This window comes from Manis pentadactyla, chromosome 4, assembly GCF_030020395.1.
Source record: "Manis pentadactyla isolate mManPen7 chromosome 4, mManPen7.hap1, whole genome shotgun sequence".
NCBI classification, from domain to species: domain Eukaryota; kingdom Metazoa; phylum Chordata; class Mammalia; order Pholidota; family Manidae; genus Manis; species Manis pentadactyla.
Window position 1 is genome coordinate 100,592,954 of NC_080022.1, and position 144,179 is coordinate 100,737,132.

General features: G+C 41.1%; 2 protein-coding genes across 4 annotated transcripts in view; both read right to left on the reverse strand.

Moving 5' to 3' along the window:
- Positions 1 to 37,079: 37,079 nt before the first annotated feature.
- Positions 37,080 to 102,678, reverse strand: AHCYL1 (adenosylhomocysteinase like 1). The gene is made up of 17 exons (XM_036916709.2): positions 102,273 to 102,678; positions 50,996 to 51,107; positions 48,571 to 48,714; positions 47,466 to 47,566; positions 46,962 to 47,064; positions 45,741 to 45,835; positions 45,054 to 45,160; positions 44,133 to 44,249; positions 43,823 to 43,886; positions 42,951 to 43,039; positions 42,530 to 42,600; positions 42,071 to 42,165; positions 41,885 to 41,983; positions 41,411 to 41,479; positions 40,890 to 40,968; positions 39,645 to 39,765; positions 37,080 to 39,113 (listed from the first exon to the last, which is right to left on the reverse strand). The coding sequence occupies exons 1-17, from the start codon at positions 102,390 to 102,392 to the stop codon at positions 39,107 to 39,109; spliced, it is 1,593 nt and encodes a 530-aa protein (XP_036772604.1). The 5' UTR covers positions 102,393 to 102,678; the 3' UTR covers positions 37,080 to 39,106.
- A 37,859-nt stretch (positions 102,679 to 140,537) lies between these two features.
- The window catches only part of CSF1 (colony stimulating factor 1), a 19,165-nt gene continuing 15,523 nt past the window's right edge, over positions 140,538 to 144,179 (reverse strand). For all 3 annotated transcript variants that reach the window (XM_057500553.1, XM_057500552.1, XM_036916707.2), the window contains one exon: positions 140,538 to 142,685. The gene's annotated coding sequence lies outside the window, so the exon portion shown is untranslated. The remainder of the gene's footprint in view (positions 142,686 to 144,179) is intronic.

Genomic DNA, 144,179 nt, shown 5'->3' on the forward strand with positions numbered 1-144,179 from the left:
CCCTGTCCCGGGCATATTAATTTATAACCTCCTAACCTTCTTACATACAGTGTGGCTTAGTCAAAAGAGGACCCAAACATACGTCCAAGAGCAGATTTTGAGACGGGGAGGCAGCAGGGCATAACTCCTGCCCAGTTAGAGTACAGTGTAGGTCCTGGAAAAGGACAGTCTTACAAAACAGGGTGCTTGAAGTTGAAACAATATAACAATTTATTCCCCATCACGACCCAGTGGTATAGAACAGCTCATTGCTCATAGTCACGTGTAGGCTCATTAGCTTACAACAGAGTATCTGGAAAACCTTCACAGACATAGGTTAAAATATAACTAGCATTCTGGCTGAATCTATAGAAAACTCCTGCTGCAGCAAGCATGAAACCCTAGACACCGAGACCCCACACAGCAGCCTTGCCCCTCCCTGCACCTGCGGGGAGTTCCATTCTTTCTCTTATCCTGAATAAAGCTCTCTCTCTCTCTGTATCTGAGTAAAACCTCTCAGTAAATCTCCTGCCTTGTCTGTTCATGAAGTTCATTCTTTGACTCCACCGACAAGAACCCCGGTATCATCTTTGGGGGCTCGTCCGGGACATCTTTGGAGGTAAGTATCGGCATCCAAGCTTTCCTTTATCTTTCACTCTCCTTATACAAGAATGACGTCTATGGCATGCAACATCGGGAGCTCATCAACCACTTAAGTGCTACTAGCCCGGCTGCCATTCTCAAGGTCAGGCTGCCATTCTCAAAGTCTCGAACGACAGGTTCCCCTGCGTCTCCCTCAGTGGATCCCCCGTCTCCCTTGCGAGCCGGGGCAGTCAACTGAGTGGAGGCCAGGATTCCCCTTCAGAGGCATCTCCTTGGATGCGAGGAACTGAGGAAAGCCATGGGCAACTACAAGAGTCTAGGCTAAGGCTACACTTCAGCGGCTTCTCAAAGGTCTGCGTGTCTGGAATCAGACCCTGACAGCCCAGTTGGGTATTCATGAGGAGTGTCTCTCTCTCTGTCTCCTTCTCTCTTTTCAGCCTGCTTCTTCAGGCCGCCCTGGCCTCTGAATGAGGCAGGGCTGCTCCTTACTTCCTGTCAATTTCATGGAACCCGATGCACAAGGTAGGAGATCTACACTTCGCTCTTATTCCTGACTTAATACTGCACATTTTTTATGTCACAAAATGTGTCTGGGCACTTAAAAGATGATTAGCATCGGCTACCAGTCTTAAGTCTTGGGTGAAAGGTTTCCCTGTGTCTGCCACTCCTTGATACCCCACCTCCGGATGGGAATGTCGAGAAGCGGCTGAGCTGACTTCCTACTTTTCTCTCCTAATCTGTGGACTCCGAGGGCAGACCAGTCTAGTAGACAGTGGTCGTTGGATCTCGGATCTGGCCGATTGAACTGACGCCTATGCAAGAGTCGCAGATAACCCCTGATCTCTTGTCTCATAGATCATATTTCTTACAGTGGGTGACTAGTAAGATAATTCCCAGGCAGTGGCAGAAACTGGTGTTTAAGAGTATAGACATCCCCCTCCATAACTGCCCATGGCAGCCTCTGTCTAAATTCTATCTATGGAGTTGGAAAAAGTTCCCCTGCTCTTCATTCCAGGCAATCCTTTTGGGACTGTGCCACTTTCTCCTGTGTGGTGTGAATGAGGTTTGTGAGGTAGACCCCATATTCAGGCCCTTTATCTGGCTTCAGGACCTTACACAGGCTACACATTTAATCCTCCTAGATAGAACAGGTATAGGACTCAAGACGCCTTGCCCCTTCCACACTCTAGAGGACTTTTCTGGTCTCATTGAGCTGGCCTGTGACCAAGCTGAAGCCTGAACCCAACATGTAAACGGCCCACAGCCTCTAGTTGAAATATATGTGAGGAAAGTTTTTGTGCCCTCTATCAGGGAAATATACCACTGACTCTGCCTCCACATTTTTGGCAGAAGCACGTAGAAAGAGGAGGCAGCCCCTAGTCACAATCCCCAGATTTCGAGGTCCTTCTCCCACAAGCCCCATGTTCCTGCAGGACCTCTCAAGGACAGTACTTCCAGTCTCATGGCAGGAAGCCCTTCTCAGAATTATAGGTCTGGACCCTTATAAGCATTGTCCTTGGAATCCTAATGGCCCGTTTGAACTCTGGCCATGGTTCTATCCTGCTAACCTCTCTTCCTTGGAGGCAATGCTCCTGAGGCTGCTGCATTTCCTTTTCTGTAGCCCCATAGAAGCAGAACAGGCTTGTGACTCTTACCAACCACTCCCATGGCAGCAAGAGGTCACACAGTCCCTGCACTTAATTCTCTTGGATCGGACAGGCAGAGGCCTCCCAAGGGATGATGACCTTACCCTATGGTTGACAGAGTCCTCTGAAATTCAAAGGGAATTAGCCCCAACAAATTTCAGGGTGAGAAAAGACAAATTCCCTTCTTCCCTTGTTGAGTTATGCATGAGGAGGCTATTTGAGTGGTGCACTGAGGAGATCTATCACACACTCCGTGCCTGAGTGTACTATGCTAAGGTCTGTGAAGAAAAAACTAGGGTCTGGATTAGAACTCCTAAAAGGCGTAAAGTAAGAACACACTGGTACGGTCCCGCTAAATTCAGAGCTCTGAAGCAATCCTTGCTTGGTGGGAAGGCAAGAGGTAAATCAAGGTATAGGCCACGCTGGTAAGGAGTGGTTAAATCCAGTAGGCCAGCAGAGGGGGTGATTGACCGCTGTCACCCAGGCTCCAAGTGCAAGGGGAAGCCCTCACAGAGAGAAAGGCTGATCAGGTGTCGGATGCCTGTCTTCCTTTCTCTTCCAGATGGGAGCTTCCTCTTCGAGTTTAAAGCAAGACATGCTTCTGGCATGCATTCTGAAGAACTGGGAGCAATTTAATCCCCATACCCTGCAAAAGAAGCACCTTATCTTCTTCAGCACCCAAGTCTGGCCTTAATACAAACTCTCTGATGGAGAGGCTTGGCCCCCTAAGGGAAGTATACAATGTAATAAGGTCATGCAGCTAGATTTATTTTGCTGCAGGGAAGGGAAATGATCAGAAGTCCCATATGTACAGGCCTCTTTGCCCTTAGGGAAAACAAAAGAATATGCCAAAAGTGTAAATTAATTCCTGACTGTACTCCAAACACTGAACCTTCCTTATTGGCCCTGCCATGTCCACTTTATTCAAATCCAGGTCCACTTGCTGAGAATCCCAAAAGTCAGGCCATAGAAAAACAAACACCCCCGCCAAGCTTCCCAGGGAGGTAAAGAAAAGACAGTTATACCCATCCTTATTGCCCTTACAAGAAGTAGCCAACGGAAAGTGGGGACAGGCTTGGGTCCATGTCCCCTTCTCCTTCCAAGACTTGAGGCAAATTAAACAAGACTTGGGTAGATTTTCAGATGACCCAGACAAGTATATTGAAATCTTCCAAGGACTTACCTTGACATTTAAGCTGGCCTGGAAGGACATCATGCTTACCTTAAGCCAAACCCTTACTAGAGAAAACAAAGAAAAAGTGCAGGTCCAGAAGTCCCATGGACTATTGCAATATGAAACTGGTTTTCTAAATCCTTTTGGTGGAGATCTAGTCTACTTATCAGGCTCATCATTATTCTTATAGTAATATTTGGCCCCTGTTTACTTAACCTAATAACACGATTGTTCTATTGCTCCTAGAAGCCATAAGACAAATGGTGATGGAAATGGAGCACAAAATGGAAATGTCCATTTTCCAAGGCCCCCTAGATCAACCAGCGATGGAGACCTGACTGTACTCCTCACTTCGCCACCTCTCGGCCTGAAGCAGTCAGAATGATCATCGCCCAATGCCCTAACAGCAGTTAGGGTCTCCAGAGGGGGCATTGAGACAGGGAGGCAGCAGGGCATAACTCCTGCCCAGTTAGAGTACAGTGTAGGTCCTCGAAAAGGGCAAAATCTTACAAAACACGGTGCTTGAAATTGAAACAATGTAACAATTTATTCCCCATCAGGACCCAGTGGTATAGAACAGCTCATTGCTTCTAGTCACGTGTAGGCTCATTAGCTTACAATAGAGTATCCGGGAAACCTTCACAGACATAGGTTAAAATATAACTAGCATTCTGGCTGAATCTATAGAAAACTCCTGCTGCAGCAAGCATGAAACCCTGGACACTGAGATCCCAAACAGCAACCTTGCCCCTCCCTGCACCTGCGGGGAGTTCCATTCTTTCTCTTATCCTGAATAAAGCTCTCTCTCTCTGTATCTGAATAAAACCTCTCAGTAAATCTCCTGCCTTGTCTGTTCATGAAATTCATTCTTTGACTCCACGGATAAGAACCCTGGCATCAATTTGACATCTCACTTGGATGGCTGATAAGCATTTCAAACTTAACACGTTACAAACTGAACCCTGGATTCTCCCTCTCTTTCCCCAAAACTGCTCTTTACTTGCTTTTGCTTATCTAATGAATAATTAGTATTACTGACCACCAATTTTCTCAAGCCAAATCCTGGGACACAATTCCTCTTTTCTTCACCCTTTACATCTAGTCCACCAGTGACTCTCCCACCAAAACATATAATAGTGCTCCTTCTTCCTGACCATTACCACTCCAGTCTTCCCCACTTCTCCTCCTGCTGCCCTACAACTGATTCTTCCTGCAGCCAGAATGAGCTTTTAGAACCACATATCAACTCACATCACTCACTTGTTCTCAATCTGCCATGGCTGCCTACCTCATTTAATTTTAAATCCTCTTTACCCTAACATTCAAGGCCCATGTGGGCCCAGGAGGGATTTACCTGATTCTCTGAAGTAGCTAGTTTTATAAGGGGGTTGGGAAAGCTTGGAATATTCTTTTAATACATAGTAATAATAACAGCAAATATTTATATGTGCTTGCTGTGTGGCAGGCATCATGACAAGGACTTAAACTCATTTAATCCTCACAACCCTGTGGGATGGACACAGGTATTTATTCCATTTTGCATATCAAGAAACCAAGATATAGAGAGGTAAAATATTTGCTCAAGGTCACATAGTGTCTTGGGTCTGGTTCCCCAGAAAGCAGGCTCTGAGGTAGAGATTTGCTTTTAGGAGATGTGTTGGGACCTGTCCTTGGTAATGACACTTGTAAGGAGGAGAGAAGCAGGATTGGGTGGAGGGAGAAGTTGAGCTGTTGCAACAGAAGTTGCAATAGAGATCTCAGTGGATCTTCCAGGTCACTCTAGAGCTGAGATGATACTTCAGAGTTGTCCCACTTTGGAGGCCAACAGTCTTTATACGCCTGCATGGACAAATCCTTGGATGGCAGACTGTGCCTGGGGAAGGGACATACACAAAGAGATAATCTTGAAAACAGCAAGAGAGAGACAAATCATCACATACAAGCCATCCTAAAGATTATCAACAGATTTCTCATCAGAAACTTTGGAGGCCAGAAGACAGTTGACTGATATACTCAAAGTGCTAAAAGAAAAAAAAAGTCAATCAAACATCTTATAGCTGACAAACTGTCCTTCAAAAATGAGGGAGAAATTAAGAGATTCCCAGATAAACAAAAATTGAAGAGTTTGTGACCACTAAACTTGCCCTACAAGAAATGTTCAAGGGAGTCCTGAAAGATAAAATGAAAGGACAGTAGACAGTAACTCAAAGTCATATGGAAAAATACAGATCTCAAAAAAATAAATACATGGGCAATTATAAAAGACAGCATTGTTGTAATAATGGCTTGTGACTGTACTTCTGTTTTCTATACAATTTAAGAGTCTAATATATTTAAAGAAAAAAACTATTAGTACAGAAACTTGTATTTCTGTAACTTAGGTTTGTAACACCACATTTTTTTCCACATTATTTAGGAAACTAATGCATTTAAAACAATTGTTGGTTTATGTTTTGGGGAACACATTGTATAAAAATGATATTTTGTGACAACCGAAAGAGGTGATGACAGAGCTGAAAAGGAGCCCAGTTTTTGTATGTTATTGAAGGTATAAATTCAAATTAGAGTGTTATAACTTTAGGATATTAAATGTAGTCCCATGATAACCACAAGGAAAATAGCTATAAAATATACACAAAAGGAAATGAGGAAAGAATTTAAACATTTCACCACAAAAAGTCAACTAAACACAAAAAGAAAACAGTTATGCAGGAAAAGAGACAAAAAAAGCTATAGGGCATATAGAAAACAAAGAGCACAATGACAGAAATATGTCCCTCTTTATAAGTAATTACTTTAAATATAAATGGATTAAACTTCACAATCAAAAGACAGAGATTGGCAGAATGGGTAAAACATATAACCAAACTACATACTGTCTGTGAGACTCACTTGAGATCCAAAGGCACAAACAGGTTGAAAGTGAAGGGAAGGAAAAAGATATTCCATGTAAACAGAAACCAAAAGAGAACAAGGCTGACCTTACTAAAATCAGCCAAAATCCATTTTAAATTAAAAAAGTTAAAAAGAGACAAAAAGGACATTACATACTGATATGATGTTCAATACAGTAAGAAGCTCTAATAATTGTAAACATTTATATACCTAATATGAAGACCACCAAAATATATGAAACAAAAACTGACAAAATTGAAGGGATAAATAGACAGTTCCACAATAATAGTCAGACTTCAATACCCCACTCACAAAAATGGATAGCCAATCAGCCAGAAGTAAAGATAAAGAGGACATAAACAGCACAATAAATCAACTAGATGTAACAGACATACAGAACACTCTATCCAATAATAGCATACATATTCTTCTCAAGTGCATGTGAAACAGTTTTCAGGATAGATAATATGTTAGGCCACAGATTAAGGCCCAATAGATTTTAAAACATAAATATACAAATATATTCCTCATCCACAATGGAATGAAGTTAGAAATCAATAACAAAGTAAAACTGGAAAATTCACAAACTGTAAAAACTAAATAATATACTTTTAAACACCCAATAGATCAAAGATGAAACCACAAGGTTAAATTAAAATATACTGAGAAGAACAAAAAAAAATACTGAAAGATGAATGAAAACAAAAACACAAAATACTAAAATATATATGATTCAGTGAAAGCAATGCTAAGGGGGAAATTTATATTTATAAACACATTAAAAACAAGAAAGATCTCAAATTGACAATCTAATATTTTAACTTGAACTAGAAAAAACAAGAACAAATTAAACACAAAGCTAGCAGAAGGAAATAAATAATTAAGATTAGAGCAGAAATCAATGAAATAAACAGAAAAACAACAGAGAAAAATCAATAAAACTAAATATTGGTTCTTTTAAGAGATCAATAAAATTAACAAAACTTTGGTTACATAGACTAAGAAAAAAGAGAGAAGATTCAAATTACTAACATCAGAAATGAAAGTGGAGACATTACCATAGATTCTACAGAAATAAAAAGGATTATGACAGAGTACTATAAAAATTGTACACCAGAAACTTGAGTAAGCTACATGAAATGGACAGATTCCTAGAAATACAAAATCTACCAAGACTAAATCACAAAGAAATGTAAAATCTGAATAGACTAATATCTAGTAAGGAGATTGAATCAGAAATAAAAAATATTCCAACAACAATAAAAGCCTTGAACTTGATGGCTTCACTGGTGAATTCTGCCAAACATTTAAGGAAAAATACCAATCCTTCTCAAACTTTTCCAAAAAATTAAAGAGGAGGCAACACTTTTTAACTCATTCTATGAAGCCAGCATAACCTTGATATAAAAGCTAGACAAAAGCATAACAAGAATACTAAAGACCAATATCCCTTTTCAAAATCAATGGAAAAACTCTCAAGAAAATACTAGGAAACAAAATCCTGCAGCATATTGAAAGAATTATGCACCATGATCGAGTAGGGTTTATTCCTGAAATGCATAATGGTTCAACACACAAAAATCAATCAATATCATATGCCATATTAACAAAATGAAGGGAAAAGACTGCATGGTCATCTCAATTGTTGCAGAGAAAGTATTTGACAAAATTCACCATCTTTTCATGATAAAAACACCCAATAAAAAAGAAATAGAAACAGAAAGAAATTATCTCCACATAAAAAGCCATATGTGAAAAACTCACAGAAAACATCATATTCAATAGTGAAAGACTGAAAGCTTTTCCTTTAAGGTCAGAAACAAGTGCAATATAATGAGTCATAAGAAATATATATTTGGTCATCTGAGTGATCCCAGTTATATTTGGTCTTCATCTGAAAACTGAAAACACTGCAGTCTTAAAGGTGAAACAGGTGTTGTTTTGTCATGTTAATGAGATACTTTTGGACCCCCACACAAGGGCAGGAATTGGAGGTTGAATCAGCCAATGGCCAATAATTTAGTCAATCATGACTATGCAATGAAGCCCTCACAAAAAACCCTGAGAAGAGCTTATCACTCTCTGCTCTGTTGGATCCTGCTTCTCAGTTAGGGAGATCTTTTATGCTTGTGGAACCAGAACACCTTCAGGTGCCACTGAGCCAAGCCCCAAGCTCTACAAGGATAGAAGCTCCTTTATTTGGGAACTTGACCTATATCTCTCTTCATCTCACTGTTAACTTGTACTCTTTACAGTAGCCTTTATTAAACTGGTGAGTTTAAGTGTTTTCCTGAGTTCTGTGAGCTGCTCAAGCAAATTAACTGAACCCAAAGGGAGGTTGTTGGAACCTACAATCTGTAGCTAGTAGGTCAGAAGTACAAACTGCCTGCGGCTTGCAACTGGCATCTACAGTTGGGGTGGAGGGCAGTCTTATAGGACAGAACCATTAATGTGGGGAATCTGGTGCTGTCTCTGGGCAGATAGCATCAGAATTGAGTTGAGTTCTCCAACACCCAACTGATGTTCAAGATTTGCTTGGTGTTATGTGTGGCAAGATCCCCTCCCACATACTTACACACATTGGAATTTTGTCCAGGAACCTGAATGGAGTTATATTACTATTACTGCTGTCTATAATATTGCTTTATATATATATAGACAGATTACTGCTGTCTATAATATTGTTTTTGTTATATCTATATATAGATAGATAGATATGAAGGAAAAGAATGCAACCTTGCAGCAAGGATGCCAATTTTTACCACTTCTATGTAACATAGTTTACTGGAAGTTGTAGTCAGAGCAATTAGACAAGAAAACGAAATACAAGATGTCCAAATTGGAAAGAAGAAGATTGTCTCTGTTTACAAATGATATTATATGTAGAAAACCCTAAAGATTCCACATAAAAAACTGTTAAAACTAGTAAATGAATTCAGCAAAGTAGGAGGATACTAAGTCAACACAAAAAATCAGTTGCATTTCTATACATGAACAATGAACAATCTGAAAAGGAAATTACAAAAACAGCTCCATTTACAATAGCATCAAACCTAAAACACTTTGGCATTAATTTAACTGGGGAGGTAAAAATACTTGTACAATGAAAATTACAGGACACATCTGAAAGAACTTAAAGAAGACCTAAATAAATGGAAACACACCCCATGTTCATGGAATGGAAGACTTACTATTGCTCAAATGTCAGTACTACCCAGAGCAATCTAAAGGTTCAATGTAACTGGTATAAAAATAATAATATTTTTTTCAAAAATAGAAAAACTAACCCCAAAATTCATATGGAGTCTTAAGGGACCCTGAATAGCCAAACAATTTTGAAAAAGAATAAAACTGAAGGGGTCACATATCAGATTAAAGATGGTGGCATGAGAGCTGAGACAGAGAACTCCTCCCCAACCACATATAATACAAAAATACAGTTAATACAACTAATCCTAAAATAACAACAAGAAAGAAGGCTGAGCCAGAGTGCATATACCTGGAGAAAAGAGCAGACCTCACAAAACAGGGTAACATACCAAAGCCTTGATCTGGTGGGACCCAACCCTTCCCCCACCACAGCTCACTGGCAGGAGGAAAAGAAATGGAGCAGGGAGGGGGTGGAAGCCTAGGACTGCTGAACACCCATCCCTGGAGATCTGCTTTGGGAGCATGAACCTACATTGCATGGTGCTCTGGAGATTAGTGGGGTTAGAAAGCTAAGACAGGAGGAATACCTGGAGAGACTAAAATCCAGCTGCTTGTGGAAAACAGGGATCCACACCTGGCTTCTCAGGGACAAAAGAAAGGTGGGCAGTCTGAGAGACTTCCTAACAGTGAGAGGTCTGCTAAATGGGCAAGGATTGCACAGAGTTTTCTGCTCAGGAGAAAGAATAGGTGGACAAAATTGTCTGGGCACACTCTGCCCAGCAGGTTGGGAACATTCAGGAACTTCAGGCACTCCATCCCCCTGGCTGACACCTCAGCTCTGAGGCCCCCTACCATGATATGAATACTGCTGCACCTTCTTCCTGGCCTGCCAGCAATGGCTCACAAACAGGCAGCTCCTCCCCTCGTGTCAGGTCAGCCAGAGGGAGGCCCCACCTATGGCAGCTACAAATGCAAAGCACAGAGGCTTACACCTGTGTGCTTGGCCCACTGGATCTGACAGTGTACAAAGGCACAACAGCTGGGAAGCAGGAAACAACTCTTTCCTCTCCCCAGGCAAGAGCACCACTCCCCTGCGACCCCCAGCATCAATCCATGGACTGAGCAGCTCCACAGAGAAGAGCTGCTGGGCACTAGAGGGCACCACATACAAATATGAAATGTCAAAGGAACCTGGTTCAAACCCAAATCCCACAAACACCAGAAAAGGGCCAAGTGAAACCGAACTCATCAATCTTCCTGAAAGAGAGTTCAAAATAAAAACCATAAACATACTCATGGAGGTACAGGAAAATATTCAAGGACTCAGGGATGAATTTAGGATGGAGATTCAATCATTAAGAAGTTCCATATCTGAAATGAAACATACAGTGGAGGAATTTAAAAGCAGATGAGATGTAGTAGAAGAGATGGTAAATGGAATAGATATTAGAGAAGAGGAATACAAAGAAGCTGAGGCACATAGAGAAAAAAGGATCTCTAGGAATGAAAGAATATTGAGAGAACTGCGTGACCAATCCAAATAGAACAATATTTGCATTAATAGGGATACCAGAAGAAGAGAGAGAAAAAGGGATCTAGAAAGTGTTTTTGAGGAGGTGATTGCTGAAAACCTCCCCAGTCTGGGAAAGAAGATAGTCTCTCATGCCATGGAGGTACACAGATCTCTCAACACAAGGGACCCAAGGAAGACAACACTAAGACATATAATAATTAAAATGGCAAAGATCAAGGATAAGGACAGACTTTTAAAAGCAGCTAGAAAGAGAAAAAACATCACACACAAAGGAAAACTCATCAGGCTATCATCAGACTTCTCAGGAGAAACATAACAGGCCATAAAGGAGTGGCATGATATATTTAATGCAATGAAACAGAAGGGCCTCAAACCAAGAATACTCTACCCAGCAAGATTATCATTTAAATTTGAAGGAGGGATTAAATAATTTCCAGATGAGCGAAACCTGAGAGAATTTACTTCCCACAAACCACCTCTACAGTGTACTTTGGAGGGACTGCTATAGACGGAAGTTTTCCTAAGGCTAAATAGATGTCACCAAAGTAATAAAACAACAGTAAAGAAAGGAGAACAATTAATTACTGAGTAGATGTGAAATCAAATCAACTACCCCCAAAGTTAGTCAAGGATAGACAAAGAGTACAGAATATGATACCTAATATATAAAATTGGAGGAGGAAGAACGGGAGGAAAATAAAAAAGAACCTTTATATTGTGTTTGTAATAACATATTAGATGAGTTAAATTAGACTGTTAGATAGTAAGGGAATTATCCTTGAACCTTTGGTAGCCACCATCTGAAGCCTGCAATGCCAATAAGTACATACCTATTGATAATCACCCTAAATGTAAATGGTCTGAATGCACCAATCAAAAGACATAGTCACTGAATGGATAAAGAAACAAGATCCATCTATATGCTCCGAGGAGAGACTCACTTCAAACCCAAAGACATATACAGACCAAAAGTAAAGGGATGGAAAAAGATATTTCATGCAACTAATAGGGAGAAAAAAGCAAGAGTTGCATACTTGTATCAGACAAAATAGACTTGAAAAAAAAAGAAACTAATGAGACAAAGAAGGACATTACATAATGATAAAGAGGTCAATCCAACAAGAGGATATAACCATTATAAATATCTATGCATCCAACACAGGAGCAGCTACATATGTGAAACAAATTCTAACAGAATTAAAGGGGGAAATAGAATGCAGTGCATTCATTTGAGGAGACCTCAACACACCGCTCACTCCAAAGGACAGATCAACCAGACAAAAAATAAGTAAGGAGACAGAGGCACTAAACAACACGTTAGAATGGTGAACCTAATGGACATCTGCAGAACACTCCATCCAAAAGCAACAGGATGCATCTTCTTCTCAAGTTCACATGGAACATTTTCAAGAATAGATCATATACTAGGCCACAAAAAGAGCCTCAGTAAAGTAAAAAAGATTGAAATTGTACCAACCAGCTTCTCAGAAAACAAAGGTATGAAATGAAAAATAAATTACACCAAGAAATTGAAAAAGCCCACAAACACATGGAGGCTTAACACATGCTCCTAAATAATCAATGGATCAATGAACAAATAAAAACAGAGATCAAGCAATACATGGAGACAAATGACAATAAATTCAACACCACAAAATCTACGGGACATAGCAAAGACCGTGCTAAGAGGGAAGTATAATGCAATACAGGCCTACCTCAGGAAAGAAGAAAAATCCCACACGAACAGTTTAAACTCACAACTAATGAAACTAGTAAAAGAAGAACAAATGAGACCCAAAGTCAATAGAAGGAGGGATATAACAAAGATTAGAGCAGAAATAAATAAAATCAAAAAGAATAAAACAATAGAAAGAGTCAATGAACGCAGAGGCTGGTTCTTTGAGAAAATATACAAAATAGATAAACCCCTAGCCAGACTTATCAAGAGAAAAAGAGAGTCTACACACATAAACAAAATCAGAAATGAGAAAGGAAATATTGCTACAGACACCACAGAAATACAAAGAATTATTAGGGAATATCATGAAAAATTACATGTTAACAAACTGGATAACCTAGGAGAAATGGACAGCTTTCTAGAAAAATGCAACATTTCAAGTCTGACCCAGGAAGAAGAAGAAAATCTGAATAGACCAATTACCAGCAATGAAACTGAACTGGTAATCAAAAAACTACCTAAGAGGGAGGAGAAGCCAAGATGGTGGAGTGAGTAGGGCAGTGGAAATCTCCTCCCAAAACCATACATATTTTTGAATATACAACAAATACAACTATTCCTAAAAGAGAGACCATAAGATACAGGACAACAGCCAGGCTACATCTACACCTGCGAGAACCCAGTGCCTCACGAAGGGGTTAAGAACAGGGCATGGATTTCTACTCTCACCACTCTTACCATGGCCCTGGAAGATCTAGGCAGCACAGTAAGGCAAGGAGGGGAAATAGAAGGCATACAAATTGGAATGGAAGAAATAAAATTGTTTCTATTTGAAGACTACACAATTGTCTATGTAGAAACTTACAAAGTATCTACTGAAAAAATAATTTGAACTAATAAGTAACTTTGGATCACAGAATATGGATAAATTGCAATACCATTTACAATTGTCCCAAATAAGATGAAATACTTAAGCACAAACATAACAATACATGTAGAGATCTGTATGTTTTAAATTACAAAATACTGATTAAAAAACTCAAAGATGACCTAAAAAACAAAACAAAACAAAAAACTACCTAAGAACAAAATGCCTGGAGCAGATGGTTTCATGGCTGAATTTTATCAAACATTTAGTGAAGACCTAATACCCACCCTCCTTAACGTTTTCCAAAAAGTAGAAGAGAGAATACTCCCAAACTCATTCTATGAGGCCAGCATTACTCTAATACTAAAATCAGGCAAAGACCCCACCAAAAAATAAAATTACAGACCAATATCCCTGATGAACATAGATGCAGAAATACTCTAGAAAATATTAACAAACCGAATTCAAAAATACATCAAAAGGATCATCCATCATGATCAAGTAGGATTTATTCCAGGGATAAAAGGATGGTACAACATTCGAAAATCCATCAACATCATCCACCACATCAAAAAAAAGGACAAAAACCACATGATCATCTCCATAGATGCTGAAGAAGAATTTGACAAAATGCAACATCCATTCATGATAAAAACTCTCAACAAAATGGGTATAGAGGGCAAGTACCTCAACACAATAAAGGCCATATATGACAAACCCACAGCCAACATCATACATAACAGCGAGAAGCCAAAAGCTTTTCCTTTAAGATTTGGAACAAGACAAGGATGCCCACTCTCCCCACTTTTATTCAACATCGTTCTACACGTCCTAGCCATGGCAATCAGACAACACAAAGAAATAAAAGGCATCCAGATTGGCAAGAAAGAACTTAAACTGTTCCTGTTTGCAGACGACATGATATTGTACATAAAAGACTCTAAAGAATCCACTCCAGAACTAATAATATCTGAATTCAGCAAAGTTGCAGGATACAAAATTAATACACAGAAATATGTTGCACTCCTATACACTAATGATGAACTAACAGAAAGACAAATCAGGAAAACAATTTCATTCACAATTGCATCAAAAAGAATAAAATACCTAGGAATAAACCTAACCAAGGAAGTGAAAGACCTATACTCTGAAAACTACAAGACACTCATGACAGAAATTAAAGAAGATACCAATAAATGGAAACACATCCCGTGCTCATGGATAGGAAGAATTAATATTGTCAAAATGGCCATCCTGCCTAAAGCAATCTACAGATTCAATGCAATCCCTATCAAAATACCAACAACATTCTTCAACGAACTAGAGAAAACAGTTCTAAAATTCATATGGAACCACAAAAGACCCCAAATACCCAAAGCAATCCTGAGAAGGAAGAATAAAGCTGGGAGAATTATGCTCCCTGACTTCAAGCTCTATTACAAAGCCATAGTAATTAAGACAATTTGGTACTGGCACAAGAGCAGACCCATAGACCAATGGAACAGACTAAGAGAGCCCAGATACAAACCCAAGCATATATGGTCAAGTAATATACGATAAAGGAGCCATAGACATACAATGGGGAAATGACAGTCTGTTCAACAGCTGTTGTTGGCAAAACTGGACAGCTCCATGCAAGAGAATGAAACTGGATTATTGTTTATCCCTATACACAAAAGTAAACTGAAAATGGATCAAAAACCTGAATGTTAGTCATGAAACCATAAAACTCTTAGAAGAAAACATAGGCAAAAATCTCTTGGATATAAACATGAGTAACTTTTTCCTGAATGAATCTCCTTGGCAAGGGAAACAAAGCAAAAATGAACAAATGGGACTACATCAAACTAAAAAGCTTCTGTATAGCAAAGGACACCATCAACAGAACATAAAGGCTTCCTACAGCAAGGGAGAATATTTTTATAAATGACATATCCGACAAAGGGTTAACATCCAAAATATATAAAGAACTCATATGCCTCAACACCCAAAAAGCAAACAACCCAATTAAAAAATAGATGGAGGATATGAACAGACACTTCAAAGAAGAAATTCAGGTGGTCAACAGGCACATGAAAAGATGCTCCACATCGCTAATTATCAGGGAAATGCACAATGAGATATCATCTCACATGAGTTAAGATGGCCAACATCGAAAAGACTAGGAACAACAAATGCTGGCAAGGATGTGGAGAAAGGGGAACCCTCCTACACTGCTGGTGGGAATGTAAACTAGTTCAACTATTGTGGAAAGCAATATTGTGGTTCCTCAAAAAATGAAAAATAGAAATACCATTTGACCCAGAATTCCACTCCTAAGAATTTACCCAAAGAAAACAAGACCCCAGATTAAAAAAGACATGCACCCCTATGTTTATCACAGCACTATTTACAATAGCCAAGATATGGAAGCAACCTACATGTCCATCAGTAGATGAGAGGTGGTACATATACACAATGGAATACTATTCAGCCATAGGAAAGAAACAAATCCTATCATTTGCAACAACATGGATGGAGCTAGAGGGTATGCTCAGTGAAATAAGTCAGGCAGAAAAAGACAAATACCAAATGATTTCCCTCATTTGTAGACTCTAACAACGAAGCAAAACTGAAGGAACAAAATACCAGCAGACTCACAGACTCCAAGAAGGCACTAGCAGTTACCAAAGGGGAGGGGCGGGGGAGGGCAGGTGGGGAGGGAGAAAGAAGGGGATTGAGGAGCATTATGATTAAGTACACATTGTGCAGGGTCACAGGGAAGACAGTGTAGCACAGAGAAGGCAAGTAGGAACTCTGTGGCATCTCACTACACTGATGGACAGTGACTGCAATGGGGTATGGGGGGGACTCGATAATAAGGGTGAATGTAGTAACCACATTGTTTTTCTTGTGAAACCTTCATAAAATGTATATCAATGATACCTTAATAAAAAATAAAAATAAAAAATAGAAGGGCTTACACTTCCCGATATCAAAACTTACTATAAAATTACAGTAATCAAAACATAAAGGCAGACCTTTAGACCAATAGGATAGAATAGAGAGCCCAGAAATAAACCATCACATATAAATTCAAATGATTTTTGACAAGTGTATCAAGACCATTCAGTGAGGAAAAGACAGTCTTTTCAACAAATGGGACTGGGAAAACTGGATATCGACATGCAAAAGAATGAAATTGGACCCTTACCCTAACACCATATATAAAAATTAACTCAGAATGGATCAAGGAAGTAAATGTAAGACCTAAAACAATAAAATTCTTAGAAAAAAACATAGGACAAAAGCTTCACAACATTAGATTTAGCAATGATTTCTTAGATTGCAAAGACACAGATATTAAGGAAAAAAATTGGACTTCATGAAAAGTAAAAAATTTTGTGCATAAGATCCTATCCACAGAGTTAAAAAGGCAACCCAGAGAATGGGAAAAAATATTTGCAAATTATATATCTGATAAGGGATTAATAGCCAGAACATATAGAGAACCCCTAAAACTCAACAAAAAAATAAACCACTGTATTAAAAAGTGACCGAAGGACTTGAATAGACACTTCTCCAAAGAAGATATATGAATGGCCAGTAAGCATATGAACAGGTGCTCAATATCACTAACCATTAGGGAAATGCAAATCAAAACAACAATGAGATACCACTTCACACCCATTAAGATGGCTACCATTAAAAAAAAAAAACCAGAAAATAGTTAAGTGTTGGTGAGGATGTGGAGAAATTGGAATGTTGGTAGGAATGTAAAATGTACAGCTTCTGTGGAAATGAGTATAGTGGTTCCAAAAAAATGAAATGAAGAATTATCTTTTTTATCCAGCAAATTACACTTCTGGGCATATACTGAAATGAATGGAAAGCAGGGTCTCAAAGAGATATTTGTCCACCCACATTCTTAGCAGCATATTCACAATAGCTAAATTGTGGCAAGCAACCTAAATAGCATACCACTGATGGATGAATGGACAAGCAAAATGTGATATATATCTGCAATAGAATAGTATTTAGGCTTAAAAAGAAAGGAAATTCTGCAATATGCTATAGCATGGACAAACCTTGACATTATGAAAGTGGAATAAACCAGTTCCAAAAAGATGAAAATGTATGATTCCACTTACATGAGGCACTTAGAGCAGTCAAATTCTTAGAAAGTGTTATGGTAATTGCCAGGGATTGGGGGAGAAGGGAGTGGGGAGTTATTTATTGTTTAATAGGCAAAGAATTTCAGTTTTCCAAGATGCAAGAGTTATAGGGATGGATGGTGGTGATGGTTGCACAACAATGTGAATGTACTTAATACCATGGAACTGTATATGTAAAAATGGTTACAAAGGTAAATTTTATGTTATTTGTATTTTTTCACAATAAAAAAGAAGGAAAAAATCAATTACAAAAACAAAAGAACATAATGTTTACTTCTGGAAAAAAATGGTAAGAGTTGTATCTTCATCTTCATATTACTCAGTGATATTTCATGATTCACTTGGTTTTGAGAGGAAAACTAGAAAAGACCCAAGAGCTTGTTTACTAGACATTAGCCAACCCATAGCTCCAATAGGAACAAGCCACAGTGCTGGTTTTCTTTCCATTGTGTGACAGAGAAAGCCATTTTCCTGCTTATCATAATAACCGTTAGACTGGAGATAAAGTTGTTTTTGCTTGAAAAAAAATTGTCACAAATCCATCCCATTTGTTGAGAAATTTGCATGAAAGCCAGCAGTAAGAGCTAGAGCACCTCAGAGAAGACTGCTCAGTTGACCTTCAGTAGGGCAGCATGCTCATATTTATCCAGTTCAAGCTCTTTATTATACTTCCCCTGACTAGAAAACACCTCTAAGGGGCCCTTCAGAAGTAATTTTCCCAGATGGAAATACAAAGGTAAAAGAATCATTGAAGAGAATAGGCCTTGTTTGTTTTTATGCACTGAAATAGTGGAGTCAGTAATGAGTACGTGTGAGAAATTTTGTGATTTAAAAATAACCAAATCCAAAGGGAAAGGGACTGGGGAGGATGGGTGGGTAGGGAGGGATAAGGGGTGGGGAGGAAGAAAGGGGGTATTAAGATCAGCATGCATGGCGGGGGTGGGAGAAAGGGGAGGGCTGTACAACACAGAGAAGACAAGTAATGATTCTACAACATTTAGCTATGCTGATGGACAGTGACTGTAAAGGGGTTTATAGGGGGGACCTGGTATAGGGGAGAGCCTAGTACACATAATATTCTTCATGTAAGTGTAGATTAAAGAAAAAAAAAAAAAAGAAAGAAAAGGGGGATTACTCCATGATAGGATAAAAATAACTATAAATAAATGATTAATGCATGCTCTAAATATCCTATATCCTTAATTTTGATCACTTAAAGGGGGTCAGATGATCGGCCTTGGAGGTACACTTTTCTGATAATATTCCTTTCTCTTAATAAAAAAATAAAAAAAGCAGTTCCTGTGTGGTGACCTCCAATGAGTTCTACACAATGGTATAAAGGGCAGATCAAAGTGTGAGCAAAGGGTATGTTTGTGTTTATACAGAGGATCAAAGCCTAATTGGGCTACCCCGAAAATGAACTAAGATACGATATGAAGAAGAACTTCCAACATCAGCACTCTCTGGAAGACTCATGCCAGAAGATGATCATCAAAAAACCCCAACAAAGATCCACGCACTGCTACAGCTGTAGATGCACTCATCCCACCGGTTCCTGGACTTGCCATGGGAATGAGGAAGGAGATATCTAAGCTGGCCTGTGCATACAGTAAAACAACAAATTTGACTGGATCTACACTGTTGGAACTCAACCAAGAATTAGGAGAAGTGCAAGTTGTAACGCTCCAAAATCTTACAACTACGACTATCTACTGTTAAAAGAACATATGGGATGTGAACAGTTCCCTGGAATGGGCTGTTTTAATTTGTCTGATTTCTCTCAGACTGTTCAAGTACAGTCAGACAATATCCATCATATCATAGACAAATTTTCACAAATGCCTAGGGTGCCTATCTGGTTTTCTTGGCCTCACTGGAGATGGCTGGTAATTATAGATCTGCTTTGGTTATGTAACTGTATTCCTATTATGTTAATGTGTGTGTGCAATTTAATTAGTAGTTTAAAACCTATACATGCTTAAATTACTCTACAAGAAGATATGTCAAAGAAATAATCAATCTTCCCATGTTTTCTTCCGCCTGCTACTTCTATAGCTTTTCTTCTTCCTTCCTAATTACAACCCTTGAATAGAATTTGTGCCTCATATCGAATTTACCGAGTATCATAATTCCTCCAAGTGCTAAAGATACCTCAAGACAAATGCTGGGCATAGAAGCCACAGGGCATAAATCTGCTAACCTTTTCAAACAATATGGCTTCTCTCTCACTTACCAACTTTACATCTCCCTGTAGGGCCCCAGAAGATGACTGGTTAGCCAGAGACAGGTAAGATTCCTCAAGGGAGGAACAACCTAAGACAGGCACAGTCACAGGGGGGCCATCAGGTGAGAAATTGGGGATCAACAGAGGTGAGGCTTAGAACCTCTCCCCCCTGTTTTGAGAGAAATCTTCTGCATCCATGGATGTTTTATTGCCCTTGTTTAGCTTGGATTAACACATAGTCTACAGGCACACACCTGATCATCTACATTTGCTCTCTTACAACACTAAACTAAGTTTTCTACCTTTATCTTGTATCTACCTACCACTTCAGCATTTTATTAAAAATAATAATAATAAAGAGAGAAATGTGGTATCCACATATAAATCAAGTATAAAAACCAAATGAGTATTCATATTTGAACTGACTGTTTAGAGTTCATAATGCATGATCAAAACCGAAAGTTTCTGTGATGACTGGCCTTGCACTGTTCACCATGTAAGAACTTATTCACTATGTAAGAATTTGTTCACCATGTAAGAACTTGTTCATTATACTTCAGAAGATTGGAGACTGTTCAGAATTAGGCTTGGGGTTGATTAATGATTGTGCATTGAGTCCCCTATACAGAATTTTATTGTTGTTAACAACCATTTGACCAATAAATATAAGATATGCCCTCTCAAAAAAAAAATGTGACTATATGGCAAATCAAGTGACACAAAGTAATATGAATGAATCATTAATAAATGTGTTAAAGAAAAAAAAAAAAACCAAATCCAGAGCACAAGGCCCAGCTGCTCATCAGGGACACTTAGGATCCTTGTTTTGCCAACAGGTTTCAGCCTTAGGCAAGTTCGCTATGGATTCAATGTGACCAAAGAAATTGACAGCAAAATGTTCTTTGGGGTGAAAGGATTTATTACCCGGCTTGTTCTCCCTGTGGTAGGTCGAGCAGTAGCGTCTCTGCCTCTGCCCAGAGCACTGGGCCGAGCTCTCTATATAGTGCAATAATAGCTTATTGCCTAAAGGTGTGGAAGCGGCAGCATAGCAACAGGCCAGTTACATCATCAGGAGGTTTAAGTTCAGTGAGGATCCTGGCCATAGGAACCCTAACTTCCCCACACTTCACCCCTTCAGGGTTCTCATGTCACAATCCACATGTTTTCAATCTTCCACAATGGTCCCTGTGTGAAAAAGCTGGAGCACTGTAACCAGATTCCACAACAGCAACAGAGGATAATAATAACTTAAGAGATAATAAATATTAAGAAACAGAAAGATTTTGATACAGGTAACAAAAATTATAATAATCCTCAAGCCAGAGGAAGTTCCCAATCTACAAAGACTTTAGGGGTGATAAGACACATGTTTTAATGACACCAACAAAAGCAAATCTTGTCCAACAGGTAGGATGCATGCAAGAGAGTGGTCCTGTGATAGGACTGTAGCAGGAAGGGGGTCCCTTCCAGGTCTAGTGTACCATACTTTTACTCCTTTCCCCGTGGCGGTTACTGAAGGGTCTATATATAGTGCTACTGGAGGTGCATGCACTGGCCATAATGATAAAACAAAACTCCCTGGTAAGATGCTCCTACCTTCTGGCCATTCAGGATATACTACTGTGAACTTTGGGGGTCACTCTGCTATTATTCCAGGAATACAAAGGAGGCCAGTTTCCAGGCCTTGTCCCCAAGGTGCCAGGAGAGCCAGCCATTGTTGGTCCATGTGTTGAAAGGTCCAAGGCCACTTCCACTCAATGGAGTCTCCGGGGTTCAGGGCAGTTGGTGCTGGCAGCAAGATATTATCCTGGTGGCTGAACCTTGGCTTCAGTGATTCTTCCTTGGTTTCTACTTGCACTGTATAGGGAAGGCAGCCATATGTATTAATATGTCTACGGGACTCAGGGCTCCCTTTCGGGGTCTCTCGTTCAAATGCCGTAGCACAGTCCATAAGTGAACTGACCATCCCCACAGACTGTTGGTATCTGACTTTAGTCTGGATTTTAACAAGCCATTGTGCCTCTCTTTCGTGCCTGCTGCAGTAGGATTGTATGGCACATGAAACTTCCATTTGATTCCCAGCTGTCGCACTCATTCTTGCAGTGTATGTCCAGTAAAATGGGTGCCCTGATCACTCTCAATCACCTGTGGTCGGCCATAGGCAGCAAAGAGATGCTCAAGGCCTCTTTTGGTTGTCTGCTGGTCTGCACAACAGGTAGGAAAAGCAACCAGAAGTCCAGTAGCTGTGTCCACACAAGTCATCACATACCGGTATCCTTCTGACACAGGTAGAGGCCCAATATAGTCTATCTGTCACCTGATGAGGGGTATAGGCCCCTTAGCTATTGTTGCATGTTGCTGTGGAACTTGGTGTGGGCCCCTTTTGGAGCACATAACACACTTCTGCCAGGCTCTACTAACTTCTTCAAAGGTCAAAGGCAAGCCCCACTGACAGGCTAGAGCCCTGTCTTTTAGCCCACATGCAACAAATGCTGATGTAACCATTGGGCTACATCAGAGACAGGCTTTCCTTCTAACCAATGTATCTGGGCCTATTTATCTGCTTCATCATTTCCTGGGGATGCCAGTGGCAAATGACCTGTCACATAGTATACTGTAATTATTTTAGTCTGACCACAGGCCCATAAGTCTTGCCACAGTTCTTGCCCCCAAAGGGGTCAGTGACCAACCAGCCAGTTGGTATGGTACCAGGTTGGTAGCCACAGGGTCAAACCCTGATAGACAGCCCAGCTGTCAGTGCAGACAACTATAGGGGAGGGCTCCTGGCTGATCACAAGCCACATGGCCCACAACTCTGCCCATGGGCTGCTCCTCCCCTCACCATCTTTCATTCATATTATCTCAGTCCTAGGTTGCAAAGCTATGGCCCTCCATTTTGGGGGCTGCCCATGGCTGGAGCCATCTGTGTACCATGCATCTTCGGGTATATGGGCTCTTCCCTCCTGATAGGGACTCTCTGCTACTAATGGTTCAAAAGCAAGTTCTTCCTGCTTTTCACTAGTATATGTCACTGGCCCCAATAAGCGTTGGAGTTCTTCACTCAAGGGGCTACTAGAGAGGGCACTGTGCTGCTGTAGGTAAGCACCCCACTTGGCCAGTGTGGGCATTTGTGCCACACCACTCCTTGGCTTTTTGGTCCAGTCTTGTACCCACCCCAAGATGGAATAGGTGGTTATCACCTTTATCAGGGCCATTCCAGTGATGGGCTCTGTAGCCAGCAAAGTGTGATACACAGCAGCCAGCCGTTTTTCTCTCAAAGTGTATCGTACCTCTGCCCCTTTCCAGAGTTGTATAAGTTAGCGAGTTCATTCAAGCAGCTGCCAGAGGCCCAGCCATAACCGTCTTCAGTCACATGAGCATTCAGCTCACAGGGCCTTGATGGGTCTATCACACTCAAGGCCTGCATGGCCTTGACTGCCTGTTTTCCTGTAGTAAAGGCAGATGCACATGTCTTATCCCAGTCCCACCTGATGCCCTTTCATACCAACAAGTATAAGGGTTACAGAATTTGTGCCAAGTGCAGGATAAACACTCTCCAGTAGCCTAGAAAACCCAGAAATTCCTGTAGCAATGCTATAGTTGAAGGGGTAGGAAAGGCCTGGACTTTGTCTATAACTGCTTCTGGTATAACCTTGGTCTTACCCGAACAGATGATCCCCAAGAATCTGACAGACAAAACAGGTCCCTGAACCTTGGTACTGTTCACAACCCATCCTTTCTCCTGTAAATGTTGCAGCAGTCTAGGTGCTGCACCTTCTAGATCTGAAAGAGAATTGGACATGAGCATGACATCATCAATATAATGGTACAGCTGTACCTTTGGCGGTTCCTCCCATGTAGCCAAATCCTGGGCTATAAGTCCATGACACATGGTGGAGCTGTGGAGGTATCCCTGTGGAAGGACAGTGAAAGTCCATGGCCAGGCAAACTGTTCCTGACTTTCCTGCTCAATGTCAATGGAACAGAAGGCATTAGCAAGATCTACCACATAATGGTATGTTCCTAGTTCATGGCTGAGGGTATCCATCAAGTCTGCAATAGAGGGGACAACAGCATGCATATGGGGTATGACTTTATTCAGTTCTGTGTAATCCACAGTCATATGCCAGGAGCCATCTGGCTTCTTTACAGGCCACACTGGGGAATTGAAAGGACTATGGGTGGGCTTTATAATACCCATCTTTCCAGCTCCTGGAGAGTTTATCCAATCTCTTTATGCCCTCCAGGCAGTTTGTATTGTTTAGTATTAGTCACCCGCAGAGGCACAGGCAAAGCTATGGGTGGGTTCCTAACATGTCCCCTCAGAACTGCCTTCACTACACGTACTCTCAGTCTGAACTCACCTGCAGTGGTCTGCAACCATAGACCCTGCAGGATATCCATCCCCAAAATACACTCAGGGATAGGAGATATATACACAGTATACTCTTTTGGGGGTAGACGCCATGTTCCCAAAGGGATTTGGGCTTGTTTCACTCTGATAGCCTTACTCCCGTACCCATCTATGATAGTGGGGGTCCCAGGTAACCCCTCAGGGTTACCTTGAATCAGTGAACATTCAGCCCCTATGTTCACCAGAGCCAGGACATGTTGTATGTTCACTGGGGACCAAAGGATAGCTATTTCAACATGTGGTCTCTAGTCACCCTGGTCCCTCAGGGCAGATACCTTGACCTTCCCCAGTCAAACAGTGTTCCCCAATCACCTTCCTGTGTGGGCTCAAGTGAGGTTGGCTCGCTCTCCAGCAGGAAGTCTTGCAAACACCCAGGCCAGACTTGTGGCTCTGTCTCTGACCTCTGCCTCTTTGGTCTTAATGGCTGGAACTGCTGCTCTGGTTTCAGCTGTTGCCATAGCTCTAGTAAGATCCTATTTGACTTCCCATCTAATTTTCTTTCATCTGCTCCTGCCCATATTAAATCAACCCACATCTGGGTCCTAGTAACCTTCATGGGGCCCTGTAAATTCTTCCTCTGAGTAGCAGACCTTATTTCTTTGGGGAACTTTCCAGCTCCTGGGGAATTTTCAGCTGCTGGGTCTTTATTTTCTTTACAACCACTGGGCCTGCTTTCAATACATGATGGGTCAGTGCCTCTTGCACCACCCCTTCATCCTTCCCCAGCTCCTCCATTTCCAGGCATGATGGCACCTTTCCTTCCTCTCCCCCAGGTACTTCCTCTGCTACAGCGTTTACCTTTCCTACCGTGCCCCACAGCAATGCCAGCTCAGTCTTCAGCAGCTCTCTTACTTCACCTCAATGCTTCACAGCTGGTGCTCTTGTGCCTCCTCCACCTGTGCTTCCCTCAGGAGTTCATATTTTTCCTTGATGGCCTTTTCTTCCTTCAGAGCACCTGGCAACACTGCTGTCTTGTTCTGTAAGGAGTCTTTCTTTTTTATATATAATTAATTTTTTATGAAGGTATTATTGATATACACTCTTATAAAGGTTTCAAATGAAAAAATGATGTGGTTACTACATTCACCCATTATCATGTCCCTCCCATACCACATTGCAGTCACTGACCCTCAGTGTAGGAAGATGCCACAGTCACTATTTACCTTCTCTGTGCTACACTGTCTTCCCCCTGATCACCCCCAAACCATGTGTGCCAATATAATACCCGTGAATCCTTATCTCCCTCCCTCCCCACCCACCCTCCTCCACCCGTCCCCTTTGGGATTGGGCTAGTCCCTCCTTGGAGTGTGTGAGTCTGTTGCTGTTTTGCTTTGTTGTTATACTCCACAAATGAGGGAAATCATTTGGCACTTGTCTTTCTCTGCCTGGCTTATTTCACTGAGCATAATATCCTCCAGCTCCATCCATGTTGTTGCAAATTGTAGAATTTGTTGCTTTCTTATGGATGAGTAGTACTCCACTGTGTATATGTACATCTTCTTTATCCATTCATCTACTGATGGACACTTAGGTTGCTTCCATATCTTAGCTACTGTAAATACTGCTGTGATAAACATAGGAGTGCATATGTCTTTTTGAAGCTGAGAAATTATATTCTTTGGGTAAATTCCTAGGAGTGAATTCCTGGGTCAAATGGTATTTCTAATTTTAGTTTTTGATGAACCTCCATAGTGCTTTCCAAAATGGTTGAATTAACTTACATTCCCACCAGCAGTGTAGGAGGGTTCCCCTTTCTCCACATCCTCACCAGCATTTGTTGTTCTTAGTCTTTTCAATAATGGCCACCCTAACTGGTGTGAGGTGATAACTCATTGTGGTTTTTATTGGCATTTCCCTGATAATTAGTGATGTGGAGCATCTTTTCACATGCCTGGTGGCCATCTAAATTTCTTCTTTGGAGAATTGTCTGTTCATATCCTTCACCCATTTTTTAATAGGGTTATTTGCTTTTTGGGTGTTGAGGCATGTGAGTTCTTTATATATTTTGGGTGTAAACCCCTTGTTGGATATGTCATTTACAAATATATTCTCCCTTGCTGTAGGATGCCTTTTTGTTCTGTTGATGGTGTCGTGTCCTTTGCTATACAGAAGCTTTTTAGTTTGATGTAGTCCTATGTGCTCATTTTTTGCTTTTGCTTCCCTTGCTCGAGGAGATGCATTCAGAAAAAAGTTGCTCATATTTATACTCAGGAGATTTTTGCCTATGTTATCTTCTAAGAGTTTTATGGTTTCATGACTTACATTCAGGTCTTTGATCCATTTTCAGTTTACTTTTGTATAGGGGGTTAGACAATAATCCAGTTTCATTCTCTTGCATATAGCTGTCCAGTTTTTGCCAACACCAGCTGTTGAAGAGGGTTTCATTTCCCCATTGTATGTCCATGCCACCTTTATTGAATATTAATTGACCATATATACTTGGTTTTATGTCTGGGCTCTCTGGTCTGTTCCACTGGTCTATGGGTCTGCTCTTGTGCCAGTACCAAATTGTCTTGATTACTGTTGCTTTGTAGTACAGATTGAAGTTGGGGAGCATAATTCTCCCAGCTTTATTCTTCCTTCTCAGGATTGCTTTGGCTATTCGGGGTCTTTTGTGGTTCTGTATGAATTTTAGAATTATTTTCTCTAGTTCATTGAAGAATGCTGTTGGTATTTTGATAGGGATTGCATTGAATCTGTAGATTGCTTTAGGCAGGATGGCCATTTTGACAATATTAATTCTTCCTGTCCATGAGCATGGGGTGTGTGTCCATTTATTGGTATCTTCTTTAATTTCTCTCATGAGTGTCTTGTAGTTTTCAGTGTATAGGTCTTTCACTTCCTTGGTTAGGTTTATTCCTAGGTATTTTATTCCTTTTGATGCAATTGTGAATGGAATTGTTTTCCTGATTTCTCTTTCTGTTAAATCATCATTAGTGTATAGGAGTGCAACATATTTCTGTGTATTAATTTTGTATCCTGCAATATTGCTGCATTCAGATATTAGATCTAGCTGTTTTGGAGTGGATTCTTTAGGCTTTTTTATGTACATTAATATGTCATCTGCAGTCACAATTTAACTTCTTCTTTACCAATCTGGATGCCTTTTATTTGATTGTTGTCTGATTGCCATAGTGAGGACCTCCAGAACTATGTTGAATAAAAATGGAGAGAGTGGGCATCCTTGTCTTGTTCCCAATCTTAAAGGAAAGGCTTTCAGCTTCTCACTGTTAAGTATGATGTTGGCTGTGGGTTTGTTATATGTGGCCTTTATTATGTTGAGGTACTTGCCCTCTATACCCATTATGTTGAGAGTTTTTATCATGAATGGATGTTCTATTTTGTTGACTGCTTTTTTGGCATCTATGGAGATGATCATGTAGTTTTTTTCCTTTTTGTTGATGTGGATGATGTGGATGATGTTGATGGATTTTCTAATATTGTATCATCCTTGAATCTCTGGAATAAATCCTACCTGATCATGATGGATGATCTTTTTGATGTATTTTTGAATTCAGTTTGCTAATGTTTTGTTGAGTATTTTTGCATCTATGTTCATCAGGGATATTGGTCTGTAATATTCTTTTCTTGTGGTGTCTTTGCCTGGTTTTAGTATTAGAGTAATGCTGGCCTCATAGAATGAGTTTGGGAGTATTCCCTCTTCTACTTTTTGGAAAATTTTAAGGAGGATGGGTATTAGGTCTTCACTAAATGTTTGATAAAATTCAGCAGTGAAACCATCTGGTCCAGGAGTTTTTTCTTAGGTAGTTTTTTTACTACCAGCTCAATTTCGTTGCTGGTAATTGGTCTGTTCAGATTTTCTGTTTCTTCCTTGGTCAGTCTTGGAAGGTTGTATTTTTCTAGAAAGTTGTCCATTTCTTCTAGGTTATCCACTTTGTTAGAATGTAATTTTTCATATTATTCTTTAATAATTCTTTGTGTTTCTGTGGTGTCTGTAGTGATTTTTTTTTCCTTTGTCATTTCTGATTCTGTTTATGTGTGCAGGCTCTCTTTTTTTCTGGATTGGTCTGGCTAGGGGTTTATCTATTTCATTTATTTCCTCAAAGAACAAGCTCTTGCTTTCATTGATTCTTTCTATTGTTTTATTCTTCTCCATTTCATTTATTTCTGCTCTAATCTTTATTATTGTCCCTCCTTCTACTGACTTTGGGACTCATTTGTTCTTCTTTTTCTAGTTTCATTAATTGTGAGTTTAGTCTGTTCTTATGGGATTGTTCTTCTTTCCTGAGGTAGGCCTGTATTGCAATATACTTCCCTCTTAGCACTACCTTTGCTGCATTCCACAGTTTTTGCATTGTTGAATTATTGTTGTCATTTGTCTGCATATATTGCTTGATCTCTGTTTTCATTTGATCATTGATCCATTGGTTATTTAGGAGCACGTTGTTAAGCCTCCATGTGTTTGTAGGAATTTGTCAATTCTTCTGCATAATTTATTTCTAGTTTCATATCCTTGTGTTCTGAGAAGCTGGTTGGTACAATTTCAATCTTTTAAAATTTACTGAGGCTTTTTTTGTGGCCTAGTATATGATTTATTTTTGAAAGTGTTCCATGTGTACTTGAGAAGAATGTGTATCCTGCTGATTTTGCGTAGAGAGTTCTGTAGATGTCTGTTAGGTCAATCTGTTCTAATGTGTTGTTCAATGCCTCTGTCTCCTTACTTATTTTCTGTCTGGTTGATCTGTCCTTTGGAGTGAGTGGAGTGTTGAAGTCTCCTAGAATGAATGCATTGCATTCTATTTCTCCTTTTAATTCTGTTACTATTTGTTTCACATATGTACGTACTCCTGTGTTGGGTGCATATATATTTATAGGTTATATCCTCTTGTTGGATTGACCCCTTTAACATTATGTAACGTCTGTCTTTGTCTCTTGTGACTTTCTTTGTTTTAAAATCTATTTTGTCTGATACAAGTACTGCAATTCCTGCTTTTTTCTCCCTATTATTTACATGAAATATCTTTTTCCAACCCTTCACTTTCAGTCTGTATATGTCTTTGGGTTTGGAGTGAATCTCTTGTAGGCAGCATATAGTTGGGTTTTGTTTTTTATCCATTCAGTGACTCTATGTATTTTGATGGGTGCATTCAGACCATTTACATTTAGGGTGATTATCAATAGGTATGTACTTATTGCCATTGCAGGCTTTAGATTCTTGGTTACCAAAGGTTCAAGGGTAACTTCTTTACTGCCTAAGACACTTAGCATGCTATTAGAAACACAATCTAAAGGTGCTTTTTTTCCCCCTCCATTTTTTCCTCCTATGTTCTTTATATATTAAGTATCATATTCTGTACTCCTTGTCTATCCCTTTTTATTACCTCTGGTGACAGCTATTAAACCTTAGGAACACTTCCATCTATAGCAGTCCCTCCAAAATAAACTGTAGAGATGCTTTGTGGGAGGTAAATTCTCTCAGCTTTTGCTTATCTGGAAATTGTTTAATCCCTACTTCAAATTTAAATGATAATTCTACTGGATAAAGTATTTTTGGTTTGATGCCCTTCTGCTTCATTGCATTAAATATATCATGCTACTCCCTTCTGGCCTGTAAGGTTTCTGCTGAGAAGTCTGATGATAGCCTGATGGTTTTCCTTTGTATGTGATCTTATTTGTCTCTCTGGCTGCTTTTAATAGCCTGTCCTTATCCTTGATCTTTGCCATTTTAATTATTATATGTCTCAGTGTTGTCCTCCTTGAGTCCCTTGTGTTGGGAGATCTGTGCACCTACATGGCCTGTGAGACTATCTCCTTCCTCAGACTGGGGAAGTTTTCAGCAATTACTTCCTCAAAGATACTTTCTATACCTTTTTCTCTCTCTTCTTTTTCTGGTACCCCTGTAATATGACTATTGTTTCATTTGGATTGGTCACACATTTCTCTTAGTATTCTTTCATTCCTAGAGATCCTTTTTTCTCTCTGTGCCTCAGCTTCTTTGTATTCCTCTTCTCTGGTTTCTATTTCATTTATCATCTCCTCCAACATATCTAATCTGCTTTTAATACCCTCCATTGTGCTCTTCAATGATTGGATCTCCACTCTGAATTCATTCCTGAGTTCTTGAGTATTTTTCTGTACCTCCATGAACATATTTATTATTTTTATTTTGAAATCTCTTTCAGGAAGATTTATTAATTCAGTCTCCCTTGGCCCTTTCTCTGGTGTTGAGATTTTGCTTCAAACTAGGTTCCTTTGATGTTTCATATTTGTATGTGGTGCCCTCTAATGCCCAGAAGCTCTACTCTCTGGAGCTGCTCAGACCCTGGAGCGATGATGGGGGTCGCAGGGCAGTGGTGCTCATGCCTGGGGGGAGGGAAGAGCTGTTTCCTGTTTCCCAGCTATTATTCCTGTCTCCACTGCCAGAACCAGTGGGCCAAACACACAGGTGTAAGCCTCTATGTTTTGTGTTTGTAGCTGCCATAGATGGGGCTTCCCTCTGGCTGACATGATGCCAGGGCAGGGGCTGCCAGTTTGTCAGCTATGTGCAGGCTACCTGGGAAGTAGACACAGCAGGCTGTGTATCACGGTGGGGGCCCTTGGAACTCTTTAACCAGCCAGGGGTATGGCAAGCCTGAAGATTGTTTAAGTTCCCAACCTGTTGGGCAGCATGTATCCGGACAATTTTGTCTACCTGTCCTTTCTCCTGAGCAGTAAGCTCTGTGCAATCCTTGCCCCTTTAGCAGCCCTCTTGCTGTTGGGAAGTCACTCAGACCGCCTGCCCAGCTTAGCCAGATATGAATTCCTGTTTTCCACAAGCAGCTGGAATCCCCACCTTTCCAGGTATTCTGCCTCTTAGCTTTCACCAGTGATTAGCTTTCACTAATCGCCAGAGCACCATGCAATGTAGGTTCGTGCTCCCAGAGCAGATCTCCAGGGCTAGGTGTTTAGCAGTCCCGGGCCTCCACTCCCTCCCCGCTCTGTTTCTCTTCCTACCACTGGTGAGCTGCAGTGGGGGAAGGGCTTGGGTCCTGCTGGGTCACAGCTTTGGTACATTACCCTGTTCCATGAGGTCTGCTCTGTTCTCCAGATGTATGCAGTCTGGTACAGCCTTCTTTCCTGTTTCTCTTTCAGGGTTAGTTGTATTAATTATATTTTCACATTATATGTGGTTTTAGGAGGAGGTCTATGTCTCACCTTTCATGCCGCCATCTTTAATCTTGTAAGAAATCTTTTACCTCTTCAAATGGCACCTTGCTACTGGCATTTTTGTGCTGCCTCCTGTAGCATCAATGTCATTTCCCACAGGGAATCCACAGAAGTTTGCAGCTCGCATTCTCGTGCTGCCATTTTTTGGGTCTTTTTCAGGAGCATGTCCTTCTCTTCTGTAGACTTTTTTAATACTGTGAGAAGCAGCCAACCCACTATCCCTGCTGCCTCATGGGCACTCTGTCTCTCAAAAGACCTACTTCCTATACCAAGGGCTATCCATAGTGCCTCAGGTATCACCTTCACTTGCCTCCAGTCCTGGGGTGGGGCCCAGTCCTCTAGGGAGCAAGCCACCTCAGACCACATACCCACTGGGGGCAATCCACTGTCTCCCCATTCACAGGGGCAGCCTGCCGAAGCACCCCTTCCATAAGGGCAGCCTTTTTCCTTGGTCAACAATGAATCCTGCCAACTATGCCAATTGTCTTGCCAACGGGTTTCGGCCCTGGGCAAGTTTGCTATGGATTCAATGTGACCAAAGAAATTGACAGCAAAATGTTCTTTGGGGTTAAAGGGTTATTACCCAGCTTGTTCTCCTGGAGGTAGGTTGAGCACTAGTGTCTATGCCTCTGCCCAGAGCACTGAGCTGAGCTCTCTGTATAGTGCAATAATAGCTTATTGCCTAAAGGTGTGGAAGCGGCAGCATAACAACAGGACAGTTACATCATCAGGAGGTTTAACTTCAGTGAGGATCCTGGCCATAAAAACCCCAACCTCCCCACAGTCTCCAAGAATGGTAACTCAGATCCAATTGGCTCTGGCTTTGAGAAGCAGAGCTCTGTGCACTAGGAAGTAGTAGGTTCCCTAGTTGTTGGGGCCTACAGAAACATAAAAAGTCATGGCATTTGCAGTTTGGGTCTTCACGTCCCTGCCAAATTTCTTCTGCTGAAGAATCTTTACCAAGAAATTAGCACCACAGGGAAACTCCCTGCAAGTACCCTTAGGGAGGCTTGAGGTGACTCAGGAGAAAGGCCACAGGGAGTCAGAAAGACTGAGGCTCAAATCCAGCTCTATCTGTCAACTTCATTGTGACTCTGGGAAGATATTTGACTCCTCATAGCCCTGAGAATTTGTTTCAGTAGATTTGGGACAGGATCCAGGAATCTGTATTTTTAGCCAGCCCAATGTGTGACTCTGATACTAGAACCCTAGTTTGGGGCTGTTTCCTAGAAGCAATATTGCCTAAGGCTAAGCTTAGACCCTGGAGCCAGACTGGGTTAATTTCAGCTTCACCAGTTTAGGAGCTGTGTGTCCTACGGTAAGCTACTTCACCTCAGTGTCTCAATATCCCCATCTATAAAATGGGGATAATACCTTTCTCATGGGATTATTGTGAAGATGAAAGATGCTAATTGTATAAAGCATTCATAAAGGAGCCAGTTACACAGGAAACACTGTATGAGTGTTATTCCAGAGCTACAAACCTTCATCTACAAACTCCAAAATTTTAAAAATTCTAAAAACAAAATTTTTTTAAAAATTTGGCACAAGTTAATTTGGCAGCAAAACCTGATCTGAACTGATGAGAGGCTATTTAAAGTCCTTATTTATCCCTTATTCTGTGAACATTAATACATTTAATTGAAGAAATATTAACACATTTTATTATGATACTGTCCCACACTCCACAGGTATAATAAATATTAATATGATATAAATATATTATGTAAATGTGATAATATGCTGTATATTTATTTCCTAAAAACCTGAAATATTCTCAACAACATTCTTCAAAACACAGGAGTTCCAGAAAAGGGACTGTCGACCTCTATTGTCCTTTGTTGGCCAGAGACAATGTATGACAACCAATGTGAGAGAACTCGCCATCTAGTGGTTGGAGTGGAGAACCATGGTACAGAACTGCGTGATGAGAGGGAGGAAAGCTCCCAGGATCAGAGACAAGTACCTTCTGGCCTGTAAACCAGAACAATTCTTTTTAAAGGGCATTTTTAAATGTCTTCAGGGTTTGCTGTGTGGGTAGGGAAGCCATCACTTCAATTAAAAAAATTAATATTCAATTTATTAAAGTAACATTAAAAACATTACTTACGCCTTTTTTAAAAGTCCAGCTTGTAGTTCTCATTGTATAAATCTAGCAAATGTTAATCATTTTTAAGGGAATTTTGTCCAATTTATAAACTTAAACGTTTTTAAATATTCCCAATTGCATTTATGCATTTAATATATTTGGTTTCCTTCTTGAAGTACTTCAATTGTCTGGCAAGCCAAATGCAAACAAAATACTATTATTGAAAATTTCCTGTAGTGTATAGCTTCCAATACTATATATATATATAATTAATTACAATCGAAATCATGAAGTCTAAACTTATTACCCAATTACACATTCCAAATTGGAATAAAAAAAATACCCCAAGTAATTTTTAAATTGCTTATCAGTTTGCTGAGATTTCCCAATCCCAGAATGAATCCTGGCCAGGGTACAGGTGGATTTAACATTTGCTGTCTCAACTACTTTGTTGAATATCCTTTACTTTCTAATGCTTTCATTCTCTCAATTTCTGCTCTCACATGGAGACTCCCTCTTCTAAACCAATAGATTGCAAATAAAATGACTTCCAACACAACCTTTATGCCTGGGGTCAGCAAACTTTTTCTGTAAAGGAAGGGCCAGATAGTATTTTGGATTTTGTGGACCATGTGGTTGCAATTACTCAGCTCTGCCATTGTGGTGTGAAAATAGCCATAGACTTCACATAAATGACTGTGGCTGTGTGTGAAACTTCATTTATGGACATTGAAATTTGAATTTCATGTAATTTTCATGTGTCACAAAATAAGCCATTTCTTTAAAAATATTTAAACATAAAAACCATTCTTTAGCTTGTGAGCTGTACAAACACACTGGGCCAGATGTGACTCACAGGAGGGCTACAGTTGTGCAAACCTAGTCTAACCCTGAGTTTCATAATCAGTTAGCAGGTAAGTACTGATGTCAATTCTTGTTTTACATTCTTTCAAAACTCACAAATTTCTCTGGAATTTACCATATTGAGAAGTTATTTGGCAGGTAAGACTTTGTTCATAGAGCACTCTGAAGCAGTTCCACCATGCTGCACCCCTATTTCCAACCTTCCTGTTGAATCATCTGGTCTATGTATTACTTTCATTGGGATTTGTCAGTGAAATACTCTGATTTGTGTAGCCATGTAAAAGATCGTCTTTCTGTTGATTTCTTTTCCTTTGCTAACCCAGAAGTCTTTGCCTTTATTGTAATTATCTGCTCTAGGATGTTCCTAAATAGAGCAAATAGATTTAAAATATTTTCTCAATCGAAAAAGCCAAAATTGGATTTTTTGGGGGTCCTGTACTTATTTTTAAAAAATTTAACTTTGCAATAATCAAACCTACAAAAATAATACAAACCTAGCAAGTACATTACAAAAAATCTTTTCTTGGCCATTTGAGAAGTCATTGACCTGATGCCCATCACTTCCTAATACTTCAGTTTTTATTTCCTACAAACAAGGACATTCTATTTGCCACAGTTCAGCCACTAAAATCAGGGAATTGACACTGATGTTACCACCACCTACTCCTCAGACTCCTTTCAAGTTTCACTGTCTTAGTAATGTTCTTTTAGTGAAATGTGCCAGTTCAGTTCATTTAGTTGTTGTATTAATCTCTCCATTTCTGTGGTCATTCTTTGTGGTAACCTTGGCACGTGTGAAGACTGTTGGTTATTTTGTAAAACATCCTTCGATTTGGATTTGGGTGGTATTTGCTCATGATCACATTTGGATTTGCATCTTTGGCAGAAATATCAGAGAAGAAATGCTGTGTTCTTCTCAATGAATCCTAGAGGTGGATGTAGATTTCTCCCACTATTGTTCATTTTATTCACTTGACTAAGGTAGTCTGTCAAGGCTTCTCCACTTTAAAACTACTCTTTCCTTTTTAGAGTTAAGAAATATTTTATGGAGAGAGGTACATTTGAGACTATGTACATATCCTAACCCTCATTAAACTATTCATTTTCTGTCAATACAGACTCACAGTTTCCTATTTTATTCAATGGTTTATAAGCTATCATTCTGATGCTTATATTGTCTCAAATATACCCAGGGTAAATCCCTTAAAGCTGCCTCTGTCATTCTGACATATCCCCATTATATTTTGAGTACTCACTTGCTTTCTGGACTATCTTGTACTTTTTCTGCCCAACTATGGAATCAGCCATTTCTCCAAAGTCCTGGCTTCTTTATATGGAGAATATAGAGCCTGAATCTGGATGCTAAGGTGTTTGCACTGCATTGGGGGAAGAGGGAGTCAGCTTTTCCAAGGATCGCTTAGTAGACAGAGCTAGGGAATGTTTGTTTGTACACACATATGCACACAAAATCTGTATTTCTAACCTAACACCAGATTCTAGTCTTTTCCCTGATTCATAACACCTTCTCCAGAAATGAGAGTTCCATTATCCTTAGTATTTTTGCCTATTTGTATCAAATCCCATTCCTACCCAATCTGCCACTGCCTTCCCTCCCCTGTGAGAATGCATTCCCCATCCCATTTAGGATGACTTCTTGCACTGGATTACAGCCCCAGCTCCTACCTACAGACAGCAGGCTGTAAGTCCATGTGGATGCCGAGCTTTCTCTGCCCCACCTAATGGCAGAATTGCAGGTAAAGGAAAAAGTGGAAGGTAAAATCTGAATCTTGTTGGAATTGTATGTGAACTCCACAAGGGAAGAGATCTTCTGATTTTCCCTAATGTATCTATCCCAAGTATCTAAAACAAACTTGGGCACATGGCAGACAATAAAAAAAACTTTAAACAATCAATTTTACATAAAGTCAAGTTATTTAAATTCTTTATATTCAAATATTTAACTTCAAGATATTTTCCCACCATAATAGGCAACTTTTATAATTCTCTATTATCTGGATATATAAATTGACTTATCTGGATATATAAAATGTAAATTGTTTTATAATCTGGAAGTTATCCAAAAGATTCACAAGACAGTTACAAAAAGTTATCTAATTAGGCAATATGTTTATCTTGTATTTGGATTTATGTGATGGACAAAGCCTCACAGAATTAAAAACACTCATTTTACTAGTCTGCATAAAATCATCAGCATTGTTTGGGATCAATTTAACTAAATAGAAAAGGTATTACTTTCGAACAATATTAATAGATACATTGTTATGTCAGAAGATATGGAGACTTCAGAAAGGGATACTGGTGTGTAGGGCAGCTGAAGCTTACATAACTTTGGAGGCATTCTTTAAGGAAAAGAATTAGGTATAGGGCCTTTGCAAGTGAGGAGACCTGAAGCTTAAGCAGAAAGTATTCTTAAAGGAGGTTAAGAGTGAAAGTGCCTCAGCACAAAGCAGGCTTACAAAACTTAAGATACTACTGGAACTCTGCATCCAGCCTGTTCTCTGCTTATTAGGTCTTCAACAAATCTCTATTAGACACTGCTGACTGACCTGTGATGTGTCCCACCCTAGAAAGTTCTAACAAAGTTTTTGGTGTTCAACCAAGAATGACACAGACTTCCAATAAGGTCTTATCATTTTAATTGAATTTAATGATTATTGCTCATCTGCAAGGATTAATATTGCATTCATTAAAAATCATTCAATACAAAATAAACTTGTTCCTCCCAAGTTGCTTTCCACATGCTCCCTCTGATGCCAGACATTTTTCCACAGCATCCTTTGTTACATGGCTTGACAGAGATGGAGCCCTTACCTATTCCTATGGACACAGTAATAGATATGGGGGCAGAGGGCATGCCAGAGGGCGGCAGGATGGGGCCCCTCCCCTCCAGCAGAGCTGATGGGATGGATACCACTGTTGGTCAGGTTACTTCCCCTAAAGGATGTGGTATTCTGATTGGCTGGTTAAATGCCTTAGGAAAAAGGGCTTCAACCATTGGCGTCTACATGGAAGTAAGCATGGTCACACTAGCAAGGAGTGGGAACGGGCTGGTGGGGAGAAACAGGAGAGGAAAAGGAAAAATATTTTGGCAAGACCACAGTCCTCTGCTTGGAAGTTGCAGGGTGAAAGCTTTCTTTTCTTATATTCCTGTTTTTAATGTCTGTCTCTCTGAGGATTGCAATAGAGAAATGAAAATTTCTAGTAACTAGTACTAATGCCTGACCCAACTTTGAAGGATCCCAAACTGGAACAAGTTGAGGATTTAGAATCCTGCATAGTTAAATACTTAAAGCTCATGAACATAAAGCTCATCTGACCATGCAGGAATGCTGGTAAGCAGGGTGCATGGCATGGGAATACATTCTGATCTTTGACAGAGCTTCTCTGGGGATTCTTTCAGAGAGTGAGCCAGGATGTACTGATTACTTTCTCTATGTAAAACTGCCCTTTAAGATCTTTAACTTTTTGTGACATATGTCAGTCAAAAGCAGTACTATTTCTATAAAACTGTTACACTGGGTCTGAAGTCCCAGAAGTTACATGCGGCTAGATTTCCCTCACCCTGGCCCAATTTATCCTTCCTCCTCCCATCCACACCTACCTCTCTTTAAATATTTTAGATTGCAGAAGCACAGCTGACCAGAAATTTGTTCTTAAAGGATAAATCCTAAAGATGGGGCTCAGTGCTTTATACTGAGTAATGGCTTAAGGAATTTGCCTTCAGCACAAGCTGTATGGGGCAGAGCTGATAGAATTAGCTGTTATGGCCTCAATTCATTGATGCTATAAACTATGGGCTTGAAACAGGGATTAATCAGTTTGAGGGCAGCATTTCTTTAGATCCAACTGCACCATTAGCTCCAAAGGTTCAAAAGAGAAACTGGTAACAACTAACCACCCAAGCAGCATCTCAGTATTAACACTAAACATTTTTCTTTTCTTTTTTCTTAGAACAGAAATGTTAGGGGTCAAAATCAAACCTAACAAAGTACAATCTGGTTAAAAACCTGAAAAATGAGAAGGTCTGGTAGGAGTGGAAGAAGGGTAGTACTAAATCCATATGAGTCTACTGGATCTCAACAAGCAATACTCACTAGCACATCTCTCTGAACCACACATACCAGGACATTCCTTTACACAGGAACGGGCTTGGAACACCTAGGCGAAACTGACATGCACCATCTACATCTAACCTACCTGGCTGGTAGGTAACATCCCTGCTCCTCTGAAGAGGTGAAAGAGCACTGATTTCAGCAGCTAAGAAATGGGCTCCTTTAAGGCAATTTAGACATTGCAGATTGTTCCACATAGAAGGTACCTTAGCCTTTCCTGTTAATAAGGTACACCAGTAAGACTAAAATCCCCAGAAATGGTGAAGAATCACCATTCTGGGCTGGGAGAGTAAAATCATTGTTTAGTGACTAGGGTAAGGAACCTTGAATCTCAGTTTCATCTAAAGAGCCATGAAGCAAGTTCCTGTGTGGTCTGCAAAACTTGGATAATGAGATGAAAAAACAAGAATGAACTTACAGAAAAAAAAAAAAAATCAAGAAGACAGGAATAAGAAGAAAATAAAAATCATCTTAAAAAATATTTCTTTTAGAGTTGTGTGGTTCATGTGGACTGGTCCTTGGTAATCTGGTCCATTAGTATCTATAAAGAAACAGATTGATTGGTTAGCACTGTGTCTTCCACTTGAAAGTTTCAGAAGAATCAGAAACAACACACACTCGCCAAGGTACCTCCCCAGCCCAGGCTGGGGATTCCAGGGGTCACTCTTCCCTGTGTTTCCATGGGGTTCTGACAGTATCACCTCTGGTTTCATCTTTTTTTTCCTCCCAGCTCTGACTTTATATAGAATTATCTGGGGGAGCTTTTACATAAGCCTGGGTCCTGTCCCAGAGCAACTGTATTAGAATCTCTGAAGGTTAAGGCCCAGGCTCCAAACCCAGAGCAACTGTATTAGAATCTCTGAGGGTTAAGGCCCAGGCTCCAAAATTGTAGAAAACTCCTAATTTTTTACCTCTACTACTAGATATACAATTTCTCTGCCTACCTGGTTAGTTTGGAGCACACTTCTCATACTCTTCAAAATCAGGCATAACACTTTATTTAAGAAAGCTGGCTAGCCTGCTTGGTTTAATATTGGGGAAAAGAGATTTTCACTTGCTTTCCCCAACTTACCTGTAATAATTGGGTTTGAATGGCCCGTTTTTGTTGAGTCCCAGATATTTTGCTTGGTCATCTGTCAGCTCTGTTAGGTGGGCATCAAATGATGGCAGGTGCAAGCTGGCAACATACTCATCTAGGAAGAACAAAGTGGTAGGGGAGAAGACTCCATTTTCAATATGCCTCTCAGGGCATAACCTCCCCTTTTTTAATGTGAAGCTTTTTGAGAAAGAAGACAATGAATAGAGGAATTTTGAAAGAATCTACAGTTCAAAATATTTGCTTAAAGAACCTTCAAAGTTGCCTTCTGACAGGGTACATTACGTATATCCAGAGTGCATTTAGAAGGCCATTTACCAGGGTGACAAAATGGGGTGGACCTGTACCTCCCTACCTTCATGGGCAAAGCCTCTGGCTTCACCTCAGCAGCCAACATGCCATGTACTACACTCACCTTCCTGAAGCAACTTCCTTAATTGGATTATAGTCAAATTATGAATCAAAGTGTCTTGGGTTATTAAGCTCAAAAGAGTCTTGATTCATTAACATTATTTAAGATAAGAGCCATAAAGGCCTTAAATCTTTGCATCACAGATTTCTAAGGCAGGCAGCACAAATTTATTACTCTTCCATAGATAAGCTTCCTGGGCTTTTCCTTTATGAATATGAATATAAAAAACCCACAATCTGAGGTAAGCTGTTAGAGGGGATAAGAGCAACTAGTTTTTTAGCTTTAAGAGGACAGGGGTTTGGACTGACCAATTATAGATGGGAGAGGGGGTACCACTATTCAGAAAGGTAAAGAACTAGAGATGACATATTATGTCACATGAACATAGCACAGTTGTCCCCTGGAATGACAGGAAGTTGTCTGTATATCTACAAAGAGGATGACCAATAAAACCTGTGTTTGTTTCTGTTTGTTACAGTTTGGTCCCAGCCTGTACTCAGGTGTGGTGGGAAGTTTACTGAACTTCATAAAGCTACTTAGAATAAGAGCATCAACCCTCAACCATTATGTTAAACACTAACCCATTAGCTGTTATTCTTACAATCCTGCAATGTATATTAATATTATTCTCAGTTTACTGATAAAGAAACTCTGGCTCATGGAGATTAGAACTTGTCCTGAACTCCAAAAACCACTCAGTGCAAAAGCAGGGATTAAAACCGACTCTAAATCCAGGGCTTTTCATGGTATTAGTCTTACCAAACCATGCAACAGCTTGGGGATTAATACAGATTTCCACTGTTTCTTACCCATTTTCTTAGGAAGTAAGTATACATCTTGCTTGTATCGTCCCTCAGGTGCATTATACAGTTCTATCAGTGCCAGAGCCTAAGTTGGAAAAAAAGAGCCAGAAAACACAGAAACACTTCTTAGATAGGGACATAAAAATAAAACGAGATACAGCAGGGTCTTGGGGTTAAGTACTATAGTGATATGTCACAATGACAGTACCCAGGACTTGGCTTTAATAAACGCCAACACACATCATGAAGGATTTGTTGGTGTTTTTCTTTAGTTTCTGATAAAATAACAGACTAAATACAACTAAGCTAGAACACTATATTCTCAACTAAACCCACTCAAAGGGACATAAACACTGACTGCCTGACTAATGATTCTTTTCTATACTTGAGAAAGCCTGCCTTGACAACCTGACCTGAAGTAAGATCAGGTTGATAAGAACATAGCCAGGTACACTCTCATTGGAATTGTGACCTAGGCCCAGTTCCACTAATCTCAGTGCAGGATAAACAGGCATTTTGTTACATACCTGTGTTGTAGCTGTGATAGACAGAACAAAGGTGGGAACTGTGGAGCAGCTCAGATTGAGCAGACGACCCTGAAAATGTAAAAGAGAGCCCTGGAATGAGTTTTGTTATTCCTCTCTCTTGATTCCAATGTTATCCAAGACAAGCAAAAGCAGCTAAGGACTTTAGATCCCTCTAGACTTGGTAGGGAAAGAATTAAGTCCTGAGTAGAAGTCTAGGTTTTATTTCATTTTCTGCAAATCCATCTGAGTCTGATAAGCTGAAGAATCGGTTGTGGTCAGAAAATAGTATGTTACTTAGTAAAAAGTAGTTATTTTTTGAGTGATTCTACGTGTGGAACAATTTGAGAAATCTCTCTCTATCCAGACAGAGTTCAGAGAAACAGGCCCAGTAGTTTTTCCCTGCCTCCTTTCTCTCCCATGGATCTAACTACATGGCTTGTACTGTATTGCTGAAGCCTTTGTGTGTGTGTGTACCTCTGCCAGGAGGACAACACGTTTGCCATCTGGCCAGATGACATGGTCCACCTGGGAACGTACTCGCTCCCATGTCAGCTCTGGAGTGCGGAGGCTGGTCTGAAAGGAAGAGAGCACAGTTGACTGTGGCTATAATGGAAGGAAGGGGAAAAAGGCCCTGAGAAAGATTAATTATAGATGCCTTACAACATCAATTTCCGTGTTGGAGTGGCCCATATTGCACACGATACAGCTGTTTTTCATGCGGTCCAAATGCTCCCGAGTCACCACATTCTTATTTCCTAAAGGTAAAGGAGAGTGGCTACAGAAAGAGATGCCAGGGAACAAAGGTACGGACTGGCTTTCAAGTTCAATCATGGGAGGGAGGTTTGCTGGCATTAAAGAGGATTTACAAATTGGGAGGAAAGAATTGCATAACAAATTTTTAGGTTCAGTTATTCGGTTTTAAGATTGTGTTGTATGTAAAGCCATCTGGGAAAAAGGCTCTTTGTTCTGGAAGACATGTTAAGGTACTGATCGCTTACTCCAGTTCTGAGACTTTACCCTGAACACAGGTCTCAGCTACTTTATATGAAAGTCAGACCACTTTCAAGATTTAACCTCAGAATAACACTAATCCGTGTACAACAAAGCTTTTATACTTACCCGTGCAAGTTATTACAACATCAACTTGCCGGATGACTTCATTTAGCTTTACCACCCTGAACCCATCCATGCTGGAAGAAAAGGAAGAAATACTATGAGCAAAGGAAGGAGGCAGTGAGACAGAAGCTGGTCAAAAATTGAGGCAACTGAATTCCCTTCTAAAGTCAGATTCAGTGCTAAAGTCACAGGGATAAGTAACAGGTTGTGCTGAACTATCCTCTTCAGACTCCCAAGATTCCATCCAGGAAGGGAAAATGCCAAGGAACTTTAGGAGTGCCCTGGGATTACAATGGAGAGAACAAAGCAATCCTAGCCTTCTCCTTTGAGAGATTTATGCAAGGAATGGTTAATACAATCAATCATGAAATCTCAGAAACACAGAGTAGGAGGGAATCTAACAGTATTACCACTCTGTTCTTACCAGGCCTGCAGAGCACAGATGGGGTCAATTTCTGTGATGTAGACAATTGCTCCCAGGGCCTTGAGAGCAGCACAACAGCCCTTTCCCACCTGCAGAGCAAAAGAAAGAAGTCAGGTGTCAGTCCGTAAAGGCTCAGTACTGGGGCAGGTAGGCTCTGTGGGAGATGGGGATGCACCTCCCTGAAACCTCCAATCATCTAAGTGGGCCCTGCAGGATGCTCCAACCTAACCAGAGCAGACACAGATCCACCCCAAGAGAGGTGACTTAGCAGATGTTTTATATATCAGAGCAAGGGCTGGGGCCTGGGATAGGAAAGGAGATCAAGGAAATAAAAGTGTTACCATTACAGGACCACAGAAAAGCAACTGTAACTTCTAGTTTCTTACTCCAGAAAAACCTGATAACTTTCATTTGAGATGCATCTAACTTAAGGACAGCTCAGAAGCTCAGGAACTTCTGTGGGTCATTGTTGATGACAAAAAAAATCTCCTTCACCTATTCTAGTGTTTAGAGATAGTCAACTGTATGCCACTTTGGATTTTACCCTTCAATCCATTCCAAGTCACTTGTGGGGCTAAAATGCTATATATTTCACTTGAATCAAGTCTCATAAAAGGTAACTGTTACAACTGGGGGGAATGATGCCAACATTCCATACCACAAAACAGTGGTGAAAACTGAACACAATTCATTCTGTATATCTCTATTCATAAATCTGAATAAAGGACTTTCACTATTATCTTAAGATATACCATCTAAGCGTATATTTTAAACCCGGCATCAGTGACTCTACACAGACAACATAAGTCTCCTTCAGCCAACGTTTCTACTGAATTCTATGGAAAGACAGACACTGAGGCCCAGCTATTTACCTCACCATAGCCACACACCACCACTTGTTTCCCACCAAACATCACATCTGTGGTCCTCTTCAAGCTGTGGAAACAGACAAGGGCTCAACTCAAACATTATTAGCTCAAACACAGTCCCTGTGCACAAAATTAAGCACGAGGCAATGTCCTAAAAGGACTTGGCTGAGCTCAGTATGAAATGGACCCCTCTAATAAACTTCAAAAGCCAAAGGAAGACCAAGGGTCAAGACTGGAGTGACAATCAAACTACACTACAACCCAACCCAAATCTACCCCCTGTAAGTTTGAATATCTATACACTTCAACTTACCCATCCAAAATGGATTCTCGGCAGCAGTACAAGTTATCAAACTTCTGTTTGGTAACAGAATCATTGACGTTCATGGCTGGAACACAGAGCTTCCCAGCTTTGGAGAGCTGATACAGCCTAAAGGGAGAAGAAGCCACAAAAACAAACAAAAACAAAGTTAGCTAGTAAAACATAGTAAGTGACAAAATCTGCTAATTCTCTTCAAGCTCCATGCTGCCCTCCCAAGGATATTAGTAAACAAGACTATTTTTTCCTTGTCATTCCTCCTCCCTTTTCATTTATTCCCTCCCACCCCCTTTTATTTTGGAAGGAAAAAAAAAAACCCTTTCAGGTGAAGACATTTACTTCTCTTCCATAAAAGGGGATGTATTTCCTTGGACCAGCATCTTTTCAATCTTTAAAAAACCCATGAGTACTTCTGATAAACAAAGATTATCAATGATTCAGATACGGTTCCTACGTATGTGTGTGTGTGAGCATGTGCAATGTGCCCCCAACAGAGAAACACTCTTTCAGGTATCTTTTAGGTATTCCGACAAGCCAAGAATATTTTGCCCAGTTTTATTTTCTGTAGTGTGTATAAGCATATAGTTTTACAAGAGGATTTTTTTTTCATATTTCAAATATAAAATTATAATACAATATTGAATACAGTTTTTCAAGATAAACTCATTCCCTACCTCCCAATACTGGTTAAGAATCACAGTGGAAAAGTGGGAGAGAAAAATGTGTGAACTAGAACCTGAAATTACTTCCTTTTAGGGTCTTCTTGATTCTTTAAAAGTAAAAACTCGGAAGTTTTATCTAATGAAGATACTCCCATTTAGTCACTACTAGCCTGGCACACAGCCCTACAGCCTAAAGACCAGAAGAATTTGCTGAGGCAGGGACACAAGGGGCAGCTACTCCAGAATCTGTTACCTGTGAACACCAGTCACGCTCTCTTCCACAATGCCTCGGATCTTCTTAAACACGTTTGGATACTTCTTATAAACCCAGTGGGTTAAGTCTCCCCCATCATCCAGGATCTACAGAACAGCCAGAAGACTTCTATGGGCATTCAGGCTGCTAGAGCTGGGGGGAACTTTGAACCCACTTTCTGTCCTAGCAAGAGAGCCCTGTATGTTTTGGAAGAGCATTCCTCAGAGCTCCTTGGAGCAGGTTTAGACAGTGGAAACACAGTTATGGTTGTTGGTGTAAAATGGTTAAAAGGATTCCTAAGTTTGTTCTCGGCTATAGTGAAGAGCATTAGACTATCACAGATTCATTTTTGTCTAGTCTTGAAATATATAGCCCGTTTGAATGCAAAAGCAGAGCTGGGACAGGAAGGAAAGAAATAAGAATCCTATTCCAAAGAAGTACCACATCATTTCCTTCTATTTCATTTTGCTGTATTTGAGCCACATGTGTTTTACTTAGTCTTATCCTTCCCCCACCTTTCCATTCAGTACTCAGATCCACTCTGAATAGGTACCAAGCTAAACACTTTGGCAACAAAGTTAAGTGAGTGAGACCAAACATCCAAAACATATTTAGGGAACCATGCTTTGAGGGGAAAAAAAGGAAACAAATCTATTGTCAAAAGTGTCTATTAATATGTGTTATTACCATGTTGGCTTGCCATCCATCCATGTTCACACAGCGGTCAATACACCACCAGAAGTCATCTTCCGACTCGCCCTTCCAAGCAAACACTGCAACTCCTGTAGAGAAGGAAGCAAATCAGCTGATTCCTCCTCTGAAGAGTGTCCTATAACCAGTATCATTTCTGAGATTCATGGGAGGAGAAAAAGGGTCAGAACTATGCTGAAATGAAACAAGCTAGGAAGAGCAAAGAGTGAAAAAAGCACCTTTAGTTCGAAATTGGTTAAGAATTTAAGGGGTTTTTGTTTTCAAAAGTATTTTGGAACCTTAAAATGTTATTCTCTTTGGCCAGTTTTATACTTGGAACTCTATCTTAAGAGGATAAAATGAAGGAGGGATCAAAACAAAACTGTTCACTGGAACATTGTATTAGCAACTATCTTGAAACAACCTAAAAGTTCAACATCAGGAAAACAGTGAAGTAAAATCACATGGCCTTATGACTATTACAAATGATGCTGTCAATTTTCAGTAACATGGAAAATTTCTGAAAATGTTATACTTAGATTATAAAATTGTAAACATACTGAGATTTACTTTATCACCATAAAAAATGAATAGAAAAAAGGAAAAATATGTCAAATATTATCTTTGTGTAGGAAGATTCTTTTTTTTTAAACTCCTAAATTTTCTGCAATAAACACCAGTAAATAAGAAAAATGCAAACAGTAAAAAGTTGCTTTCTGAGGATCCTAGGAAGATGGAATAGCCTTAAAACTTCATGGTGATTTTCTTCTGAACATTTTAACAATAAAAATTGTTCTATGTTTATTGAACTCCCAAGTAGTGTATATATTTTCAGTGCAATACGGCATTCCAAATTAATCAATATAGAAGGTACTTTTTGTCAAAAATAAAGAGAGTTTTGGTGAAAAGAGACCAGATGAGCTCACGCTTACATAGCTTATGTAGTTTAACATTCTTTCTTGTTTCCTTAACTTTGGAATTGGGCATTTCCCCATGTAATTAGATTCTTTGCAAAGATGGTATTTAATGATTGTATTAAGATTCCAGCATGGAAATGGACCTTCATTTTATCATCTATTTTTTTCCTGTTGATATTTTTATTATCCTCCAAATTTTGTAGCCCCTAGACTATAACATGACACTGTAAAGACAATTCTGATACATAAAAATTATGTTCAATTATTTTGAGACAAAGTTAGTGAAGAAAGCTGAACTTACCAGCCTCTGCCAGTGCTGCAGCCACTTCATTCTGAGTGGAGTAGATGTTGCAAGCAGACCAGCGGCACTGAGCCCCCAGGGCACAGAGTGTCTCGATCAACACCTATGTCATTGCATAGGAAGACAGGGTGAGGTGGGCCAGACAGGAGTGGCATCAAGAGAATAATACCAGCAATTCTGAAGCAAGGGTGCTACACTAGGAAGTTACAAAAGGGTGTAATCCAGCTAAGTAATAAGTAGCACACTGGTATGTAATTTTACACAAAAGATTATGTTCCTGAAAGTCTTAACATTTTTATAATGATCATGTTTTTGCAAATCTAGATGTCCATTAAGTCAGATTTGTTAAACATTGCTTATACCTATACAAACAAAGTAGAAGATACTATTATTGTGTTAACAGAGAGGTCCCACTTGGAGTATGGATAGATAGGGAAGGCAAAATAAAAAAAGTTTCTTTTCTCCCCCATCAGAAGTTCCTCTCTTTTCTCCCAAAAAACTCACCGCTGTCTGGGCTGTGATGTGTGTACAGCCCACTATTTTAGCACCAGCCAAGGGCTTCTCCCCCTGAGCACGTTTCCTGAGTGAAATCAGAGCAGACATGTCTGTGAAAGAACAGAGGTTTTGAGCTAGGTCTGCACTAACAACACCATTAGTTCCTGCCCCAGCAACATCTAGGGCTGGAATGGATCTGTTGCCAGATGGTGAGAAAAGAGAATAACTCTAAGCATATTTCCCTGATGATTGGGAACTTCAACAGCAAAACAACAGCGGCAAGTTGTCATCTAATCACTTAGAACTCCTTTTTCTAGTAGTTTCAGCCTTATATGAGGAGGACTGAACTGAGAATTAAGTAAATTCTCAAAACTGATCAAAGTTGAGGGTGGGTCTCATCATTCAAGAGAAGGAAGTGGTTATGCATTGGCTAATGGACTCTTATGTGTAATCACCAGACCAGGAAGAAAGACTTTACCCTCAGTAGAAGAACCACTTGCTTCTGTTTTTCTACGCTGTCTAAGCCTATTCTGCCAGTCTCTGGTTTCTACACTCCCTCCCAGTATAGACATGTCTCCACAGTGAAATCAGCAACAGAGTAGGGAGACCTTACAGTGAGCTGAAGAAACCAAGATTTAACTGATTGCTAGTCACTTCTACCCTTGTTCCAGCAGAGGGTGCTCAGGACCAAAGACCAGAGGAGATCCTAAATCACCACAATCTTAGTTGAAAACCCTCCCACTTTTGCTGCTTCTGGGAAATCTGGGTCTCTGAGATTGGCAGATATGGTAGGCTCCCACAGAACTAACCATCATGTGGTGATCCTGGACTTGCTGACTCGGCAAGATCTTGGAATATGGTGTCTTGGGAGAGGAAAATAGAAACTACTCTGTGCAATTACCACATGCTGAGAACAGGAAGCAAGGAGAACAAGAAAGAGAACAAGGACAGTGAAGTTCAAGCTCCACACAGAGAAATCTGTTTACACAGAAGTACAGAAGACTGGATTTTCTCAGGGCATTTTCTGGTTAGCTTTCAAGCCTTAAGTTGTCTGTGGATCCTGATGACTAGCAAGTGGGTTGCTTCTGTCCCCCACCCACTCCCTTTCCCTCACCTTGCTCTGCAATCTCAATCTCCCGGCGTCCAAATTCTGCCTGCTTGATGTTCTTCACACAGAAATTGCTGCTGCCCTTGGAGTTGGTTTGCTGCTTCTCTCGGGGGGAAACCTCATCATCAGAGCTATCTGTGTAGGATGCAGCTAGAGCCAGGGAAGAGAAATGAGAACAGAAAAACCTCAATGGCCCCAGCAACACAGAGTGCAGTCCCCAAGGGACTCCCGTTTAAGTTAAGGGAACACTCCTAATTGGGGCCACCTTTTACATCACTCTCAGTTCTACTTCTCCAGGGGCCTAATAGATGGTATGAACAAAACTGTTAATGGATCTTCCAGTGTTGTTGGTCCGTTTACCCACCCTGATGTTACTTGGCCATTAGTGCTCATGATAAGGAGCTACTGATCCTACCTAATCCTGTACCAGCTCTAGGGAACCCCAGATACTAGTGGTACTTGGTTTCCAACCTGGATTGGAATCAGACATGGCAACAATTGAGTAATTCAGGGCATCTAAGGAATGCTATTCCCATAGATTACTGTTTCTCAAATTTAAACTTCTAAATCATCTTTTGGAATCATGTGGAAGGTTTGTTAAAACACAGATGGTTAGGCACCAGAAATCGCCAGAAATTCCCATTCAGTAGGTCTCAGGTAGAACCCAAGACTTAGCAGTTCTAGCAAGTTTGCAGGTGCTGTTTACCCTGATGTTCAGAGGCCCACACTTGGAGAACCACAAATATGGACAAAAATGTAAGATAATCTTCCAAGGGATTTTACATTCAATTGTGCTCAAGGAATATAAGGATGGAAAGAAATGACTCAAAAGGTGAGCAGCTCTGTTTCTATTGCCAGCCGAGACTACTCAAGATGTTCAACTTTAAAATGCAACTTCACATAAAAGCTGAAAATGTCCTTTTTGCTAGATATGCAAGGAGGATATATAACAATCATTCATTGTCTCTCAGAAGACCTCTTTTTCTCTCTGAATAGAGTATTTCCCCAATAACTGTCTCTGCCAGCACATCCAGTCTTTCTCACTGACTTCCATATACAGCTAGCTAACACAAATACTACTAGAGGTATCTACCCCACTAGCACAATTAAACTCTATCACAAAGCTTTTAAAAATGCTCTAATAGGTACCTGTAATACACGGCCATCAAGATGTTCGAAGACTTTTTAAAGCTTTTTTCACTCATTCCGCCTTCCTTCCTATTATAACTCAAATCCTTCATAATTCCTTCCTAGCTATTATTAGTCTGTTTGTCATTCATTACCTTTTGTATCTGTCCTTTCAAGACACCTTTTTATTTATGATAGCCATTACACACGGAACTGCTGTTTACACACATGTCCACAGTGAATTTGTATATTCATTCATTTCAGTACTTAACCCTGTATACCACCATTTGCTCTTAACTGCCTATGTCTATATTGGGTTATCAGTGGCACAGGGCAAAGAATAAGTTTTAAAACATTTGTTTGCTTATTTCTTTACATTCCTTGTACCACAAGCCCAGTCTTTAATGTTAATACAATGCAAACAATATTCTGGCAAAGGATAATAAATGGCATTTAATACAATCTCTTTGCTGACACTAACACCAATCTATGACCTTGGACAAACCTCTTAATCTTTTAACAATGTTTCCTAAATTGAACAATGAGGCTGGGTTGGATTAGATGGCCCTGTGGATCTTTCAGTGTTGTTCCTCCAGTACTCACATCATAAAATTCTTTGTTCTTTTCATGCTAATTTTCTAACATCCACTCTAAAGCTGAGAGGAGTTCAATTCAACCCAGAGAAAAGACAACTCATCTGGGGTTAAGACAGGAGAGAAGAACTAAAAAGAAATGAGTTGGAGCCACATGATAGTAGTTTGAATATTTCCTATTCCAGAGAAACAGGTGGATACTTCAACATAAAGGGTAACCTAGTAAATGAAAGAAGCCAAATCAATAGTTTGTACTGTTACAATTCAAGCAGTCTTGGAGCTGATAAAGAAATAGATAGGTGGCAGGGCTTATCTTACATGAAGAAATCAGAAATTATGCTTCCAAAGTACACACACCTCTTTTCCAAGGCCAGCTCTGTCAGCCAAAATACCATTGATTTTCTCCCTTTGTAATGTGGGTGGACGAACGTGGGAATGGGAACCAGCCCAGTACTACCTGCCAGACACTGGCCACAGACCACATATACAGTCAGGGATACAAAGTCTCCAAATGAGGAAAAGCTTCCCCAGCTACAAGCCTGGTGGGAAACATTCCCACTGCCCAACCACTCATTATCAGCTTTCAGCACAAAGACGGGCCGTCCTGACATGAGGTATTTCCAGCTTCTAGATAAGTGAAGAGCACTGGGAGAGAAATAGCTTAAGGCTCTGAAACAGAAGATCAGAGAGGACACAAAGTCCACACCTACCAGAACTGTAGCTGTCTGTGGAGGACTGAGAGATGGAACGAGACAAAGACCGCCGACCAGTCTTGGTGGGGAATTTGGTGAACTCCTGCATGTCATCAGCAAACTGGATTTGCTATATTGGAGGAAGAGGAAGACAAAAAGCTGAAAATTTACAATATGAATTCTATGAAATGTTCCATTTTTAAAGGCCATACAATATCTTCCTTAAAAGTTAAGTTACGTGTCTCCTGTTAAGCCTGCAACTCTCCCACAAGAAACAAGTGTGGGCAGAGGCTACTACTTTCTGATTACTCCCAAAATGCCAATTACTGCCTCTTCCCAATTGTTTCAGCAGAACTGTTTTTTTTTGGTGGGGGGGCCAGCAGGGTAAAGACCCAACTTCTTTTAACATTTATCAAATTTCACAAACCTTCCTTCCCACATTCCATAGTTTTCTTTCTTTTCCCTTAAAACCTTAACACATTAAACTCTTTACCCTTCCTCCCAACCTTATCAAAAACAGGCATAATCTCATAGTGCTTGTTTTTCTTTTTTCAGAATATTCTCTAGTAGCACATTCTTGTCCTTAAGTTAGCAATGACCTTGTTTTAAAAGAAAATTATGAAGAGATGCCTTGAAATGGTGATGGGCAGCCTAGGCACAGCAGCTAATAGGTACAAATCAATTACTGAATTAATAGGACTCCACAGGGAATGAAGCAGTAACCAAAGGAACACAGAGTTCAATCATATATATGTACTTCATAAAACCAATGTAGTATTTCCAGAACCTTCTATATCCAGTAAAATACCAGAATATATTAATCAAAAAGAAATTGCAAACCACACATGCACCATAGTAAATTCCAACTAATTAGGACTAATTTGAGGGGAGGAGAAAATAATTACTTGGTAAGCTTTACTAAAAACTTCTTTAAGTAAACCAGAACTAGGTAATTATTTGAAGGATATTTGGAAAACTGGCTTTAGTAAATAGCAAATAGCTAACAATTTTTATTATTCATGGACAAATTAATGAGTATTTTTGAAGTGTCTAAAACATTTATTTCAATTAATGGTTTAAAAACCTTCCTCCTGAATTCTTCAACTCTGAAAAACCCATTCTTTAAAATATAAACCTCAGCCTCCTGCAAACAAAATGGTTTCAGAATCTGAATTGAGATTCTCCTCACAACCTGACTAAATCTGAAAAGAAAAGGCTCCCATGGAGAATCCATTAAGCTAACACTTCAGGAAATATCTCTGGAAATGTAATCTATTACAGATTAAAATCTCCTCTCCATAATGCTAGCAACATGGTTATAGCCACTTGGCCAGGAACAATAAAAAGCCCACTAGTTAGAGCAGCAAATGATCCCCTCTTCTGTCACATGTACCCTAAAGCTAGGGTAGCATCAGCTGGCAGTGTAAGTATCAGGCTTAAATGTACAGCCTAGGCACAACAGCTAACATGAACAAATCAATTACTGAATTAGTAGAACTCCACAGGTAATGAACAATAAGCAAGGGAACAGATTTGTATTTTCACACCAAGAATGAAAGCAGAGAAAACCATATAGTAAGAGCCACAGATACTACTATTGGACAGCAGGCCTCTGAGAAAAACCTGAATGTATTTCCAGTTTAAACCTACCTTGGCTCAGCCTCCAACTGGGCAAATTTCTTCCTTTAGGCTACTCAGTGAAATAAGGAGGCAGCAAGGTCCAGACTCTGTTTTATTAAGTCAATGGACAGATCCTAAAGGCTTACAAAATTTTAATTTTAATACAATCTCTTTGCTGACATGAACACTGATCTATGAACTTGGACAAACCTCTTAATCTTTTAACAATCATAAAAGGGGAAGAACCTACATTATCTGACATCCAGCCTAGGGCCTTACACACAGAAAATATTCAATAATCATACAGTGAGTGAAACTTTCAAAGTACTTTCTTCCATAAGATCAATTAATCAAATTTCAAAAACACATAAGTAAAGACTCAAGCTAAACAATATATATTGTACCAGAACTTGATTAACAAGTATCTTTGTATATCCCAAGCAGCTCTTTTAGTTCAGGTGCTAAAACCTTAACTTTAAATAGCTTAAATATCAAAAGTACAACTGCCTTTCAAAAAACAAAACAAAAAAAACCTCATTGAAGTGGCCACAGGTCAGCATCTGCCCTTCTAGATAGGATTTCCCACTGCATGTTCACATGACTTCTGCAGTCAGCAAAGCTAGTTTTACTGAAGAGATTCATCCTGGACCAAGGTAATGACTTCCAACCCAATGCAGTTGTTTTGGTGGCAGAAACAAATACACAGTCAAGAGACCATCAACGCCTTTTAACACTCTGCAGAGGCAGCCTTTCCTCCATCAGCCTCCTTACTTCTGATGTGGGCAGCCTATTCAGAAGCTGCTCTCTTCATGGCTGTTATGATGTGCTCCCCTGTTCATCCTTTTTCCAAAGGTTCTGGGTATATTCCCAGATGCCACCCAGCTGGGGGTTGGGGGGGAACTGCAATAACATGTGCGGGTTTTCAAATAAATAGGCAGCTGTGGCAATACAGAAATGTGTTTCTTCAGCAATCTAAGAATTGAATTAATAGTCATAATCCCACCTTGTATTAATACAGCTCATCAGTAGCCTAAGGCTTAGCAAAATCTTTCTCATCTAAAAATATTAGGCTATGTTGCAAGCAGCTTACTAACCAGTGTAGTGCCCCATCTCTCAAATATAATGAATATGGTCCATATTTGAAGGGGCAGAATGTTAACTCAAACCGTATCATGGATGGGTGGCTGTCTATTCTCAAAGCTCTTTGGTATTTACTTGTAAATACGATGGTCCAGCTACACAAAGATGCGTGATAACCTTGTGTTCTCTCCCACTCCTAACCACATGCTGAAGAGAACCTATACTACAACTGCTGCTGTGTAATGCTTTGGTTTCACCAGGCCTGCTAGCTCCACCGGCTGTCTTCACAGCTAGTAGCTTTGTCTTCCCTTGGTTAAGTACCTCCTGGAGTGTTGTTCACCTTCACATTATAAACATACTGTTGCCAAAAGCAATTTTTGGATATCACAAGTTTTCTTTCTAGTGAAACCATATCTCGGTAATAGCCTTCTTCTAATTGAGTTGGACTCACTGCATTTAGGCCAAATATGAACTTTTAGGTAAAAAGAGAATCCAAAGATGACTGTGAAGTTGTTCTGTTCACATTTCTTCCCATTATGATTTCTTACAATCATTATGTCTTGAGTGGTGTACTTTGGTTTTCCTCATACCTAGATTTTTAAGGAATGCTAGGTCTAAATATAATGTACAACAGGGAAGGGGGGAGGGACAAGGAGATAAGGTAGTTGAAGTCCAAAAAGCATCTGAAAATTAAAAAGCCCTATGTTCAAGAACTGTTTTGTGTTTGAATATTCATCACTCCATAAAACAGCCTTACCATCAACAAGCACATCAGTGTTCCATGCCTGAACCTAATATCACATATGAGAAAGGCTAGAAGGTCAGACTGACCCATTCTCCAAACAGCACATCCAAATACAGAAGTCTACTTGCTGTGTCTTAAAAACTCAATTGAATAGCAGGCCAATTTAACACGCTATTTTAGAGCACTTTCTCAAATAGTTTAGTGAGTATAATGCTTGACTCTCTTCCTTGTGATACTAAGAATGATAAGGAAAAGCTCTATAGAAGAAACAATTTCAGGCACAGTACATCCACTACCATACTTTAGGTCTGGTGACAGAGCAAGCTGATGTTGTACTGCACATACCAAGAAAAAAGGGTCATAGACAATCCAAAATAGTAATAAGCTTCCAGATAAGAAAAATCATTGTATACTACTCCTTTAGTTGATCCTAAGTGATATTCTTTATACCCTTAGAAGCTAGGAAGTTTATTTGCACAAACACATAGTCTATCTACTCTGAACATAAACAGCTTAGCTACACTTTTGTCCCAGGTCCCATTCAATTTTCCCTTGTAGCTCCGGCATCAGAGTGAATTAAAAGCTACCAAATTCCACTATGACACCATGGTCAAGGGATGGTAACCAGGATATTTATGAAGTATTATATTCTTTTAGTCAACATATTTGGTAGGCACCAATCCAGTACCCAGTGCTGTTCTAGGAAAAATCTATGAAAGGAAATATGGTCCCTTCAATCTGTGTATGTGTTCTGATCCACAATGTAATGATAACACAAATGGCTTTGTAATAGAATTTTACTGTCTTTTTAGGAATATGCCAGCTCCTGCAGCCTTTTCTGGATACTGTTTAACTTAGAACTCCAAAAATCAGAGGTTAAGTTCAACATCTTTATTACAGGTTAAGTTTGAGATCGTTATTTCACATATCTAACAAACAGCTTTTACTTTCCCCAGAAAGGTTCCTTCCTAAGGGTGAAGACCTGAATTCAAAGGTAAACAGCAATTATTAGAATAATAAATCATGAAAAAGCATAGCTTAGAAGTGAGTAGAGGGATTGGTCTTTCTTGCTACTGAGGATTAGTTGAAGGGTCCTCTTGGGGTGTACTACTGTTTTTCTGAGACATCCCCAAATTATATAATCTGTCCCTCTGTCTCCTCTAGTATATTCTGCATATAAATTTTTCTGTTTAGAAATTATGGTCAGCATATTTCTTAGCTAACACTTAGCAACTGAGTAAAAAAGTGACTATCAGAAAGCTAAAAATTTTAACAGGCAATTAGTAAGAAGTGTGCTGTAATACCTTCCAGGATTCCCACATTTTTTTCTAATCCCTCTTTCACACATCTTCTGGCCAATTTTTTTTCTTCTACAGATTCTATTCTCATCTGCTCTTTTTTCAGAGAAAAGGAAGAGGGTATGGCTATAAACCTATATAGGTGCAAGACCTTTTCTTGATACTTACCACTGACTAGTTTGATTCCCATTGAAGATGAATTCAAAGAATTAGTTATCAATAAACATCAACTTCTTGGTACAAGAACTATATAAGTCTGAGAGATATTCAGACTTTCAATTAGGTAACATCTTTCAGACTTTCAATTAGGTAAAAGAAATTTCCCAAAGAAGGGCATCCTCTTCCCAACCGGTGCCCTCACATATACCACCAGGAAACAATTTATCTCAAGGGAACCAATCTCAGGCCACAGAGTTGAATACACAGACACCTTCAGTCACTTCTTCCATTCCCTAGTACAGAAACAAGTCTTCTGAGACTCAGCAGGTTTTGGCTGCTCCCTGTCCTGCTTCCCTGTCTCAAATTTCTTAAGTTCTCAGTTTCCCCAGATTGGACACGAGTTTCTTGGCGGGGAAGGGATGAGCAAGCTAGCTGACTAATCACAGCACACATCTCCCTCCCCCACTCCACCCGCTCCTGTTTCTCAACAGTAACAGGATATAACACACACACACACACACGTTGCTAGAATCCAATTCCACAGTCAGAAGAAACACTCCTTGCAAAACTGGGATTCAACTTTATCTTTTATCCATGCTGGTTGGAAGAAGGGATGAGGCAACACCAGGGCTCACACTGCTGAGTCACTTAAATGTGAGGAAGGAACATAAAGCTTGAAAAACTCTGCCAAAGAGGGGTTGTACCTTACCAGCTATGCCCCCTCTCTTCATATGAGACAACAAACTTCACTGGCTTTCTACTATCTCCTAAGGTGCTCTAGTGAAAATGACCAATCTGGGCCTTCAACTCCAACTGGAAGTAAAATTAGAGGTTAGAAAATGGCAAGTAGTACAGGGAAGGGCTTCCTAACCCTTTGAAAACAACAGTTAACAACAGAATGTAACACACATCAGGACTACATTCCAATGTCTATTTAGCTTCCTACTTGTCCAACTGACCAGCCTATCCATACTTTCCTCATTCTCAATCTGCTATCAGTATTATATGAAAACATGCCAGTCATTCTTACTCTTCTGACATTCAATTTTCATCAACTCTGGGTTAAAAGTTTTTGTACAGGTGAAGAAATGTAGGTTCCTGAACACACCAAATTTTAGTGATACACCAAATTCCTTCACCTCATCCCCTACCACCACTGTTGTACCTTCTTTTTTCCCCACTTTTCAATATATAAAAGATTTAAAAGAGCAGTATAATGACAACCTGTATACCCTCTATGTAGATTGAATCTTTCCACTTTCCGTATTAGGTTGCTTTCTCTGTATTTACACATGCACTCATATATACTTTCAAATGGTCCTGAGAAAAAAAAGTTGCAAAGATGAAAATTCACCAATAAATTATTCAGAATGCATCTTCTAAGAACAAGTACATTTTTCTACAAAATGACAGTAACATTCTACTTAAGCATATTAACAATAATTCTATACAGTCAAATATCCAGTTTGTATTCAAAGTTCTCCAATTATCTCAAGAATGTCTTTCATGTTGTAGACTCAACAGTCTATGCAAATCTTCCAAACCAGGATGGAATCAAGGGTCACTAAATGCATTGGGTTGTTAGGTTCCTTTAGTCTCTGCTAGTCTAGGACACTCCTCCCTGCTTTGTTTTCCTCCCTTGTGGTATTGATTTTTCCTGGAAGAGTCCAAGACAATTGCCTTACTGAATCTTCCATCTTCTGAATTTTTCAGATAATTTCTTTCCTGTAAATTGGATGTTCAGTTCTGAGATTTGATTAGAAAGAAATTAAAATTTTGGCAAGAGTATTTCTCAGATGTTATATACTTCACTTCGCATCATATCAGGTGGTACGTAACATCAGGTTGTTCCACTAGTGACACTAAACTGAACTCTTGGTTAAAGTGAGACCATCAGTCTTTCAAAGGTATATTTTCTTCTTGCAAGTAAAGGTTAATTTGTGGGGTTATCCTTGTCACCCTGTGAATATCCTGTTCCCTAGTGACTTTTCCATCTATTCATTATCTTTAACTGACCTAACTATATTGGGGAGGGTGGGGGTTTATAGACTCATGATTTTTTCCCCTACGATTCCTTCCACATATATTATTAGATGGTATTCTTTTGAAAGAAAAGCTTTTCTTTTCCCTCTCTTTTATCATTCATATTTTTATTCAGTTACATCCAATTATACAATGAATGCACTGAATGCTCCAAATGTCCCAAATTGGGTCAATGGGAGCCTCCTTCAAACTGACTCTTCTGTCATTTTAACATCACATGACATTAAGCAATTCCTTCCTTTCTGACATTAAGAAGACATATAAGGCTCACCTTGTTCTTTCTCTGCCTTAGACCTGCAATCAACCATTTCTCCAAGGGGCCTGATTTCATTTAGTGGGGAATGGTATTTAGAAACTAATATCTGGGTATAAGAGGTGCTAACTGCCTTGAGAGGTGTCAGTACTTCTAGGCTCTTTCATTGGAGAGATAAGTAAATCTGTTTTATTCGTGAGTTCATACTGATAATTCCATTTCAAATTTAACCTTACTTTTTTTTAACTTTTAATTTTCCTATTTGTATCTCTTATGCTGACAATCTTGGTCTCTAATAGTTATATTTACTTATTTGCTTTATTCTATACTACACATAATTTCAAAATTACAAGACTAATGTTATTACCAACAACGATCTGCACAATGAAATGTCAGTACTTCACTGAAGTTCTTTTTGTCCTTAGAATATATTTCACAAAGGATATATAGTTAAAAGTACTGTTTTCTGGGTAATTGATTGTATAAATGCTAGGTGCATTTATTCCTGTTTATATGCAACTTTAAGGTTCCCTTTTTGTCTTTATGTTTTGACATATAAAACATGCCTCAAAGGTTTGTGTATTCACAGAAGTCTCACTTCCATTCCTATCTCCCCAACTCTGCTCCCCCTCCCTCTTTTCATTTATTTCTGGTTTATATTCATTTTCGTAGATAGAAAAAAGCAAATATGTTCTTATAGTCCCTCTCTTACTCAAAAGATAACATGTTAAAAATATTCTACATTTTGTTTTTTTCATGTGGAAATCACTTTGCACTCGTTCACCGAGTGTAAGAATCAATAATTCTTGAATGCTGGGAAAAACCAAGCCAGGTTATTACCATTCAGCTTGTATGTTTGTAATAAAAAGTCATTAGACCGAATTCCCAGTCTTCTCTAGAGCAAGCTGACTTTAAACGAAGCTCAAAAGGAGTTAAACTGGCAAACCTTACTGCAAGGTATGCTGGGATATCTTTTAAGCTGAAAACCTGTCACATGTTTACAAATAGGTGAATCTGTATTTTTCTTTTTTTTGTGTGTGAAGGCATCTCTCATATTTATTGATCAAATGGTTGTTAACAACAATAAAATTCTGTAGAGGGGAGTCAATGCTCAATGCACAATCATTAATCCACCCCAAGCCTAATTTTCGTCAGTCTCCAATCTTCTGAGGCATAACAAACAAGTTCTTACATGGGGAACAAATTCTTACATAATGAATAAGTTACACAGTGAACAGTACAAGGGCAGTCATCACAGAAACTTTCGGTTTTGCTCATGCATTATGAACTATAAACAGTCAGTTCAAATATGAATACTCATTTGGTTTTTATACTTGATTTATATGTGGCTACCACATTTCTCTCTTTATTATTATTATTTTTAATAAAATGCTGAAATGGTAGATAGATACAAGATAAAGGTAGAAAACATAGTTTAGTGTTGTAAGGGAGCAAATGTGTTAATCCAAGCTAGACAAGGGCAATAAAACATCCACGTATGCAGAAGATTTCTCTGAGAACAGGGGGGGTGAGGTTCTAAGCCTCACCTCTGTTGATCCCCAATTTCTCACCTGATGACCCCCCTGCGACTGTGCCTGTCTTAGGTTGTTCCTCCCTTGAGGAATCTTACCCGTCTCTGGCTAACCAGTCATCTTCCGGGGCCATACAGGGAAATGTAAAGTTGGTAAGTGAGAGAGAAGCCTTATTGCTTGAAATGGTTAGCTTTTTATTTCTTTGCATATTTATGCCCTGTAGCTTCTATGCCCAGCATTTGTCTTGAGGTATCTTTACCACTTGGAAGAATTATGATACTCGGTAAATTTGATATGAGGCACGAATTCTATTTAAGGGTTGTAATTAGGAAGGAAGAAGAAAAGCTATAGAAGTAGCAGGCGGAAGAAAACATGGGAAGATTGATTATTTCTTTGACATATCTTCTTGTAGAGTAACTTCAGCATGTATAGGTTTTAAGCTACTACTTAAATTGCGCGCACACATTAACATAATAGGAGTATAGTTACATAACCAAAGCATATCTGTAATTACCAGCCATCTCCAGTGAAACCAAGAAAACCAGTTAGGCACCTTAGGCATTTGTGAAAACTTATCTATGATATGGTGGATATTGTCCAACTGAACGTGAAAAGTCTGAGAGAAATCAGACAAATTAAAACAACCCATTCCTGGGGAATGTTCACATCCCTTATGTTCTTTTAACAGTAAATAGTCTGTAGTTGTAAGATTTTGGAGTGCTACAATTTGCACTTCTCCTAATTCTTGGTTGAGTTCCAACAGTATAGGTCCAGTCCAATTTGTTGTTTTACTGTATGCACAGGCCAGCTTAGATATCTCCTTCAATCCCATGGCAAGTCCAGGAGCTGGTGGGATGAGTGCATCTACAGCTGTAGCAGTGCGTGGATCTTTGTTGGGGTTTTTTGATGAGCATCTTCTGGCATGAGTCTTCCAGAGAGTGCTGATGTTGGAAGTTCTTTTTCATATCATATCTTAGTTCATTTTTGGGGTAGCCCAATTAGGCTTTGATCCTCTGTATAAACACAAACAGACCCTTTGCCTACACTTTTATATGCCCTTTATACCCTTGGGTAGAACTCATTGGAGGTAACCACACAGGAACTGAGCTTTTTTTTGTTTGTTTGTTTTCTTTTGTTTGTTTTTGGTATCACTAATCTACACTTACATGACGAATATTATGTTTACTAGGCTCTCCCCTATTCCAGGTCTCCCCTATAAACCCCTTTACAGTCACTGTCCATCAGCATAGCAAAATGTTGTAGAATCACTACTTGCCTTCTCTGTGTTGTACAGCCCTCCCTTTTCTCCTACCCCCCGATGCATGCTAATCTTAATACCCCCCTACTTCTCCCCCCCTTATCCCTCCCTACCCACCCATCCTCCCCAGTCCCTTTCCCTTTGGTACCTGTTAGTCCATTCTTGAGTTCTGTGATTCTGCTGCTGTTTTGTTCCTTCTGTTTTTCCTTTGTTCTTATATTCCACAGATAAGTGAAATCATTTGGTATTTCTCTTTCTCCGCTTGGCTTGTTTCACTGAGCATAATACCCTCCAGCTCCATCCATGTTGCTGCAAATGATTGGATTTGCCCTTTTCTTATGGCTGAGTAGTATTCCATTGTGTATATGTACCACATCTTCTTTATCCATTCATCTATCGATGGACATTTAGGTTGCTTCCAATTCTTGGCTATTGTAAATAGTGCTGCGATAAACATAGGGGTGCACTGATCTTTCTCATACTTGATTGCTGCATTCTTAGGGTAAATTCCTAGGAGTGCAATTCCTGGGTCAAATGGTAAGTCTGTTTTGAGCATTTTGATGTACCTCCATACTGCTTTCCACAATGGTTGAACTAACTTACATTCCCACCAGCAGTGTAGGAGGGTTCCCCTTTCTCCACAGCCTCGCCAACATTTGTTGTTGTTTCTCTTTTGGATGGCAGCCATCCTTACTGGTGTGAGGTGATACCTCATTGTGGTTTTAATTTGCATTTCTCTGATAATTAGCGATGTGGAGCACCTTTTCATGTGTCTGTTGGCCATCTGTATTTCTTTTTTGGAGAACTGTCTGTTCAGTTCCTCTGCCCATTTTTTAATTGGGTTATTTGTTTTTTGTTTGTTGAGGCGTGTGAGCTCTTTATATATTCTGGACGTCAAGCCTTTATCGGATGTGTCATTTTCAAATATATTCTCCCATACTGTAGGGATCCTTTTTGTTCTATTGATGGTGTCTTTTGCTGTACAGAAGCTTTTCAGCTTAATATAGTCCCACTTACTCATTTTTGCTGTTCTTTTCCTTGCCCGGGGAGATATGTTCAAGAAGAGGTCACTCATGTTTATGTCTAAGAGGTTTTTGCCTATGTTTTCTTCCAAGAGTTTAATGGTTTCATGACTTACATTCAGGTCTTTGATCCATTTTGAGTTTACTTTTGTATATGGGGTTAGACAATGGTCCAGTTTCATTCTCCTACATGTAGCTGTCCAGACCTGTTGAAGAGACTGTCATTTCGCCATTGTATGTCCATGGCTCCTTCATCAAATATTAATTGACCATATATGTCTGGGTTAATGTCTGGATTCTCTAGTCTGTTCCATTGGTCTGTGGCTCTGCTCTTGTGCCAGTACCAAATTGTCTTGATTACTATGGCTTTATAGTAGAGCTTGAAGTTGGGGAGTGAGATCCCCCCTAATTTATTCTTCTTTCTCAGGATTGTTTTGGCTATTTGGGGTCTTTGGTGTTTCCATATGAATTTTTGAATTATTTGTTCCAGTTCATTGAAGAATGTTACTGGTAGTTTCATAGGGATTGCATCAAATCTGTATATTGCTTTGGGCAGGATGGCCATTTTGATGATATTAATTCTTCCTAGCCACGAGCATGGGATGAGTTTCCGTCTGTTAGTGTCCCCTTTAATTTCTCTTAAGAGTGACTTGTAGTTTTCAGAGTATAAGTCTTTCACTTCTTTGGTTAGGTTTATTCCTAGGTATTTTATTTTTTTTGATGCAATTGTGAATGGAGTTGTTTTCCTGATTTCTCTTTCTGTTGGTTCATTGTTAGTATATAGGAAAGCCACAGATTTCTGTGTGTTGATTTTGTATCCTGCAACTTTGCTGTATTCCGATATCAGTTCTAGTAGTTTTGGGGTGGAGTCTTTAGGGTTTTTTATGTACAGTATCATGTCATCTGCAAATAGTGACAGTTTGACTTCTTCTTTACCAATCTGGATTCCTTGTATTTCTTTGTTTTGTCTGATTGCCGTGGCTAGGACCTCCAGTACTATGTTAAATAACAGTGGAGAGAGTGGGCATCCCTGTCTAGTTCCCGATCTCAGAGGAAATGCTTTCAGCTTCTCGCTGTTCAATATAATGTTGGCTGTGGGTTTATCATAGATGGCCTTTATTATGTTGAGGTACTTGCCCTTTATTCCCATTTTGCTGAGAGTTTTTATCATGAATGGATGTTGAACTTTGTCAAATGCTTTTTCAGCATCTATGGAGATGATCATGTGGTTTTTGTCTTTCTTTTTGTTGATGTGGTGGATGATGTTGATGGACTTTCGAATGTTGTACCATCCTTGCATTCCTGGGATGAATCCCACTTGGTCATGGTGTATGATCCTTTTGATGTATTTTTGAATTCGGTTTGCTAATATTTTGTTGAGTATTTTTGCATCTACGTTCATCAGGGATATTGGTCTGTAGTTTTCTTTTTTGGTGGTGTCTTTGCCTGGTTTTGGTATTAGGGTGATGTTAGCTTCATAGAATGAGTTTGGGAGTATCCCCTCCTCCTCTATTTTTTGGAAAACTCTAAGGAGAATGGGTATTATGTCTTCCCTGTATGTCTGATAAAATTCCGAGGTAAATCCATCTGGCCTGGGGGTTTTGTTCTTTGGTAGTTTTTTGATTACCGCTTCAATTTCGTTGCTGGTAATTGGTCTGTTTAGATTTTCTGTTTCTTTCTGGGTCAATCTTCGAAGGTTGTATTTTTCTAGGAAGTTGTCCATTTCTCCTAGGTTTCCCAGCTTGTTAGCATATAGGTTTTCATAGTACTCTCTAATAATTCTTTGTATTTCTGTGGGGTCCATCGTGATATTTCCTTTCTCGTTTCTGATACTGTTGATTTGTGTTGACTCTCTTTTCTTCTTAATAAGTCTGGCTAGAGGCTTATCTATTTTGTTTATTTTCTCAAAGAACCAGCTCTTGGTTTCATTGATTTTTGCTATTGTTTTATTCTTCTCAATTTTATTTATTTCTTCTCTGATCTTTATTATGTCCCTCCTTCTGCTGACCTTAGGCCTCATCTGTTCTTCTTTTTCCAATTTCGATAATTGTGACATTAGACCATTCATTTGGGATTGCTCTTCCTTTTTTAAATATGCTTGGATTGCTATATACTTTCCTCTTAAGACTGCTTTTGCTGTGTCCCACAGAAGTTGGGGCTTAGTGTTGTTGTTGTCATTTGTTTCCATATATTGCTGGATCTCCATTTTGATTTGGTCATTGATCCATTGATTATTTAGGAGCGTGTTGTTAAGCCTCCATGTGTTTGTGAGCCTCTTTGCTTTCTTTGTACAGTTTATTTCTAGTTTTATGCCTTTGTGGTCTGAAAAGTTGGTTGGTAGGATTTCAATCTTTTGGAATTTTCTGAGGCTCTTTTTGTGGCCTAGTATGTGGTCTATTCTGGAGAATGTTCCATGTGCACTTGAGAAGAATGTATATCCTGTTGCTTTTGGATGTAGAGTTCTACAGATGTCTATTAGGTCCCTCTGCTCTACTGTGTTGTTCAGTGCTTCCGTGTCCTTACTTATTTTGTGCCCGGTGGATCTATCCTTTGGGGTGAGTGGTGTGTTGAAGTCTCCTAGAATGAATGCATTGCAGTCTATTTCCCCCTTTAGTTCTGTTAGTATTTGTTTCACATATGCTGGTGCTCCTGTGTTGGGTGCATATATATTTAGAATGGTTATATCCTCTTGTTTGACTGAGCCCTTTATCATTATGTGGTGTCCTTCTTTATCTCTTGTTACTTTCTTTGTTTTGAAGTCTATTTTGTCTGATATTAGTACTGCAACCCCTGCTTTCTTCTCACTGTTGTTTGCTTGAAATATGTTTTTCTATCCCTTGACTTTTAGTCTGTACATGTCTTTGGTTTTGAGGTGAGTTTCTTGTAAGCAGCATATAGATGGGTCTTGCTTTTTTATCCATTCTATTACTCTGTGTCTTTTGATTGGTGCATTCAGCCCATTAACATTTAGGGTGACTATTGAAAGATATGTACTTATTGCCATTGCAGGCTTTAAATTCGTGGTTACCAAAGGTTCAAGGTTAGCCTCTTTAGTATCTTACTGCCTAACTTAGCTTGCTTATTGAGCTGTTATATACACTGTCTGGAGATTCTTTTCTTCTCTCCCTTCTTGTTCCTCCTCCTCGATTCTTCATATGTTGGGTGTTTTGTGCTGTGCTCTTTCTAGGAGTGCTCCCATCTAGAGCAGTCCCTGTAAGATGTTCTGTAGAGGTGGTTTGTGGAAAGCAAATTCCCTCAGCTTTTGTTTGTCTGGGAATTGTTTGATCCCACCGTCATATTTGAATGATAGTCGTGCTGGATACAGTATCCTTGGTTCAAGGCCCTTCTGTTTCATTGTATTAAATATATCATGCCATTCTCTTCTGGCCTGTAGGGTTTCTGTTGAGAAATCTGATGTTAGCCTGATGGGTTTTCTTTTATAGGTGACCTTTTTCTCTCTAGCTGCCTTTAAAACTCTTTCCTTGTCCTTGATCTTTGCCATTTTAATTATTATGTGTCTTGGTGTTGTCCTCCTTGGATCCTTTCTGTTGGGGGTTCTGTGTATTTCCGTGGTCTGTTCGATTATTTCCTCCCCCAGTTTGGGGAAGTTTTCAGCAATTATTTCTTCTAAGATACTTTCCATCTCTTTTCCTCTCTCTTCTTCTTCTGGGACCCCAATAATACGGATATTGTTCCTTTTGGATTGGTCACACAGTTCTCTTAATATTATTTCATTCCTGGAGATCCTTTTGTCTCTCTCTATGTCAGCTTCTATGCGTTCCTGTTCTCTGATTTCAATTCCATCAATGGCCTCTTGCATCCTATCCATTCTGCTTATAAACCCTTCCAGAGTTTGTTTCATTTCTGTGATCTCCTTTCTGGCATCTGTGATCTCCCTCCGGACTTCATCCCATTTCTCTTGCGTATTTCTCTGCATCTCTGTCAGCATGTTTATGATTCTTATTTTGAATTCTTTTTCAGGGAGACTGGTTAGGTCTGTCTCCTTCTCTGGTGTTGTCTCTGTGATCTTTGTCTGCCTGCAGCTTTGCCTTTTCATGGTGATAGGAATAGTTTGCAGAGTTGGGATGAGTGACGGCTGGAAGAACTTCCTTTCTTGTTGGTTTGTGGCCCTCCTCTCCTGGGAGAACAGCGACCTCTAGTGGTTTGTGCTGCGCAGCTGTGCGCAGACAGGGTTTCTGCTTCCTGCCCGGCTGCTATGGAGTTTATCTCCGCTGTTGCTGTGGGCGTGGCCTGGCTCGGGCAGCTGCTCCAAAGTGGTGGAGTCGCATTGGAGCAGTAGCGGCTGAGAGGCTAATTATCTCTGTAAGGGGCCTCCCTGCTCCCTGCAGCCCAGGGGTTAGGGTGCCCAGAGATCCCCGGATTCCCTACCTCTGGATTAAGTGTCCCGCCCTGCCCCTTTAAGACTTCCAAAAAGCACCCACCAAAACAAAACAACGACCACCAAAAAAAAAAAAATTTTTAATTAAAAAAAAAAAAAAAAGGTGGCCGCTCGTTTTTCTTTATTCTCCGGCGCCAGCCTCAGGCATCTGTTCACTGGTCTTGCTGCCCTGTTTCCCTAGTATTGGGGTCCCTATCCCTTTAAGACTTCCAAAAAGTGCTCGCCAAAACAAAGCAGAAAAAAAGAAAAAATTGGTCGCGCGCTTTTCTTATGTCCTCCGGCGCCCGGCCTCTGGTGCCCGCTCACTGTTCTTGCTGCCCTGTTTTCCTAGTATCCAGGGCCCCCTGGGCACATACTGTGTCTGGGCCCGGATGGCTGGGGCTGGGTGTTCGGCAGTCCTGGGCTCCGTCTCCCTCCCGCTCTGCCTATTCTTCTCCCGCTGGGAGTTGGGGGGATGGGCGCTCGGCTCCCGCAGGGCCGGGGCCTGTATCTTACCTCCGTCGCAAGGCGCTGGGTTCTCTCAGGTGTGGATGTGGTCTGGATTTTGTCCTGTGTCCTCTGGTCTTTATTCTAGGAAGGGTTGTCTTTGTTATATTTTCATAGATATATGTGGTTTGGGGAGGAGATTTCCACTGCTCTACTCACGCCGCCATCTTCCGCCCCTCAATCTGTATTTTTCAAATGAATTTTTATCAGAAGTTAACACTGAAAGCAATCAATCAGTGGACAGCGCTAGAAGGAAGACGGAGTCTCTGGCACTTTGGAAGGTGGACACAGAAACTGAGTAAATACCACATGTATAATTTCTTATCCTAACAAGAAACAGCAAGACTGAAGATGTATAAGAACAGTTCTTCCTTTCCCTTGATCTCGAAGTTTACTTTAAATGAAGTTTAAGCCAATTGCATCTTACAAAGTCAAACCCTCTTCATATATTTGCTTGAATGAATGAATCCCACCTATGAGTTACTTCATCTTTGAGAAGGCTATATCTGATGAGAGGTGAAGATATGAATGTCCTTCCCAAATAGTGTATGACAGAACTACCAGCTGCTCCCAGTAAGTACCAGCCAAATCTCTGTGGGTCAGCTTTCTAAACGCTAGACTAACCCAAAAAGGTTACTGAGACAGAAACTGTGTCAGTGTTTTAGTCCTTATCCACTGTTTCCCATGAAGTACAGACTCAAGGGAGGAAAAAGGTATAAAAATTAGTATTAGATAAAACAATGGACTTTAAAGACTTAATGTTAAATATTAACTGCTCCCAGTAAGTACCAGCCAAATCTTGTTTTAACTGTGCTTCACAAATACTGTGTTTTATAAATTGAAGGTTTGTGGCAACCCTGCACTGAGCAAGTTGACTGGTGCCATTTTTCCAACAGCATTTGCTCACTTTGTGTCTCTGCCACATTTTTGTAAATCTCACAATATTTCAAACTTTTTATTATTATTGTATTTGCTATGGTGATCTGTGTGATCAGTGATCTAGATGTTACTATTATAATTGTTTTGGGGTGCCATGAACTGTATTCATGGCAGATGGCACACTTAATAAATGTTGTATGTGTCCCAGCTGTTTCACCAACTGGCCATTCCCGTCTCTCTATCCTCAGGCCTCCCTATTCCCCAAGACACAACAGTATAGAAATTAGGCCAATTAATAACACTATAATGGCCTCTGAGTGTTTAAGTGAATGGGAGAGTCCCATGTCTCTCCCTTTAAATCAAAAGCTAGAAATGATTAAGCTTAGTGAAAAAGGCATGTCAAAAACCAAGACAGGCCAAAAGCTAAGCCTCTTGTATCAAAGAGTAGCCAAGCTGTGAACACAAAGGAAAAGTTCTTGAAGGAAATAACAAGGGCTACTTTAAGTGAACACACGAATGATAAGAAAAGGAAAAGAGCCTTATTGGAATAGGGAGAAAGTTTTCATAGTTTAGATAGAAGATCAAACCAGATACAACACTCCCTTAAGCCAAAGCCTAATCCAGAGCAAGGCCCTAACTCTCTTCAATTCTATGAAGGCTGAGAGGTGGGGAAGTTGCTGCAAAAAACTAGCAGAGGTTGGTTCATGAGGTTTAAGGAAAGAAGTCACCTCCATAACATAAAAGTGCAAGGTGAAGTAGCAAGTGCTAATATAGAAGCTATAGCAAATTATACAGAAGACCTAGCTAAGAAAATTAATGAAGGTAGCTACACTAAAGAACAGATTTTCAATGCAGATGAAACAGCCTTATACTGGAAGATGCCAACCATTTAGGACTTTCATAGCTAGGGAGAAGTTAATGCCTGACTTCAAAGCTTCAAAGGACAGGCTGACTTTCTGGTTAGGGACTAATGCAGCTACTGACTTTAAGTTGAAGCCAGTGCTCATTCACCATTCCAAAATTCCTAGGGACCTTAAGAATCAGGCTACATCTATTCTGCCTGTGTTCTATAAATGGAACTACAAAGCCTGGATGGCAGCGTATCTGTTTACAACATAGTTTACTAAGTATTTTAAGCCCACTGTTGAGAAGACCTGCTCAGAAAAAAAAAAATTCCTTTCAAAATATTACTGCTCACTGACAATGCAGTTGGTCACCCAAGAGCTCTGATGGACATGTTCAATGATTTTAATGTTGTTTTCATGCCTCTAATACAACATCCATTCTGTACCCCATGGGGGAGGGAGGAATTTCTACTTTCAAGTCTTATTACTAAAGAAATAAATTTTGCAAGGCTGTAAGTGCCACAGATGGTGATTCCTCCATTGGATCTGGGCAAAGGCAACTGAAAACCTTCTAGAAAGGATTCACCATTCTAGATGCAATTAAGAACATTTGTGATTAATGGTAACAGATTCAAAATATTAGTATTGACAGGAGTTCAGAAGTTGATTTCAACACTCAAGGATGACTTTGAGGGGTTCTAGATTTCAATGGCAGAATTAACCGTAGATGTGGAAGAAATAGCAAGAGAATTAGCAGTGGCACCTGAAGATGTGGACAGAAGTGTTGTGATCTCGCAATAAAACTACCAGACAATGAGTTGCTTCTTATGGACGAGCAAAGAAACTGGCTTCTTGAGACAGAATTTCCTCCTGGTGAAGATGCTATGAAGATTGACATGACAACAAAGGAATTAGAATATTACCTGAACTTAATTGATAAAGCAGCAGCAGAGTCGGAGAGGATCAACTCCAATTTTCAAAGTTCTACTGTGGGTAAAATGCTATTGAAACAGCATCACATACTACAGAGAAATCATTTGTGAAAAGAAGAGTCAACTGATGCAGCAAACTTCATAGTTGTCTTAAGAAATTGCCACAGCCACCGCAACCTTCAGCAACTACCACCCTGATCAGTTAGCAGCCATCAACATCAAGGCAAGACTCTCCACCAGCAAGATTATGACCATCTGAAAGCTCAGATGATGGTTAGCAATTTTTAGCAATAAAGTGTTTTAAAATTAAAGTATGGACATTTTTTTCAGACATACGGCCATTGCACACTTAACAGATCACAGCATAGTGCAAAATATATATGCCTTGGAAAACCAAAAACTCATTTGACTCACTTTGTGATATTTACTTTTCTGCAGTGGTCTGGAACTGAATCTACAACATCTCTGAGGTATGCCTGTATGTATTAACAGGTTGTTTCCAAGAGTGAATGGGTCAATGGCAACTTTCAGAATTTGTTCTGTAGATTGGATATTTTTAAGTTCAAAGGATAAAATGAAATTACTTACAGATCAGCTGGGTTAAGTTTCCACAGCTCAAAATATTAAGCCTCTAGGAGAGATTTGAGACACAATACATGTACAAGAATCTATCAAAGATAATCAGTCGCATCAAAAACATAATTATATTTTTCATTCTAGAGAAGTAATATTTGCCATCTTTCTTGACTTTCTAACTTGAAATGTATACATTCAATTTTACATATCTTGACATAATGGAGGCTGTATAAAATAAACCCACCACTAATATCATACTCAGTGGTGAGAAGCTGAAAGCATTTCCTCTAAGATCAGGAACAAGACAAGGATGGCCACTCTTACCCCTTTTATTCAACATAGTGCTGGAAGTCCTAGCCACAGCAATCAGACAAGAAAAAGAAATAAAAGGCATCCAAATTGGTAAGGAAGAAATAAAATTGTCCCTATTTGCAGATAACATGGTACGATATACAGAAAACCCTAAAGACTCCACCAAAAAACTATTCAAATAAATGAACTCAATGAAGTTTCAGGATACAAAATCAATATACAGAAATCTGTTGCATTTCTATATACAAATAATGAACTAACAGAAATAAAAATTAAGAACACAATTTCATTTAGAATTGCACAAGAATAAGTCTAACCAAGGAAACAAAAGACCTGTACTCTGAAAAAACTGTAAGACACCAATGAAAAAACTGAAGATGACACAAATAAGTGGAAAGATATTCCATGCTCATGAAGAGGAAGAATTAATATTATTAAAATGGACAAACTGATGAAAGATGGCGCTGTGAGAGGAGAGACAGAGGCTTCTTCCTAAAACCGCATACAATTAAAAAATATAGTTGGTGCAACTAATCCTGAGAGAGCAACAGGAAAGAGGACTGTGCCAGACTGCATAAACCTGGAGAAAAGAGCAGACCTCATGGAACAGGGTAACATACCAAAGCTGTGGCCTGGTGGGACCGAAGCCCTTCCCCCACCCCAGCTCACCAGCGGGAGGAAGAGAAACAGAGCAGGGAGGGAGTGGAGGCCTGGGACTGCTGAATACCTAGCTCTGGAGATTTGCTCTGGGAGTACAAACCTACATTTCATGGTGCTTTCATGATACTTGTGTGATTACGGGGTTGGAAAGCAAATACAGGTAGAATTTCTGGAGAGACTGAGATTCCAGCTACTCGTGGAAAGCAGGGATCCATATCTGGCTGCTCTGGGACAAAAGCTTATACCTGTGTGCTCGGCCCACTGGTTCAGGCAGTGGAGACAGGCATAGCAGCCGGGAAGCAGGAAACACCTCTTTCCTCCCCCCAGGCACCAATACCGCTCCCCTGCGAACCTGACATTGCTTCAGGGGCTGAGCAGCTCCAGAGCAGAGCTTCTGGACTCTAGAGGGCGCCATATACAAATATGAAATGCCAAAGGAACCTGGTCCAGAGTAAAATTACTATAACTCCAGAGAAAGATTTAAATGACATGGACCTTATAACTCTTCCTGAAAGGGAGTTCAAAATAAAAATCATCAACATGCTAATGGAGGTACAGAAAGATATCCAAGAACTCAGGAATGAATTCCGGTCAGAGATCCAATCATTGAAGAGCACAATGGAGGGTATTAAAAGCAGGTTGGATATGGTGGAAGAGACAATAAATGAAACAGAAACTAGAGAAGAGGAATACAAAGAAGCTGAGGCACAAGGAGAAAAATGGATCTCTAAGAATGAAAGAATATTGAGAGAACTGTATGATCAATCCAAACGGAACAATATTCACATTATTGGGATACCAGAAGAAGAAGAGAGAGATAAAGGGATAGAAAGTGTCTTTGAGGAGGTAGTTGCTGAAAACTTCCCCAAGTTGGGGAAGAAGATAGTCTCTCAGGTCATGGAGATCCACAGATCTCCCAACACAAGGGACCCAAGGAGGACAACACCAAGACATATAATAATTAAAATGGCAAAGATAAAGAATAAGGACAGACTATTAAAAGCAGCCAGAGAGAGAAATAAGATCACATACAAAGGAAAGTCCATCAGGCTAACATCAGACTTCTCAGCAGAAACCTTACAGGCCAGAAGGGAGTGGCATGATGTATTTAATGCAATGAAGCAGAAGGGCCTCAAACCAAGATTACTTTATCCAGCAAGATTATCATTTAAATTTGAAGGGGGGATTAAACAATTTCCAGATAAGCAAAAGTGAGAGAATTTAACTCCCACAAACCATCTCTACAGTCTATTTTGGAGGGACTGCTATAGATGGAAGTGTTCCTAAGGTTTAATAGCTGTCACCAGAGGTAATAAAACCACAGTAAAGAAAGTAGAACAGCTAATTACTAAGCAAATGCAAAATTAAATTAACTATCCCCAAAGTCAATCAAGGGATAGACAAAGAATACAGAATATGATACCTAATATATAAAGAACGGAGGAGGAAGAAAAAGGAGGAGAAAAGAAAAGAATCTTTAGATTGTGTTTGTAACAGCATATTAAGTGAGTTAAGTTAGACTCTTAGATAGTAAGGAAATTAACCTTGAACCTTTGGTAACCACAAATCTAAAGCCTGCAATGGCAATAAGTACATACCTATTGATAATCACCCTAAATGTAAATGGACTGAATGCACCAATCAAAAGACGTAGAGTTACTGAATGGATAAAAAAACAAGACCCATCTATATGCTGCCTACAAGAGACTCACTTTAAACCCAAAGACATACACAGACTAAAAGTGGAGGGATGGAATAAGATATTTCATGCAACTAACACAGAGAAAAAAGCAGGAGTTGCAGTATTTGTATCAGACAAAATAGACTTCAAAACACAGAAAGTAACGAGAGACAAAGAAGGACATTACATAATGATTAAGGGGTCAATCCAACAAGAAGATATAACCATTATAAATATCTATGCTCCCAACACAGGAGCACCCACATATGGGAAACAAATACTAACAGAATTAAAAGGGGAAATAGAATGCAATGCATTCATTCTAGGAGACTTCAACACTCCACTCACTCTGAAGGACAGATAAACCAGACAGAAGATAAGTAAGGAGACAGAGGCACTGAACAACACAATAGAAGAGATGGACCTAACAGAAATCTACAGAACTCTACACCCAAAAGCAACAGAATACACATTCTTCTCAAGTGCACATGGAACATTTTCAAGAATAGATCATATACTAGGCCACAAAAAGAGTCTCAGTAAATTCAAAAAGACTGAAATTGTACCAACCAGTTTCTAAGATCACAAAGGTATGAAGCTAGAAATAAATTATGCAAAGAAAATGAAAAATCCCACAGACACATGGAGGCTTCACAACATGCTACTAAATAACCAATGGATCAATGACCAAATAAAAACAGAGATCAAGCAATATATGGTGACAAATTACAACAATAATTCAACACCACAAAATCTGTGGGACGCAGCCAAGGCTGTGCTAAGAGGAAAGTATATTGCAATACAGGCCTACCTCAAGAAAGAAGAACAATCCCATATAAGCAGTCTAAATTCACAATTAATGAAACTAGGAAAAGAATAACAAATGAGGCCCAAAGTCAGTAGAAGGAGGGACATAATAAAGATTAGAGCAGAAATAAATAAAATCGAGAAGAATAAAACAATAGAAAGAATCAATGAAAGCAAGAGCTGGTTCCTCGAGAAAATAAACAAAATAGATAAACTCCTAGCCAGACTTATCAAGAAAAAAAGAGAGTCTACACACATAAACAGAATCAGAAATGAGAAAGGAAAAATCACTACAGACACCACAGAAATACAAATAATTGTTAGAGAATACTATGAAAAATTATATGCTAACAAACTGGATAACCTCGAAGAAATTCTACAACTTTCTAGAAAAATACAACATTCCAAGGCTGACCAAGGAAAAAACAGAAAATCTGAACAGACCAATTACCAGGAACAAAATTGAACTGGTAATCAAAAACCTACCTAAGAACAAAAGCCCTGGACCAGATGGCTTCACTGCTGAATTTTATCAAACATTTAATGAAGACCCAATACCCATTCTCCTTAAAGTTTTCCAAAAAATAGAAGAGGAGGGAATACTTCCAAACTCATTCTATGAGGCTAGCATCACTCTAATACCAAAACTAAACATAGACACCACAAAAAAAGAAAATTACAGACCAATATCCCTGATGAACATAGATGCAAAAATACTCAACAAAATATTAGCAATCAAATTCAAAAATACATCAAAAAGATCATCCATCATGATCAAGTAGGATTTATGCCAGAGATTCAAGGATGATACAGTATTAGAAAATCCATCAACATCATCTACTACATCAACAAAAAGGACAAAAACCATGGTCATCTCCATAGATGCTGAAAAAGCATTTGACAAAATTCAACATCCATTCATGATAAAAACTCTCAACAAAATGGGTATAAAGGGCAAGTACCTCAACATAATAAAGGCCATATATGACAAACCCTCAGCCAACATTATACTTAACAGTGAGAGGCTAAAAGCTTTTCCTTTAAGATCGGAACAAGACAAGGATGCCCACTCTCCCCACTTCTATTCAACATAGTACTGGAGGTCCTGGCCATGGCAATCAGACAATGCATAGAAATAAAAGGCATCCAGATTAGCAAGGAAGAAGTTAAACTGTCCATGTTTGCAGATGACATGATATTGTACATAACCCTAAAGAATTCACTCCAAAACTACTAGATCTAATATCTGAATTCAGCAAAGTTGCTGGATACAAAATTAATACACAGAAATCCGTGGCATTCCTATACACTAACAATGAATTAGCAGAGAGAGAAATCAGGAAAACAATTCCATTCACAATTGCATCAAAAAGAATAAAATACTTAGGAATAAACCTAACCAAGGAAGTGAAAGACCTATACTCTGAAATCTACAAGACACTCATGAGAGAAATTAAAGAAGATACCAATAAATGGAAACACATCCCGTGCTCATGGATAGGAAGAAGTAATATTGTCAAAATGGCCATCCTGCCTAAAGCAATCTATAGATTCAATGCAATTCCTATCAAAATACCAACAGCATTCTTCAACGAACTAGAGAAAATCATCCTAAAATTCACACGGAACCACAAAAGACCTTGAATAGCCAAAGCAATCCTGAGAAGGAAGAATAAAGCAGGGGGAATTACGCTCTCCAACTTCGACCTCTACTACAAAGCCACAGTAATCGAGACAATTTGGTACTGGCACAAGAACAGACCCATGGACCAATGGAACAGACTAGAGAGCCCTGATATAAACCCAATCATATATGGTCAATTAATATATGATAAGGAGCCATGGACATACAATGGGGAAATGACAGCCTGTTCAACAGCTGGTGTTGGCAAAACTGGACAGCTACATGCAAGACAATGAAACTGGATTATTGTTTAACCCCATACACAAAAGTAAACTTGAAATGGATTAATGACTTGAATGTAAGTCATGAAACCATAAAACTCCTAGAAGACAACATAGGCAAACATCTCCTGAATATAAGCATGAGCAACTTCTTCCTGAACGCATCTCCTCAAGAAAGGGAAACAAAAGCAAAAATGAACTCATGGGATTACATCAAACTAAAGTTTTTGTACAGCGAAGGACACCATCAACAAAACAAAAAGACATCCTACAGTATGGGAGAATATATTTGTAAATGACATATCTGACAAGGGGTTAACATCCAAAATATATAAAGAACTTATACACCTCAGCACCCAAAAAGCAAATAACCCAATTAAAAAATGGGCAGAGGATATGAAGAGACAGTTCTCCAAAGAAGAAATTCAGCTGGCCAACAGACATATGAAAAGATGCTCCACATCACTAATCATCAGGGAAATGCAAATTAAAACCACAAAGAGATATCACCTCACACCAGTAAGGATGGCCAGCACTGAAAAGACTAAGAACAACAAATGCTGGTGAGGATGCAGAGAAAGGGGAACCCTCCTACACTGCTGGTGGGAATGTAAGCTAGTTCAACCATCGTGGAAAGTAATATGGAGGTTCCTCAAAAAACTAAAAATAGAAATACCATTTGACCCTGGAATCCCACTCCTTGGAATATACCCAAAGAATACAACTTTTCAGATTCAAAAAGACATATGCACCCCTATGCTTTCCCTATGTTTATTGCAGCACTTTTTACAATAGCCAAGATATGGAAGCAACCTAAGTGTCCATCAGTAGATGAATGGATAAAGAAGATGTGGTACATAGATACAATGGAATACAATTCAGCCATAAGAAAGAAGCAAATCCTACCATTTGCAACAACATGGATGGAGCTGGAGGACATTATGCTCAGTGAAATAAGCCAGACAGAGAAGGACAAATGCCAAATGATTTCCTTCATTTGTGGAGTATAACAATGAAGCAAAACTGAAGGAACAAAATGGCAGCAGACTCAGAGACTCCAAGAACGAACTAGTGGTTACCAAAGGGGAGGGGTGTGGGAGGGCAGGTGGGGAGGGAGGGAGAAGGGGACTGAGGGGTATTATGTTTACAACACAAGGTGTGGGGGATCACGGGCAGAACAGTGTATCACAGAGAAGGGACATTAGTGGATCTCTGGCAACTTGCTGCACTGATGGACAGTGACTGCATTGGGGTATGGGTGGGGACTTGATAATATGGGTGAATGTAGTAACCACATTGTTTTTTCATGTGAAACCTTCATAAGAGTGTATATCAATCATACCTTAATAAAACATTTTAAAAAATAATAAAATAAAATAAAATGGACATACTATCCAAAGCAATGTACAGATCCAATGTAATCCCTACCAAAATACCAATGGCAATTTTCATAGAACTAAAGCAAATAAACTTAAAATTTGTATAAACCACAAAAATCCTAAACAGCCAAAGCAATCCTGAGAAAGAACAAAGCTACAGGTATCACGCATCTTGATTTCAAACTAGTACAAAGCCACAGTAATCAAAACCATATGGTACTGGCACAAAAACAGACACATAACTAAAAACAATTAGGAAGCAAGGAAAAAAAAAGACAGACACATAGATTGATGAACAGAATAGAGAGCCCAGAAATAAACAAATACTTATATGATCAATTAATATATGATAAAGGAGCCAAGACTATACAATGGGAGAAAAGACAACATCTTCAGTAAATGGTGTTAGGACAACTGGACAGCAACAGGTAAAAGACTGCAACTGGACCACTATTTTACACCATACACAAAAATAAACTAAAAATGGATAAACGACCTACATATAAGACATGACACCACAAAAATCCTAGAAGAAAACATAGTCAGTAAACTGTTGAACACTGACATCAGTGGTTTTTTTCTGGATGTCTCCCCAGGCAAGGAAAACAAAAGCAAAAATAAGCAAGTGGAATACATCAAACTAAAAAGCTTTTGCACAGCAAAGGAAACCATCAACAAAGTGAAAAGGCAACCTACTATATGGGAGAAGATATTTGCAAATGATATATTGGGTAGTGAGGGACTAACATCCAAATTACATAGAATTCATAGAACTCAACACCAAAAATATAAAATGCTTAAAAAATGGGCAGAGGACCTGACATTTTCCAAAGAAGACATATGGAATGCTAACAGACTCAAGAAATATGCAGAATATCATTAATCATTAGAAAATGCAAATCAAAACCACAATGAGATATTACCTCACACCAGTCAGAATGGTGGTGTCAACCAACCAACCAAACAAACAAACAACAAATACCAAGTGTTGGCAAGGATGTAGAGAAAAGGGAATGTTTGTATGCTGTTGTTGGGAATGTAAACTGGTGTGGCCATTATGGAAAGCAGTATGAAGGTTTCTCAAAATACTAAAAATAGAAATACCATACAACCCAGTAATTCCATTTCTGGGAATTTACCTGAAGAAAACAAAATCACTGATTTCAAAGACATATGCACTCCTTTGTTTACTGCAGCATTATATACTATAGCCAAGATACAGAAGCATCCAAACTATTCCTCTATAGATGAATGGATAAAGATGTAGTACACTTATACAATGGACTACTACTCAGCCATAAAAAGGAATGAAATCTTGTCATTTGTGACAACACGGATGGACCTCGAGGGCATTATGCTAAGCAAGACAGAGAAAGTACCGTAAGATTTCATTTACATACAGAAGCTAAAAACAAGAGAGAAATAGACTCATATAAACAATGAGAACAGAGTGGTGGTTGCCACGAGGAAGTGGGATGGGGATATAGCTGAAATAGGTGAAGGGGATTGTCTTGCCAATGGGTTTCAGCCACAGGCAAGTTGGCTATGGATTCAATGTGACCAAAGAAAATTGACAGCAGAACGCTCTTAGGGGTGAAAGGGTTATACCCAACTTTATTTCCAGGTGGCAGGTCACTCATAGAATCCCATTCACTCAGAGCGAGTCTGTATGCAGCAAGCCAGTCTCTGCCTCTGGGCCCCTCTGTCCATACAGCTGTCCCACACAGCTGTCCTCTGGGCCTTGGTCCTTGGCACTGCCACCACTCCAGCCTCTGCTCCGCTCTCCTGAAGCCCTGCCACCGTGTCATGCCCAGAGCACTGGGCAGAGCTCTTTTTATAGAGTCAACAGCCATGCAGTGCCCACAGGTGTGCAGTGAGCTAGTCAACCAGGGCCAAGTGAAAATCCTGGCCACAGGAACTCTCATTTTATCCACACTCCACCCCTCCAGGATTCTCTCCTCTCAATCTATGTGCCCTTAGTCCTCTGCAATGGTCCCTGTGCAAGGAAGCCCAAACACTGTTCTCCAGCTTCCCCAGCAAAAAGTCTTGCAGACACACAGGTCAGACTCGTGGCTCTGTCTCTGATCTCTGCTTCTTTGGTCTTAACAGCTGGAACTGCTGCTCTGGTTTCAGCTGTTGCCATAGCTCCAGTAAGATGCTATTTGGCTTCCCATCTAATTTCCTTCCAACTACTCCTGCCAGTATCAAATCAACCCACATCTGGGTCCTCGTAACCCTCATGGTGCCCCTCAAATTCCCCATGAGTAACAGGTCTTATTTCTTTCCGGGTTCTCGTTGCTTCAGCTACTGTACGTGTCACCTCGCATTTTGTAATCGCTGCCTCAAGGCAGGCTGCACTGTCAAGGAAGACAGCCTGCACTGTCAAGGAAGACAGCTTTCCCATCTCTGATCCCGACAGAACAATTCCATCCATCCCTAAGTCCCACAGCCACCGGCTCAGCCTGAGTTATAGGGGTGGACCATAGAGTGCTCCCCGACCTGGGGAGGGGGCTGCTCCTCTCCTTGGGGAACTTTCAGCTGCTGGGTCTTTATTTTCTTTACAACCACTGGGCGTGCTTTCAATACAGGAAGGGCCAGTGCCTCCTGCACCACCCCTTCATCCTTCCCCAGCTCCTCCATTTCTGGGACTGATGGCACCTTTCTCTCCACTCCCCCAAGAGCCTCCTCTGCTACAGTGCCTCGCAGCAATGCCAGCTCAGTCTTCAGAAGGTCTCTTACCTTCAGCCCAATGCTTTGCAGCTGACGTTCTCGTGCCACCTCTATCTGTGCTTCCCTCAGGAGTTCTTTTTTCTTGATGGCCTCTTCCTCCTTCAGAACACCTGGCAACACTGCCATCTCGTCTCCAATGGCACCTCGCTGCTGGCACTCTCGTGCTGCTTCCTCCCGCATCAATGCCATCTCCTTCCTCAGGGAATCCACAGAAGTTTGCAGCTCGTGTTCTCATGCTGCCATTCCTTGGGTCTCCTCTGTAGACTTTTTTAATACTGTGAGATGCAGCCAACCCACAGTCCCTGCTGCCTCCCAAGCACTCTGCTTCTCAAAGGATCTGCTTACTATACCAAGGGCCACCCCTACAGCCTCAGGTGTCACCTCCACTTGCCTCCAGTCCTGGGGTGGGGCCCAGTTCTCTAGGAGGCAAGCCACCTCAGACCATATACCCATTGGGGTACAATCCACTGTTTCCCTATTCACAGGGGTAGCCCACTGAAGCACTCCTCCCATAAGGGCAGCTTGTCTTTTTCCTTGGCAATGAACCCTACCAACTTTCGCCAATTGTCTTGCCAATGGATTTCAGCCACAGGCAAGTTTGCTATGGATTCAATGTGACCAAAGAAAATTGACAGCAGAACGCTCTTAGGGGTGAAAGGGTTATACCCAACTTTATTTCCAGGTGGCAGGTCACTCATAGAATCCCATTCGCTCAGAGCGAGTCTGTATGCAGCAAGCCAGTCTCTGCCTCTGGGCCCCTCTGTCTGCACAGCTGTGCTCTGGGCTTCTCTGCAGTCGTCCCGCACAACCATCCTCTGGGCCTCTCTGCACAGTCATTCCACACAGCCGTCCTCTGGGCCTCGGTCCTCAGTGCTGCCACCACTCCAGCCTCTGCTCTGCTCTCCTGCAGCGTTGCAGCCCTGCCACCATGTTGTGCCCAGAGCACTGGGTGGAGCTCCTTTTATAGAGTCAACAGTCATGTAGTGCCCACAGGTGTGCAGTGAGCTGGTCAACCACAGCCAGGTGAGAATCCTGACCACAGGAACTCTCATTTCATCCACAGGGATAAAGAGTTAAAAACTTCAAAAATGATTTTTTTTTTCTAAGATAAAAGTCTCAGTATAAAATCATCACCTTAAGAGGGGCGGAAGATGGCGGCGTGAGTAGAGCAGCGGAAATCTCCTCCCAAAACAACATATATCTATGAAAATATAACAAAGACAACCCTTCCTAGAATAAAGACCAGAGGACACAGGACAATATCCAGACCACATCCGCACCTGAGAGAACCCAGCAACTCGCGAAGGGGGTAAGATAAAAGCCCCGGCCCGCCCGGCGGGAGCCGAGCACCCCTCTCCCCAGTTCTGGCGGGAGAAGAATAGGCAGAGCGGGAGGGAGACGGAGCGCAGGGCTGCCGAACACCCGGCCCCCGCCATCCGGGCCAGAGTGCAGGGCCCTTGATACTAGGAAAACAGGGCAGCAAGAACAGTGAGCGGGCACTGGAGGCCGGGTGTCGGAGGACATAAGAAAAGCGCGCGACCATTTTTTTTGTTGTTGTTTTTTTGCTGTTTTGTTTTGGCGAGCGCTTTTTGGAAGTCTTAAAGGGATAGGGACCCCAATACTAGGGAAACAGGGCAGCAAGACTGGTGAGCAGAGGCTTCAGGCTGGTACCGGAGAATAAAGAAAAACGAGCGACCACCTTTTTTTTTTTTAATTAAAAAATTTTTTCTTTTTTTTTTTTTGGTGGTCGTTGTTTTGTTTTGGTGGGTGCTTTTTGGAAGTCTTAAAGGGGCAGGGCGGGACACTTAATCCAGAGGTAGGGAATCCGGGGATCTCTGGACACCCTAACCCCTGGGCTGTAGGGAGCAGGGAGGCCCCTTACGGAGATAAATAGCCTCCCAGCCGCTCCTGCTCCAACGCGACTCCACCACTTTGGAGTAGCTGCCGAGCCAGGCCACGCCCACAGCAACAGCGGAGATTAACCCCATAGCAGCCGGGCAGGAAGCAGAAACCCTGTCTGCGCACAGCTGCGCAGCACAAGCCACTAGAGGCCGCTGTTCTCCCAGGAGAGGAGGGCCACAAACCAACAAGAAAGGAAGTCCTTCCAGCCGTCACTCGTCCCAGTTCTGCAGACTATTCCTATCACCATGAAAAGCCAAAGCTACAGGCAGACAAAGATCACAGAGACAACACCAGAGAAGGAGACAGACCTAACCAGTCTTCCTGAAAAAGAATTCAAAATAAGAATCATAAACATGCTGACAGAGATGCAGAGAAATACGCAAGAAAAATGGGATGAAGTCCGGAAAGAGATCACAGATGCCAGAAAGGAGATCGCAGAAATGAAACAAACTCTGGAAGGGTTTATAAGCAGAATGGATAGCATGCAAGAGGCCATTGATGGAATTGAAATCAGAGAACAGGAACGCATAGAAGCTGACATAGAGAGAGACAAAAGGATCTCCAGGAATGAAACAATATTAAGAGAACTGTGTGACCAATCCAAAAGGAAAAATATCCGTATTATAGGGGTCCCAGAAGAAGAAGAGAGAGGAAAAGAGATGGAAAGTATCTTAGAAGAAATAATTGCTGAAAACTTCCCCACACTGGGGGAGGAAGTAATCGAACAGACCACGGAAATACACAGAACCCCCAACAGAAAGGATCCAAGGAGGACAACACCAAGACACATAATAATTAAAATGGCAAAGATCAAGGACAAGGAAAGAGTTTTAAAGGCAGCTAGAGAGAAAAAGGTCACCTATAAAGGAAAACCCATCAGGCTAACATCAGATTTCTCAACAGAAACCCTACAGGCCAGAAGAGAATGGCATGATATATTTAATACAATGAAACAGAAGGGCCTTGAACCAAGGATACTGTATCCAGCACGACTATCATTCAAATATGACGGTGGGATCAAACAATTCCCAGACAAACAAAAGCTGAGGGAATTTGCTTTCCACAAACCACCTCTACAGAACATCTTACAGGGACTGCTCTAGATGGGAGCACTCCTAGAAAGAGCAAAGCACAAAACACCCAACATATGAAGAATCGAGAGGGAGAAAAAAGAAGGGAGAGAAGAAAAGAATCTCCAGACAGTGTATATAACAGCTCAATAAGCGAGCTAAGTTAGGCAGTAAGATACTAAAGAGGCTAACCTTGAACCTTTGGTAACCACAAATTTAAAGCCTGCAATGGCAATAAGTACATATCTTTCAATAGTCACCCTAAATGTTAATGGGTTGAATGCAGCAATCAAAAGACACAGAGTAACAGAATGGATAAAAAAGCAAGACCCATCTATATGCTGCTTACAAGAAACTCACCTCAAACCCAAAGACATGTACAGACTAAAAGTCAAGGGATGGAAAAACATATTTCAAGCAAACAACAGTGAGAAGAAAGCAGGGGTTGCAGTACTAATATCAGACAAAATAGACTTCAAAACAAAGAAAGTAACAAGAGATAAAGAAGGACACCACATAATGATAAAGGGCTCAGTCAAACAAGAGGATATAACCATTCTAAATATATATGCACCCAACACAGGAGCACCAGCATATGTGAAACAAATACTAACAGAACTAAAGGGGGAAATAGACTGCAATGCATTCATTCTAGGAGACTTCAACACACCACTCACCCCAAAGGATAGATCCACTGGGCACAAAATAAGTAAGGACACGGAAGCACTGAACAACACAGTAGAGCAGATGGACCTAATAGACATCTATAGAACTCTACATCCAAAAGCAACAGGATATACATTCTTCTCAAGTGCACATGGAACATTCTCCAGAATAGACCACATACTAGGCCACAAAAAGAGCTTCAGAAAATTCCAAAAGATTGAAATCCTACCAACCAACTTTTCAGACCACAAAGGCATAAAACTAGAAATAAACTGTACAAAGAAAGCAAAGAGGCTCACAAACACATGGAGGCTTAACAACACGCTCCTAAATAATCAATGGATCAATGACCAAATCAAAATGGAGATCCAGCAATATATGGAAACAAATGACAACAACAACACTAAGCCCCAACTTCTGTGGGACACAGCAAAAGCAGTCTTAAGAGGAAAGTATATAGCAATCCAAGCATATTTAAAAAAGGAAGAGCAATCCCAAATGAATGGTCTAATGTCACAATTATCGAAATTGGAAAAAGAAGAACAGATGAGGCCTAAGGTCAGCAGAAGGAGGGACATAATAAAGATCAGAGAAGAAATAAATAAAATTGAAAAGAATAAAACAATAGCAAAAATCAATGAATCCAAGAGCTGGTTCTTCGAGAAAATAAACAAAATAGATAAGCCTCTAGCCAGACTTATTAAGAAGAAAAGAGAGTCAACACAAATCAACAGTATCAGAAACGAGAAAGGAAAAATCACAACAGACCCCACAGAAATACAAAGAATTATTAGAGAATATTATGAAAACCTATATGCTAACAAGCTGGGAAACCTAGGAGAAATGGAAAACTTCCTAGAAAAATACAACCTTCCAAGACTGACCCAGGAAGAAACAGAAAATCTAAACAGACCAATTACCAGCAACGAAATTGAAGCGGTAATCAAAAAACTACCAAAGAACAAAACCCCCAGGCCAGATGGATTTACCTCGGAATTTTATCAGACATACAGGGAAGACATAATACCCATTCTCCTTAGAGTTTTCCAAAAAATAGAGGAGGAGGGGATACTCCCAAACTCATTCTATGAAGCTAACATCACCCTAATACCAAAACCAGGCAAAGACACCACCAAAAAAGAAAACTATAGACCAATATCCCTGATGAACGTAGATGCAAAAATACTCAACAAAATATTAGCAAACCGAATTCAAAAATACATCAAAAGGATCATACACCATGACCAAGTGGGATTCATCCCAGGGATGCAAGGATGGTACAACATTCGAAAGTCCATCAACATCATCCACCACATCAACAAAAAGAAAGACAAAAACCACATGATCATCTCCATAGATGCTGAAAAAGCATTTGACAAAGTTCAACATCCATTCATGATAAAAACTCTCAGCAAAATGGGAATAAAGGGCAAGTACCTCAACATAATAAAGGCCATCTATGATAAACCCACAGCCAACATTATATTGAACAGCGAGAAGCTGAAAGCATTTCCTCTGAGATTGGGAACTAGACAGGGATGCCCACTCTCTCCACTGTTATTTAACATAGTACTGGAGGTCCTAGCCACGGCAATCAGACAAAACAAAGAAATACAAGGAATCCAGATTGGTAAAGAAGAAGTCAAACTGTCACTATTTGCAGATGACATGATACTGTACATAAAAAACCCTAAAGACTCCACCCCAAAACTACTAGAACTGATATCGGAATACAGCAAAGTTGCAGGATACAAAATCAACACACAGAAATCTGTGGCTTTCCTATATACTAACAATGAACCAATAGAAAGAGAAATCAGGAAAACAACTCCATTCACAATTGCATCAAAAAAAAATAAAATACCTAGGAATAAACCTAACCAAAGAAGTGAAAGACTTATACTCTGAAAACTACAAGTCACTCTTAAGAGAAATTAAAGGGGACACTAACAGACGGAAACTCATCCCATGCTCGTGGCTAGGAAGAATTAATATCATCAAAATGACCATCCTGCCCAAAGCAATATACAGATTTGATGCAATCCCTATGAAACTACCAGTAACATTCTTCAATGAACTGGAACAAATAATTCAAAAATTCATATGGAAACACCAAAGACCCCAAATAGCCAAAACAATCCTGAGAAAGAAGAATAAATTAGGGGGGATCTCACTCCCCAACTTCAAGCTCTACTATAAAGCCATAGTAATCAAGACAATTTGGTACTGGCACAAGAGCAGAGCCACAGACCAATGGAACAGACTAGAGAATCCAGACATTAACCCAGACATATATGGTCAATTAATATTTGATAAAGGAGCCATGGACATACAATGGCGAAATGACAGTCTCTGCAACAGGTGGTGCTGGCAAAACTGGACAGCTACATGTAGGAGAATGAAACTGGACCATTGTCTAACCCCATATACAAAAGTAAACTCAAAATGGATCAAAGACCTGAATGTAAGTCATGAAACCATTAAACTCTTGGAAGAAAACATAGGCAAAAACCTCTTAGACATAAACATGAGTGACCTCTTCTTGAACATATCTCCCCGGGCAAGGAAAAGAACAGCAAAAATGAGTAAGTGGGACTATATTAAGCTGAAAAGCTTCTGTACAGCAAAAGACACCATCAATAGAACAAAAAGGATCCCTACAGTATGGGAGAATATATTTGAAAATGACACATCCGATAAAGGCTTGACGTCCAGAATATATAAAGAGCTCACACGCCTCAACAAACAAAAAACAAATAACCCAATTAAAAAATGGGCAGAGGAACTGAACAGACAGTTCTCCAAAAAAGAAATACAGATGGCCAACAGACACATGAAAAGATGCTCCACATCGCTAATTATCAGAGAAATGCAAATTAAAACTACAATGAGGTATCACCTCACACCAGTAAGGATGGCTGCCATCCAAAAGACAAACAACAACAAATGTTGGCGAGGCTGTGGAGAAAGGGGAACCCTCCTACACTGCTGGTGGGAATGTAAGTTAGTTCAACCATTGTGGAAAGCAGCATGGAGGTACATCAAAATGCTCAAAACAGACTTACCATTTGACCCAGGAATTGCACTCCTAGGAATTTACCCTAAGAATGCAGCAATCAAGTATGAGGAAGATCAGTGCACCCCTATGTTTATCGCAGCACTATTTACAATAGCCAAGAATTGGAAGCAACCTAAATGTCCATCGATAGATGAATGGATAAAGAAGATGTGGTACATATACACAGTGGAATACTACTCAGCCATAAGAAAAGGGCAAATCCAATCATTTGCAGCAACATGGATGGAGCTGGAGGGTATTATGCTCAGTGAAACAAGCCAAGCGGAGAAAGAGAAATACCAAATGATTTCACTTATCTGTGGAATATAAGAACAAAGGAAAAACAGAAGGAACAAAACAGCACCAGAATCACAGAACTCAAGAATGGACTAACAGGTACCAAAGGGAAAGGGACTGGGGAGGATGGGTGGGTAGGGAGGGATAAGGGGGTAGAAGTAAGGGGGTATTAAGTTTAGCATGCATGGGGGGTAGGAGAAAAGGGAGGGCTGTACAACACAGAGAAGGCAAGTAGTGATTCTACAACATTTTGCTATACTGATGGACAGTGACTGTAAAGGGGTTTATAGGGGAGACCTGGTATAGGGGAGAGCCTAGTAAACATAATATTCGTCATGTAAGTGTAGATTAGTGATACCAAAAACAAAAAACAAAAAACAAAACAAAAAAAAAGGGCAGTTCCTGTGTGGTTACCTCCAATGAGTTCTACACAAGGGTATAAAGGGCATATAAAAGTGTAGGCAAAGGGTCTGTTTGCGTTTATACAGAGGATCAAAGCCTAATTGGGCTACCCCGAAAATGAACTAAGATACGATATGAAAGAGAACTTCCAACATCAGCACTCTCTGGAAGACTCATGCCAGAAGATGCTCATCAAAAAACCCCAACAAAGATCCACGCACTGCTACAGCTGTAGATGCACTCATCCCACCAGCTCCTGGACTTGCCATGGGATTGAAGGAGATATCTAAGCTGGCCTGTGCATACAGTAAAACAACAAATTTGACTGGATCTATACTGTTGGAACTCAACCAAGAATTAGGAGAAGTGCAAATTGTAGCGCTCCAAAATCTTACAACTACAGACTATTTACTGTTAAAAGAACATAAGGGATGTGAACATTCCCCAGGAATGGGTTGTTTTAATTTGTCTGATTTCTCTCAGACAGTTCAAGTTCAGTTGGACAATATCCACCATATCATAGATAAGTTTTCACAAATGCCTAAGGTGCCTAACTGGTTTTCTTTGTTTCACTGGAGATGGCTGGTAATTACAGATATGTTTTGGTTATGTAACTATACTCCTATTATGTTAATGTGTGTGCGCAATTTAAGTAGTAGCTTAAAACCTATACATGCTGAAGTTACTCTACAAGAAGATATGTCAAAGAAATAATCAATCTTTCCATGTTTTCTTCCGCCTGCTACTTCTATAGCTTTTCTTCTTCCTTCCTAATTACAACCCTTAAATAGAATTCGTGCCTCATATCAAATTTACCGAGTATCATAATTCTTCCAAGTGGTAAAGATACCTCAAGACAAATGCTGGGCATAGTAGTTACAGGGCATAAATATGCAAAGAAATAAAAAGCTAACCATTTCAAACAATAAGGCCTCTCTCTCACTTACCAACTTTACATTTCCTGTATGGCCCCGGAAGATGACTGGTTAGCCAGAGACGGTAAGATTCCTCAAGGGAGGAACAACCTAAGACAGGCACAGTCGCAGGGGGGTCATCAGGTGAGAAATTGGGGATCAACAGAGGTGAGGCTTAGAACCTCACCCCCCTGTTCTGAGAGAAATCTTCTGCATACGTGGATGTTTTATTGCCCTTGTCTAGCTTGGATTAACACATAGTCTACAGGCACACACCTGATCATCTACATTTGCTCTCTTACAACACTAAACTATGTTTTCTACCTTTATCTTGTATCTACCTACCACTTCAGCATTTTATTAAAAATAATAATAATAGAGAAATATGGTATCCACATATAAATCAAGTATAAAAATCAAATGAGTATTCATATTTAAACTGACTGTTTATAGTTCATAATGCATGAGCAAAACTGAAAGTTTCTGTGATGACTTCCCTTGTACTGTTCACTATGTAACTTATTCATTATGTAAGAATTTGTTCTCCATGTAAGAACTTGTTTGTTATGCCTCAGAAGATTGGAGACTGACGAAAATTAGGCTTGGGGTGGATTAATGATTGTGCATTGAGCACTGACTCCCCTATACAGAATTTTATTGTCGTTAACAACCATTTGATCAATAAATATGAGAGATGCCCTCACAAAAAAAAAAAAAAAGGACAGACTTCCAATGGTAAAATAAATAAGTAACCGGGATGTAATGTATAGCATAAGGAATATAGTCAAGATATTGTAACAGCTTGGTAGGGTGATAGCTGGAACCTAGAATTATGTATATAAATGTTTTATCACTGTGTTGTACACTTGAAACTAATGTAATGTAATACTGTGCGTCAACTACCCTTCAATAAAAAATAATTATCTTAAAAAAAAAAAAATCATCACCTTAGATAGCCTGTAAGAAACAAGCTGGATGAAAGGAATTCTCGGTTGCAACTTCTCTGGGGTTATTTAAAAATAAGGGTCACTTACTTCTCCAGAATGAATACAGTACAATCCCCCTATTCTATCTCCCTGACCAGAATACAAGTTTGGGTTTTCCTGACCTATGACTTTCTGAACAGACATTTTCTAATGAGTGGACAGACAATAAAGTGGACAGATGCACAAGGATAAAGATCTCTTGCTTTAGGCTGTATAGCAAACCAAAAGTGAAAACCGAATTTTATATTTTGTTATTTGGCAAACTTTATCAATAAATTAACAGTGCTAGAGGACATCAGTGATCTAGCACCACTGATTTTTCAGACCATTTTGTTTAAATCTTGGCACATAAAGAAGACCTTGAGAGCATTAAATCAGGACTTTTACTTAAAGCTGATTAGTTTGAAATCCATACTTCTAACATTGTGAAAACCAAGGTCCTGAATGCCTAGATTCCTATGACTCTCTAGTTTAAGTACTCTGCCTCAACATTAGTCACCTGTGGCTATGATTTCCTTATAGAGGATTTGTATTTTCAAAACCTTTTGGAATCCTTTAAGTGCTGATTGACCCTTCAAAGATGAAAAAGATAAACAGGGCTGGGGACTAAGGGCCTTGCTCAACGCAATTTGCTACTAACGCTGACAAAATAATAATAATAATAATAATAATAATAATAATAATAATAATAATAATAATAATAATAATAATCCCTACAAACCCAGTACTATTTTCCTCCTTTGGAACAGGCTGAGGGTGATAGCAGCTTTTGCCTTTATTTTCAAAGGGTCAGTTTACAGAACAGTCTATTGCACTGAAGCTTTCTGAGCTTACATTACCAGATGGACATTTGTGAGCTTTAAGGAATTAAAAGAATTCTTCTAGGTCCAAAATCTAGATTGATATGGGAGTCATCAAATGATGCAAAGAAATGTACTATTTTAAAGTTGCCAATGAGTTGCCATTGAGAGGTACTGCTCCTTAGACTTGGAAAGGGTGAGGGGAGAACAGCAGAGCCCAAATACTGGGGAAGCAAAAGCTCCCTTCTGGCATATACTCTATTGTCTTTTGGGCATGGAATGGGGAGCAAGAGAATGTCTGGGCAATCTCATCCTTGCCACTTAACTAGGATGAAAGATATGACCCCAAAATTTCCTATTGGCATCAAAAGCAATTTAGAAATTCCACCTATATTTATTTACACAAGAAAGTTATCAATTTGATTTCTTTAAAACTGACTGATTTTTTTTTTTTTGGTCATCTGGGAAACATACTGGCTGTTTTCGTAAGAAATGAACAAACCTTAAAAAGTGCAATACAGAATATATTTTAAATGTCCTTTTTAAAAGGGAGTTTATTTATCCTGTGCAGAATGGTGATGAGGGAATTTTTCTTTCAAACACTAGAAGTACAATGACAGAACATGTCCTTAATTGAGAACATTCCACTAGGTTCCTTTTTCATTTGGGTGATGTCACTCTAACAGTGCCCACCCCAAGTCACCTTGCATTGTATAATGTCTGAAAGATCTAACAAAGTTAGATTTTCCCAATACAAAACAAGGTATATTAAACTTGGGGCCCTAAATAACATTTTCTCAGAAAGATACATTTTGTCATTAATGCTTTCCCACTTTCTAGTATCACTTCTCTAACTACTATACCTAAAAAAAGTTCTTAGAAGTTTATCAATTTTATCTCAAGTATTCAAGGATTTAAGTAACATGACATGTGATTACTGAATCTTGGTTTCATATCCATGGTAGACATTTATTCAAGTACTCATTTAACAAATGAAAAAATTCTGGTTGTATCGTTTTTAAGAAAAGCAGACTTTTTCTTTTTAAGGTTTTAACTATGTAACTTCACAAGCTAAATAGAACCTCAAGACAGATCTAAACAGTCTCAGGAAGTGATGTCTGAAATTCCTTTGATCATTTTAAAGGATTCTTTAAAAACAGAAAATAAAGACAATTGGTGGTGTGGATTATATTCTAAATTAGGCCACCTTGGCTTTACTGTATCATTGAGCAAACAATGAGACATCCTCACATTAACAGCAGGTTGGGAGGTTTCATAGCAGAACAGTTTTCCCACATGCTGGAGAGCAGTTACAACTGGATCCAAATAGTGCCTCCTGGCTGTCTGGGGAGGACAGTGGGCTCTGTTCTCTAATGGGCTTTCAGTTTATGCAAGTTTGGCCTGAAAGGCCTTGAATATAGCACTTACTCAGCACTGTGGGTTTGGAAAGCTCCCTTTAGACCTCAGGCAGACAAACAAGAATAACCCTATAAAGATCACCCAAAAGAGGTCTTGACCTGTGGTTAATACTACCAATCAAATTTCAGGGAGGTAAAGGTAGAATTGGCACAGGACTCTGAGTGGTCATTGTGCACCAACCTTTGTCTGGTCATGTCCTTTCTACATAATTCTTTCTCCCAGTGCCCCAAAAGAAATTGCACTCATGTTTCTGCAGTACATGTTACAAGTTGTACTAACCCTGAGGTAGGGTTTGTCTACTCATTCAAGTCAATGACCAACTTTTGCAGGGCCAGGGACATATTAATATTGGTATAAATAAAGCAAAGCCTTATCTGCCTTCCCCTTTTTATCCTGAGTTCTGTTTGATAATAAAGCAATAGTGACAGATCCCTTTTGTCTAAAAACACTAAAAAGGAATCTTTTTTTTTTTGGTTGGGGTCTCAAATCCACTCTTTCACTTAAGGGGGAAGCTACTATCTTGGCTATCTGGCTTGCCACTTAGTCAACTGTCTTTCTGAGATCTGCCCTCCTTTTTTTCCCTGTCATCTTTTCCCAGTTTTTGGCTATTTCCTCGGCCCCTCAATCAACTCCTTCTGCGATTTTCCATGTTTTGAAGCCATAATCTCACTAAAATACCCTCTCACGATCTTTAAAATTGTACTATTACTCTTAGTCAAAGAATTCACAATATAAATGCTCATTTTAAGGAACTCCTCATATTCTGACCCAATTTTTAATCCACTGAGTCCAAGAAGCTCAGCCAACTAGACTAGAGGTAGGAATGAGGACAGAGAATCAAAATTATTCTTAGCATATCAAAGAGAACACAGGCTCAAGAAATGCCATTGGCTTAGTGGAGGTCTAGCCATTCCTTACACTTACTTTTGCTCGACACCCTCAAGTTCTCTGCAAACTGCCTTGGCAATACCGATGAAGAAAATACAACCCAGTCTGGCTAGGAGATAATAGCTCCAAACACCCAACTCATGACCTGGCTTTATCCCAATCAATAAATACACTCTCAATTCTAGGCAAGAATTCTACGTTTTTAGCCTGGGGTCCATGGATCGGCTTCAAGCTGCCAAATCCCCTTTACGTGCAATGTTACACATACATACATTTCTCTGGAAGATGGAACACAGCTCCAATAGGGTTCCAAACCCCAAAAGTTTAAGAACTATACTAGACTTACATGACCTAAATAATAACCTCCCAAGAATGCAGGCTCTATAGGATACTGATCTTTGTCTTGTTCAGTGATGTATCCAAGACCCAGCACAGGTTTTGGGACACAGTAGGTGCTCAATCCTGAGCTGCTATGGCTGCATGATTTCTGGTCATAGCTTACTCTGAATACTTTGAAGAGTAAGTCCAGGCTATTTTCAGGACCTGTCACATGGAGCATAAGATTTTTCCTCATGGCCAAAGTCATCCAAGATAGATGATAGCTACAGTACCATCCAATTAACAGATTTTATAATAATTTTTGGCCGGACTTGCTAGCTAACCTAAAAGAGTAGTTCTAAATCTGGGACCTTTCAAGTTAAATGTTTCAAAATGCACATACCAACCCATTCACTGCTTGCCCCTTCACTTCACTCCGCCCCCGCGCCCCCATGCTGATTAGGTAGGTCTAGGTTAGGACTCTGGCAACAAATGTTTTGAAAAAGCTCCCTAGGTGACTGATACCTTTCATTCCTTCCCACTCCATGAGAAATACTGATCTGAGATAATCTAAACAGGCTCTGACAAGGCAAACACAAGCACACTGAGTTTACCAGGCTCTTGATCAAGCGATTCAAGCAACACAGGGAACAAATAGGTTGAATATATCTTGTTCAAAGATAAAACAAGGCAAAGAAAATAGAAAATATGCCTTTAATACCAATTCCCATCTGTCAGGTACAGACAGTCAGTACATCATATGGATCCACAAGGGTTTAGGAGAACATGACAAAGAGCTTGTCTGAGGAAGAGAGAAAATATTTTTACAATGGCTTGGCCCAAATTTAGTAAAAATTGGCAAGGTGCTCTCATTCCAAACATGCCCAGTGTTCGGCTAATCCTCTCTCTGTGGAGTCAGAAAAGAATGCGCAGAATTCTGAACCTTCTATTCCCCAAATAGGAGGGATTTCTTCTCCTGAAAGCAAGGGTCAAAATACCTAATTACAAACTAGGTAGTGAAATGAGATACCTTCCAACATGAGTGCTTTCCTTCTAATGTTATGATTTGTAAACATCCTTTACCCCACCTCACTAAAAGCCAAGCATTTGCCAACCTCAATTCATTTCAATTGGCAAGTAAGAACAGAAACTACCCCCAGGGTAGTTTCCCTCTGGGAAATCCTGGGGAAGGGGTGCAACAGGGTCACAGCTTCCCGCATGTGTTTTCCTTAGATTTACAATACAGTTTGTTACACTTAGAACACCATGTTCTCAACCAGCTTGGTCTCTTCTGCTACAAACCTGAAGTAAACAGATTCTACAGCAGCTCCAAGTCAGTTACCAGGGACACTGCAATGATCAGTTTAATTAACATTCACAATTCATCTAGTCCAGCATTACAAGCCAATTGGGCTACTCTCCATGAGAAATGAACTTGGGAATCCCCAAGTCTCCATGTCTTGCTTGCTAAGAAGTCTGGTATTTTGAAGCTGGACATGAAAAACTCAAGTACTGAATGAGAAGCTCGATACCACCTGGCCACCCCCAGGAAACTGAGTTAGTTAACAGAACTGAATACATCTGCCATCTGCCATGAAGTACTTATTTTTACAAAGCTGCAAAATTCTGAAGGTCTCCTTTCCCCTGAATCCTGTCTAGGTCACATACTTTAGGGAAACAACACACACAAAATCCTCAGTGCCAACTAGAGCCTGAGCTCCTGGGTAGGACAAGCATTGGCCCAGTTTCCCAGAAGACGTAGCTCTACAGAAGGTGTATTTCAAAGACAAGAGCATATATAGCTTGAACACTGAGCCTGGTCTTTGGTTCAGATGAGGCAGTCAAGGTTGCAAAATGAGAAGAATCAGAAGTTTGCCTAGCACTGCTAGGCAGATCTGTCATTACTTTCAGGACTCCAACACACATTCCAAAATGAAAGTGTTCAACTCACTAATGGCCCCCAAATCTCAAACGCTCTGAGAGTAAGCGTCTCATCCTTAAATCAAGAGCACATGTAAACCAGAACACCAGTTTCAACTTTGGGCAATGTCCTTAATGCTAATTTTTTAAATATGGTGGGAAACTCAAATTACCGTTCCCATTATGACTGATATCCTAAACTTCAAGCCTACCACCTGTGCTTCTCATGCTACTAGGTGAAAATGCTGGAGGCTATATATTCTCAACAGTCCCCTCCCTTACTTCCTACTTCTGGCATTGTAAACTAATCTACTAAGATGCTGGAAATTCTCATCAATTTCTCACCTGCAGTTCTTGGTACTCCATTATCACCCATTTGGGAGGGGTCTAAGTTAGAAAAACAACTCCGGCCAACTGAAAGGGAAAGTGAGCCAAAGCCACCAAATGAGTCCAACTCACTTTCTCCTAAGGATAATCATCTCACAACATTTTACACAATAAACAATTATTGACAGTATTTATTTGTCAGGCACTCCACTGTACATATATATGAGACACGGTCCTTGCCCTCAATGTTTGCTCTAGAGAAATCAAATGACGAGTAAGATTCAGATTTCAAGTCAGTCCTGAAAATAGTTTGAGAAGTACTACACTGAAATCAAATGTGTTTTAAGAGACACATGAGAGCAAAATTATTTTGTTTAGTTTTGATAGTGTAGTATGTGAACTCCTTAAACACTTCTATGTAATCAACTCTGGAGCTTTAGGGGAGTAGGTATGAGACAGTTCAAAAAACTCCAGAAGCTGCTGAAAATGCTGGTCTCGGTGTGCCTAAGTTCCTGAGTTGAATCCTCAAGGTACTGGTAATGAGTCTCTTGGGAAGTTGAGGAGCATCCAAAGAACACCAACAACCTCAGCTTTGTTCCAAAGACAAACTATGTGCCAGAAACTTAATCTTAGCAGGTTTCTAGATCAGTAAAGGAAGAGACACTATGGCTCAGAGGCCTGATCTTCTAAATCGGAGTTTCTAATCCAGGATCCATGGATGAGTTTCAGGAAGTACCATAAATCCTCTGAAAGTGTATGCAAATTTTTGTGCTCCTGAGTTTTCCTAAGGAAAGGGCTTTGATTTTTTTTTTTAAGATTCTTAAAGGGATCTGTTCTAGAGTCTCTAATCCAGCAAATAATCTGAGAAGCATTCCCTCAAACTGGCAGAAGAGAAACCTATTTACCTTCTCTACCCTCCATACAGATTTGTCTTACTGACCTCTCTTTCGAAATTAGAGACAGGGGTGTACACTGAAAATTCAAGGTGAAGAGCTCTTTTCTGCATCTCCAAAATAAAGTTAACCATCGTAAGAGCCCAAACAGATTTTTCTTAAAGCCTTTGAAGAAAGAGAGAGGGTGGGGATGGTCAATGAGAGCAGAGCAGAATCTTCTGATAGGTCTTTTTTTGATTTTAGGATCCTAATCATCAGGGGAACAGGTCACAGCCCAAAACTTTGAACTGAGGTCAAGCCAAGTCTTGGGGGAAAGGGATGAAGTAATTCCCATTATGCCCATAGAAGCCTGTGCCCCCAAAGGTTTGCCTTAATACAGTTAATAAGCAGTAAAAGAGTTGGAGTCATTTATTAAAAACAGAACTTCCAAAATCCTGACATTACTCAAAACACAGTGATATGAACAGTTTAATTCAGGAGGCTGAAATGAATGAAACATGGTTACATTCACCTCTTTCAGACCTTCGACCCATTCATTCTGCCACTCACCAATTCACCATCTAGCTCACAGAGCTTCACATCACTGCAGATCAGCACATGAATATTTTCCTTGGCATCTTGAATATATAGTATGCTCAGTAGGATTCCACTGATTCCATTGTATACACACAGGTTCAGGAGAGAAGAGAAAAATATATAAACAACAGGGCTTGCACTAGCTGCACAATTCTCCAGATTGTAAGGAAGGAACTAAACCTGAGGCAGATCCAAAATGAACAGCATGGAAGAGTGAGCAGTCCCAAACCCCTCCTGTTTAAGCCTCATTCCAGCACACAACTGTGTACAGGGTGTCCATTCTAAAAGGAGTGAACTAGTTTGGGCTGGTAAATGAGAACATTTTAAACCCATTAAGCCCTACAGATTAAATTCAGAAGCACATTAGCTGGCATTGGGGCTTTCATAGCAAGAAAACAGAAGCATGCTTTGACAGTCCTACCTACATTTGTGGTTCTGTCAGTCCTTTCCCAATTCCCCCCCCCAACATTCCAAATACAACCTTTTACCAGTAGTTCATTAAATTTTTTTTTTACTTTGTGTTCTGTTTGGGTAGTAAATGATTAAGCCCCAATGTATACTGTTAAGCAGTACCAATCCTTATAGTCATTTTTGAGATTAAGGCACTAAACTGAATCCTTAAGAAAAAATTGAACAAAGAAAAAAATGAAACCAGCCTGAGTGTCAACAAAAGTATGGGTGTTCCACCCTAGTTCTGTAATTGCTGTGAAGCAAAAACCACACATTTCTGTAGGAGAAAATCAATTATATGTAATTAGGAGCAGGCTGTTTAAAGCAGACAGAAATAGCACCTGGGGGAGAGAGTTGGAATACATAGGGATGGGATCTGAAGGTGACCATATAAAAAGGTAAAGTTGCAGTTCAGAAGTTTTTGGAATTGTTTCACGTAATTCAAGGATTCTAGTTTGGGAAGATTGCCAAACAACTGCAGTTTGAGGAAATAAACTTCTGGACTCAGGTAGCCCAGTTTCTGACAAATGCCCACATTCTATGGTTGCACTGCCTGGCTATGGGGATGGGGTTGGGGAGTGACCATGAACAGTGTATCTCATTCCCATCCCAGGCTCTGAGCTCTCCCAGTGTCTCTGTGTTTCTGTATATCCTGGAAATTAACAAATGTTTTAGTGTTCACGTGGTATAAGCTCTACATAAATAACATTTTTTTCAGGGAAACGTTTTTTCCTGTTGAAAAGATATTCCAATAGAAACACTTCGTTTGGCTCTTTAAGAATATTTCAAAATTCCAACATAAACCAGGGTACTTTTCAGGGTGTTATAAGGCACTCCAATGAATAGCATGCTGGGATAATAGGCATAAACTAGAACTTTTACCAGGTAAACCAGGATATTTGGTCACTCCAGTTACAAAGGAGTAAATACACTAGTTTACTAAATGTTAAGTCCTTCAACAATCTTGCAGTATCACAATTCCTCATTTTACAGATAAGAAAATGGAACCTCAAACAGGTTAAGTCACTTGTCCAAAGCCACATGGCTGTTATGATGGTAGAGACTAAAAGAAAACCAGTAAACCTAACTCCAAAACCCAATTGCTTTAATTTACACTGTACTACCACTCACAGTTTAAGGAACAAAAAGGGGAAGTTAAAGGAGCCTTATGTAATAGCCAAGCAACAGTGGGACAGCAAGAGAACTACCTCAATGAGTTCAAGGAAAATTGGAATTAGAAGAGAAAAGGTGACCATAACCCTAGGAATTTTTAATTGCTTACCATATACAAGGGACTGATAATGTTGACAGAAGTTAGAAGGAAAATTTGTTGTAAGTCTATCTTTAACTTTAGATTCCTGGATTTCAGGTTGGAAAAAACTCTCATCTATGTTGTTCTTCATATGCAATGGGGATGCTTCTGCACCACTCAACACTGATATGTTCTGAATTATTATACCCAGTATAGGAGTGGTCCTTCTTCTGTAAAATTTTAATATTCAAGTTCCCAAACCTGAGCAACAGGTAGAAAGATTCTCCTATACTGGCCAGTTTATTTAAATAATAGTCCCAAGAGGGCATTAAAGAGTTGTTTACAGATTTTAATCACCAGAGCTGGCAGAGTAAACTTACCAAGAGTTACAGGCAACTAAAGATCTACATGATTCTATGTATCAAAATATTCTTTATAAACAACTTTTCAAGAATATTATATTGGGTAACACATACTGGGATCTAACGATACCCTCCTGATAAAACAAAAGGTACACATTTGTAATCTTGCCAGCAAGAGACCTAGACAATGAACAAATTTCTCTCTGTTATAAGCTCAGTCTAAAGGAACTTAGAACAAAGTAATACGGAAACTAGCATCTAACTCACTAAAGAGAATCAAATAAGAAAAAGAAAGTTCATCAGTGTCTGTAGAAAAATCTAAACAAGATAGGATCTTCTTATACCTCTGACTCCTATTCAAAGACTGCCCCTGAAACAGTAGCTGCTCTAAAAAGAATCAAGAGATACTAATGATGTAGAGGAGACAGGAAATGTTAACCCATCAAATTTCTTCTCAATGATCTAAGAAATACTGGTGTAAATTATATAAAACTACAAGAACTAGCCATAACCTAACCCCAATGAGAAGAGGAGCAGTCTGGACTCTACTCAATAGGTTAACAGCTAAGCAGTACTCACTGGGACTCTACTTGGTATGCTTCCTAAGTCTCAGCTGATCCTTTTGATGAATTAGGGCTACATATGCTTTATCCAAATACAGAATGTCCTACAAGCAAAAGTAGTTTCCTTTGTGTTTTCTCCTTTCCCCTATTGAGCTGGTGCTAAGGGTCTGACTGCATAGATCCTAGGTCAAGTGCCTAATATATCACGCCGGAGAGCCCCCACAAAATGTTCAGAAGAGCAGAGAATAGTAAATGTTCTGATGGGCCTTCAGAGAAACATGTTTACCTTGGGGATGAGGGGGAAAAAAATAATCAACTTTGACACAATGTCATTTCCAAAGGCCTACGGACAGCTATCATCCCTACAACACAAAGTAGCAGAAAAAGAGGAATACATACATAAATAGTGATTTATAGGAACTAGCTGACTTATTTGGGTCAACTGGTAACCCCCAACATTAAACAAGGATCTTTAGTTGGTGTATAATGTAGACTCCCCTTACACCTCAAGGACCCTTTTTCTGACCCAAATTTTCCTAGCAATACCACCTGAAATCACCTGTGACAGTTGTGAACAAGCCTTACCACATGAATCATACTGTTCCATGAAATTTTCCTGTAGAATTTAGGGTTAGCAAAAGTTGTCTTCCTGAGGAATTGGTATGTATTATTTCCCTTGTCTACTAATGAGACTATAACTCTGATTCCCTTCATCCTCCGGCTCCTAGGAAGTTTAGTCATTTGTGATGATCAGCCTCATCAACTGCTGCAGCCCTCAGGGCTAATAAAAACTTCCCCTTCTTCCTATAGTTTTGAATTGCTATCTAAATTGTATGTCTCCTGTGCCATGTAAGTCATCTCAAATGCCTATTAAAAAGAGGGAGTGTAAGTATACTAATAGATTTCTTTTTAAAAAGCCACTTTTGCTATCTTAGCTCCCAACAAGTGCCTGTCTCCACCTATTGCAAACAAAAAGCACTTATTTGGCAGATGCAGAAACTGAGGCACAGAAGTTTATATGCTTAATGTGGCACACATTTCATTCATTTCTTGACACCCAGATCAAGCCTGGAATCAAAGCAACAAGTCCTATTATCTACCCAGTGCTGCTGCAGTCCCTGGGGCATACAAAGCTAATACATTATGATTACAGATGAAGAATTTCAATATCTAGGCTTTTAATTGATGGAAATCCACTCTTCCCCTCAAAAGAGTGAATAAAATTTCACCAGTTACACTGGAATCTAATCTGAAGACCATCAAGGTCACCCTGAAGTAACCTATAGCCTCTGACTGGCATTAGAAACCTCCTCATTTCCTGAGGGGGCCTCAAGGCTTAGAATGATCATTACTTGGTCTAGAGCCATATTGGAATCCTCACAGATGAAGGACAGTGCCATTTGAAGAGGCCTTTTTCTCACCATTCAGTATATGCCATGCTATACTTTTTTTCTTACTTTTCTCATGCCTTCTCACATTATCAACACATGGCAGAGGTACAAAAGTGACTTAAGTCATAATGTCCAATTCAGCTTTTGTTCTGAGAAAAAGGACTACCTAGGACTTGCTTGCTATGTGACCTTGAATAGTCCTCACCCAACTCATTAACTAAATAAATGCCTTTTATCATCACTAGGGGAGGGGTAATTAGTCATCGGTAAGCACTTTAATACAAAGGGCTGTATAAACGCTAAACAAAAAAGCTCAGAAAGAGCAAGATTAATAAGAAACATGGGGGTACATTTACCAGCAAATGGAAACTTACAATAGGGTCTTCCTACATTCCTGGCAGAGACTGCTTCTTTTAATTAATGGAATAGGAGTCTCTAAAATCATTAGCACTTTGCCTGACAGTAATACACATAAACAACATTCCTCCTGGGAAGAAAAGAGGAAAAGGGGCATTTATTTTTGACAGGCAGCCATACAGACATCTTAACTACTAGCTACCCAGGTGGGCAATTAATAATCGAGTACCTATTCTGTGCTCTGTACAGAGCTTGGCACAATGGATCCAGTGGTGAACAAGAGTCCTTGCATTTATAGTTTCCAATCTACAACACACATTTTGTCTTATTAATAGTGGCAGAATAAAGTGCAAGAATAAAGGCTTACTGAAATTAAGACAACTAAGAATACAGACACCTAAGCCCTGAAGCACCTAGACAAAAGATACGTCAGTGGGGAGAGGAACAGTTCAGGTAACTAGGGTACCGGGGCTTTCTTCTAACTCATCATAGGTACTACCCTTAAGCATTCTGTTTATAAAGGCTGTGACTGTGCTCCAAATCGTGCAAATTACAAAGAGTTACCAGTCCAACAAAGAACTCAGATGAACAGAGAGCACTAAGAATAAGGTTAATCAGACTCTGCATCAAGGGGGTCTTCCACAACCTTTTTTAAGGCATTCTGTTGGTAAGGTCTTCCATTTCATTTCTGGAGGAGTTAATTTCTTCTTTTTAAAAAATGTCATCTTTCTCACTTATGCCAACTTAACTAGTACTCTATTCCTGCAAACCTTGCTTTCTTCAGCTTATACAAGCACTGCATTCCATCAAACACTGCAAACGGGACATCCTTAGACACTCTATTAGAAGGGAAGTATTTATCCAGGTTCTCACTGGTTTCAGAAAGGTCACCTCTCTGCAAAGGTTTTCTGGTCTACTGTTAAGTGAGTGCCAGGTATGTGAAGACGTCAAAATGTGGTTGGCAGCATATTCTCAGAAGGTACTGAGGACCCAATTTCACTATTCAGAGCGCTTGTTAGACTAAAACCTCCAAAGGCTGACATTTAGTTCTCCATGAGAGAATAAGCAGGGTGTCCTTTGAGTTCAACCCACGGCACAGTAAACTTGTTCTGCCTCAGTAAATGCGGTAAAGGATGAGCAATCGTTCCTTACCACCCACCCCTCCAACCCACCCAAGCTCCTTTCTCAAGGGATGCATAACTGATCTATTCACATGACTACAACCAACCTGTATCCATGACAGTGTCTGCTGTCACCGACCTCCAAATGTTAATTTCTTACATACGCTGAAGCAACTGGACGACCGTAAAGGGTGAAAAATCAGTTTTCTTTTCCAATCGCATGCTGTTCTCATTGCTTTCACCTTCATAAAAGAGCTAGCTCCAAGCATTTTTTTTTTCTCTTGCCTCCAAGATAGCACGCAGTTGTTGGATAAACCGGACACTGCTCCCAAAGATTTGCCCGAGGCAGCTCTGCGTGATTTATCCACTCATACGTAGGGAGATTGTCTGTACACCTTCCAGCCTCTGAGGCTGGTCACAGGGGTCAACCAAATTGCTTGACCCTATCCCACTCCTGCCTTCGAGGCCCTTCATCCGGGAAAAGTAAGCCGCAAATTAAGGCCCGGCCCTTTCGGGTTTCAAAAAGATCCCGGAGGAGTTGCGCCAAGGGACAAAGGAAAGTGAGGTCAGGGGAGGCCTTTCCAAGTCGGGATAGGCCTGGGGCCTCTACCCGCCACCCCTCACATCACCTCAGTCGTCCCGAATCATCTCAAACCTCGCCCGTTTAAGTCCCGAACTAGCTGGAGCCCGGGCCCGGGGCTCGCTCGCGCCCCTTCTGCGAGGCCCGGCCTAGGCTCCCGCCGCCACCCAGAGCCCCCGCACCTTCTTGGGCGCCTTGGTGACGGTGGCCATGAAGGAGTACTTCTCGGCGTCCTCAATCTCCTTGGCCTGCTTCAGCTCCTCACCGACCCCGGGCAGCGGCATCGCGTCAGGTATCGACATCCCCCGGCCGGCCAGGCCCGCGACTGACCCGCCGCCCCCGCCTCTTTCCCTCACCGGCGCCCGCCCGCCCGAACGCGCGGCGCCCTCCAACACACGCTCGCCCACTCTCCCGTCGCGCCCGGCGCCGAACTGCGTCCGGTACTGAGGAGCTGTGGCTGGCGCCTCGTCCGCTCGGCCGTCCAACCCAGCCGGACAGCGACGGCTGAGACAGGAGCACCAGAAGGAAGAACCCGGAGCTCCGACCGGCCCGCGCCGCCACCTCCGCCGCACGCAAACACGCACGCAAAGTAAGGGTAGAGGGCGGTGACGCCACGTCAAGTACTGGCAGCTCAGGGAAAGGGGAAGAGGCGGAAAGAAACGTCACTCTGGCGTGACGTCACTACGTTGTACTGAGCCGCAGAAGCCACCCTTTCTTCCCCGCTCGTTGGTGACGAAGTTCCCAGGATGAGCTGGACCCTTTGGTCCGCCAGGTGGCGCCATCAGCCCTGCGAGCGGCGCGTGGTTTCTGCAAAGATGCCTGCTAAACTGCAAACGGGCGGGGCCGGGCGGTAGGTACAAGGTGAGGGGGGTGGGGAGGTGGCGGGGTGGGGGGGAGTGGTGGGGAGGGGGAGGGGGCTGGGGTGGGTGAAGGGGGAGGTTAAGGGAGTGGGGGTGGGGCAGAGTGGGGAGTGATGGGGGTGGGGTGTGTGTGTGTGTGTGTGTGTGTGTGTGTGTTCTAAGGCTCCCAAAAAGGCCTTAGGAAGGTGTAAGGGAGATTATTGGGAGCAAAGAACAGAGCCCCATAGGACACAACCTTCAGCCAGTCCTAGGAAATATCAGGTCCTGAGACAGCCCACTTACTCACTGCTCCTGCCCCAGGTCCTTTGGACCAGAAGCCCCTTCCCAAGGGTCAATGTTTGCCTCGTTGACTCTATAAGGGTGGGCAGAACAGACTCAGAGCAGTGTGGTTTCTGCACAACCCCTTGTGACTTCCTCTGCCATCATCTCTGCTGGGCCCTGCCTGTTTACAAGACCTTTAGGCAGAAGAGCTGATGTTATCTGGCCATTGGGATAGGGCTAGTGGGTCAGGGAATGGAAAGCAGGAGGTGGGTGGGGGAGTGGAGGAGAGAAGTCTCTGGTCTGAATGACTTTTCTGCTTCATGTCCCCCTACCGCAAGCATTAGACTGCTAGCTCCCAATGGCACCCAGCGCATTCATGGATTCACATGCTTTTACTGGGCCTTACTATGTGCTGTCCCTGTGTTAAGGCTCTGGATAGTAAAGATGTGTATAATACATTTTATGTTTTTAAAACTTAGTCCAGCTAGAAATACAAAATCTCTTTGTAACCTAATGTCAGCTGAGGTAGCTTGTCCTTGCAAGTGACATTGGTTCCAACTCCCATGTCCTGTGGAAAGTCCAGTGCCCTCCCCAGAATTTCTGTGAATTACTGGGTGGGTGTTGGGGGGAGGCAGGCTTAGATTTTCATGGTTACCCTCTGGCTCTAATTTTCTGCCTCATCTGAAGTTTTATTCAGTCCTCTCGTCTTGTGACTGTTATTTTAGTTCCTGCTGTCAGTCCAAATATGGACCATTCCTTCAACTCCCACCCTTATTCCAAAACAACCATGAAAATAATGCTGTAACATGTAGCAGAACTTTCATTGAAGGTTTGTGGGCCACATGGGAGAGATTACATCACACAGCAAACAATTTGAAATCACATTTCTGAAATGTTCTGAAAAGTTATTTTGGCTAACTTGTCACCTGGGATTTTTCACTGACCACACCACCCTACAAAACTCCCTAGCCCATTGCTGTCTTATCTTCCTCCTGTTACTGCCTTTTTTTCCCCTCCACCTCACCCTCCCCTCCTTGACTGATCTGGGAAGCCAGATTCCTCTCTATGGTGCTGAGTAATTCAGGTCTTCCCAGTGCCCTTTCCTTTAATCTCTCCTGCCCCCACCAAGCCCACCTTTTTATATTCAGAAACCACAGAAACCTACCAGGTCTTTGACAGGGTGAATTCTTTCAAGAAAGAAATTGTGGTTTGAAATGACATTTTCCGCCACTGGTTTGTGTTCAAGATTGGGAAAAGTGTGAAATGCTTGCTTCTGGGGTCCCAGAAGCCTATGTTCCAGCCACTCAGTCCCATAAGGCCATCTGTTTGAAGCTGTCTGCAAATGTGTAGAAAGATACACACTTCTATAGATCCTGGTCTTTATTAAGATTCTCTCATTTGCCCACTCTTTCAAGTCCCCTGTTCCTGACTTCCCAAGCAGGAGTGTTCTGCATCAGAAGGGGCAGCAAGGGAGGACCAGAATACCAGCTCAATCCCTAACAGTGTCAAACTGGCACTTTTCTCCTTATCTCTGAGCGGGGACCAGGATCCACGCCTGCCTACCCAGGACTCTTTGGACATACAGCCTGGAGTAGTTTTCATCCTGTAGGTTTACCTAAACTGTTGTCAACATCCAGGGTCAAGGTGCCTGCTCAGACAACAAAGGCAGAGCCATTTGAAGCAGAGGTGAAAACTCCGTATTCCTTAAATAGGAAAATATGTGCTTAAGATAACTTTTCTTTTTTTTAAAGCAGAGGTGTGTCTGTCTTTTGGATTTGATTTTTAAGATTCCCATTGTCTGAGAGCTTTGTCTCTCAGATCCCCAGTTCTGCCAAACTTGTTAGCATTCAGACTGAGATTTCTGCAGATGGAAGTTCAGTCTGTCTTTTACTCCTGAGCCAAAGTAACAGGTTTTTCCCCTAACACCAGGCTCACAGAACTGGCTGTTGCTGCTGCTGAGGATGGTAAAGCCAGGGCTGGGCCTAGAGGAAGCAGTACCTTCACAGTTGGAGCCAAGAAGGAGAGCAGCAGCCTGAGTGCCTGACCCAAGGGGTACTTGGGGAGGCTGACCTAGGGCAATTGGGGGCTCAGACTGGAAGGTGGGAGATGCAGCATTCCCTGCTCTGGTGGAAAGGCAGCAGGCCTATGTGGTTCATGTCAGGCCACAGCCAAGGGCATTCCTGAAAGTGGGCCCACTGCAGAGGACACGGGTGGCTGCCACTGCCCCCACCATGTGTGGGCTGAAGATCAAAGAGCTCAACCAGCCAGGGGGTGGTGACAACCCTGGTGAGAGCCAGTTGCATTCTGCCCTTATCATTCCTAGACGACCCTACTTGGCTCAGCTAAGGGGGTTGCCTCCCATGGATGCCAAGAAATGACCTGCCTCTGAGCTAAGTCAGGTGGGTGACTCAGGGCTCATTCCCATGAACAATACAACCCGCACAGATGAGAGAAGGGGCCGGGGACCAGTGTTTGAGAAGAACAGGGACTCAAGGACAGGTGTACCTGTTTGGGTGGAGGGGGAGCCTCCAAAGGGCCTGGACACCAGAGGGAACCCTGCTTTATAAAGGAGTAGCCTGGAGGTAGAGAAGAATTGGGAGATGCTGTCTCCAGAAATGTGATGACACTGGGGTACCACACATGGACTTGGTCTTATTAATCAAATTCTCTTCTGTCTACCCAAAAATTTACCCTCCACATTCATCTTTTTCTTACTAATAAAATACACATTGAATGCTGAAGATATGCCAGAAGCAGCACTACATGTTGGGACTAGAGAGAGAAATGAAGTACTGATCTCTACCTGGGGACAGATGGTAGGGGGTAGGGTGGGGTCAGCGAGAGGAGGATGAGCAGGAAAAGCTTCTACGAGGGAGATGCTGCTTGAGCTGACTCTTGACAGATAAGCAGCTGGCCAAGATAGGGAAGGGATTCCAAGCTGAAGGAATAGCATGAGAAAAAGCAAGGCAATGAATGAAGTTGGCATATTATGGGAACTGTAAATATTTCAGTGCAAGTGGGCATAGGGTGCAAAGTAGAGCAGAGTGAGAGCTGAAGCTAGGCCCAGATCCTGCAGAGCCTGGTAAACCGTGGGTGGATGGATGGTGGTGAAATCCACCACAAAAGGGAACGGGAGGAGAAGCAGGGCTGGGGGTGGGGAGAGAGCTGCTGAACTGAGGAGTCAGCTTAAGACACGTTGGGTTTGGTATGTCTGTGGAGTGCACTGTCCCCAAGTCCCAAGGGAGCCTAGAGTCGTGCCTTTCACACCCATCTGTTCCTTGCCAGTCTGGTACCCCTCCAGAGCAAGGCTGTGCTCTCCCTGTAAGCCTCCCACCTCCCATAGGCTGGGTACCGCCTTAGCCCTCCAAAATGAACGGTGCAGAAAGATTGTAGGAGATTTTGGGTGACAAAAGAAGTATGGAAGCAGGTGAATGGCACAGTGGCTCTATCTCCAGCAGACCTCCGCCCATTTTCTTTCTGTTCCAGAACTGCCATGTTACACAACTCTGGAAGGCACTGTTGATATTGTAATTGATGTGAAGTGTGCCCCTGGAGCATGACTCCAGGCTGCTAATCTGCCCAGCTGACCCTAGAGGGACTCTTGGGGGCAAAGGTCCCAGCTGCACCCTGAGGCTCTGGGTGCTGGCCCCCCAGGCATGCCTGGCCCTACCTCCCACAGAGCTCCTTCACCCACCACTTCCAACCTCCTTTCCTCCCCTTTCTGAAATTCCAGTCTTTTCGAGAAGATGGGCAGTTCCCAGGGGCCAAGAAAGGCTCTCCTTCTCTGTCTCATCCTCTGCTTATTATGGCCATATTTATTATTGTTTTGAACATAATCTTTATAGGAAAGAAAATCCTGTGAGGATAAAAATCTCTTTATCTTTAAGTCTACTGCTGGTTCTTACCAATTTGCAGAAGCTTACTTTTACATACCTGTGATCGGTAGGTGCATGTCATCTTGTGTCCTGCTGTGATCAAATTACAATACTTTGAAACCACAATACCACATACAGAGATTATTTACATTCTTGTCACTGTCAGTGTTTTCCAAGTGTTCTATCATATTGCCCTTAATCACTTTCCTGTTGTTGGGCATTTGAGTTGTTTGCAACCTAGTGTAATACAGAATATGTGTAGGGTTAGGAGTCAGAATGGGAAAGGATCTCAAGCAAAAGACAAGGTTGGGTTACAGCACCAGGTCCTTCCAGAGAGAAGAAGAAAAATATAAGCCCTGGGGCAGTTCCCATGGCTGTAAATAGGGCCTGGAGGAAGGCACCTTTTGACCATAAGGGCTTGTGATGTCCAGTCCCTGAAACTCGTGATGGCTGACTCATGGGTAGGTTGCATGGTATGGAGGCAAGATGGGCATCTGGACAGACGGAGTTGTGGCCTGAAGTCTTGACTCTGCTACCAACTTGGCTGTTGGAATCCTGGGCCTTTCTGGGGCTCTCCTTCCTTATGCAAAACAGGGTGAAAGCTCTCTATCTGGGGCTTGTGATGATCCAACCCAACAAAATAATAAATACAAAAGAGCTTTGACCAAGTTACAAGGATTGTGCAAATGTAATTTACTGAGATGTGGCTCCAAGCTAAAAATCTGGAGGGGAAAGGAGTTAATTGTCAAGAACCTGGAATTCTCTCTGTGCTCTGCTTCCCAGAATGACAAGAATAAGCAGAAACCTGCTTGCTGCAGGAAAGGACTCTCACTGGTATTGAGTACTTGTTTACACTGAGATTGTACTTCCTTGAAAAGGACGGCTGGAACTACCCCAACCAGGAGCAACTGCCACGTCCCTGGCCCAGCCTGGCCCTGGGGGCTGGCATCTCTATGTCCAGCAGCCCCTTGAAACTTCCTCAAATGCTTTCCTGGGTTGGACCAGAGATCCTGATGTATATCTTTCTTCAGTTTACATAGCTGCGGCCCATAAAAGTTCAGGCTAAGAAGGCATCCAGTCATTGTAAACAACATTCAGGAGCTCTGTTCTGATGATTCTTTGTGCTACTTTGTGTACTTTTCTGTGCCTCTGTGTGTGTGTGTGTGTGTGTGTGTGTGTGTGTGTGTGTGTGTGTGTGTGTGTGTGTGTGTGTGTGTGGTGAGGAGCTTACTAAAAAAGCAGACTCCAGAAATTGTGAAACTGGCCTTGGACTTCAGCCTCTACTCAGGCCTCTGCTGGTCAGTTATTTATCAAATATAGACTGTCAGGAGCTGTGGGAGACTCCCGGGAACCCACAACAAGGCAAACCCAGTTCCTGTCCTCATGGGGCTTAGAGTCAATTCCTAGGACTTTATCCCAAAATCTGGGCTCCCTGAAACCTTCCCAGAGAGGGGCGCTCCTTCTCACTCTCTCCATGTGCCCCACCCTGCAAAGTCCTTCTTAGAAGTAAAGGGCATACTCTACTCTCCCTGCTCCAGAGACTGTACCAGCCCCCAGTGTGGGGAGGAGAGCAGTCCATTTCCAGAGTTCAGATTGGCTTAACCATACTTGGAGTTGCCCTGAGTCTCTTAGAAGTTTCTGGAATACTATCTCCTTGGCAGATATCCTGTGCCAAAACAATGGAGAGTGGGCTGGTGAGGTGGTGGCACCAGTTTGCCAGGATCAGGCACTGCGTTGCCTGCCTGTGCCTCCCACAGCCTCAGCCTCCCCACCCCCTGCCTGCCACCTGCCCCCAACAGTGGGAATAGGAAGAGATGAGAGGTTGGCCAGGCTAACTAGATGCCCTGCTGGAGGTGAGCAGAGGGGTTTGCCTTGATGGAGAGGCACTGGGGCTATATGGAGTGGGACAGGCAGAAGCTGCAAACTTCCCAAATCTCAGGGTCTTGCCCCTTTGGCTCCAAAGTCCTGCCCTGTGGCTGGTTTACTGGAGCTGGAAGAGAGAGAGTGATCAGCTGTGGGCCGTGTGGAGGCTGCTGCTGGGTGGGAGCCTGTCTTGCTCACCCTCTCTGGTGTGCAGGGCGGGCCCATTGCATCACCCTTAGAGCCTCTGTTCCTGGCTTTGCAGCCAGCTGGGCCCCTGGAGGAGGGACTCTCCCTGTTTTTCAACAAACTATTAACCATTTCAGCCTCCTAGTCCTTCCTGTAGCCAAGCTGGGTTCCTGAGGCTGCTCCTCATGCCTGTCTGTCCTGGCCTTGAAAACTTCCCTTTCTGCTCCATGATGCACAGAGGTTCTGCCTGGGCAGCCTTGTGAGAGTTGAAGTCTCCACCTTACCCAATGTAAGCCTGGTCTCTTCCCTAGGAAAAGAGTTAAACTCCCTCACCCCCACCCTCAGCATTTGTCCCATTTTGCAGCAATGAGGAAAGACTCCTTAGCCTCAGCATGAGCTCATGCCACTTCCACACTCCAAACAGGGCTGGACAAAGGGTCAACATAACATTTTAGACCAAGAGCAAGACTGTGGTCCAAACCAGAGACCAGGAGCTTGGATGTTGGCCTCTTCCCACAGCCCCTCCAACCATTTCCTGCAGACCTGCTCAGTCCTTTGCCTTCTTTAGAGGGACCCAGGGGAGGAGAGGGTGGGGTGAGTTTCCTCAGGGGCCCATGTGTCTGATGGAAGAGCATCCTTAGTACACAGTGTTTCCTGCTCCTGTTGGGGCTGGTCAAGGAGGCATGGGGGAGAGGAGGGGAAGAGAGGCCCTTCCAGGCAGTGAATCCCAGCCCAAGTTCCTGCTCACGCCTTTGATCTCCCAGCCCCTGCATTCTCATCACCCCATACATTCCAGGGCCTGAAATAGCGTAAAACTACATCCAAGCCGAGGTCTTGGTCCCAGTTTTAGTTCCACAAACATTTGGCTGCCCCATAATTTTTAGACTCCCAAGCTGGGCCCTGCAGGGGATGCAAAGATAAATGAGGCCCAGCATCTGCCCTTAGGTAGCTTGTCAAATATAGCCTGATGACTATAGTCAAAGACACCAGATGCTTGTGGTGGAAGAAAGAAAGATGGCTTCCTACAGGGGTGGCCTTGTGGAACAGAGTCATTTCCGTTGAATCTTACAGGACGAGTAGAATTTCAACAGGCAGAAATGAAGGGTGCTTATTCTAGGGGAACTAGAGCAAAACTATGGAGGTGTGAATTTAGAGTATGTTCTGGAATGTGGCCCACAAACCATTCTGACTGGGGCATATTGAGCTGCTTATGGTTTCCATGGACATGTCATTCAACTTACCCATGAGCTCATCTAGATTTTCTATAGGCCAAGGGCTCCCAAGGGACAAAGGCCTATTGGTTCACAGAACTTTGCAGAACAGAATGTAGATGCACAGAGAAGTAAAGAAACTTGCTTGGAGCTGTAAAGCACATTAGTGACAGAGCAAGGACTAGGATCCACCCCCACCCTTGTCTGCCTTAGCCCAGTTCAGGTTCCTTAATCCAAGGAGCTTAATCCATGAAGTTGACTGACCCAGCAGAGCTTGCCACTGCCTGGGGGGCCAAGAAGGCTTTGGAGACGAACAGCCAGTGACCAAAGACGAACACAAAGATTTACCCACATGAATGTTCCTCATGTTGTTGCATATAATAAGGAATAAATAGTTCCATGACACTTGATGGGAAAAAAATGCCAATATACTTAATTTTTTCAAGTTTATTTAAATCTGGCCCCAAGCTCAATTTGCAGTCGATGGGAAAAGTTCAATATCATTATTAGGGCATCATCCCTTGGCTCATTGGATTTTACAAAAAAGCAAAACAAAATCCCCCAAACAAGCAAGCAAAGGGCTTGATCTTGTAGAACCAGGGCAGCTGGTTCTTATTCAGTGGGGATGACCAGTTACGGCTGCGCCTGGTGCTGTGTGTCAAATGATTACTGTTCCTGTCTGGGTATGGCTTCTCCAGGCAGGCTGGTGAGCTGCCCACTCCCAGTGGCGTCTCCCGCCAGCTGGCCACGTAGAGGTCTTTCTTCCGGCCTTCTCCTCATAGCCACTTCTGTCCCGGGTTTTGCCACCAGGGAGTTGGGGGTGGAGTGGGGTTGTGTATGCTCCAGTTGGACCTCAATGTCTGCCACCTGTGGACACTCACAATCTCCCACCCTCTTCTCAGGTACTGGAATTCACTGCCCCACAGGTAAGGCTCACACTCCCCAGGCAGAAAACCAGATCCGATCCCCTTTGACTTCCAGGACTGGCAGCTCTAGCATTCCTTCTGGGAGGATGTGGAGAAAATACTTCACATTCTTTCCTGAAGAATCCACAGCCAAGAAAACCATATATGGCTGATTTCTCAATCAGGTTATTTTGCCCCATTAAATGTTCAATTATTCACCCTCTTCCACTCCAGTAGCAAAAGAAAAGCTCGACAATAGGTGACAAAGGTAAGATGAAAGCAATACTGTGCAACCAGGGCAAAGAACAATGACAGGGAAAGTTGTTCATGATGAAATGGCTAGCTGAAAAAAATGTTTAAAACAACATCACAGTGTTGTACAGGGGAAAACCCAGTTTTATACACCTGTGTGTAGGGAAAACCCCAGTTCTTTCCTACCAGTTTATTTCCTGTGTGTCTACTTTTACATTGAACACTTTGCTTCTGGTCTCCAAAAGTGTGGAAGTTTTTCCCCACACCAAGCAATTCCCTGCAAAATCGTCTGGGCGTCCCACAATTCACCCCAATTCTGGCACTATCTGCCTGGAGATAGTGTCAGATCTCACAAGTTAGGGGCTCGGTCCCACAAGACTGCCCCCATCCTCACTTCAGATGCCAGTCACAAACCCAGGCTGTTACCTGTGCTTCTGACTGACTGGCTGCAGATGGGAAAGTTCAGGGATCCCTGCCTTGGGTTTGATTAATTTGCTAGAACAGCTCTCAGTATTTGGGGCAACACTTACTTACATTAACCCACTTATTTTAAAAGGCTATGATAAGGCATATAGATGAACAGCCAGAAATAAGTAAGAGGTGCATAGGGTAAGTTATGTGGGCAGGGCTGCGAAGCTTCAGACCTTCTCTGAGCAGCTATTCTCCTGGTATGTTCATGTGTCCACCAACCCAAAACTCTTCAGGCACCATACTTTTGTGATTTTATGGAAGTTTCAGAACATAGGCATGATCAATCACTAACTCCATTTTCAGCTCTTCTCCTTTCTCAAGGCAATGGGAGGTGGGGCTGAAAAATCTGAGCTTTTCAGAATTTCAGATTCATGATTAGAATCATGGCTTGGTCTTTCCTGTGCCCAGCCCTCATCCAGGAGGCCACCCAGAGTCACCTCATTAGAACAAAAGACATGCCTATCACCCAGGAAATGACAAGGGTCTCAGGAGCCCTGTGTCAGGAGAGGTTGAGAACCAATATGAGAACAAGAAATGCTCCTAGTGATTTTAATCACTTAGGAAATTACAAGGGTTTTAAGAGCTCTGTGCTAGGAACTGGGAGCAGAGACCAATATATATTTTCTATTATCTCACAAATGTGAACCAATTTTTTGATAAATATAAAATTACACATTTATACAAAGAAAAAAGAACTGAAAAGGTAGACACCAAAATGCTTATTTCCTCTCTGGTGAAATCACAGGTCTTTATTTTCACACTTGTGCTTGTTTTCATTTTCTAAAAATTCTACAATGAGCCCATGTTACCTTTTCTGGTGAGTAATTTGAAGAAAAATGTAAATTTAAATGATAAAAGTAATTCATACTCATAAAAAATATAAGCAAAGAATTGTATGTGCAACAAAAGTGAAATCCTTTTTCCATATGGACTCCTGCACTCCAGGTGTAGAGTGGGGATCCTTACCTCCATGTAATATTTTTTATATTTTCATGTGTAAATTTTTTTATTGTACAAATCAGATTACCCATATTATTCTGCAACCCTCTTGTGACAGTTACCCATAAAATCAAGATAATGATGATACCTACTTTATTGGTTTCATCACAATCAAATGAGCTAATATATTTAAGAGGCTTAGCACAGTGCCTGGCACATATGAAATACCACATAAATTTCAACTATTTTAATGTGTTTATTATTTAATTTCCCATTGTATTTCATAGACATCCCTCCACATTAGGACTGTATCAACATAATGTTTAAGAAAAAATTAAAAATATTTTTTTGAAAGTTAAACAAAACAAATGGATAGCTGGCTTCTCATCGATTCCTCCCATCACTCAGAGAGGGGCTGCCTGGTGGAAAGTTCTCCCTTTGTCTACTTTCACACTGATGACCCAGTCTGGCCTTTACCTGAGTGATCATGGGCCTCAGGTAGGTAATCTACTCAGCCAAATGCCATGCTTATCTAAACACCTGGGGTTATCTGAACTATTGCAACTTTCTGGAGGAGGAAAAGAAAGTAGTAATGCCCTAAGCCCCTTGGAAATCTGCATACAGATCTTCCTTAGTTTATGATGGGGTTACATTCTGATAAACCCAATGTAAGTTGAAAATGCGTTTAATACACCTAACCTACCACACATCATGGCTTAGCCTAGCCTACCTTACATGTGTTCAGAACAGTTATATTAGCCTACAGTTAGGCAAAATCATCCCACACAAAGCCTATTTGATACAAAGGGTTGAATATCTCATGTATTTGATTGAACACTGTACTGAAAGTGAGAGACAGAGTGGTTGTATGGGTACAGATGGTTGTAGTATCGGTTGTTCACCCTCGTGATCATCCCTGGAGAGGATTATACAGCATATTGCTAGCCTGGGAAAATATCACAATTCAAAATCTGAAGTGTGGTTTCTATTGCATGCATGTTGCTTTTGCACCACTGTGAAGTCACACCGTTGTAAGCCAGGGGTTGTGAACTTGCACAGGGGCTTTGGCTCCCCTGCTGGGTAGATTCTGTCACATTCTAGGTGTGGCCACAAAGCAGCAGAAGAAATCACGTTGACGGTGCAAGCTGTAGGAAAATGTAAACATTTGTTGCATCTATCACGGAAAATGGGTCAGCAGGGAAGACAAGTTTTGTTTTCATAATTGGCAATAAGATAGTCATATTACAAAAGTCGGTTATCACTGTGGCCAACATGGCTACCATCTGTATTTTGGATTCAGGAGCAGAACATAAAAGAAATTATGCCCCAAAAGAATGAAATCTTGACATTTGTGACCTAGAGGGCATAATGCTAAGTGAAATAAGTCAGACAGAGAAAGATAAAATACCATATGATTTCATTTATACATGAAATCTAAAAATTAAGACAAATGAACCAACCAACAAACAAAACATAAATAGGCTTGTAAACACAGAGAACAGACTGGTGGTTGCCATAGGGAAGGGGGTCAAGGGAGGGCAAAGTAGGTGAAGGGGATAAAGAGGTAAAAACTTCCAATTATGAAATAAATAATTACAGCATAGGAAGTACAGTCAGTAACATTGTGATAACTGTTATCCAATGATAACATTATATGGTGACAGATTGTAACTACACTTACTGAGTTAAGCATTTTGTAATGTATGTAATTGTCAAATCATTGTATTGTACACCTGAAACCACTATGATATTGTACGTCAACTATTTTTTTAAAAAATTATACCCAATTCACAGCCCAGCAAATGCCATTTGGCTCAGGATCTAGGAAGTGTCTTCTATTGGATGTTTGAAGAATCATTGTCATTTGTTAGGTTCTATCCTTTTTAAAATAAAGAATTGGTCCATTAAGAGGATATCATTATACACAAACCAGAAAAAGACATCATGAGAAAAAAAATTAAAAATAAATCTCTCTTATGAACATAGGAACAAAAATCCTCATCAGAATATTACAAAATCAAATCCATCAATATAATAGTAATAATAAAAAACACCCTGCATAAGTGAGGCTTGTCTAGGGAATGCAGGGCTTGTTTATTATTTGAAAATCAATTGATGTAATTCCCACATTAACCATGGGAAAAAATAACATAATTATAGCAACTAATGCATAAAAAGCATTGATAAAATTCAACATCTGTTTATGGTTTAAAAAAAGGAAAGAAAGGGGATATGAATTGTAAAGGAAGTATTAAATCTGTCCCTATTCACAGAGAACCTCAAAGATTCATCTTGTTCTTTTTTTCTTCTGTGACAGGCTGTTAATTGGCATACTAGGTCATTGGCATTTAATGTGATCAATATAGTTGGATTAAATCTACTATATTTGGTACTCTTTTCTATTCTTTATTCCTGTTTTTGTCTTACACTTTTCCTGCTTTTGTAGTTTTAATTATTTTATGTTTCCATTTTTCTCTCCTTTCTTAGCATATCAATTATACTTAAGTTTTTATTTTTTTTAGTGGTTGCACTAGCATTTATACGTTTATATATTGCACTAGCAATATACATTTACAACTAATCCAAGTCCACTTTCAGGTAACATTATACCACTTCAGGAAGAGTGCAAGTGTCTTATAATAAAATACTCTTAATTCTTCCCTCTGAATAAGCTGTCATCTGTTAGATCATTTTAGAATAAGAAAAATAAAAGGTTTTACTTTACTTTCACCTATTGCCTTTCTGATACCATTCCTTTCTTTAAGCAGATTTGAGTTTCTGACCTTCTCTCTTCCTTCTCTCTGAAGAATTTCTTTACATTTTATAAGTCAGATCTACTGGCAACAAAATTCCCTCAATTTTTGTTTGTCTGAGATAATATTTCTCCTTCACTTTTGAAGGATAGTCTCACAGGATACAACATTCTAAGTTGGTGGGTTTTTCTCTCTCAACACTCTAGATATTTCACTCTACTCTCTTCTTCCTTGCATGGTTTCTGAGAAACCAAATTAATTCTTATTTTTTTCCTGTATAGGTAGGGTATTTTTCTTCTCTGTCTTCTTTCAAGATTTTTTCTTTATCTTTATTTTATGTAGTTTGAACATGACACGCTTAGGTGTAGGGGTTCTTTCCATTTTTGCATTTATCTTGCTTGGTGTACTCTGAGCTTTCTGGATCTGTGTTTTTGTGTCTGACAATTTGGGGGAAGTTCTCAGTCCATTGTTTGAAAACATCTCATGATTGCTTGAAATGTTTCTTCTGTTCGTTTCTCTTTTTCTCCTTCTGGTTTTCATTCCTATTATATGAATGTTACCTATTTTGTAGTTGTCCCCCTAGAGTTTTAGATACTCTGTTTCATATTTTCAGTCTTTTTTCTCTTTGATTTTCAGTTTCAGAAGTTTCTACTGACATACCTCAAGCTCAGGGATTCTTTCTTCAGGATATCCAGTGTACGAATGAGCCCATCAAAGGCATTCTTTATTTCTGTTACTGTGTTTTTAATCTCTAGCATTTCCTTTTGATTCTTTCTTAGACTTTCCATCTCTCTGCTGACATTACCCATCTGTTCTTGCATGTTGCCTACCTTTTCCATTAGAGTTCTTAGCATATTAATCATAGTTGTTTTGAATGCCAGGTCTGATACTTTCAACATCCCTGCCATATCTGAGTATGGTGCTGATGCTTGCTCTGTCTCTTTAAACTTATTTATTTACTTTTACCATTTCATATGCCTGCATTCTTTTTTGTTGTTGAAAGACAGACATGATGTACTGGATGAAAGGAACTCTGGTAAATAGTCCTTTAGTGGTGTGATGATGAAGTGTGGGGGGAGGGTAAACATTCCATCGTCCTGTGATTAGGTCTGTCTTTTAGTGAGCCCGTGTCCCTTAGCTGTGCCCTTCACACTTGCCTCTCAACTCCCGTTAGGTGGAATAGGATGGTTATAGGGGCCTGGAGTTGGGTATTTTCCTTCACCAAGTTGATTAAGCTCTGCTAAAACCCCAGTGGGGTAGGCTCTGTAAAAGAGTTTCTCTTGAGAGCAGACCTTATTAAGAAGAACAGAACAGGCATGTGTATTTCAAAGTGATCACTTTTCCCCTTGCCCTGCCAGGAGCATGAGGAGATTTTTCACTGATAATTCTCTGTGAGAACCTCTAGAGCTCTGAGAGCCAAAACTCACAAAAGCTCGGAATCCCATATGACTGGTCCCCTTGGAGTTTTTAACTCTCAGACTTGTCCACACTGAGCTTCCAATGATTCATTAGTTGCAGTTTAGGTTTTCCTGCCCCAATGCTGGTTCCATAGAGGTTTCTACTCAGGAGTTTCTGCTCTGCTAAGTTGAGATTCTCTGAATCTGTCTATCTGTCTCTCTAATTGGGGGTAACAGCAGTTTGCCCTATGACGTTACTTCTCTGATGGATCTAAGACTTGTTGATTTTTCAGTTTGTTCAGCTTTTTATCTGTTGTTAGGCTGGAGAGATGACTTCCAAGCTCCTTACATGCCACATGGGAAACCAGAAGTCAACTTTATGTTAATTTCAAAAATAAAAGACTCTTAAAATGGTTAAGAGGTAAACTTTATGTTATGTATATTTTACCATAATAAAAAAGTTTTAATAAATTTTTTTAAAAGAATGACACATTATACATAAGGGTGTAAGGAATAAGGTGATTTTTCAAAATGCTTGCAAGATATTTCCACTTGATAATGCATCAACACGTCAAATTTAATGTATTCTGAATCCCTTTAACTTACTTGATCTCCTTTGTTCTTGATTTTCCTTATAGTGCCACATTTCTGTTGGCCACCCATGCTCCAAACTTTGGGCCATCTTTGACCACTCTCTCTCCAATAGTCTGTCAGTTGCCATGTCGTGTGTATTATGTATCTCTAATTCAGTTCTCACAGCCATTTTCTCTTTTGCTTCCCTCCTGCACCTCCTCCAGTTCATCATCACTTGTCAGCAATTCCTTCCTAACATCTCCCTCCCTTAAGAGTTAGCTTTGGAGTCAGTCCAACTGTAGTGTAAACCGTGGCTCTGCCACTTACCGCTGTTTGACCTTGGATATAATATACTTAACCTCTGAACCTCAGGCATCATCTATAAAGTTGAGGTAATAGCTCAAATTGAGGTAATCCTCCAGGGTAATTGTAAGGATTAGAAAGCACCATGTGCCAGACACTGAGTCTTAAACACATTATCTATTACTTTTATTGAGTGAGGCAATGTATACAAAGGGCTTGGCCTGTTGCTGGGTCCATACTAAGTACTCAATCACTACTGGCTGCTTTATATGATTATCCATCTCATTTCACTTCACACATTACTGTCAAATTAATCTTCCTAATGAGCTGTTTTGATTATGTTCACCTCTTGCTCAAAGTCGTTCTTTGACTCCCTCTTGCCTATTGAAATAAGCCCAAACTCCTTTGCCAAGCACTCAAAGCTTTTCTTGATTGGTTCCCTCCTACCTTTCAGATTTTACCTCCTGAATCTTCTACTCACTGGACCCCCATGCATACACTTGGTTTTCCCTCCTCTTTAACTTTGTTCAGACTGTTCTCTCTCCTTGGAATGCCCTTCCTCCTCCCACTTTGTTCAGTAAATATTTGCTGAATAAACAGATGGTGTCTTTGGGAAAGCTCCCCCAGAGAAGCCAGTTCTTATCCATGCCGTGTGCCCCTCCTGTGGTGGAGACACACAGGGCAGGTTATGTTTATTTTTAGCAGGACTCTCTGTGGGGGATACATACATACAAATGGAGAGGTTTTAAAGAAATAGATCCTGCTCCACAACCCCTAATCCCTCTTGAATACTGATGCCACATAATACCGATGCCAAGAGGTAATGTTGCTCAGCTCCTCTTGTTCAGTTAACCTCTCAGTTCAGGGCATATTTATTGAGTACCTACAAAGTGATCTGCAACTTGTTGGGGATTGTGGGGGTCAGAGCACATTTAAGACCATCTGGTTGGTGGAGAGAAGGCTTGTGCAACAATGACAAACAGTGCATGGGAATTTAGAATCAGGTTCTAAATTCTGTGATGATGAAGAGAAGCCTTTAATCAAGAAGAGCCTGCGCCCTAGGGAAGGGGTCAAAGAGGCTGTAGCCCGTGAAGCTTTGTGAAAGCCGTGCCTGGGGTGAGTCTTCATGTCCTGCATGCTTTGAGAATGTATGGTATGCTAAAACAAACATCTGATGTGTGCTGGGAAAATGCAAACCAGTGAAATTCTTGATTCACATGATAAGCTGGGTTCAGGCAGTCTGATAAAAGGCAGCTTCCCTAAAACCGCTGGGAGCTTGCTGCTGCTGAGGAAATGGGTGCTGGTGGAGGTTTTTTCCCAAGGGCTAATTTAATTTCCCATGCACATCACAGCCCACGTGGGCCAGCGCAAGCTCAGTTGTTTGAAATGCTAAGACATTTTTAATGGCTGTAGGAAAGATAAGCACAGGTTGGTGAAAAAAATGTATCCTTGCATCCTTATTCAAGACCTTAGCCCAGCTCAACTCAATATTTGGTTCTTGGCAGGTCTCTAATCTAGGTTTTATTCCCCGAATATTCTCAGTTCCTGGGTTATTCAGAATAGGGTAAGAGTGAAGCATGGAGCACAAGCTTTGAAATCAGATAGATTTGGGTTGAACCTAGCTCAACCACTTACCTTGAGCTCTCTGACCTTGAATCCTAGAAAAGTGCTCTGAGTTTCAGTTCCTTCGTTTGGACAATTGGGATGAAACCACCGATGTTAAGGTTTGTTGTTAGGATTTAATGAAATAATGTGTGAGGGGTGCCTGGCAGAGTCAGTGTTCCAATATCTGATGGTTATTATCACCATAGTAATTATTGGAGGTCCTTCTACACTCCATTCCATGAACAAACTATCTCTTCCTAAGGTATCTAATCTCTAAACTTAACAGCTTCCTTTGTGTTTCTCCTACACCTCTTAAGAACAATAATAGTAAATAATAATAATAATAATGGTAATAATTATAGCAAAAGAACAGCTTTTATAGAGGGCCTTACTACATGCCATGCCATGCCCTGTGGGGGGACTTTCCAAACTTTATCTCCAATCCTAGTTTTTCTAGTTTACAGCATAGGAAACTGAAGCTCACAGAACAGAAGTGACTTGTCCAAAATAAGGGGCAGAATTGGAATCAGAACTCAGGTCCACTCCAAAGCATATGCTCTTTTCACTCATCCTTATTTTTGCCTTTCTTTTCTGTACCTGAAGATTAGAGACACTAGCTACCTCTTAACAACTATCAGACCTTTTCTAATGGTCTGCCTACAGATCATTCATGCATTCCTTTACTCCATAGATGTTTATTCAGTATTTACTAGGTGCTAGGGCTATAAAATTGTCTATGTCTTTAAAGAGTTCCCACTCTCATGGGGAAGACAAACATAAATGGCCAAGTGGGGAAGTAGGGTTGCAGTGAGCAATGATGGAGTCAGAAAAAAGCTTTCAAAGGAGGTGATTTGAGTGAATTCATTATCCTGCTTTTTATTTCATTCATTCTAGAAACACATTTTAAGCAACAGCAGTGTTTCAGGCTTTAGGCTGAGGCCTGGGATTAAACATAGACAGGTCTCTGTCTAGTCTGTGCCCCTAAAAAATTTACAGTCTAGCCAGGAGGGATGGATCATAAATCATGCAGTGTCATTAAAATTGTATTGTGCGCATGGAAATGGTTAATGCAGTAGGCCAAGCGTTGTTTCAGAGGTCCAGTTTCTTTTAAAAGAATTTTTTTTCTTTTTCCCACTCATCTCCATCTCACTGGTCTTTTGGCACTTTAAACACCTTTGAGGATATCCCCAAAACTATGCCAAGTAAAAATAGCACATCCAGAATTACATTTATATTTTACTACATTCTCCAGGGGAAGAAGCTATAATTCAAACCACAATATGTCAAGATGGATTGATATCTCCATAACATCTTGGTGAAGTGAAGGGGATGAAAACCATGGAATTACAAATGCAGTATTAATTGTGCTAGAACACAACATAATAAAAAATAACAGCCTTTTCTTTGCCCAGTGTTGCCCTCTTTAGAGTGGACAACAGTGCAGGACAAAGTCCAGCTCTACAACTGCATGACTCACCTCTTATAAATCACTCCTTAAACCTCATGAATCTCAGACCCACTAGGTGAAAGCAGGTTTAATAAGAAGACTTCAAAAATAAGAAAGTTTCATTTAACATCAAAGTGTTCTTTGATTTCAGGACAATTGTGTGGCCATTGGAAAAAAATTAAGTTGATTCCATATGACATGTCTCTACACCAAAATAAAATCAAGATGAAGCAGAAATATTTAAATTTTGAAAAATGAAATCCTAGAAGCACCAGAAGAAAACATAGGTTTTTTTTTTTCTTTTCATAATCTCAGAGCAGGAAAGAGTTGAAGCCAGAATAGAAAGTAGTGATAAGTTAAGTCACATAAAAAGCAAATATTCCTGCATGGCTAAAAAAATCACCATAAATAATCAAAGCCAAATAAAAACTGGGTGAGAGAGTATCTGAAACTTAAATACAGCAAAAAAGTTAAACAATTACATATATTTATATACAAAATATCAAAATAAATTTGCATATGTATACATATAAAATTCCCTCCAGAATTGCTCAAATCTATATGCTCTTCCAGGACCTCAGCTGCTTGTTCAGTGGAGTGCTCTGGCCACTGCCCACTGTGCCTTGTCCGCATCACACACTGCCTAGCTCGGCCTCCACCAAGAGCAAGGCCCAGATCTGGAAGATATAACTCTTCCCTCTTTTGGACTCGGATGAAATTCATGCCATGGCACATGGGATCTGGCTTCCCCACCAGCTGTGCTGGGTGAGACAAACCAAAATTGCAGGGCAGTTAATGCTCTGTGGGGCACGTATTGCCTGTGAGAGACTGCAGATAAAACCTCTCCATTCTTGCCTTCCTTTCTCCCCGACATTCATGTGAGTAAGTGATGCCTGCGTCTCCCCATGAAGTGTCAGCCTGCTTAACAACGTGTGGCTTTGTATTTGCTTTGTCTGCATTTCGGCCTTACTTCCATTTCCCCTTCACAGTTACTGTCCTGGGATCACCTCTCCCAGTAAAATATTAACACGTGAGCTTTGTTTCCGCTCTGTTTCCTAGGGAATCTGAGCCAAGACCACATAAAAGAACTATTAAAAGACAGTAAGAAGAAAACCAATAACCCTATAGAAAAATAGACATATAGGAATAAATAATCCACAAAAAGAAACTATGAAAGCAACTATGAATAACTCTTTAAAAATGTGAAAAGATACTCTCAATCATAATAAGAGGAATACTAAATAAAATTATAATGATACTTTTTCACCTATCAAATTGAATAGTCCAATAATATGCTGTGTCAATAAGGATGTAGAAAAAAATAGGCAGTGTCATTGCTGATGGAAATATGTATCCATAAAAATTCTATGGAGGGCAATTTAGCAGTATCTTTAAAAATAAAAAAATTCACATATTCTTAGCAATTTAAGCTCATTGTTGTTCTCTTTGTAAAAAGATTGGAAATAATATTAAAGAGAAGAAAGAGAAGGTTTTTTAATGTGCTGATATGTAAAGATCTTCAACTCACATCAAACATATCTCTAGAAAGATACACAGGAATCTGGTTGCCTCTGGGGTGAGGTGGTCTTACTTTCCACCTTTTATTCCTTTTGAATTTTGTACCATGTGGATCTATCTTTTCCTTATCAACTTTATTGAGAATTAATTTATGTACAGTCAGACCTCATTCATTTAAAATGCACAATGCAATGAATTTTGAAAGTGATACACACTTGTGAAGCCACAGTCAAGATACAGAACATTTACATCTTCCCCAAAATGTGCCTCAAGCCCCTTTGCTGTCCATGTCTCTCTCTGTCCTGTCCCCCAACAACCACTGAACTGTCTTCTGTCATTAGAGGTTAGTTTGTATTTTATATAAATGGAATGGTACACTATGTGCTCTTTTGTATCTGGCTTCTGCACACTCTATAATGATTTTGAGATTCATTCATGTTGTTTTGTGTGTCAGTAGCTCATCCTTGAAGAGTGTTTATGGTATGGTTGTACCACACTGTTTTTCTAGTCAACTGTTAATGAACGTTTGGATTGTTCACACATTTGGGCTATGTGAATAATGCTATTGTAAACCTTTGTGTGAGTGGAGATATGTTTTCATTTATTTTTTTTACAATTTTTATTTATTAAGGTATTATTGATATACACTCTTAAGAAGGTTTCACATGAAAAACAATGTGGTTACTACATTCACCCGTATTATTGAGTCCTCACCCATCCCCCATTGCAGTCACTGTCCATCAGTGTAGTAAGATACCGCAGACTCACTACTTGTCTGCTCTGTGCTACACTGTCTTCCCCATGATCCCCCCACACCATGTGTGCCAATCATAATGCCCCTTAATCCCCTTCTCCCTCCCTCCCCACACACGCTCCCCCACCCCTCCACTTTGGTAACCTCTAGTCCCTTCTTGGAGTTTGTGAGTCTGCTGCTATTTTGTTCCTTCAGTTTTGCTTCGTTATTATACTCCACAAATGAGGGAAATCATTTGGTACTTGTCTTTCTCTGCCTGGCTTATTTCACTAAACATAATACCCTCCAGCTCCATCCATATTGTTGCAAATGGTAGGACTTGTTTCTTTCTTATGGCTGATAGTATTCCACTGTGTATATGTACCACTTCTTCTTTATCCATTCATCTGATGGACACTTAGGTTGCTTCCATATCTTGGCTATTGTAAATAGTGCTGCAGTAAACATAAGGGTGCATATGTCTTTTGGAATCTGAGAATGTGTCTTCTTTGGGTAAATTCCTAGGAGTGGAATTCCTGGATCAAACGGTATTTCTATTTTTAGTTTTTTGAGGACCTCCATATTGTTTTCCACAATGGTTGAACTAGTTTCCATTCCCACCAGCCGTGTAGGAGGGTTCCCCTTTCTCTGCATCCTTGCCAGCATTTGTTGTTCTTAATCTTTTTGATGCTGGCCATCCTAACTGGTGTGAGGTGATATCTCATTGTGGTTTTAATTTGTATTTCCCTGATAATTAGTGATGTGGAACATCTTTCCATGTGCCTGTCGGCCATCTGAATTGCTTCTTTGGAGAATTGTCTGTTCATATTCTCTGCCCATTTTTTAATAGGGTTATTTGCTTTTTGGGTGTTAAGATGTGTGAGTCCTTTATATATTTTGGATGTTAACCCTTTGTTGGATATGTCATTTACAAATATATTCTCCCATACCGCAGCAGGATGTCTTTTTGTTCTGCTGATGGTGTCCTTTGCTGTACAGAAGCTTTTTAGCTTGATGTAGTCCCATTTGTTCATTTTTTATTTTGTTTCCCTTGCCTGAGAAGATGCGTTCAGGTAAAAGTTGCTCATATTTATATTTAGGAGATCTTTGCCCATGTTTTCTTCTACGAGTTTTATGGTTTCATGACTTACATTCAGGTCTTTGATCTATTTTGAGTTTACTTTTCTGTATGGAGTTAGACAATAATCCAGTTTCATTCTCTTGCATGTAGCTGTCCAGTTTTCCCAACACCAGCTGTTGAAGAGGGTGTCATTTCCCCATTGTATATCCATGGCTCCTTTATTGTATTTTAATTGACCATTTATGCTTGCGTTTATATCTGGGCTCTCTGGTCTGTTCCATTGGTCTATGGGTCTGTTCTTGTGCCAGTACCAAATTGTCTTGATTACCGTGGCTTTGTAGTAGAGCTTGAAGTTGGGGAGCATAATCCTCCCAGCTTTATTCTTCCTTCTCAGGATTGCTTTGACTATTCAGGGTCTTTTGTGGTTCCATATTAATTTTAGGATGATTTTCTCTAGTTCGTTGAAGAATGCTTTTGGTATTTTGATAGGGATTGCATTGAATCTGTAGATTGCTTTAAGCAGTATGGCCATTTTGACAATATTAATTCTTCTTATCCATGAGCATGGGATGTGTGTCCATTTATTGGTATCTCCTTTAATTTCTCTCATGAGTGTCTTGTAGTTTTCAGAGTATAGGTCTTTCACTTCCTTGGTTAGGTTTATTTCTAGGTATTTTATTCTTTTTGATGCAATTGTGAATGGATCCTTTAGGGTTTTTTATGTACAATATCATGTCATCTGTAAACAGTGACAGTTTAACTTCTCTACTGCTGTTTTATTAATTTTGTTTTGTTCTGCTTTTATATTCCTCAATTAAGTGAAATCATATGGTATTTCTCTTTCTCTGCTTGGCTTATTTCACTGAGCCTAATACCCTCTAGGTCCATCCATGTTGTTGCAAATGGCAAGATTTCTTTTCTTTTTTATGGCTGAATATATTCCATTGTGTATATGTACCACATCTTATGCATTCATCTATTGATGGACCTTAGGTTGCTTCCATATCTTGACTATTATAAATAATGCAGTGATAAACATACGGGAGCATATGTCTTTTCAAATCAGGGGTTTTGTTTTTTTCAGGTAAATTCCAAAAAGTGAAATACTGGGTCTAATGGTATTTCTATTTTTAGTGTTTTGAGGAACCTCCATACTGCTTTCCACGGTGGCCACCAATTTACATTCCCACCAACAGTGTACATCCTCGCCAGCACTTGTTATTTCTTGTCTTTTGGATAGTGGCCATTCTAACTGGTGTGAAATATCTCATTGTGGTTTTGACTTACATTTCCCTGATGACATAGAATCACATTTTTAATAGTTGTTGAAAAGACAGTAAAGTTCAATATTCATTCTTTATTAAAGCTTTGAAATAAGGTATGGAGATTTTTATTCTTTGATGAGAAGAATCATGTGCTTATTCTGACAAGCCAATGTCACACTTAGTGGAAATGTATGAGAGTTCCTTGCCTTGAACGCAGGAACAGGTTTGCCCAGGATTATTCTTTTCAACATGATATTGGAAATGCTGAAAATAGCTGTTTGGGAAGGTCATAAAGATATAGGGATAAAAAAAAAAATACTACTTTTTGTAGTTATATACTTGAAAGTTCCAAGAAAAGCAACCCCTAAATTACTAGAAATAGTAAATTATTTCAGAAAGATACAGCCAAAAGAAACCTACATAGAACAATTGTATTTTCCTTGGTGAAATACAGCTGCACATTCATAAAAATAAAATAAATTCCATTTGTAACCACGAACCAAAAATAAATTTACTCTATGATTTTCTTTGAACCACAAGATTTATTCCAAGAAAATTATTAAACCACAACAAGAAAAGTAAAGGAGGATGTGAACAAGTGGAAAGATAGACCAGATCATCATTGAAAAAACAAAATTTAGTCAATGCAACAGTCTTCAAAGTTAGTAGATTGAATGCAGTACCAGTTAAGGTCTTACAAAATACTTACAGAGGCTGAATAATTGATACCAAGCTTAGAGAATAATGGGAAAAAATTAAGTCTTTCTCACAGGAATTAAAATGCATTATAAAAAGCACATCTATCAAAACTATAGGTCCCCAAAGAGGAAAAATAATCAGTGGAACATCTCTAGTTGGTATAGGATCATAAGCTTAAAACAAGACCAATTCCAAATCTCAAATTGTTCAGCCTACAGTGTGCTCCTTCTCAGTAAATGACAAAATCACCCTTCCAATTAGTGGGCCAAAATATGTGGAATCGTCTGTGACTTTATATTTTTAACCTCCCACATCTAGTATGTCAAAAATAGATTCCGAATTGACCACTTCTCATTCCCTCATCTCCCTGCCCTGACCAAAGCCACCATGGCCTCTTGCCTGTATCACTGTCAGGAGGCTTTTGACACATCTGTCTGTTCCATTAATCTCCTACAGGTTAGCACCACAGCCAGAGCACATTAGGCATCCTCCTCTTCAAAGCACCTGATGCTCCTTTACAATTGCTGTCCTCTTTCTATTGGAACCTTCTTTCTCCCACATATATGCATGATTGTTCCCTCCTTTACTTCAGGTCTTGCCCAGATGTCTTCTTCTCAGTGAGGTTCTTAAATTCCCATTGAATATTTCAACTTTTCACCTGCATGTTAGGCTCCCTATCAATAATTCTTCCCTAACTTACTTGTTATTTATTTATCCATCTATCATCTATTTTTAAAATTTGTCTCCTTTCCCCGACTCCTCCACAGAATGTTAGCTCCCTGAAGGCAGGGATGTTTATTTTGTTCACAGCTGTAACCTTAGCACCTAGAGCAGTGCCTGCCACATAATAGATGCTTAATAAATATTTGCTGAGTGAATGAAACAAAACAAATTCCTGTAGCACAGCTGTCCCACTTTATAAACTCAATTTACAAGGAAGGAGAGACATCACAACAATGTAAGAAGATTTGATTGCTTACTACTTGGACGATGGGGTAATAAAAAGGAATTCATTACTTTATACAATGTATCACATCACATCTTTTGATTAATAAATTTAGATGGGTTGGAGTAAAATATACACTAGTGTTTTTAAGAATTGGAAAAAACCATGGATATCTTGCATTTGAATAGGTGATGTTTACTGAGGAAATGAAAATATTATTAAGGACAAAATAGGGAAATATGAATATACAAAGGTTATTCTAAATTTATTAAAATGATAGATGCATATAAAACAAGGCTATAGAAATAAAAGATAAGTGAAAAATATTATTATTAGAAGCTTATTCCAAAAAAGGAGAGAACTGATAAAAATATATAACTTTTGTCTGGATTCTACTCTGTAAGTTGCCAAAGCAGATGAACAGTTTATCCCCCAAAAAAGCAAATATCACATAGAAAAATATACAGCCTTAAAAGTAGTAAAGAATAGCATATCTAACAACTTTATCATTCTAGAACTATTAAACTAGAAAAAAGCAAATAAAAATGACAAACCTTATATTGACAGAACTGTGGGAAAATAGGTAGTTACATGTTGCTAGTGACAATATGAGTTTGTGTAATTCCTTAATCAAGGCATGTGTATCAAAAGCAATAAAAACATTCATATCTCCTGGACTAATTCCATTTTAGGAAACTTATCTACAAGGAAATAAACCAAAAATTAAGCAAACAAAAAGTAATCTGTTTATACTGTGCAGAAAAGTGAAAAATTGGGAACGACCCAAGTGGCAAATAACAGAGGAATTTCTAAGCAAACTTTCTTTTTTTTATACAATTTTCTTATTAAGGTATTATTGATACACACTCTTATGAAGGTTTCACATGAAAAACAATGTGGTTACTACATTCACCCATATTATCGATTCTCCCCCATACCCCATCTAAGCAAACTTTCCTACAATAACATGTTGGACCACTGAAGTTGATCAAGTGGAGACTGTTTTGGCACCAGGGAATGTGGATGTCAACACAGCAGAGCTACCATCCGAGACCTTGAGCTCAAGGTACGATAAGGATAGGAAGTTAGGATTTAACTTCACTTCTTGGGTACTATTAACTTGGCCTCATGGACATACTTGTCCACAGTAAATAGAAGGGAGGAGGATGGCCAGACAGGCAGGACTGAAAGGTTCAGAGGCTGAGATCAGGCTCATCAGAGACAGGGTGTCCACTGAGCAGGAAGCAATAAGCCCCGTCAGAGGACCTGAGCTCCTGGAAACTAGAGAATGTCACAGGGAGCCCTGGACCAGGGAGCTGCCCTCAGAGGCTACAGGAGCGGCAGGCCTGGGGGGTGGCAGAGTAAGTGTCCAATGTCAGGGACTTCTCTCTGGACCCAGAGCCCTCCGCTTATGGGGCAGGTTGCTGGGAAGCCTGAGATAGAACACCTGGCAAGGCAGAGAGCAGCTGCAGTTTATTTGTCCAGCATGCAATCCAGATGATTAGAAGGATGGGATGTTTGCCTAATTGTGTGCCAGACTGTCTGGATTTGAATTCTTACTGTACCACTTATTAGCTGAGTAACCTTGAGCAAGTCATTTGAGCTCCCTGTGGCTCAGTATTCCGCTGGGGAAAATGTGGGCCTCACCTATGTCATAGGGCTGCTGTGAGGATTAGATGTCACAAAGCAGGTGAGGCCCCTATTTTGGAATTCTTGTCATTATTAGGCATTAGGAGTGACTTGTCCACCCAGGAAATTGCCTATAAACACAGCTTGGAGAATCAGAAAGGGCTAGATGATGTCAGAACATCAGGAATTTATGGCTAAGAATTACTGAACCAAGTGAGATTTCACCCAGACTCATTTTTTGGTTGATGAGGTTAATTTGGGAGGAGAAAGAAGGAAGGTCTTCAAGGTGTTCACACTGGAGATGCTGGGTGGGCATGGGGAGTTTGGACATGCCTGAGCCTTTGGGCAAGATGGGCTGCCAGGCAGCTTTCTTCCTTGCCGGAGGCTCCCTACAGTCAGCCTCAGGGCCCTGGCTACAGGAGGTTGCCTTTGAATTGCTTCTTGTGACCAAGGGCTGGTTCCAAATATGGTCCAAATGGGACCACTGGGGGCAAGCCCCGGATGCCTCGCAGACCCTGCTGTGTGGCAGACAGATCCAGGAACACATCCAAGAGCTGAGGAAGTGCTTTATTTGTTCCCTACTGATAGCCTGCCCATTGGTTGAGAGTGGGTAATGTCAAAATTAAATCCTGCATTTTCCCTGGGAACAATTACAAATTTGGCTGCCTAGGGCAGTGGATGGGCAGGCAAGTGGAGCAACTGAGTGAAGGGGCCTGGACGACAGGAAAAAATGTCTCCAGGGCAATTTTAGTATGCTTTGCTGGGTAACATGGCCTGTGACTTCCTCTGTCCCCAAGAGAATTTTGTTAAAGACTGACTCATCTTCTAAGGCTTTTTGAAGTAGATTTGGATTTCCTTAGAACGGTATACTGTGATGGCCTGTAGGGCAGAAGCAATCCATAGATATGGGACTATTTATTTGTGTAATTTTTAAATAAAGCATCTACTATATGTGAGGTACTATATCAGGAGCTGAAAATACAGAGGCAAATAATATACAATGCTTGCTCTCAAGTTGCTCACAGTGTACTAGAGAGACAGGCAAATCAATAGTAGAAAGGGGAGTTGTAAGTGTCATAATAATGGCTGTGGCAGGCTGAATACAGCACTTCCCAAAGGCATCCATATTCTCAGCCTGTGAGTGTTACCTTGGGCAGGTGGGCCAAATCCATCACAGGGGTTCTTTTGAGCAAGGCCAAGTGCTGTTTGACCACAGGAGAGGAGAAGGCAATGTGAAGCGGAAACTGGAGTGATGCGCTCTGAGGATGAAGAGCCCACAAGCCGAGGAATGCAGGTGGCCTCTAGCGGCTAAAAAAGGCACGGCGAGGAATTAACCCTTCAGAGCCTCCAGAAGAAACCAGACCTGATGGGAACTTCCATTTAATCCAGCAAAATTGACTTCTGACTGTAAGAAAAAAAATTGCTATTTTAAGTCACTGAGTTTGTGGTAACTGTTACAGAAGAAATAGGAAATACAACAGTGTAAAGTGAAATAAGGGGCACAGAATGGAGTGGATGCCCTGTTGTCACACAGTGCCTACAGGTGTCAGAAGGGAATTCAGAGAGGTGCTGCCATTACTCTTCCAAGTTGAGAAGGACTGTGAAAGCCATCTTGCCTTGCACTCTGGGGTGTGGAGAGGTCGTACACATTCATTCACTAAGCAACCATTTATTTTCTGCTCTGACCTAGGTCCTGGGTTGAATCTGATGGGTAACTGAAGATCAATACAGCAGAGTTCTTGTCTTCAGGGAGTTTACAGTCCAGCAGGGAAGAACTTGGCATAAAAATTCCTAGGTTGTTTTGCCATCGGACACGTTACTCAACCTCTCTGGGCTCAGTTTTTTCTGTGTAAATCATAAAAAGAGCTACTTCAGATGTTGTGAGGATCAAGTGGTAAAACGTACAGAGTTTTTTTGTAACCTGTGGATCATGTCATAGGGCTGAGTGCCTGTCGTCCCATAAACCTCCCTTCATCTGGAGATTTTCCCTGGCCTCCCTACTTCCACCTCCTTCACCCTAGGGAGGCTCCCAGGTTCCACTGAGGTGTCCAGAGTCGAACCCAGATTGTGTGACTCCAGTGGGGGCTCATCTCACTGTCAGTGAAATCTCAACAAGCAGAGTTAGGGGCTGGTCTTTGTTAGCCTTTTTTTTTCTTTTTCTCTCTTTAAAAAATATGGCTCAAGTTAAAAAAAAACAAAACATTTTTTTTTTATGAGAAAGTTATACATTGTCAAATCATGCAAAGGATGAACAGAAGAGTTTCTGGGAGAGATGATTTGTCATTGTGAGCCAAAAAGTCAACTGCTGTTTAAAGTATGTTCTATTTGGACCTCTGCTGATATTCCCATATCAGATTACATTGTGCTGAAAAACCAGTGGAGAATGTTTGTCCTGGAACAAAAGTCCCAGCTTAGGATTTGGTTCTTGGTTAAAAAAAGGTACATAATTGGTTTAGAAGTTATATTTGTCTTCTCCTATTTTCTTCCTTTAAGTTTCACAGAGGTGAATTGAGTGTTCCCTCCACCCAGCTGTGTGCCGCGGGATAGGCAGGCTGTGTGAATGGAGTTCAAGTCTGGTGAGGGTGTGCGTCAGATGTGGTTCCTCCACCTCAGTAGAACTTTTAAATCAAAGGGTTATGATTTTTAAGGAAGATTCGAAAGCCCATTTCAAATGTCTCCTACTCTGTGTATTCTTCACTGATCATTAGCTAGAAGGACCTTGTGTCTCCCTTTCTCTGCCTCTGTCTCTCTGTATGTCTCTCTTCCCCTTCCCCACCTACCTTCCCCCTAAAGGTGGCCTTTACTCTGTACCTCCCAGGACAGTTCAGATTTCAAATATTTTGCTCCACAATCCCTACATTTGAATGTGCTAGAAGTGCAAATATTTTGACAACCAGGCAACAGCTTCTGAAATACTTTTGTATCCCCCGAATAATAAAAACAGCAAACACTTGCATAGTACTATTTTCCAGAATGGTTTAAAGGCAGGTACTATTATCATCCCTAATTAACAGATGAGGAAACTGAGGCACAGAGAAATAAAATGACTTGCCAAAGGTTACCTTGGTTAGATCTTGTGAATCAATTTGAAGCTGAGAAAATATGGTCCCCACAATCACCCACCCTGACTTTCCCATTCCCCACTGGCCTTGTCTGAAAGCTTTGCTCATCTGTCTTTCATCTCTGCATGGACACTCATGTGACATTTTTACAGTCACATGCCTTTGAGTACTCCACCGCACCTGTCTTATCCATAGTGAAAACCCCTTAAATAATTGGTTAATTAGCTCAGAAAAACATAGAAGAGAAACAAAATATAAAGATATCTACAAAAAGTTGTAATAATAGGGAAAAGTTTCATGATTATGATGTTAAGTATAAAGTTGATATAAAATGATAAATACATTAACTATATAAAACTAGAAATGCATTAGTGAAATACTGGAAGAGAATATAATAGAATGTTGGTGGTGATTATCACCAAATGGTGCAGCTGGGAGTGATTTTTTTCTTTTTTATTTATTTTTTATTTTCTCACCTGTATTCAAGTTGGACTTACTTCATAAACAGAAAAATTAAAGTTTAGAAGTATATCATTCATTTAAAGGAAAGCAAGGACATCATGGAAGGGATTGGGTGATTGGAGAGGCTTTTCCTAGTGATTTGTGGTCTCCTTGGGGGTTGAGCTGCATAAGTGGAATTTGGATTGAGGTGTGGACCTCACAGCCTCTCTGTATGTGAGCCATCTATGTCACCATCTGATGGCATATACCTGAGGACACAGTTTAAATGATTATTTATGAATGAGGAAACAAAAGATCTCTCTCTTTAATGTAGGTCAAATGGCCCATGGACTTTGGAGGAAACTGGTCCCAGAAAAGATGGTTATGTTAGAGCTGGACAAAGGTCTACAGAGATCCTAAAATCTCATCTTCTTTTCTTACAGATCAGTATCTGTTGCCTACTTTGTTCAGGGAATTGATCTGGGTTAACTGAGACCAGGAAGGAGAAGGTTGAAACCGTAAATGGAATTCTAACTTCTTCCTGTCTGGGTTGAAGCCGCAGTCTGGCCCTGGTGGGAAGACCCTCAAGCATGCCTCCGACATAGGCTGCTGCACTGGTCTAGCCCTCCTCAAAGTACCTGTAGTGTTCCCCAGTTGTCCTTGCTACTGGGAGGATTGTGTTTCTGTGTCTGTGTGTGTGATGGGTGATTTGGAGGAGGGCGCAGGGCAGTGGCACTGGGCTTTCTGAAGACCTAAGCCGAGCGGCCAGGCAGCTGAGCCAAAGGGTCTGCTCTGCTGGCCTTTCTGATGAACGCTTCTCCACTCCTGCTAGGCCCATGTGACCAGCAGACTGGTCTTTGTGACCAAAAATGACCATTCAGGGACATCAAACAACCAGCAACTGACCGATAATTTGTTCCCTTAGTCAAACTGCTCTGTATGTTTAGATCTTGCCTCAGAAGGTACTGTTCTGTCGTCCTGTGGATAACTTCAGAAAAATCACAATTTCATATACAGAAGTAGAAGTTTTCAAAAATATTTCAAATTATTTTTTCTCAATATGAAAGTAATATGGACATATTAAAAGTTGGAAAATACAGAGAGAATAAAGAAAATAAATCCACATAATTCTGACCCTTGGTAATTGCCTCTATTTACACAATTGTTTTTCCTTGCAATTAACATTTCCTTCTAATCTTTTTTGTCCATATAGACATATGGCTTAGCGTATGTATATTCCTGCTGTTTTTCTTTAACATTCTGTGATAAGCATTCCCCATATCACTCAATGTGGGTAAAATTGTAATATTTCCAGAATCTCTCGCAGGGCTTTGGTGCACCTGCATATCAATAGGTGTTTCCAAGGGGCTGTGAGAATTAGTCCATCTACATATCAATAGGTAATTACAAGGGTGTGTGAGGTTTTATCTGGACCAGAGAGGTTGGGTGGAGCTCTCTTTCTCTTCTGTTTCATCCTGGTCAAGAGAGAGAGGGACAACTGCTTGTAAGAAATAAACAGGTTTCTCAACTTTATTTCTGACTGATTTCAGTTTTAGAGGTATTTTGCCCCCGGATTTTCCCCCTGGAGTTATACTCAGTATTTGAAAACTATGATTACTAGTAACTACATAACATTCCACTGTAACAATGAACTACCATTATGTATCTAGTCTTCTAGTATCAGTCATTTCAGCTCTTTCTAAATTTTAAAGATAAAAATGTCATGAAGAAAAAAGGAGATGATCAGTCTTAGACAGCCCCTGATCAAAGCACACAATAGCACCTATAAAGTAAGCTTGTAGGAAAATCAAACCTGAATCTGATCCAGTCCCTACATCTAACCTCCAATTTATGAGATGTATGAGTGACAGAGGAGCACATTGGTGACACTATGACACTGAAGTCAGAAAAATCCAGATCCCAGGAAACTATAGGACAAATGAACTAGTTTTTTTAGCAGATAAACTGCCGGGAGGGAAGAGATAAAGGGTGGGGAATCAATGGATGAAAACAGGTTTAAGAAGCATATCAGCAGTTGCAACATATGGATGACATTTGGGTCCATAATCAAACTCTAAAAAAATATTTAAGAGACAGATAAATTTAAGTGCAAAATTAGGTATTTGTAGTATTAAGAAATTATTATTTTCAGAAGTGGTAAGAGTATTTGTGACTATGTTTTAAAAATGAATTCTTACCTTTTAAAGACACATACTGAAAATTTCACATTTGAAAGGATATATTTAGGATTTGCTTCAAAATAATGGGAGGTGGGCAGAGGATACTGTATGGGGATATAGATGGGTCAAGATTGGCCATAATTGTGGAGGCTAAGTTGTGGGTGCATGGAGGTTCACTTCACTATCTCTTATCTTGGAACATGTTTGATATATTCTGTAATTAAAGATTAGAAAAGAGAATAGAAGAAAAGGAAACTAGCACAAGTCTGAACTGATCTATGGAGGAAGAAGCGCTGTACTTGCAAAAGATCTCATTTTAATCCCACTTTTCATACTTACTTGTTATGTGTCCTTGGGCTGCTTACCCAACCTCTCTGAGCCTCAGAATCCTCACTTATAAATGAAACTGATTATAAAGCCTGCCTCACAGAGTTGTTGTGAGGAGGGAACATGATATTATCTGGAAAAGTACTTGGAAAAATAAAGAACATTGAGTCTTTTAAGGGATAAGTAGTGCTTGAAGTCAAGGGGCAAGGAAAATGCGCAACTCTCCCCTCCTCAAGGAGTTAAGGCTCCCTAGTTTTCTCACTGATAGCTGGAGAGTGAAGCTTTTATAGAAAAATACTCAGGTATGCTATTTTAATTCCCTTGTCATTTCTTTTATTATATATCAAATTGTTTTCTTAGTGGTTGTCTTGGGGATTACCAGTAGCATCTTGCTTAGAGCAGTCTGGTTTAGATTAATACCAACTTCATTTTGATACTACTCTAAAAGTTTGCTCCTATATCATTCTAATCCTCCCTCTCCTTTATTCTGTTATTATCACAAATTACATCTTTACACTTTTTTGCCCATTGACACAGATTTATAATTACTGCTTTATGTAGTTTTCTTTTAAATAAAGTAGGAAAACAATATATTTATACTGTCTTTTGTATTTACCTATGTAGTTACCTTTACTGGTACTCTTTATTTCTTCATGTGGATTCAAGTGACTAGTGTATTTTAATTTCAACCTGAAGAACTCCCTTGGTATTTCTTACAGGTCATATCTGCTTAGTAACAAGCTTTCTCAGTTTTTATTTCTCTGGGAATGTCTTAATTTCACCTTCATTTTTGGAGGGTAGTTTTGCTGGATGCAGAATTCTTTGTTGACAGTTCTTTTCCTTCAACACTTTGAATAAGTCATCTCACTGTCCTCTAGCCTCCATAGCTTCCATTGAAAAATCAGCTGTTATTCTCATTGAAGTTTCCTTATACTGTTTGAGTGACTTCTCCCTGCTTTCAAGAGTCTCTTTTTGTCTTTGTCTTTCAAAAGTTTGATTATGATGTATCTAGGTGTGATCTCTTTGAGTTTCCTACTTGGAGTTTCATTGAGCTTCTTGGATTGCAGATTAATGGCTTTCATCAAAATTGTGAAGTTTCAAGCATTATTTCTTCAAATATGCTTTCTACTCCTTTGTCTCTGTCTCCTCTTCTTGGACTCCTGCTATGCGTATGTTGGTATGGTTGGTGTCCCATGAGGCTCTGTTTATATTTTTTTATTCTTTCTGCTATCCAGGCTGGATAACCTTGGTAGATTTATCTTCAGGTTTACTGATTCTTTCTTCTAGCTGCTCAAGTATTCTGTTGACCCCTCTGGTGAAATTCTTATTTCAGCTACCATATTTTTCAACTCCAGAATTCATTTGGTTCCTTCTTTATAATTTTTATATCTTAGTTGATATTTTCTATTTGGTGAAACATTGTTCTCATATTTTCCTTTAGTTCTTTGCACAGGGTTTCCTTTAGTCTTTGAGCACATTTAAATTTAAATTTGATTTAAAGTCTTTGCCCAATAAGTCTAATGTCTGGGCTTCCTCAGGGACAATTTCTATTGTTTTTTTCCCATTGTGTGTGGACCATAGTTTCTTTATATCTTTATATACCTTGTGATTTTTGTTGTTGTTGCTGCTGTTAAAACAAGACATTTGAAATAATACAATGCTGCAACTCTGGAAATCAGATTCTAGGCTTTGTGAGAGTTATTGTAGAAAAATATCCCAAACATGGCACAGGCCTTAGGCCAATAACATACAGTCATACAGGGCTTCTTGCATGTGGGCAGGAGCTTATTTAAGGAAAAGTAACTGCTCAAGCATCCTCAGTGTGCTCTAATAATGATGCTGCTTTATGGCTCCCCCGAATGTCACAGGCAGAGGGGGTTCTGCCATATTCACTCTTCTGGCTCTGCCCTGTCTCCCCAGAATCACTTGAGCATGTTGAACTGACAGATGTCACACACAGTGGTCCTGATCCAACCTTGCCAACCAAAGCCTAGAAACCACCACCACCCCACAAAGATATGGCTTGTCATGTGGGAAGCAAATTTCCAGCCTCTTCATCCAAGAAGGTCATGATCATGCAGAGTAAGAAAAATGCCAAAGCCTGTTGCCAACTAGAGTTATCAGAACCCAGATGTCACCTGGGCCAAAAATTAACCAGGGACCTGAGAGATAGATGCCCAAAGTGTGGTCATAGAGAGAATACATGGGTCTTAAAGGGTCCAAGCCAAAGGAAGTCAGTGGGAAGGGCTTCCAGTCAAGAAGGGCCTTTCCAAGAAACCCAGGTGGTGGGCATATCACCCAGAAGGGGATTTTCCTCCTCTCCTGCTGGATTTAGGGCTTGCAGCAGGGCCATGAGAGTAGGAATCTGTCATAGGCACCCCCTACCCCGTGCCAGACTATACAATCTTCCAGAGTGGAAGACAAAGGAGGTTGCTAAGGCCCTGGGGACCTTCAGAGCCCACCAGGCTGGCACTAGGTGTCCAGGTGTGCAACAAGCATCTGTTGAATGTCTACTAGAGTATGATGTGATTAGAGTGTGGGCTCTAAAACCAGCCAGATCTGGGTTTAAATCCAGACTTTGCCATTTACCAGGTGCTGTGCCCTTGGCTGAGTTTAAGTTTTTCTAAGTCTTAGTTTCTACATCTATAAAAGAGGATATTAGCACCTACCTCGTAGGGCTATTGTAGGATGGAACAACTCCCCTGACCCAGCCTCCTCCATCTTCCCAATCCGTAACCTCTTCTGTCTCACAGCTACCCAGTCCCAGAACTGTATCACTGTGGACTCTAGGAAGGGCCATGGGGGTCAACCTGTGGGCCTTCCTGTGGTCAGATGAGGGGCCACATCAGTCACAGCCTCTGCAGGGCCTTGGGAGAGAGGCTGTCTGTGGTTCAGTCACTTTGCCCCTCCAGCAGTGAGCAGCCAGAGCAACAGAGCCTCATCATTGTCCCTTCCCAGAAGCTAGGGTGGGAAGCCAGGGGGCAAAAGTGCTGCTCTGGCAGAGGGGGTTTCACTGATGTGGGGGAACATGAGCTCTTTGCCCAGGGCTGTCCAGCATTTGATTTGGCCCTCAGGCTGCCTGGCTACTGCCCACAACCTAATGACTTCAGCACCTTGTTCAAGGGATCATCAGATACCCCCACCAAGCCTTCCCCTGCCGTGGCCCTCAGTCTGCACAAGGTTAACCTCAGGCTTCTTCCTGGTTGCCTCTGATTCACTTTCCAGTCTTTGGCCGGATGATGGTTTGGGGTTTGGCTGGGCCCTTTCACTGCATACTCACAGACAGAGTTCCTGATCCTGCCCACTAACGGGCACCCACAGCATCCCATGGCTACTTTCCCCTCAGGTTCCTTGCCTGTCCCCTCCCCCCAGGCAGAAATCCTTGAGCAGCAACGCATCCGAATCCTCACCTCAGCAAGAAACACACAGCTCTGCCCCCTTCAGCTGAGAATAGCTAAGCTATGGCAGCACCCAGGGTCCTCACTGCCTGCCCAGAAGGGAGCTGTGTTTGGCCTGGACAGCTGGCAGGCCAGCCCCAGAACACACTTTGGGGAAAGCCCTTTGGCATTCACCAGATCTTTCAGATTCATCCCACATTTGAACCTTAGACTAGATATACCTGGCTTGTATTCTGAAACCAGTTCTAAAGATGAAGCAAAACCTAACGTTCAGAGAGGTTAAAAACTTGTCCAAGCTCATGTGGCTAGGCAGTAAGAGATCCAAGCCAACTACCTAAATCCTCTTGCTCTGAATCCAAAGGGACTATTGTTCCTTAGAGATGACACTTCTCGAGCAGCCCCTGCAGCATGTGAAGCCCAGAAAAGGCATGCTGAGAGTCTCTGGTCTTTCTTTCTGAACACCACTTGGGTGGGGCTTTTGGAAAGGCAGGTGAGGGGCAGGGTTTTACATTTTGTTTGTTTTGTTTTTGCCAATCCTTGCTTAAAGGCCTTAAAATATACATTCCATCCACAGCCCAGTGATCAGTTAGGATTCTAACCTAGCCCCATCTCCATTGGAAGCTGGGGGGCCCCCTTCTGCTGAAAATACCTCTTTTGGTTGGCTAATGAATCATAGATTCAATATACATTTCATTGGCTAGTACAAGTTGGGCCCTAAACAAGGCCGCCCATTAAATCTGGCAGTATTTGATTACTATGCCTTTGTTCATCCATTCAGTATTAACCTTTCAACATATATTTATTGAGCACTGGCTGTGTGCCAGATACTCTTAAGCACTGGGATACAAGCAAGACTACAGCACAGTTCCTGCCATAGTTCATGGCCCAGTGGAACAGACAGACAAATAAATAGTCTGTCACTCTGTGAGAGCACAGGGCAGGAAGGAAATAAACCTGGGTGGGCCTCACAGGCCTCAGTCAGGCTGCGAAGGCTTCTTAGAGGAGGTGAGTTTTAAGTTTGGCCTTGAAGGAAGAAATGTGAATAAATTTCTTCAAATATCTTTTCTGAGGAGCTTTGCTAAAAATAGAAGAGCTAGCTTAAGGGAAATGATAAGGGACAAGGTGGTAGAGGGGGTTAATGGCACAGAGAGGATGACTGGTACACCAGGGTGCTTATTTCCTGGCCCAGTTTGCCTGGTACCAGTCCTGGCCCTATAACCTTGGTGCCCGAAGTGCAGAGACCAACCTTTTGGGCAGCACTGTCCAATAGGGTCTCTGTGATGAGGCAGATATTCTATTTCTGTGCTATCCAACATGGTAGCCACATGTGGCTAGTGACCCTTTGAAATGTGACTAATGTAACTGAGGACCTGAATGTTTACTTTTATTTCACTCTGATTAACTTAAGCTTAAATAGCCACCAGATCAGACAGTGCTGCTCCACATGCTTCTGGTCCTGGATCACATTTGAACCACTTGAGATGTCTTTAAAACTTTCTGATATCCAGTGCCTGCACCTCATCCCTGAGGTTCTGATTTTATTGATTTAGGGTAGGGCTGGGGTATCAGCATGTTTTTAAAACAACCCAAGTGATTCTCAGCTGAGCCAAGGTTGAGAACCACTGATCCAGAACTTTGTCCACCACACTTTCAGGAGTGGGGAGGCACCTCTTTGCCTAGGGGGTGTGTTTGGCCATGCTGGGCCTTCAACCAGTCTAGCCCTCCCCAACATCTGTCTGCACCTGGAAGGCCTCATCTTTGGTCTCTCCACCCCCAGTAAGACAGTCAGGCCTAAGACTTCTCACACAGCCTGCTGGCTCTCTCCCCCTGCCAGCCTCATCCACTGCCCAGCCAGGACAGCGCTCATTCAGCTCAAAGCCCTTCTAGGACCTGGCCAGCTCCCCCTTCCCTGGACAGCAGGAGCCCATGCTGAAGGAGCCTGTTCCTTGCAGGCCCCTCAGGCCCTCAGACAGAGCCCAACCAGCCATTTTCCCAGGCTGAGCTTGGCTGGGCAGAAGCAGGGACCACCAGGCCTGAGGTTTGGCTGGTTTCTGTCCACTTTCCTATTACATAGATATGCAGATGAATGTGTTTGGGACAGTAATAATGCGGGAGGTTTTGGTAACAAGACTGGAACTTGGAGAGAATCCTCCTTCCCCATGTATCTTGGAAAAGCTTTCTGAGCTGGGGCTCACCCAGCAGCTGCTGCCTGCCTACCCTTTTGACACCTACACCCCGAAAGCAAGTTTTCCCATGACTCACACATGGCAGCTTGTGCACTTGTTTTATTATTAAATATATAAGCAGTTTCCTATTTTTTAAATAGATATTTAAATGACTTTATATAAAATAATTCACCACTTCCAAGTATAAAAAACAAAATCTCACAGTGTGTGAGCCAATATTCCCTCTCGGCTTTCTCAGAGAAAAGGGATTCCTGTGCAAGTAGCCGGGGGAGCCACCCATGGGTGGCTCTGGGGTCCCTGCTGCTCCTATGTCACCAGGCGCCCACAAAGAGCTTCTGCAATAGGTTGGATTCGCTTTCTTGACTGTTCAAATACTACATGTTGGGTGGAGAGCAAGGAGGAATGTCTTTTTTCCTTCCACTTTTAAACACATATTTTCTAGCATCAAATATAGGATCTGTGACTAGAAGGAGCCCCACAGGGGAAGCTCTCCTCTGCCCTTCCCTCTGCTGAAAGCAGCTGGGCAGAGGAGGCGGGGGCCATGACCTTAGCTTCTGTAGGTAGGAAGAGAAGGGCACAGGCTCCAGGCCAGAGGCCAGGTAGGGCAGGATCTCTCAATCTCTCAGTGGAAGGTTTCAGGCTGCAGGAGAGGAGGGACACAGCAGCACAAAGGGACCCTGGCAGTCAACAGCCCTGTCACCTGCTGCCCAGCTCTCAGAGCTGTGGACATGGGCTGCCCAGAAGCTGGAGCCCTCAGGCAGACAAGGACACAGATGTCTGGACCCTCCCACTCCCATCCTGGCTTGCCTGGTCAGAGAGAGGGTGGTGGGGGCATAGGTGAGAGCTCGAGGGTATCAGTGCCTACTGGGGTTGGGGAAGAGAAGGCAAGAAGAGGATGGGTGCTGGGTACTGTGCAGGTGGGGCTGAAGCCCAGCCTCAGAACTCCCCACAGGGACAAGCTGGGTGCCTGCCAGCCGTGACTGAGGCAGGACTTAGTATGAGGAAGGGGCCTGGGCTGGGGGGTCAGGGGAGCAGATGCCTTCCCCAACCTCAGGGGCACACCCATAATTTCAAAGACCCATTTGCAATCCGAGCTCACCCTGCAGCCTCTCTGTGCCTGTCTTCTGCCCTCCCCTTCCCTCTTCCCTCCCAATGGTCACTTCCCTCTTGGGAATGTCAAAGTGCAAGATGCAGAAACCTGGGAGAACAACACAGCCTAAAGACCCGCTCTGGCTGGTAGCCCAGGCTTTCTCCCACCCCAATCCACCCTGGGGAGTCAAAGGCTGGGTCAACGGAAGGTCAGGGCTAAGGGGCTCCCTCAGTCGACAGGTGAGACCGGCTCGGGTGCTCAGTGCAGGAAGCCGGGGAGAGGCTGGAGGGGAAGGAGGATGGACAGATGTTCATTCAAGGGTATGGATGGGGCAGGCAGGCTCAGTATTCACAGTGCAATGGCTGCCTTTATGAGGGGAGCCTCTGCGCGGCCTCCTGGAGAAGCTCTGGCAGGGCTGGAGGGAAGATAGAGCAAAGGCCAGGGCTTGGTCTCCTTGGCATCGCAAGCCAAGCCAGGCAGGTCCTGAGGGCAGGTCTGGCCTCCCTTCTCCGCCTGGCAACCAGCAGAGGGCACTTAGGTGAGTCGGGGGTGTAGACCCCCTCTGGGCGGTCAGTGCAGACCAGCAGGCCCAGTGGCCTCTTCCCGTCTTTCGGGCTGCACACCTTGACAGGAATCCAGCTGACGCTGTCCCGCCCTGCCAATCTCACGCTTCTCTCTGGAGACAAGTCCCTGCTTGCTGATGCTGGGATCCTTTGGCACCAGGCAGGTCCTCTGGGCACAAGGGCTCTTCAGTTCCTCAGCGCCCACCCTGCTCTCCCACATCCCACAAGCATCGGGTCCCTGGCCCAGGTGTTGGCTTGAAGCAGAGTGGGAGGAAGACAGCTCCTGAGGGGCAGAGGGTTTGCAGCCAGGCTTCCCACCCTTCCTCAAGTACATGGGAGCCTCCAGGGCCCATGATAAATATCAGCAGCTTGTGGGCATCCTTCAGCCCTCTCCTAGTCAGTCCAGTGTCTGAGGACCAAGGGCAGAAAGACCCCAGCCTCGCTGCTCTGCTTCAGTCTGGCAAGCAGGAGCTGCCATGGTGAGCAGGCCACATTCCCAGGAGAATGGCTGGGGAGGGGTGGTGGTGGACGCCCCGTCGTGCCTCCTCACATGGAGAGAATGTCCTGTGCACCCAGCTGTAGGGGAGAGAGAAAGGCTGGTCAGCAGAGTGGGAGTCAAGGGAGGGGTCACTGAGGACACGGATGGGGGAGGTGTAGCGTTCCTGTGGGCTGGTAGTTGTGCTGCAGGCAGGACTTCCTCCTGTCTTGCCCTCGCCTTCCCAGCCACCCTAGACACCACAAGGGACCGGGCAGCTTTCTCTGGCAGCAGCCCAAGCCGCTGGCCAACTGGCCTCACCTCCTGTCTCCTCCTGGGGAACCAGGGACCACAGGGGGAGGTCTGAGCAGGGCTGGGAGAGGGGTGGACCATTGCTCAAGCAGAAGGGTTTGACAGTGGTGGAAGGGGCTAACTGAATGTCCTTAGACCCCTCCTCAAGCAAGACTGTCTCTGGTCTTGGGCCGATGAGCCAAGGGTGAGTCCTGCTAACACTAGCAAAGAAGAATTTCTCATTCCTACCTCCATACCCTTCATCACAGAGGGTTGTCACATATGCTATTCAGGACAGCAGGGCAGAGAAAACTGAAGAGGAAGAACTGGAGGCAGTTCTGGAACAAGGAAACTCCCACCCTGCTGTTGGCATGCTAACCCCTAAGCAACCCAGCCTCTTTCCTGATAGGCCAAGTGACTTGCCTCCCTGCATCATCCATGGGAGTTGGGGCCCTGCTCTCTCCCAACCACCCCCACCCTTTTCCCCCTGTCTGGCATCCTCAGAACACTTTGTTCCCAGAGCAGAAATCCCCTGGACTCCATCCAACAGTTTGACTTTGGATCCTGTGTGGAGCTTCCCTCCCTGACAGTCCATAGGCCCTACTCGCAAAGCCTGTGATGGGTAGGGAGAGATGGGACTGGAGCTTCTGGCTTGCAGCCCATTCCCATGCTCTGGCGGGGGAAGAAGGGACAGCCATAAACAGGACATGAGCCATGCTGAGTAGAGCTGGGCCACAGGCCCTGCGGGGGCCAGGAGGGAAGAAGGGCTAAATGGGAGAGCTCCAGCCCACTGTCTCTATGTCCTGGTTCTTGGGAGAGGAGGGGTTGCTGTGTGTTTTCTTTCTGAGAGCCCCTCTCCCAGCTTCAGTGCCTCTGTTTCCCTCTCTCATCTCTCTTGTCAGAGCAGCAGTCTGGGGGCTGGCCCTCCATCTCCCTTGGGCTCCTGGTCTTGGCCTGACACCACCCCACCTTAGGGCTGGATCTACTGATCCAAGTGGGGCTCTGCTGCTCTAGGTTCTCTCTCTAAGTGAAATCTTGAGAAGAGGAAGAGGAAAGCTTGGGAGGGGCTGAAAATAGGCAGGCAGGGAAAGGGGAGTGGGAATGTAGAGATGGGGCAGAAGACCGAGGCCGCGGGGGAAGGGGCTGGCAGCCAGCCAGAGGGTGGTACAGCCTTTGTCCCTGAAGTCTCCGGTGACCTCAGTCCATCCTCTGCTTCCCAGTCCTGAGGGGGTCTGGGCCAGCCTCACAGTGCTGCCCATGTCCCATCTGACCCACTCACCCATCTTAGCCCACACTACTGACAA

Excerpts from the sequence above, each read along its gene's own strand:
- AHCYL1 (XM_036916709.2), bottom strand. The coding sequence starts at position 102,392 with ATGTCGATACCTGACGCGATGCCGCTGCCCGGGGTCGGTGAGGAGCTG. Across the intron at positions 48,715-50,995 it reads CACAGACAGCTACAGTTCTG|CTGCATCCTACACAGATAGC; the intron begins GTAGGTGTGGAC and ends CCCTGGCTCTAG. Across the intron at positions 40,969-41,410 it reads CTATCACAGCTACAACACAG|GCTCTGGCACTGATAGAACT; the intron begins GTATGTAACAAA and ends TTTCCAACTTAG.